The sequence below is a fragment of the Triturus cristatus genome, chromosome 4_2 (assembly GCF_964204655.1).
Source record: "Triturus cristatus chromosome 4_2, aTriCri1.1, whole genome shotgun sequence".
Lineage (NCBI taxonomy): Eukaryota > Metazoa > Chordata > Amphibia > Caudata > Salamandridae > Triturus > Triturus cristatus.
The window spans coordinates 449,273,961-449,418,139 of NC_140586.1; positions in this window are offsets into that span (position 1 = coordinate 449,273,961).

Here is a 144,179-nt window from a genome sequence, read left to right on the forward strand (position 1 = left end):
ACATCACTGCCCACCTGAAAAACCTGCACTGGCTCCCAGTCAAGAAGAGGATCACCTTCAAGCTCCTCACCCATACCCACAAAGCACTACACAACGCTGGACCAGCATACCTCAACAAGCGGCTCAGCTTCTACACCCCGAACCGCCTGCTTCGATCCGCCGACCTCGCTCTTGCCACCTTCCCACACATCCAGAGTTCCTCCACCGGCAGCAGATCCTTCTCCTTCCTCGCGGCCAAGACATGGAACACCCTCCCACACAGCTGCAACAGACCCAGGACCTGCTGACCTTCAGGAGACTTCTCAATACCTGGCTGTTCGAGCAGTAGCTGCACCACGTTCCCTGCTCAGCGCCTTGAGACCCTCACGGGTGATTAGTGCGCTCTACAAAGTAGTGATTGTTTGATTGATTGATTGATAAATGCATTGTGATGTAGTGTTCTTTGAACAGGTGTGTTGTGAGAGATTGGGGGCATTAGTTGAGCCATCCATGACAACAGATTCGATAAAGGCAGGAGACTCACGATTTAGTCTCCCGATTTTCTAAGCCAAAAGGGCTTTATTTTTGGTGTATCCCACCAAAAAGTGCCTTTACTTCAAGAGAAGTAATGGGTTAAACACATTTCCCGATTTGGTCTTTCAAAATCTACCATTTTCATGGTTCTAAAATATTGATATGATGTACCCACCTTAATTATGAGCGCAAGATGTGTCAAGGTGGACCCATAAAGTCACTAACTTAACCTGAGATCAATACCCTGCTAGCTATGGCAGAAAGCAGATGATCTTAACTTCGAGGCAATTTGCAAAGTATTTATGCAGTAGTCAAACAGTAATGAAATCAAATCACAATGCAAGAAAAATCAAAAATCAATTAAAAAAGATCGAGTAACTATCAATAATCAGTAAATATCAATAAGTAATTTGACAGAAAAATACCTAAATCCAATAAGTAGAACCAAAGTTATGAATTTTTACATTTTAAATATTGACATTGCACCAAAAAGCATAAAGCGGCAATTGAAACCAGATGATTGCGGTTTGCGTTTTCCACTTTTTGGTGCAATGTCAACATTTAAAATGTAACAATTCATAACTTTGGTACTACTTATTGAACCTCTGTGCAAGTTACAGTCGACTGAGGAGCGCGAGTTGGATCAAGAAATTAGGTTCTTTTACCTTTTACCTTCTGACTTTGAGCATGTTTACGAGTATGGATGTCTTGTACCCATAGTGAAGGTCCGATCTGTGCCACCTCATCGGCCCCACTGCAGGCGGTCCCCAGGATGGCGGTCGGACCGACGCAAGCCCAATGCAAGACCGCCGCCTCCACCAGGATCTTGGATCCCAATAGGTCTGTGGTACGGAAAGGGGTGGCCTGCAATGACGGCAATGCCAGTGCTGCAGTACAGATTACGACCTACTTTTCTGACAAGCTTTGTATTGCGGGGACCCTGCCATGAAAAGGTAGGTAGAAAGGCAGAGAAAGGGACCCCAAACATAGCCCCAGGATGTTTTAGCTCACAGGGGAGTGCATGGAGGCACATATTGTGCCCCCATCTGCTTGCATTGTCATGGGTGCACTGTGTGCCATGCACAACATGGTGCATGGTACACAATGCACAGACATGCAAGTGGTTCATTCACTGCAGTGGCAAATGCTACAGGCTCTCTATGAGCTGAAGCATGCCACCACCATGGCACCACCGGCACAGATCTGCCAGTTTGGTGGTGTTCTCATAATATGGCGGTCGGGATACCACCGACTTGGTGGCATACTCCTGAACACTGCATCGGGGGTCCAGAGGTTGGACTGCCAATGTCATAATCAGATCCCTAGTCTCTAAAATGGTGGTCAAATGTCCTCAGTGGAGCAAAGCAGCAAGCTGTTGCCCACGAGGGCTCCAGGTTGTTGGGCAGCCACTGCAGGAGGTCTCAATGAAGCAGCTGACTTTTAGCAGGGAAGCTCTGAAATTTGAATTTTGCACCCACAGAAGGACCCTCACTGGCCAGACCCTTTCACTCCTTCCCCTAGTAAATATTTCTACCTTCGGACTTTTATTGGGGGCTCAGATTTGTGAGATGGGGCAAGGCATCAGGCTGTAGCTGACAAGGGCTCCACGAGGTCAGATGTTTTCTCCAAAAGGCTCAATACCTTCTCCTTGAGGTCCCCCTGAATCAGATGTGCTGCTGCAGAGAAAAATGTAGTGAGACTTACCAGAGTCTTTGGCCAAGTGCCAATGCATCTTTGTTTGATCAGCCTAGCAGATTGATCCTAGACCACTGTTGGTTCTGAGAGCAAAAAGTTGACAAAACACTTTTAAGTCCCAGTGAAGAATTACCCTTTCAATCAATCAGTATTTGTGGAGCACTGCTTATCACCAGCATGGGTATACACATGCTGGGGTGGGGTGGGGCTGCTGCTGGTTGCTGTTAGTTGAACAGCCAGGTAATTAATCTGTGTCTGAACTCCTTCAGGGTTGGTGAGGTCAGGAGGTGGAGGGGGAGGCTGTTCCAGGTTTTTGCAGCTAGGTAGGAGAAAGAGTAGCTGTGGCTTCTGCTTTGGCAGAAGCCAAGGTGTGGGCGAGAGAGAGGGAGTGCAGGTGTCTGACAGGTGTGTGGAAGTTCAGTCTGTGGTTGCAGCCACATCACTCAACACCTCCGCAACCTCCACTTGCTTCCAGTTGACAGAAGAATGACCTTCAATCTCCTCAGCTATGGATACAAGGCCCTTCACAAAACCGGACCGGCATTCCTGAATCGACGCGTCACATTCCACATACCTAACATACCCTGCCGCTCCGCCCAGCTGTCCCTGGCTACCGTTCCATGGATCCGTAAGACCAGAAACTTCTCCTATCTCACATCCAATACATGGAACACCCTGCCCATCCATTATCTCTGACGCAATTCAGGAAAGACCTTAAAACTTGGCTATTCGTATGAACACAGCACTTAGTCTGATCCACTGCATCCCTCCCCCACAGTGCCTTGAGACCCTCACTGATGAGTAGCCATGCTTTACAGACCCTGATTGATTGATTAATTGATAGTTTAGGTAGGCTGGTCCTTGATTGTGCAAGCTTTGTAGGCATAGGTCAGCATTTTGAATTGACACCTTTTGTGTACGGGAGCCAGTGTTGTTGTTTGTTGTGAGTTATGTGGGCTTGCCTAGGTAGGTCGAGAATGAGCCTAGCTTCTGAGTTGTGGATATTTTGCAGTCTGTTTAGTGACTAGGTGGTGACTCCCAAGTCGAGAGAGTTGCCGTAGTTCAGGAGGCTAGTGATGAGGGCCTGAGTCAAGCTGCGTATGTTGCAGATGGGGATCCACTAGAAGATTTTCTGAAGCATGCAGAGCATGAGGAAACATGTTTAGGGGACTGTGTTGATTTGTTTTTTCATTGTGAGCCTGCTGTCAAGTATGATGCCGAGGTTCCCGGCATGGTCTGCAGGTGTGGGGGGTGGACCCGAGGTCTGCTGGCCACTACGTATTGTTCCAGGGGTTGGCGTTGTTCCCAAAAATGAGTTCCTCTGTTTTGTCAGTGTTGAGCTTGAGGCAGTCATTCTGCATCCAGATTGCGACACTGGTCATACATCTGTGGAAGTTATTTTTGGTGTTGGTGGGTTCAGTGGATAGGGAGAGCATGAGCTGATTGCTATCAGTGTATGAAATGGTGTTCATACCGTGGGGTCTGACTAGGGTGGCCAGAGGGGTCATGTACGCGTTGAACTTGGTGGAGTTCAGTGAGGATCGCTGAGGGATGATGCAGATGATGTTCTTCGGGCCTGAGGTGTAGGGTGGGAGTTCATCAGGTAATAAAAGATGCAATCCAGTTTAGTGCGTCCCCTTGTGTGTTCATCTGGTGAACTCTTTTTAAGAGTGTGTGGTTGGACACCATATCAAATGCTACAGAGAGGTTGAGGAGGATCAGGGCAGCAGTGTTTCTCTGGTCTAGGAGGGCTCTGATGTCATCGCTGCCTGCTATTAGGGCTTTCTCTGTGCTGTGGTGTGAGCAGACCCCTGATTGGGAGGGGGCTAGGAGGTTGTTGGTTTCCAGGTGGATAGTGAGTTGCCAATTGCTGTCTTTTTACAGGGCTTTAGCCAAGTAGGGCAGGAGTGAGGTGAGTCAGTAGTTTTTAAGTTCCTCTGAGTCTGCAGAGAGTTTTTTGATTATGGGTTTGATTTCCACGTGTTCCCATTCCATTGGGAATGATGCCACAGTGATGGAGGTGTTGAGGATTGAGTTGAGCTCTTTGCTGATGGTGTTGTTTCTCAGGTTGAGAATATGGTGGGGACAGGGGCCTCTGGGGGTTCCTCAGTGGATGGATCTCATGATGGTGGCGGTGGTCTGCATGGTGAGAGGGTCCCACACTGTGATCCTTGGTGTTGATGTGGAGTTGGTGAAGTCCAGTAGGTTGTGAGTGCTGGATATAGGTGGCTGACTGTCGAAGTGTTCATAGATGGATGAGATTTAGTTGAACAAGAAGTCTGCAAGAGTGTCGCAGAGCGAATGGGAGGGATTGATGGTGCTTTCAGACGCCTGAAGGTTGGAGGACTCTTGGATGATGCTGAAGAGTTCTTTGCTTTAGTTGGAACTGGCTCTTCGAGGCATGCTGTCAGGGAATCTTTTCTTGCTTTTTTAAGGTTTGTGTAGTACTGGTTAGTGTCGGTTTAAAGGTCACTCGGTCACTGGGGGATTTGTTGGTGCTCCAGATCCTTTCTAGATGTTTGCATGTGTTTTTGTGTACCGGGGTGAACCAGTTGGTGTGCCTGGTGGATCTCACTCATTTGGTCATTTTGAGGGGGAGGACCCTGTTGGCGCACTTGAAGATCCAGGTGTTGAAGATTTTATCAGCCACCTCGAGGGTGAGGGTGGTGTCTGGGGTGGAGGCGCTGAGGGTGTTGGTCCTGAGGGCCTCTGTTACCTTGGTCTAGCTCCTCTGTGAGGAGTAGGTATGGTTTGTGGGGAAGGGGTGGTTGGTTGTGATAGAGGAGTGGGCCATTGAGTGGTCCGACCACATTAGCTCGGACACGTGGCTGTATTTGATCATTTTGCTTTCTGTAAAGATGGGGTCTAGTGTGTGACCAGTGATGCACATGGGGTTGATGACTATTTGTGTGAGGTCTAGGTTGTTCATGCTCTCGATCAGGTTTGCTGTGTTAGTGCAATTGGGGTCCCAGATGTAGAAGTTGAGGTCCTCGAAGAAGATTAAGTTCTTGGGTTTATGACTGAGGGGGTGATGAAGCAAGCAAAATCAAGCTAGAGGAGGCAAAAGTGAGTTAGGGAAAGAACGAGCAGGGTCAGGAATCAAGTTAAAGGAGGCAAAAAAGTAAGTTGGAATGAGTTCAAGCGGGAAGCAAAAATAAGTTAAAGTCAATTTGAGGAAAGAACTAGCAGGGTGCCAGAATCAAGTTAAGGAGGAAAAAGTCAGCTGGGGAAAAATGATGAGGAGGCAAAATCAGATTAGAGGAGGCAATGGTCAGTTGGGGAAAAAATTAGCAAGAAACAAAAATCAAGTTAAAGAAGACAAAAGTCAAATGAGGAAAGAACAAGCAAGAGTTAATGAAGAAAATTCAGGTGACTTGTGGCATAGTGCAGCATTGAATGGACTCAATCAGCAATAGCAGGGGAAGCTGGCCCAGGGACCTGCTCAATGTGGTGGTGCCGTGGCCTGCATTAAGTAAGTTCATGGGAGGGGGCGGGATGCTGGGCAGGGTGATAGGGAGGCGGTACAAGTTGTTTGAGAAGAGTGAAGGAGGCAAAAGTTACATTTTGGGAAAAAGGGAGAAGAGTTAAGAAGAGGGCAAGAGTCAGGTTAAAAGGTGAAAAAGTTGAGTTAAATGGAGGGAAAATTGATTTAAGATGAGGAAAAATCGAGTTAAAATAGAGGAAAAAGTCAAGTTTGGAAACAAGCAGGGAGCAAGAATCAAGTTAAGGAGGCCAAAGACAGTTGGAGAAAAAATGAGCAGGGAGTAGGAATCAAGTTAAAGGAGACAAAAAGTAATTTGGGGAAAGATCGAGCAGGAAGCAAAAATAAGTTAAAGGAGGAGATAGTCAAGTTGGGGTAAAACGGGCAGGGAGCAAGAATCACGATAAAGAGGCAAAAGCGAGTTGGGGAAAGAATGAGCAGGAAGCAAAAATCAAGTTAAGGGGGAAAAAGTCAGTTGGGGAAGGAACGGGCAAGAGTTATTGAAGGAAAATTCAGGGGACTTGTAGTGTGGTGCAGCACCGAGCGGACTTGATCTGCAGCAATGGGGGGAGTTGACCCAGGGAAGGGACATCAACCATGGGTCTAGTACTTTACAGACAGCAGGGGGATAAGGCTGAGTCCAGTAGAGGACAACAGCAGGCTCCAGCGCAGGTCCAGTCAGAACTGGTTACCTGGAAATGCAAAAAAGGCCTCTTGAAGCTTTTGTGTCCCTGTATCCCAAACAGGATGTCAGCCTTATGACCCTTGTAGTCCACTTCTTTGTCCTGGGTACACGAGAGAGAGCAGATCAAATTTTCTTGGATCTTCTCTAGTTAAAGACAGAAGGTTCAGTCCTCTTCTGTTCTTCCATAGTTCCAGATGTCATCTGAGGAGAGTACTTTAGGTGCCACATTTGCACCCAGTGCCAACCTGCCCATGGGTCACTGAAAACCGATTCTGGGGGCAGCTACTTTCCCATTGGGCATGATACCAGACTGACTGGGGGACAAAAGAAAGGGGCAGGCCCAAGTGTTATCTACATCTGCTTGTGACAAGGTAGGCCTTTTCAAAGCTATGTCGGTCAGCCTGCCAAAAAAACAGCCTGCCAAAAAAGCAGAACACCTTCCTGCACCCAAGGGCTTTGTCTTAATTCCTGGAGCTATTCACACCTCATCTGATGGGAGCTATCAGGTGCCAGTTTATGGTTGTAAGCCACTGGAATGCCTTAGATGCCTTAGGCAGGTTAACAGGTACATTTAAAAAAAAATATTTTCTAAAAATGTTAAATTTCACTTTACCAATGAATTGGGTACGTAATAAATATATTAAAAATTACAAGAATGAACTCTGTAGCTGTGGAGATAGCAATACTAAATTTATATTGTACAGTAATGCTTTCCTACTGCACAATTAACAGTGCTACTGTGAAATAGCTTTTAGGTATTGTCACTATAAGGACATGTTTAACATTACACGTTTACATGTACTACTTCAAATAACATGAAACTGTCTGTCCGGCCCGTTCAACCTGCTTCACAGTGAATTATTAACATTTAAAAGGAGTATTTTAGGCCTGTTAAAAGGAGCTATTTTGGTTTCAGCTAAAACCTGCACCACTGTGCTACACATAGCAGGCCTGCAGTCATGTTTGTCCTCTTGCTGCAGTGGGTGGCACAATATGTGCTGCAGTACCCTGTTGACATTTAACTCACAGGACCTGGATACACTTTCAGCACCATATACTAGGACCTTATAGAAAAGTTAAATATGCCAATTAGAGGTACGCTAATTGCATCATGTTGAAAGGAAGGGGGAGCACAGACACATTACCACAGGTTAGCACGGGTAAAGTGCAGAGTTCTACAGCTGGCAAAATTGGTCAAGGCCAAAGTCTGGGTGAATAAGACATAGCGGATGGTCATTTCTAACATGTGTCTTCAAACCTTTCCCAAATTGGAGCAGCACTGTGGTGGTCCTGGTGGATATGGGAATGTTGTTCCAGATGCTGGTTTGATAGATCTCAAAGGTCTTTTGTTTTTTCTTTATGAAACTTGTTAGTCTGCTGTTTGATGGTGTCCTGGCAGCAGATGCGCTGACACCCACGAAAGAGGGGAACCTTTTCTGTGAGATAAGAGGGGTGCCACTTGTGATTGCTTTGTAAATGATGCAGCTGGTTTTGAAGATATAGAGGGCCAGCAAGGGGAACCAATGGAGGAGTTCTATCAGGATGGGAATGATGAGATTATAATTCTTCAGGCCCTGGATGGGACATGCTGTAGCATGAAGGATTCTCCTAAGGGGTGTAGTGCGGAGTCTGGGAGGCTGTGGAGCACGGTGCTACCATCATCTAGTACAATAGTTTGAATAGCAGTTTTGAAGTTGATTTCTGTGGGAAATTAATTCACCTTCTCTAGAAGAGAGAGCTGGTGCCAGGTCCTCTTTTCTTTTTTTAGCAATGTGTTCCTTGAGGGTGAGGTTGGTGTCCAGGGTGAATATAAGTGGCTTGGCATTCAGAGAAAGGTGGGGTTAAAAGCTGTCAAGATTCATGTCATTAAGAACACTTTGTATTGTTTCATGTTGTTTTGGGCAAATAACAATTATTCTATCTTGATTTGACTGAGTTGCATATACGAGCTGGACATCCTTGTCTAGATGATGTGCAGGCAATGGATGTCTGAAACAGTGAAGTCTTTCAAATAGAGCTGTGTATCATGGGCATAGTGGTGAATCTTGATGCTGTTATCTGTGAGCAGAATACCAAGTGGCTCCATGTAGAGGTTGAAGATGGCAGAAGAAAGTTTGGAACACTAGGAGACTCCGCAGGTGATAGGGATCTTTTGGTAACTCGAAGTACCCAGGTGAGCAAACTGATGTGTTGATTGGACAGGTAGGAGAACTACCATTAAAGGATATTGCCAGTGAATCCCACTCAAGCCTCAAGGGTGCAAATGAGAATGGGATGGTTATATGCCCAGAAGTTTCTTTCTCACAACATATATTAACTTTTTTGACTCTGCTGTCTCCCATGACTTTTTTGGCCTAATGTTTGCCTGGCACTAAGGCATGAGTCCAGTAATCGGATTCTGTTGCTTACTGATTAGGATAGAGGCTTTCTCACTGGCATAGAACTGGCCAAGATATGAACTTTTCATCATTGGAATTAGCCATTGTGAGAACTACCCCCCCTCCTCCATACACATTCCAAGTTGCAGGAAGCAGTAGTGAGTGGTGCAGGCCTTGAACTCTCCTGCAGTGGAATGCATTGAAGACTTGGATCAGGACACCAGGATTCAACTTTGATTGAATAAAGAGCAGACCACTGCCATGACCATGCTGTAACTCAGAGGTCGAGTATTACCCCATTTACCTGGAATCTTGACTTACAACTGGAGGCAGTGGGACTAAGCATCTGCACATGATTTATTATGTCTGTTGTCAGGTTGTGGATTTTTGTCAGGGCTGATTGAATTTCGTTTTGTGGTGCTGGTTTATAAATTGGGAATAGCAACAAAACTGAACTGATACTGATGATTATTTCATGAAGACATTCATGACAACGACTAAAGTCACTCTGTCATTGAAGGACTTTTTCGACACTCATCCACCGCAAAAGGAGAGTGCTGATGACCTGATGACTGGTCTGTCCAGACTTGAGACACCCTTAACTCCTTCTCAATGATTTTGCACAAAACGTTGAATAGCATAAAGAATAGCATCTCTGTACTGGATAGATTAGCCAATGTTGCAAGGAGAGTTGTGGAAAGTGAGGTCCAGTTCTTGGGAAAGCAGGCTATCAAATTGAAAGTCTGCATAATGTGCCAACAAGAGACAAAGGAGGAAGCATTTCATTTGTCTAACGGTGTGGTATTCTCCATTGCTTTACTGGAAAAACTACTAAAATGTGTTAAAACTGAAAAAAAGACGCAAACGTGGGACTTATTTTTTGACTGACTCTGTGGATTGTTACCAAATTATAGTACTGACTTAATAATCTTGACTACAATATTCCTGGTAATTGAGATTGATTGAAGTATGAGACACTGCCCAAACCAACTATGAATGTCACCAGGCTATCATGTTAAGGGAAAGAAAGGTCGACAACATTTCTGGTGACATTACAAGATGAGAAAAAACATGACATTGTGCAAACAAGAAAAGAGTGGTCATGTATATGGGCCAGCAGGCCATTGTTACAAGATATTAACTAAGTGAATATGGAGAAAAGGAGAGCACTCCAGAAACTGAGAAAAGATTCTGGGATATATTTTTGAGAGTTGTGCATCATGCTTGCACCACTCAACTTGGTCCATGCATGACGCAAACCTCTACAACAGATTTATGAATCCACACAGAGCGTGGCTTTGAGTGACTTCATAAATCTGGAGTAAGACAATGCAGAACAAATCACTGTGTTGGCTTCCTCTGCCCTGGGTAGGCATTCCATTTGTGTTGCAGATGGTTTTCTCAAGCAACTCCCATGAATTTTGATGCATTCCCAGATTTACAAAGACTTGTAAACCTAGGAATGTGCCAAACTCTTATGTATTTCTAGGGGAGGAGTAACAAGGAGAAATATCTTTATTTCTCCTTGTTTTGTCATCTTTCTGTGTGTGTTGCATTCAGCAGCACGCACAGATAGAGACAAAAGCTTTTCAGGATTGCTTTTGTGCAGGAAGGCATCCCTTCCTGCAAAAAAACAATCCTGCCTACAAAAAAAAACTTGCACAATGGTGCAAGGGTGCCTCAAATGTCGCTAGTCTGCCAAAACGGCACCAGCACAAGGGAAAAGGACAGGAATACACCATATTGGATAAATAAGATGCATTCCTGCCCTTTCCCTGTGATGTAGGGCAGCATAGTAAGGTGGTGTGCTGCACTGCCCGCCTCCACAATTTTCAAAAATATGCCCCTGGGTTTGTCACGATGCCTGTGTCAATGTATTGTACCTTGCCAGACTTAGAGTGGTCATGTGAGCTAATGTCTGACTGCTTATGCAAGTGTTTTCTGCCACTGCTTGATTGTAAAGTTGTCAAGGTAGTAGTCATCAAAAGGCGAAACCTGAGGAATCCATGATTGCAAATTGCCTCATGCTTTTTTGACCACATGGTCATCTTCTGGAAACTAATCAGGCAATATTTTCTGTCTGTTATTTTATTTCCTTGGCAGGCAGCTAGCCTGCGGTTCCAGATGACATTGCTATGTTTTTGGGGTATTGGGGATTATTTTGGGATTTCTACTATCAAAGTCCATGCCCTTCTCTCTCCTCTTAGGTGTTGCTATTCAATGGTGATATTGTTTGGATTGAATTATTGTTCTTCAATTATCCTTTAAATATAATTGCAATGTTGAACTGTCCAACAAATTACTTGAAGGTAATCTTTGCCCTATTTACATCATATGGTGCTTTGGAAACCAGTAAAATATGTGCAGATGTGTTGCATGAAGATTAGTGAAAGGTTTCTGATTTTGACATTTATGAAATTAGGATGTGATCTGGGTGTTTACTTAATTATGCCACAAACAAATATTTTTGTCCTTCTCTCTGGTATGACGGAAAATCTCTTAATTCACTATACAAGTTCAAATGTGTGAATTGTTATCACTACTTATGCTCACATATGGTCCATGTTACAGCACAATCATACCATTCCCATATGACAAAATATAGTTTTGCCTATTTTGGAAAGAAAACAGAGGAGCACATGACAGATCAAACAGATTGTTATTTCTTCAATTCAATGTGATGTCTCTATGATGAGAAAAAGGAATTCGATTTATGAACATATAGGCCCCGATTAAGTCTTTGACAGTGTTCCAGCAGGACCGCCCCTTCGCCACTCCCCCAAACCCACTTGAGAACTGCCCGCCGTTTAATTACTTTTTCTGTCATTGGCAGACAATTCTTTGGCATTGCTATGACACTGCCTTTTAAATAGCCACATCAATGGGAACGTCAAAGGAAGTTCCAAAATATCATGGACTGTGAAGTTCATACCGTACTGGAACTTGGGATGCATGCCCACAGGGGGATCATGTTGTGCCCCCTATGTACATCCAAATGGGGTGAGGCACAAGGGAGCAGTGTAGTTTTCACGGAGGAAAGACCTCCATGAAATCTGTGGCAGTGAGGAAGATTGTAATATGCTTGGCGGCACCGCAACGGTCCCACCAAGCATATTGATGCCTCTTGACTGCCGTTCCACTGCCAGGGTGCAGCAGTTCCCTGGTGGAGTTGGCGGTCCCAGGGCAGCACGACCACCAAATTCGTACCGACAGCGGCCGCTGCCAGACCATGAGTCTGCCGTTCCGAGGAATGCCAGACTTGCAATCAGGCCCATAGTGTCTGGAAGGTATAAAGAATATTTTATTCCTAGGGAGGTGAATCAAGATAGTTCATACAGTGCCCACCTGTGGATGGTAGGAAAGCAGAGTGAACAGTAGAATTACCATTCATGAGTAGGGGTGGGCAGAACTCATGGAGTTTCACTGCATGGAATTCTGTGAAGTTACAGAAAATCTCCATGAAATTCCACAGAATTCCGCCAACGGGGGGAAAAAATGCAGCTAGAGCTACAATTTAGCGCTGGTAGCATAAGCAGCACTGAAAATCTGCAGAAACGGTACCATGCATTGGGCAAGGGTGGACGGCAATTTGAGTTGATTTTGCTGCCGCTCGAGCAGAAAATCTACTTGAGCGGCAGAAGGTCTACTCGAACGGTGGCCAACTGACTGAGACTGATCCCAAACGCCAGTGTCCCTCCGCATTAGATAATCACGCTAGGGGACACCAAATCCCTCTCATCCTCGCCAACTGGCATATTCTGGAGCCTCGTATGAGAAACATTTTGTTTCTCCAGTGGGAGCCACGGCTCTGCATAAGTATATGAAGACGTGATGATTTCAAATGCTACTACTGAAACCGGTAAAAAGTAATATATTCATTCTACTGAAAAGTGAGTGTACCCTGTGGTACTATTCGGTGCTATCTGACTATGGAAACTTTCAGTGATTGTGTGTTACTGCATAGTCTATCCTTTGTGGTTTTAATCTTTTCCGAGAGCGTTTTGCACTGTAGAAATGAGGTGTATTTCCACAATTGTCGGTCCCAGCTTCTTAAGAATCAGATGGTAAAGGAGTGCACATTTAAAAATATAGATTTGAGATGGGCTATGCAACAACTTATAGGACGGCTTTTCAATATTGCGTACCATAGAATAGCCCGTGATGTAATATCACAATGCACATTGCTTCAGTAGCTTTGACAAACGTTTGATGGTTTTATCTAAAAAAAAATGTAGCGATTGTATTTAATGTTTCTTAAAATATGAATAGAAAATAAAAAAATAAAAATTCACAACTGTCAAAAGAAAAAAACACTACATATATTGATTTTAACGTGTTCTTTATTTGACAGTCCTTGAACTGTATGAGTTGACGTTTATGGCCCTTGTAAATAAAATAGGCCCGGGTCTCAAACAGGGGAAAGCTCCTTTTTATATGGCACACTGACATTACTGAGAACTACGTTCACTCTGTGATACCACGTGGGTAAAGGCAGTCAGTCTCTCATTGAAGTAAGAGGGAGATTATAAGTCAATTGCATAATCACAAACAATTTGCTAAACTCCAGCTTTCTATCAGATTTTCGTTCAATCCCAGAAAGGGCAGTTTGTTGTGAGCAGAAATTGCAATTACTTTCAATGGTCTGTTTTGTCTGAGGCATTCGACTGATGAGTTTCACTGTGGATTGAATTTACGTGTTTGCTATGTGGGTAAAAGGACTCTGAGACGTGCATTGTGGAAATATGGAAGAACATTCATCGTAAAAAAATATGTTTCATAAGGTTTATGTAACGTTATCAACCATTTTGAAACATAAATAAAATGCAAGAATTTTAATGTTCTGTCAGCAGTGGTAAAAGTCACAAAACAGTGCCCTAGTCTAAAAAAAGGGGAACATAGGGGCATATTATCAAGCCAGGCGATAAAATTATCGCCGCTTTAGCGGCAGAAAACTGCCGCTAAAGCGGCGATAATTGTATCGCCTGTCTTGATAATATGCCCCATAGTTGGTCGGAGTTTACCTTTAGTCACACTCTTTCATTCTGAGCATGAAACAGTCATAGCCACGCTTAAAGTGCCATGCAAAATATATGGGGGCAGATTTATGAGGGACTTGCGCCCCTTTTACGCCGCCGTTGCGTCACTTTTGTGACGCAGCGGCAGCGTAAACCCTGCACCATGTTGCGCCCCATTTACATAGTGACGCATCGATGGAGATGCGTCACGGTGTAAAGCCCTGCGCCACATGAAACCTGTGTCAGGTTTCATGTGGGCGTTTCACCGAGTCACTTTCCCAACGCTGATGCGTCAAAACCCTGCGCCTGCTTGAAGCAGGCGTAAGGCTTGACGCACCATGTTAGGGATAGGGTAGGTTGGAACAGTGCTGGAGTTGCGTCGCGCTTGCGACGCAACTTCAGCACTGCGCCAACCTTACTCCGGCAGATGCGTCACGTATCTGCTTGTACTTGCGTCACGATGCACCGCATTGTAAATGCGGCGCATCTGCGGTGGCGCAAGGGCCAACTTGCATGACGCATCTTCCCTGGCGCATCCATGCTGATTTGCAGGGATGCGCCAGGGAACATAAATCTGCCCCTTTGTACGGCAGCGGCTGAACTAATAGTTGCCCTTCTGCGACTTTATGTTCCAGGTCACAGTCTATTGTCAGGCTAGGTCCGATCGACATAAAATCACGAAGTTGTCTGGGGCAACGAATGTGACATCACGCGCCATTTGATTGCACCACATGGTTGGTCATGTCACTCTTTCAGCTTATCCACAGTCTCGTCGTATCTGCATCTGAAGATTAGGGGAAAGTACACATGGCATTTTTCTGTCACTATTTTCAAGACCACTAGACTAGGAGTAGCAAGGGTCAAGTGCATGCTTGACTTCACATCCAAATTACATACCTTACCTCCTTTGCTTGACTGTAGTATTCTTTCATTGTCTCTTTTGCTTTTGAATGATAAATGGAGTAGGAAAATTGATTTTTTGGATGCAGAATCTAGTCAGGAATTTTCTCATGTGGACAAAGTTGTTATTTTCTTGTGGTTTCCTTTTTTGTCAAGGATGAGAAATGTAATTCTCACTAATCCACCATGATTACAAGTCGGGAAACAGGAAATATCTACCGACCATTGCATCAAAGGGGAATCCATAAATACAGAGACGTCATAGACAGCATGTGGCTGCTCCCACGACAAATACTGGTGAAACACATCTGTAAATGTTTACAAGAGCAACAGATGTAAACTATACAAAATGCAAACCAACCAAATGTTCACGATGAAACAAATGAAAACAATCCTTTTAGAACTTTTGCAGAGCGCACATTTATATACTTTTCTTATGTTATGTGAATTTCTGACAATTGAAAACAGGTCCTCTGCTTATATTTACGTTTAGTAACAGGGCCTAGTAAATTATTTTAATACAATGTTACAAAAATAAGAAATTTGTTTTGGTAGACCAAAATGGCTGTGAAAACTTCTACATGTAGATTGCTGATACACTTCATTTGTTCCCTAGCCCAATGTACGAGTAATAAATGTTATTTTTTTCATATTTTAACAAGGAAACCCATCAGGCTCCTGTAGATACATTGAATCACACCCATTTATTCCATGTTCAGTTTTAATTATAAAGTACAGGTGGGAGCATCCATTCTTGAGATTCCAATTGGTCAGTTACACTAAGGGGCCAATTACGATGCAGCGCGTAAAGGCTCTGACATACGGTCGGAGCCTTTACAGCTGCATCGTAATAGGCCGTTCTGTTTTCTTTTTGACCATCTCATTACTATGGAGGTGATTGGAAAGGAAACCTGCTGGTCATTCTGAGAGGCTTCCGACGGACTCGGAGTGCCCATCCGCCAGTCGGAATGCGATCCGTAATCTCAAGGGCAACTCTTTCTGCCCTTGAGATTACGATGCCCGTTTTCCAACATGGTCTCCATGCCGATCTGTCTGACATGGAAACCATGTTGGAAAGGGTGTTAGCCTTTGGTGCATGGCCTCCAGTTGGAGGCCAAGGTGGCCCCGGTTTACGGTCGGAATGCATGCTCCCATAGTAAAATATAAGAATGCAACCAAATAGTGTTCGGTCGCATCCAAATGGGCCAGTCGAGACCTCCGACTGAGTGTCAGTTGGTTCCATGACCGATGCGGTGCAGGGCAGAAGTGATTCCACCCAACATCATAATGACCCCCCTAGTGTAAATTGGATCCAGATCCCAGCGTATGACCTCAGACGCATACAATCTTCACTGGCCTGCTCTGGAGGTGCTATTTGTGTATTTATTCCCTTTTCCATTCCTGGTAGGAAGGACCTAGAAAAAAAAGCAGAGAGAACAAAAATAAGTGGGAATTGGGCTTTCCTTTTTGTTTCTCTGTGGGCAACAGCCATTTTCCATCTTGTACTAAAGCCTTGTTAAATCATCTAATGGTAACCCTAATGATAAGTGCATGGACGGACGGACGGTGATTGCAGTCAGTTATCTGCACATGCTTTGAAGTGCCGATCATTACGGCAAGGACAATGCTTCTATAGCCTGATTATGAGTTCCAGAGAGGTATACATGGAATTTATCCCCCCCCACAAAGTCTGATACTCTCGGTACAGAACTTAATAGGAGCAATAAGTCCCACCTATCATGAGCTTTGATAGAGGTTGGAGTCTCACACTGGTCACCGGCCCATTCCAGTACTTCCCACTGTATCATAGTAATATTGTGAGTTTTGTCTTGAAAAATACATGGATTTTAGTGCTTGCCACACCAACATCTGCAAGTCTCTATCTGGCACATGCATCAAACATAAATATTCTCGGAAAAATTGCGAATCGCTAAAATAGACCATTAGCGACCGCAAAACAACACTTTCCAATGCAGGAACCAAAATATCTAAAATACACGCAAATCGCAAAAATAGCTCCTGAAAAATTAGCTAGAAGCAACATTGCGAATCCTTAACAGCGACACATACAACAGGAACCGCAAATAGCGATTAGCAAATAAAGAATCGCAATGCAATGCATGAAAAATCGCAATTAGCGAATACCATGAAAATCGCAATTTAGCAAGTGCAGAATAAGGGGAATCACAATCAGGTGGTAAAGTTAGAAAAATAATTTGCACAGGTGCCACTAATCAGAAACCCTTTAAAACTGACTAAGGAGACCCCTGAAGCCTTTCACAATGGCAGCCCTCTAAGTGATGGCTAGGAGGATGAGGATCCATGCAGCAGCCCAGCGCAATACAGGAGAGGATTTTCCGAGTGCACATAACTTTGCTGGGCCAAACACAGGATATAATCTACGATAAGTACACTCTGAACCGTGCAATGATCATGCCCCTAATTGCAGAATTGGAATCCCTATTGCAGTGCCAGACCCGTAGGACCCATGCCATCTCCGCACATGTACAGGTCCTATTTTGCCTGCACCTACTTGCGTCAGGCAGTTTCCAGGGGGTAGTAGCTGTAGCCAGCGGGGTATCACAAAGCTCACTCTCACGCTTCTTCAAAAGCTGCCTTGATGCCATGATGACAAGGATCCACACCAACATCACCTTTCCCACAACCCAACAGGAGTTGAATAAGACAAAACTTGACTTCTACCAGGTAGCACAATTCCCTCATGTGATCGGATGCATAGACTGTACGCATGTCCCTATCTGTCCCCCAGCAGCTAATGAATACATCTTCAGGAACAGGAAATCCTATCACTCAATTAATGTGCAGGTAGTGTGTAATGCAACGCATATCATAACGGACATCGTGGTCCAATTTCCAGGAAGCACCCATGACTCCTAAATATTTCGGCACAGTGGCATCCACAGGCGTCTGCTCAGGGGTGAATTTGGCGAAGGACATCTAGTTGGTACACACATAAACCTATTTGCTACATCAATCACACAAATGTTATTGCATAACTGTGCCTAACCCTTTGCTTTCCACCCTGTAGGTGACAGCGTATATGCCGTGTGGGACTACATCTTGACACCATACCTCAACCCAGCCACACCACATGAGCAGAGGTACAATGCTGCACACATCAGCACACAGAGTGCGATAGAACGCACCTTTGGAATACTGAAAAGTCGCTTTCGCATTCTTCACAAAACTGGTGGAGCATTGCAGTACAGCACAGAGACCTGCTGCAGGATCGTGGCTGAATGTGCCATGTTGCACAACATTGCCACCAGAAGACGCATACACATCGAGATGTCCGACAGTGAGTCTGATGGGGATGACCAACCACCTGCACAACACCGACAAGCGCATGTGGCGAACTCAGCAGAAGGGCAAAGGAGACGTGCACACATCACCCATCATTATTTCTGAGGTAGCTAATGATGAGCCATAACAACTAAATGGTGAACGCAAAATTATTTATTAACATAAGCCCATGTTTAGCCAAAAAGATGTAAGTGCAAAATATGACTGTGATTGCATTGAGGTATAAAGTCAAATGAACAGTTCCACACACTGGATAACAATCACTAGGTTGTAATTGACCATGGTTACACCACCATGGCCAAAAAAGGAGGACATGCCTGGCTAGCGCCTCCTGCCATGCACCCCCGGCCTCCTTTCACCTGCCTCTGCTACATCACCCTGATGTGTGACTGAAGATGTGGAGCTGCGCGAACTGCACCTCCTGGCAGTGGCCACTGGCACCGACAGGCGACTAAGGCTCAATGCCTCCGCACTCCCCTCCTCCCCGTCAAGTTGATGCCACCCACAGTCCTGGCCTGGATATGTTCCACAGCAATGGTCACTTGTCCTAGGGCCCTGGCAACATCCCCACAGAAATGTCCAAGATCTATTTGCATTGCCACAGAGTGCCGTGCCAGCAGCGTAGTGGTGTTGCAGAGCTTGTTGGTGGCCCTTGTATTGGCTGACATGCGAATCATGCTCTGGCGATGCCTTCTCTGCTTAGTGCTTTGTCCCGCAAGCAGCACCCAGGTGTGCCCCTGTAGGCTTGAGTTTGTCTGCCTATTACCCTCAGCAACCACTGTGGTCAGCTCACACACACTGTCATTGTGTTGATGTTCCTTGCAAGTTTTGATATCTGGAGATTAATTGAGCCCAGGTGTCTTCCCTTCAGGCGCAGCACGCGTAACATCTGGGACTCTACGCCTCCAAACACATTCTGAGCCTGCTCTTCATGTGCAGCAATACGGGCCCTTGACCTGCGCCGTCGTCCCAGTTGGACCTGTGCCTGTGGTGTAGGTGGTGTTGCAACACGAGGCTGGCTGGTCCCTGTAGTGGGTGCAGGAGACAGCTCGGATTCCATTGGCTGCAGTGAGGGAACATGTGCCCCGCGTTTTGGTGGTGGGGTGGTGTATATGCTGGGGCAACTGGAGTCTCAACATCGGTATCAGCAGGTGTCTCAGAGATGTGGAGGCAGTCACTATCTTCAGAGTCTGCCTCAGCTGCATCTGTGATGTGAAACAGTGCAATGTTAATTTTGGTTAATCCTACAATTGATTTACATTTGGCATACTTTGCTCACATTAAATCACTGACTGAAAACACTGACTGCCATGCAGTGTTGGTGTGTTTTGCTTGCCGCTGTTGCTTTGGAATGCCCACTTGGCTGACATGCCTACAACTCCCATGATGCATTGGGTGTATGCGGGAAAACGTGGACTGGAGTTTGATCTGTGAATTGTGATTTGCCTGGCTATTTGTGCACGATTATACATTACATAAAGGATTATGCTTGCATGCATCTTACCTTGTGGGGTACTTGCTGCACCGGATGTGTCCAGCTGTGTGACTCCAACAACTGCCTCAGGCTGGATTGTCACCTCAACAAGGTCCTCCAGAGCTGTGTTATTGGGCGCAGTTGATGGTCCCCACCTGTGGCACCTGCCTCCTTCAGCCTTTCGGCAATGCGTTCTTTGGCACGTATCCTCAGGTCGTACCACTTTTTTTTAAGTCATCGATTCTGCGGTGGGTGTCACCCACTGCATTCATCTTGGTCTTAATGCACAGCCATATCTTTCTTTTTTCTGCCTCTGGCACTTTCAGAGACATTTTTTCAAAGAGCTTGTCATGGCTCTTGCTGACCTCCTCAATGAGATATTCTAGTTCTCTCTCACTGAACTTCATCTTCCTCTTTCTGGGCATGGCACTCTCCCCTGATGCGGTTTTGTCCATCCTGTGTCACAGAAAGTTGCTGGATACAGACTTGGGTGTGTTTCAGCTCAGCTCCAGTATTCTGCCTCCTCCTCTGAACTCCTCTGGGTACTGAATGAAGCATGGACTGGATGACTTCCTGGTTGTTATGTCATCAGCCTGTTGCCAATGCAACACGCTTTTTGCAATTTTCGCTAATAGCGATTTCGCAAATAGCGATCTCGCTAAAAGTGATATCGCGATTTGGGATTTTCTGTTTTTGCGCCTCGCTTTTGTGTCCTCCCAAATCGTTTTAGCGATTATTTGCGAATCAGTATTATTTTGAAAATGGATTCATGCATTCCGGATAGCGAATTAAATGCTAATGGTGGGCTTGCTGCTCTGATTGCGCCACCCACCAAAGTAGCCTTTCAAACCTATCTGAGGCCTCTGCCATTGCAGGGCATGCGTGCGCAGTGTCACTGCTGCTGTGACGTGGCACCTAAAGTGTGTGCCATGTCCGTGACTCCCCTTGTACTACATGTCAGTCACCCCTAAGGAAGTCCCTTGCTAGCCCTATGGGCAGGGTGCATTGTAGGTAAAAGATGGGACATGTACCTTAAGTTTGTGACATGTCCTGGTAGTGGCAAACAGCCATTTTGGTTTCTCACTACTGTGGGGCTGCCCTCCCATAGGAATGCATTGGGGATTCCCTGATAAGTGTTTCAGTGGTAATTCCTGATATGAGAGGCGCAGCATGGTCAAGTTTGGTATGTTTGGAATAGTGCTAATAAATGCTACGCAATGGTGTGCGCAGATTTATTATAACTGTTTTGGAAATGCCACTTTTAGAAGTTGGCATATCTGTGTGCTATGTGTCTGCCTGCCTGATGTGAATTGCATGTCTGGCCTTTGAGTGACAGGGGCTGGTGAGGTGTGTGTGGCTCCAGGAGGGGCAGGGTGAGTCATCGCTAGGCTGAATGGGACATCTGCATTTGGACTAGTGGGAGGAGCAGTCCCCTGAAAAGGATTGTGCCTGCCCTGTATAATGCTGGCTCCGCCCCCTATGGTGTGTCTAATGATGAGCACCCACCTGACAAAGGGGAAGAGGATCCTTGTAAACAAAGTGCTCCAATTCCCCCCTGAACCAGTTTTTTCTGGTTCCCCAAGCCCTGTGCTGGCGCAGACAAAGGGGAAAGGTGATATAAATATAGGGGCTGTGACCCCATGAAGGGATTGCTGTTCCTGACTTGCTGGGGCTTGCTTCTGCTAGGGGCCATGAGGAACCGCCATGGGGGTTTGCATCCCTGCTGGAGGGCCCTGCGTGCTGGCCTCCCTGGGCCCAGCTATGCCCCTTGGACTCTTTCAGGACTTGAGTGCCTCGTGAGTGCTTTCTTTTCTCTCCTGGGAGAGAGGGGAGTACCTAGGCTGCACAGTGCTGTGCTGCACATCATGGAGAGGGAATCCCCGGTGTAGGGATTCCCCCGGAGTTGCTGCAATGAGCAGGAGCGCACCCCGCTTTTATGCCTACTTACTTAGCAGAAGCCTACCCCACGTTTATGCAGCGTTTTGCTTAAGAGGAGCTGGTGCCCACCTCGCATGGATGCCTTGCTGGTGGGAGCCCACCCAGCTCTCATGCCTTTTTAAAAGAGCGGGTGTCCATCCCGGGTTTATGCCAGAGAAGCGAGTGCCCACCCCGCGTTTCAGCGCTGCGTCCTGATCCGAAGTGACAGTGACCGGCTGGAGAGAAAGTCAGGCAACGTGATGCCTGACGTAGGGCGGGACATCGGCATCAGCGAGGGAAGCCCCGCGCCCACAGAAGAACCGGGAGAGCTTCGTCCCAGCACCAGAGAAGTCCCTGCAGCAGTGTGACGATTGCGGCGGGGGGGCCCGAGGCACATTGTCGGTGCCTGCCCCCGCCTGCATGGAAGGAGAGGAGAACTGCCCAGGAGGCAACCGGAGCAGGAGACAAGCGGAGTCCCCAGAGAGCCCGTTGAGTGTGGGCTGATCTCTTGCGGGAGGCTGCATTTGTTTCTCAAAGTCCCCGTGGGGCTTGGAGGCATTTCTTGGCGCCCTCAGTTTGGTAGTGCCAGTCAAGGCACAGTGCCTGAGCGGTACCAGAAAGGGAGCAGGCAGCTCTAACGATATGGGGCAAATCTTGTTTAAGGGGTCCCAGAGCTTGGCTCCAGAGGCGCTGCCAAGGCCATCTTTATTTTATTTACAGCTGCGCCGCAACAGCGCGGGCAGCTGCAACGTTTGACCGCACTTCTGGTTTTAAGAGTCCCAGAGTGGGGCTCAGGCCATTTTGCCACAGCTGCCCCACCAGACAGTGGGCAGCTGCAACGCTGGGGGCATGTTTTGCTTGAGAGATCCCCGGGGGGGCCGAAAAGGCACAGTGAGTGCCAGTGCCCCCAGTATCTTCACAGCTGTGCCACACAAGCACGGGCAGCTGCAACGTTGGCCACCTGTGTTGTAGAGAGTCCCAGTGGGGGTTCCAGAGGGCACAGAGAGTGCCAGTGCCTACAGCTTTCCGCACAGCTGCACCGCAATTAGCGGCAGCTGCCACATTTAGGCCAGCGCTTTACGCACTTTGGAGTTTGCTGCATTGGCATCCAAGCCCTGACATTCTGGACAAAGGGCGTTTAGGGCCTAGGTGAAAGGCCAGATGACCTGGGGTCATTGTGGGTGAGATTGGTAGAGCACCAGGCTCTACAAAGTTGCATAATGTATTTATGCTTGTGATTGTGATGCATAATATGATTTATATGACGTGATTTATGCACCCTGATCTATGCCTCTAATGATGTTTATGGTTATGAGGTTATTGCATACTTTGTATATGCTGGTAAAGCCTACGGCGTAATGTGTTTATGCTAATCAGGTTTGGGCCTAATGTGATTTATTGCCTAATATTATGTTATGATATTTCAGGATGGTGTGTAATGCTAATGTGATAGTGCTTAGGTCATTATGGTACCAGTAGTTACTGGTTGTGTTTTACATTTACTTACCTGTTCTGATGGTTCTGACCGTGGCCCGATTGGCCTGGTCCTGTATATAATCACCTGTGAATATTTCCAGTGCCAGTTGGCTCAGTGTATATTGCGTGAATATGTTTCCAATGTGTTTAGGACAATACAAAGGTTATTTTTGATATAACTTTGTGTGGAGTTTCTTTTGTACTGTGCCTAGTGTGCTGCTGCTGTGTGTGTGTTACGCAAACGCTTTACACATTGCCTCTGGGATAAGCCTGACTGCTCGTGCCAAGCTACCAAGGGGGTGAGCAGGGGATATCTTCAGCGTGTAACTCCCTTGCCCTGACTAGAGTGGTGGTTTCTGCCTGGCTTTGGCGTAAGCCTTAGCCAACCAGAAATCCCATTTCTAACACAAGCTGTATAAACATTTGAAAAGACAAAATGGAAAAGCGTTCATAGTTACAGAACCAAACTGGGAGAAAGTTGACGTGTAAAATGGTGAATTTACTAATCTATCTGGTAGTACATCTTGCGCACTTACTTAATTCAACGATCTTAGGTTTTCACCAGCTTAATGAATGTTTTTGTATGTAATATATAGCACTTTCTAAGACATTCAGCTATTTTTCAAAGAGTGGGAGGACGTGCCTTAAATGGCTAATTTGTGTATTTTGAAGGGCTTATTATAATACGGGGAGTTAAACCTTTATTAGGTCTGGCTTGTCAGTTTAAAGTGTCTGTTAGATGTCTAATGCATAATGGACATATTGTGGCCTTTATGGGGAACATGCATCAAGCCTTTTTCCGTTCGCAAACAGTCCGATTCTCAGAAACGGACCGTTTGCGAATAGAACAAGCATTTGCAATGCAAATAGGTCTCGCATTTGTGAGTTAGAGCTATTGACATTGTAAATGCCAATGTTTTTTACCTACACGTTTTATTTTTGGAGTGACTGTATGTAGTGTGCAAAATCCCTTGGAAAGGTCCTGCACTTCGTAATAAATATATTGAAAAAGACGCAAAGTGTGGATTGTGTCAACAATTGCTTGGCACGTACCTCGTGGGTGAAGTGTCACCACACATTGCACACCATCGTGCTTTACTGATGAGAAACTCATTAATAAAAGTAGTGCTTACAGACTAACCAATGCGATCGGGATCAGAGCATGTGAATCCGAATCTGGCTTCTCTTTCATTTTCTAGACTATTTGACTCACTCTCCTGCATCTTGGTTATCCCCTAAACTCTGGGAGGCAATTAAGTTTGCCAAGGGTGAAGGACTGGGTTTTTCTAAGACCCAGCGGTGCCAGGGAACAACACCTGAAACCTTCGCGGGTTACCTGTTCTGGCGTACCAAACACAGAGACACGGGACACTTCCAGCGACGTCAGAGATCAGCGTTTATTTACTGCAGGGATACAGAGGTCACAAGAAGTACACAGCGTGTAGGTTCTCGGAGACTGCTTCAATTTGCAAAAGTGGATCGCTCCTTTTATACACGTTTTTCCCATAGAACAGTATGGTGAACAAAGATTACAACCCGGTTCCCATAATAAACTTCAAAAGGGTCGCGTTCATGTTTCAGGAGGCCGGAACATAATTACAACAGTATTGCCAGTTCCCAACTGTAAAAACATATCTTCTCTGCAATAAAACACATTCCATCCTGATCATAAACACATTAGGAGAAGGGACAAGAACAGATGCTAAGAAAGGACAAGGATGCACAACAGATTAGAGAAGAGTGTTAGGAGTAATAAAGGGAACTTGATAACGGGATCAGAGACACCGTGTCTAATGTATGCATGGCTGAAACAATAGACCGGCACGGCAAGATGAGCCTTGAGAGGGGGGCCATCTGCCTTCGTCGTGTCGTTTCCCTCGTCATAAAAGTCATACTCCAAAGAACACGTGTCCCTCGTGTAAGCTTGGGAGTCCCAGGGTCACGAAGCGGACAAAGTCCGTTCGCTGGCTACTTGAGGGCAAGAAACAAAATGGATGCCGTATCTAAAATGGAACCCGAGGGGTCAGATGAACAAACCCAAAAATCAGACGAACCATACGTGGTTGCGTAGCGAAACTGCGTACACCCACTATACTCGTCAATTGCGGTTCGTAGATACCCAACTCACCCATATTCGTCACCACCCAAAAAGTGTAGTTCCGTCCCACACGGAACCTCAGACGCTCCTTTTGCCCTCATGTAGGCAAGCACTAGTCAAGATCGGAATCTATTTCAATATTCATCAGATCGTTCAGTTGCTGCTGGAACATTATTCTATTCATCAACGTCTCCTTGGTAACAGATGGTCGTCTTATACACGTTGTAGCGCATAGGCCACATAAGGCAGGACCACACTGTACACAAAGACAACACGTGAACAGAAACGTTACAACAACTCCTACGATCATCAGAATCTTCCAACCCCAAGTTGACATCAGGCCCCAAAACCATCCTAGTAGCGTCCAATTACCTTCGTCCACGTGTATGGACTCGGAGATCTTGTGCAACTTCGAGATGGCTTGGTTGACAGTTGGAGCATTGTCAGGAATAAAAATGCAACAACTCGAATGGATAACTTTACACACACGACCTCTATCTGCGAGAACAACATCTAGAACCATACGGTTCTGCAACGTCATGAGTCTATCCGCCTGAAGTTCAGCTGTGAGATTACCAAGGGCACTTGCAGTAATATTAGCAGTCGACTCTACTACACGTGTCAGCTGTCTTAGGTTTCTACTATTAACCATAGGTCCCCAAAACGGCAAGAAACCCTTAAAGAAGTCTCCTGCTTCTTGACCGGCAGTATCCTCTTTGCTAATAACGCCTCTCACAACTCTAGTCTTGTGATAATCTGAGGCAACTGTGAAAGTCGGTGGTAAAAGATTCGCAATATAACAGGTACCCGAAAAATCATGGGGTAACCATGTATATGCGCGTTCATAACATACAAAATAAGTGCCCTTAGCGGTCAGAAAAACAGGGGAGGAGAGCATCGGCAGAACATACGTGTCAGTGCAAGCACTGTTCCCAAGTTGTGCTCTCGGATTTCGACCCAAACCTTTCAAGCAGAAATTACCGAGGTGTGGTACAATCCATATTGGGGACGAGCTCTTAAGCTGTCTATCACCCACTGACGTACTATACTCAGCCTCGCTCAGATCCTTATAAGCCTGTACCTCTTCATTTGGGATAAGCGATGCATCAAAAACATCTCTATCTAAATCCGCTATCGCTATCACCAAAGGTTTGTGATACGGCCCAGGACCAAAATTGGCAGAACGTGGCTCTCGACTGGGGTAGGAATCTAGTGCACTACGGAACATAGTTTGGAATGCTCGAGCCGAACCCTGGGAACTGTAAGGAAGGACCAAATATGGAATACCCCTATCCATGGTATGTGGCATTAACCCACACACCCAACAATTGGTAGTATTCATCACCAACTGATGCTGATGTAGAAGTTGAACGAAGGAGTTATTCATAAATTCCGCCCGCCTAACCTGTTCATGTTGAGGCAGGGGATGAAAAGAATGTGGGGAAACAGTGGTGAGGGAGCTCAGTTTAGGAGAAAAGGTAGGTGAAACAGAGGGTAATAACAACTGTACTCCAAAATACACTCCACCCACCAATAACATAGATACGATCAGGAACAATAGGAACACCTGAAACAAAAAGCATTTTGTACATACAACTCTTCTTAATTCTGATCTCTGCGCCGACATCCTTTCTACTTCCAACAGCTTAGAGAATGCCATCCTCTACAAACCGTCCGTGACGTACTTGACGCACTTCGTTCTGAGTAGCGATTATCAATCCCCAGGGGTTCCCAGGAATCGACAAAAGTAACCGACCTAGCGTCAGAAACCTGCTAAACAGAAAGGAGTACCCGCACGGCCCTACGGTGACCCGGATGGAAAGGTTCCCTCGAAAAGTTCAGATTACAAATCTTCTAAGCCGTGCGAAAGCACATAAAAACTCAAAAAGAAAGGATATAATTGTCCATAATGTTCATAACATCAAAAGCAAATATACAACTAATTTTTATTAGTCCTTGAACGAAGAAAGTATCGACTTCTTCCAGGTCGAGTTTGCTCTACAAACAATTGTTCGGCTGGCGCTACAGTATTCGATGAAGTGGACAACGAGTCAGACCTTGGGCTTTCTGCTACCGATAACTCCACATGTGGGTTTGGCAGTGACAAATCATTCCCCACAGGTTGAGCGTCGCTAAACGGCACAAAGTGCAAAGGAGTCTCAGTTTCTGTTGTCGAAATCCCAGTCCTCACCCAACCATCCGTTGGTAAGGGAATCGGTACCCTTTTCGTATCGCTGGCGTGCACCCAATTCTTCCGGCCCTCCAGTCGAACCGCAGTCCTCGTCGTCAATAAGACTTGAAAGGGGCCTACAAATCTTGGCTCCAAGTTGCGCTTCCGACCAAAATTTCGGGTAACAACCCAGTCTCCTGGCCGGAGCTGGTGTCCAGGGCCCTCTGTCTGCGCCGGTAGAGCTTCAAAGACCTGTTGATGGATTAACCGTAGTTTAGTGGTCAAATCATGCAGGTAATCAATTAACATTGGGTACTCAAGACGATTAAAAGCCCTTGGTCTCGGGACCCCCCAAATATTCGCAGGGCGGCCGAACACAATCTCATATGGGCTAAGCCCTACTCGAGAGTGTACGGTCGCTCTGGTCGATAGGAGAGCCAGAGGCAAGGCATCAGGCCATGATAGACCAGTCGTAGCCTGGATCTTGGCGAGTTTTAGTTTTAGGGTACCATTGTACCCTTCAACCAAACCCGCTGCCTGTGGATGATTAGCGCTATGGAATTTTTGGCGAATTCCAAGACCCTTGCACACACTCCGCATTACACTTCCCACAAACTCACTTCCATTATCCGACCATACAATCCGTGGCATTCCGTACCGAGGAAAGTATTCCTTCAGCAGGATTTTTGCTGTGGACAGGGCAGTGTTATCCTTAAGAGGATAGGCCTCAATCCATCTGGAGAACTCACAAACCACAACCAAAACATACTTTAGGTTATTGCATCTCTCCATATGGATAAAGTCCAGCTGGATAACCTCAAAGGGACAAACAGGAGGAGCAAAATGACCAGGTGGAGTGGGAGTGCCCTTGCCGGGATTGTGCATCAAACACACCATACAGTTCTTAACCACTCTCTCGGCACACTTAGCAATACCCTTATTTCTCCATACAGGTGACAAAAACCTACATATTCCTTTCGCACTAATATGTGCCAACCCATGAGCCATCGTCACAACAGCTAATACGTACGCATCTGGTAACATCCACCTCTGACATTCCGTCAGGTCAACCCAACATCCATGCATGTCCAACTTTCCCGTACTTTCTTTCCACTTGGTCTTTTCGGCTTTAGTAGCTTCGTTCTGAATTGCTTTCACACTCTCAATAGTATTTTCACACATACCAGTCTCCATCGGCCACCTCACTGAACTCGTGACATACATTCGGGTCGCAAGATCCTTAGCCGTTTCCTTAGCAATCTCATCCGCAAACGCATTACCACGACCAACATCATCCGTCACTTTCCGATGTGCACTACATTTAACAATCGCCACTTGTTTAGGCAGTGTAAGTGCATCCAAAAGGTCATTCACAAGCTGCCCATGCTGAATCTTCGTACCATGCGATGTCATAAATCCTCTTTCTCTCCACAATCTTCCAAAGTTATGCGCAACACCGAAGGCATACTGACTGTCGGTAAACACATTCACTCGCTTTCCTTTAGACAAGACACAAGCTCTTGTCAATGCAATCAACTCTGCAGCTTGCGCTGAATTCTGATTCAATCTCGCAGTTTCCACAACCGTGCTCAACGTCACTACAGCATACGCAGTCGTCACATCACCATTCGGCAATTTAAAGCACGACCCATCCACATACAAGGTACCATCGGGATCTGTCAAGGGAGTGTTTTTTAGGTCCACACGACCTTTTGTTTCTTCCTCAGTTCGTAAATAACAATCATGTGGTGGCACATCATCGGATTCCATATTAATCGGCAACAATGTCGCCGGATTTAGTACATTACAACGTTTGATCTGTATATGACTTGCCAAAAGGGTCAGCTCGTACCCAGACAACCTTGCACTCGTCAGATGTTGAGTCTTTGTCCGATTCAAAAGAGTATCAACTGCATGCGGAACCATCACCATGAGCATATTATCCATAACAAGACCTGCGGACTGCCGAATAGACGCCGCTGCTGCCGCTGTCGCCCTCAAGCAACTTGGCAACGCTCTCGCTACCGGGTCTAAGGTCGAGGAAAAATATGCACACGGGCGCTGCTTGCCACCAAATTGTTGCGTTAAAACACTCAACTCACAACCTTCCCTCTCGTGAACGTATAATGTGAATGGCTTGCTGTAATCAGGAGTACCTAACACAGGAGCCGAACACAGTGCGTCACGTAGTTCAGAAAAACTTTTCTGACATTCCTCCGTCCATGGCAAAGGAGTCGAAACGTCCTTGCACGTGAGAGCTATCAATGGCTTCGCTAACAGTGAAAAATTCGGAATCCACTGTCTGCAGTATGACGTGATACCTAAAAAGGCACGCACATCTCTCTGGGTCGTCGGCACAGTCATTCGAGCAATTGCTGCAATTCTTTCAGGGGTCAACCTTCTTCCCGCCTTTGACAATAAGTGACCTAAGTAGGTAACTTCTTGACAACAATATTGTAACTTAGAAGGTGACACTTTGTGGTGTAAGTCACAGAGATGCTGCAATAGTGACACAGTAGCAGTCCGGCAAACGTGTTCAGTATCTGCAGCTACCAACAGATCGTCAACGTACTGAATCAAAGCCGCACCAGTTGGCAGCACAAATGCATCTAGTTGACTTTTAAGAGCTTGGCTGTAGATCGATGGGCTCTCACAGTAGCCTTGAGGTGCGCGTTTGAACCGGAAACTGCGACCTCCTAACGAAAATCCGAACAAATCACGACTTTCCTCAGCAATCGGAATGCTAAAGAACGCATTCTTCAGATCGATTACCGAGAACCACGATGCAGAGGCTGGAATCAAAGTCAATAAAGCTGTAATGTCTGGAACCACAGGAAACTGCGGGACAACAATTTTATTTACTTCCCGTAAGTCAATAACTAGATGGTACACGGGAGGCTTGGATGGATCAGTTCGTTTCAAAATAGGCAACACGGGACTATTACACACGTTACCTCGTGTCTCCTCGATAACATCTTTACCGATCAGATCATAGATGATCGCTAATAGTGCCCGTTCACCATCAAGGGAAATACGATACTGTGGTATGCGTGGTAAGCGCGCATCAGCTTTCAATTGAACAACATAAGGTGGGATGCTCAGTAGGCCCACATCATTGGGACCTGTTGCCCACAAAGAAACCGGAAGAGAACTCAATTCCGGCGGGAGCTTATCGATTGACAGGTACATAGGGGAGATCACATTCTCACCCAATGTAAGCTCCACACCCGTAGGAGAGCAGTACAAAGTCGCATGTAACCTCTTCAACAAATCCAAGCCCAAAAGATTCTCACCACAACCAGTAGTCAAAATCAAAGGAGCTTCTAACTCATAAGACCCAATCGTAAGGGGCAAGGGGCTAGAGACTGGATTGCTAACGGGGGCGCCAGAGAATCCAACGGAAACATTCGTTAAGCCAGACAAAGGCGCGCCAGGGAGTTTCGAATGCATAATGGGACTTTTTGCTGCACCAGTGTCCAACAGAAAAGGCTCAACGACGCCCAATGTGGCTACTGCAACATAAGGCCCTCTCTGATCAACCGGAACTGATACTTCTCCCTTCCTTTGTCTATGGCTGTCCTAGTAGATACCATCCGTACCAACATCATGCTCAACGTAATGGTCATCCACATGATACTGTGCAGATCTACCAGACGATTGTTCACGTCGATCGAAACAATTCTGCGAGTCTGAGGAAGTGGCAAAACGCTCGGCCTGATTCTGAGTAACTCCACGACCTCTACCACGTGAAACTTGTTGAGGACCACCACGACCTCCTCGAGCTGACACACCATTATTCCTATCACGGAGAACCGGACAATTAAACTTCAAATGGCCCTCCCCTCGACAGTACGCACATTGATTATATCCCAACACAAAACGAGGTGCGGGAGAGTCATTCCGTGTCTGCGATCTAGAGAACTGTGATTGCGATCTATTTGGCTGTTGCGAATCATTGAAATTTGAGCGCGGAGGATACGCTTGCTGCAATAGGACCTTAGTTTTAAGATCCTTTGTTTTCTTATCTGCACGTTCACTTTCCTCCTTTTCCCTATTTTCGTAATATTGGGCCGTAGCCAAGATTTGAGCAGTGGTAGAAACAGCCCATGAACTCTCAGAATTTTTCAACTTATTACTAAGTTCGGGCAACAAGTTCGATACAAACTTATCAACGAACAACCGCTGACCACCTTCTGAACCCATGTCCTGGCCACTATGATCGACAAATGCTTCCTCAAATCTCGTAAAGAAGTCGGATACGCTTTCATCCCTCTTTTGCTTGCACGCGGACAACTTGTCCCAATTGACGCGCATCGCCGGCATAAGCGTTTTCATGAGGGTAATTATCCTCTGGGGCAATTCCACAATAAGCTGCTCAGGCTTAGCCCCACCAACTTGCTGAGCGTCTGCCGCTGTAAGGGCAGCCCAATCACCGCCCAACTCGGCCGCGTGATTCTCGTGACGAATTTTCGCCCAAATCGGCTGAGGCACTACATTGCCAAACAACATGTCAATATCAGCAAGGTTCATAACAGTAGCATCCACCAATTGGGACAACTCCTTATAATAACCCGCTGGATTTTTACGGGGATCAGGCAAAGTTTGCTTCACCTGTAAGACTTCCGATCGTTTCCAAGGGAGGTGTATCCACACTCTCTGAAAACGGCCTGGGACAGCAGGGTTAGCATTAGGATCACCTGGCATCCATACTGGGGGAACTTCCCGCATCGGATATTGACCAGGTTGTGCCATCCACGCTGCAGTCTCTTCCTTAAACAATGCTCGAGGTTGCACTGTACATCGAAATGATAACAGACGTTCTAGAGCTTCTCGAACCTTGTCACCCACGATCACACCAGTTGTGAACCGATGCTGGAGATCAGAAACCTCTGACGGTACATTATCTACCACATCGTAATCCCACTCCTCCTTCAACGATTTACACAATTCCTCGAACACGAATCGTTGAGTGGGCGCATTAAACTGAGAAAATGTGTCAAACACTACACGCGAAGAGTATTTAACGGGATTACGTATCCATTTACGTGCCATTTTTACCAGCGATTCACGTTCCCTATCATCAGGAAGCTGACTACGCCGCTGAGCGGCATCAGAAAGAGTTGAGCCGAGTATTGGCCCAAAAAGCGGAGAATAAAGAGTAGCAACAGCAGTCAGGAGACGACTACGAACAGAAGGAGAAGAGGAAGAAGATGCAGGCGCAGCAACAGTAGGGGTAGAGGCAATAGAAGTTGACGCGGCACCAGGAGTAGTAGGAACGACAGACTGAGGAGGGACTTGAAAAGGTGCAGTAGGAAGAGAAGCCGGTAAAAGAGGAGGGACGATTTGTGGCACAAGGGGTTGCGGGAGAGCGGGAGGAACAGCGGGCTGACCAGCGGCCGCCAAAACAGCAGGTGGAGGAAGAGGTAGAATCACCGGACCCAGAGTATCGGGAGCATAGGGAGGTGGTGATTTCAACAGATAAGACAATAGCGAATCCTCTACCGCTTCTTCACCTGACTTATCGTCATTAGACGGTAGCACCGGATAACATTTATCCACCGCCATATGATGAAGTCGAGCCCTAACTTCCTGCTCTTTCTCATTTTTGTCTCGCTGATACTGTTCAGCATCTTGCATCACCGCAATAACACCGTCTCTTTTATTTTTCTTACTCTGTTTGATTTCTTTCTGCTTGGCCTCTTTCCGCCACAACCGGAAGGAATCAAACATGGCCGGCCTAGCCTTCTTTCTAAACAGTTTAGCTTCCAAATTATCTAAAACGGCAGTTTCGAAACTACCATGAGATGGCCAACTAAGAACCCCATCATTTTTAGTGTAGCGGACCCAATATTCATTATACACGATAGGACCCACGCCATGGCGACTATAGAGCTCGTAAATTGGAGTTCCAACCGGAGGTATCGGACATGAATCCTCCAGCCGGGAATCCATTCTGCAACATTTGAGAAACCCGAACAAAGTACTACGGCTAGGCATCGCGCACACTAACCGAGTTTACAAACTTCAAGGGCTATCGAATTTATGATATCCTCGCAAAAAGTTCGCGAGACCCTCGGTTTTTGGCAATTGCAATCGTCAAATAAAACCCAACAACTAAGAACCACTAATGCTATGGTACCATGCAAACAACAAAGGAACACTGGGAGTGACCCACAAATACTTAACTGAAAGAACAATGGCGTCACCAGGAAGGCCCGTCTATCGTCTCGCCGTACAAAGGACTACGCCAGGCGCCAAAACAGGTCGACAGTCAGGGCATCAGTCCGTCGCAGCCGTCAGGAGGCGGGGATCTTCGCGGGAAAAGACGTCGGGCCACTTATTTCGACAACTGGATCGATGAAGCGGGGTGCACCTTCCCTCGGAGATTTCACACGAAGTTCCTCACGATCGTCGGGCTTTGGACCGGTACCGCTGATGTCGCCCCACGTTGGGCGCCAACTGAAGGACTGGGTTTTTCTAAGACCCAGCGGTGCCAGGGAACAACACCTGAAACCTTCGCGGGTTACCTGTTCTGGCGTACCAAACACAGAGACACGGGACACTTCCAGCGACGTCAGAGATCAGCGTTTATTTACTGCAGGGATACAGAGGTCACAAGAAGTACACAGCGTGTAGGTTCTCGGAGACTGCTTCAATTTGCAAAAGTGGATCGCTCCTTTTATACACGTTTTTCCCATAGAACAGTATGGTGAACAAAGATTACAACCCGGTTCCCATAATAAACTTCAAAAGGGTCGCGTTCATGTTTCAGGAGGCCGGAACATAATTACAACAGTATTGCCAGTTCCCAACTGTAAAAACATATCTTCTCTGCAATAAAACACATTCCATCCTGATCGTAAACACATTAGGAGAAGGGACAAGAACAGATGCAAAGAAAGGACAAGGATGCACAACAGATTAGAGAAGAGTGTTAGGAGTAATAAAGGGAACTTGATAACGGGATCAGAGACACCGTGTCTAATGTATGCATGGCTGAAACAATAGACCGGCACGGCAAGATGAGCCTTGAGAGGGGGGCCATCTGCCTTCGTCGTGTCGTTTCCCTCGTCATAAAAGTCATACTCCAAAGAACACGTGTCCCTCGTGTAAGCTTGGGAGTCCCAGGGTCACGAAGCGGACAAAGTCCGTTCGCTGGCTACTTGAGGGCAAGAAACAAAATGGCTGCCGTATCTAAAATGGAACCCGAGGGGTCAGATGAACAAACCCAAAAATCAGACGAACCATACGTGGTTGCGTAGCGAAACTGCGTACACCCACTATACTCGTCATTTGCGGTTCGTAGATACCCAACTCACCCATATTCGTCACCACCCAAAAAGTGTCGTTCCGTCCCACACGGAACCTCAAGGGGGCGGGGGGCAGGGGGGCTTCGGGGGTACATGAAAATGTATTCCTTGCCTAGTTTTCAAAGGTTGCCCGGTGCTATTAGTTAAAAGTGTGCAGATTTCATTAAGATATTAAGAGTAGTTTACTCGCATCTATGAGAAAATTGACATTAACTAAACAAAATGCCAGAATGTGTGTCAGTTTTCACAGTGGTTTAGACAGTACTGGTTGCTTAGTTTCATTGCATTAATTTTTGTATTTACTCTTTTACACAGCATCCAATGTAGCTTACCTAACCCCAAAGCCCCGAGTTGTTAAATGACCCATAGAAGGGAGTGTTTTACAGTTGAGCAAATGTGTCCAAATGTAATTTTGGTAGTGCCATGGAATGATGAGCCAATGAGGTACTCGATGAGCAAAACGTACGGTATTGTGGCTGTTGTTTGTTTGTACACAACCACCTCTCTATATGTGTTTATTAACACAGAGCTTCATCTACCAGACAGTGCTCACAGAGGGGCGACTAAAGCACAGAACAAAATGCATTCATTTATCCAGAGTGTGAAGGCACCTGGAAGGCTTAGGTGCCCGCCGGGAGAGGCTGGGGATCCCAGCGCTTCTACAGACTCTGCTGTGCTCCTCTGCACCAGCCGGGCACAGCTCACAATCTGCCGCTTCTGCTAAGAATAGGTGAGGGGGATGAGGTTGGGGCATGGAGGAGTTGCCGGCAGATTTCCAGGTTATTGAAAGTGATGATTCTGACATGAGGCAATGGAGACTGACTTTGTCTGTTTGTCTGCACCATTCTATTTGTCTACCACTGTCATGTATCCCTTCATCTCTCTTTGTTAGCGGTGTGCAAGCTAATATATTAATTAACTGGTAGAGCCAGCCGGAGACGAGCCAAGCGTATACGAGCCAGTGGGCGAGCCGTGAAAATGATCGACATGTTAATCATACAGTATGTCTCTTCAGAATTCAAAAAAGTGCATTTCCTTAGCGCGTCACCTCAGTACACAAGATTATAGCACTGAATTGAGAGGAAGTTATTAAAAGTGCTTGTTTTAAGCATGAGTTAAACACTGCTGCTCCTCCCGCCCGACAACAATGCCATTTGTGAACTAAGAGGCGTCAGTTGCCATGCATACTCTGAATGTTGCCTAGAGTCTTATTATAGTTAGTGTAAAATTAAAATCTAGTTCATTAAACACGAGAAGTTTTTGTACAGCACACATCTTGAACTCGCATATTTTTCAGTGGCAATAATAAAGATGAAAACATGAATGGGAGTGGGGGGGCAGGGTAGGGTGAGAAGTCACAGACTGAGGGAGGGGGTGGTGGGGCGGGGAGACATGGAAGAAAATAGTGTTTGGAGTAAAGAGGCCAATAGCCATGGAAGGATACAAATGATGAATGAGGAGGGACTAACAACCCTCAAACCAATCGTAAGGCATCATATAAGACAAAAGCCAATGTGCAGAGAGTGGGAGGAGCTTCGACGAAGCTTCCACACTACAGTATATACTGCATGTCTCTCAAAGCGATGTCAGTGCATTCGCGCTGCAACGCTAGGCGAGACCTAAAAAGGCCTTTTCCAATACATGTAGGTTTTGTCATTCACAATTTAGGTAATCGCACATTTTTGCGATTACCTACATTGCGAATGCATTTAGGGAATCACAATTTGCGATTCACTAATGCCGATGCATGTGGCGATTCCTAACTGCAAACCGTGCATTTAGGAAACGCTAATTACCATCAACTTCAAGTTGATGGTGATATGTGCATGCTTTGAAAAATGCCCCAAAATGCATTTTTCAAAGTGCCATGTAGTGCACTTAATTTTTTTTGTGGTGTGCTTCAGGGGGGCCTCAGGCCCCCGGGCACCCTTGGATTTGCATTCGCTATTTGCGATTACCAATTTTGTATTTGCAATAAGCGAATGCAATGCCATTCATTCCTATGGTCCTGTAGGCCCATAGGGATGAATGGAGCAACATTAGCTAATAGTGATCGTCAATTTCCAAATCGCTATTAGCTACTGTTAAGGGATCGCAAATTCTTGGGCGATTCCTACAAGCATAGGCATTTGCGGTTACCAAATAGCGATTCCTTAATAATCACTATTTGGTAATCGCAAATTGTAACTTTGATGCACGTGCCCCCTTGTCATTTGCCTAGAACCATTAGTGTCTGCATAGGCGCCATTCAGTCATTGCTTTGAGCCAGGGCTAATCACATCCTTGATCAGCTCAGAAGGATATGTCTGTCTCACCATTCATGTTAGTGGACTTTGGTTGTATTATTCTCTCTCCAAATGCACGCTTCCATTGCAATGCATAAGATAAATGTTTATCAGGATCAGCAGCATTTAGCCAAGACTATGGTCCTGCTAACCAGTTGGATAGAATCGGATAAAGGTAAATTTGAATGGAAATGTACTGTTACTATTTGGTAAATGCCTCCAGTACTGACCAATTGTTACTCACAACATGGAACCAATTTGTCTGGTTGTAAAACCACACTTATTTCCCAAGTCTGTGGGTTTAATACATATATTTATAACAAGATTTGAGCAGGTGGTGAATGCATGTAGGGGACCCTGGATAAGGTGTGACATGGAAGGGCATGGCAGAGAGGAGGAGGGCAGAAGAAGGTAATTTTTTTTCTTTTAGGGGGAGCATTGCCCCCCTGTCAGACCAACACCGAGGCAGCGCAGACAAAGACAGCGACCCTCCAAAAATGCACCAACCTCACAGACCCAACTCCATAGAATGTCATTGCCCACTACTTGCTCAAAGGGACAACCCTCCTTCGCATCCTGACCACCATTGCCCACAGGCTGACGGTACCAACACAGCAAACAACCAACATCCCACCCAGACAAAGCTGCTGGCCGTGCTGCACGTGCTGGCCTCTGGTACCCTCCAACCAACATCCGCCTGAGACGGAGGAGTCACACAGCCAGGCCAATCCAAGTTCCCCACAACGGATATGGATTACACCATCAGCTTGGTACCCCACTATCTATACTTCCCACACACTGCGCAGGAACAGCCGGAGACAAAGCAAGGCGTGTACGCCACAGCTGGCTTCCCACACGTGTCAGGGGGCAATAGAATGCACATATATCCTACTAGTGGCCCATAGGAACAGTGCACACAATAAGCGCAACAGAAAGCGCATGTATCCCACCAATGTGTAGGCAATAGTGAACCACCCGGGTTCCTCCGCCTACGCTGCCACCAACCACCCAGGCAGTGTGCATGATTCCCAACAGTCCATCAACAACCTGCGCCACCAGGATGGCACCCACGAAAATGCACTGCTTGTTGGTCAATACCAAATGCACACACCACACATCTCAACTCCACAATCATGCAACACACAATACAGGAAATGCACACGTCAGAAGCTTGCATACAACATGCACACCCACCAGACACGACAGCACAGCCCACTGTGGGAACCTGCACCAGCCATGTACATTAGCCATCAACGGCATGGCACCTCGGCCACAGAACAGCAGAATGTCAGAAGAGGTGGGGACCAGGTATGTGCGAGGGAGGCAAGTGACCCATAAATGAGACTGTACACAATGACAAGTGTGGCGTGGATGTGCTGGCCAGACTACAATATGCAGACCACACACATATCCATGCCGACACACCGCTGGTGTCTGGAGTGTAGTGTACGCAACCATGTCACCCCAGCCAGTGGGGAAGATCGCGGAATTGTAGCTTGTTACGTCCCCCCATAAGAGTGAGCAGAGTGGGCTGGCCCGGCGTATGCCAGGCCAGCGTAGGGGTGTGAATAAAAGGCAGGTGAGTCTGGGCGTAGTTCTCTTCTGGAATGCCCAACGTCTCTGCCAGGGCGGCACCTCTCACCCCACCACGAGTCCGACACCGTGAATGGTGTTGCCAGCGATCCTGTTCACCTGCTGCAGCCCTAGATGCTGGTCCCCGAAACAGTCCTGCCCGTCCCTGCGCACACAGGCCTCAATGCCCACCTGCCGACACCGGCGTGTGTCGAAGAGGGCCCACCACGTGCCGGTACAATCTCCAAGCCCGAGGCCTGCAACCTTGGCAGCCTCCTCAGACCATCACGGCCTCTGCAACACAGGCCCACAGTACTCCTTTCATGTTGATGTACTCCACTGGCATGCATAGTGGACAAGTAGGTCACACATTTGGAACTTAGTCTTGATTACACCATGGCAGAGCACATTAAATATGGCTGAGTGTATGTCACTATACATCCTTCAATGTGGTGCCACCAGGTCTTAGTAGTACATCAAAACCGCAAGATTATGTGGGCCCACGTGGACTACTGCTCTCGGCCTACACTGGGCTCGAGTAGGTCACAGAATTGGACCTGGACATTGATTATTCAAAAGCTGAGTACATATCATTGCATGCAAGGAGAGGCGTAAGAGGATGACACGTTGCATTAGGGAGGAAAAATGGATCATCGTTACAGACGAGATCGAACACTACCGACAACTGCCCTGGTGTCACTAACTCTGTGCATCGCGAGCCTGCGACATGTGGCTGTGGCCCACTGCTGACCGCTGGGCTAAGTGAAAACATTTTCGGACTATGCAATTTATTATCTTGGGTTCTGAGGTATTGGAGTGAGTTTGAGCTATTGCATATTTCCAAGTGCGATGATGGCTATCCCCTTCAGAGATTCTCTCCACTGTTTACAGTTGTGGACCCTGGAGATGACTGTGTATGCGCTATGAAAATACTGCATTCCACACAAAAAAGCAAAATATGGTAGATACATGCCCTTAGCCATTCTTGCAGTGGGGCAAGGTTGCTTGCTGTGTAGTGGTTTGTGGATGTGTGTCAAATAGGGCCCCTAGGCCACTATATTGCACAAACTGCATGCAAGACACTATAGCAAGCCTGATTGATGTGCTTTGCTGTGTGAAAGGCACAGTGCAGAATACCATGTAATACATAATATAATTGCATTACTTGGTCAGTGCTGGGGCAGTAATTGATAGCTGGAGGGAATGCAGCCATTCTAGTGACATTGTGCAATGGTCTCAGCAGTGGTGTTGAGATGCCAATGTCACATCAGTGTATGCACAAACCAGAAAAGCAATATATCATGTCAAAAGGGGCTCTTAACTGCAATCACTCTTCCATGCAGTGCAGGCCTGGAAGTTGCCTATCTGTTGCGTTGTGTGTCATTACACAAATAGCCCCCCTTGTGCATACAGAGGTTCGATTGTCACCAAATCATCTGTATATACATATATCATGGAGCATTATTGACATATGTCTATCTCTTTCCAAAGGGATAAACAACACCTCTTGTAGAGCATGTCCTTGATGACCAACCTATTGGTTTGTTGCTGTTTGCTGCCGCGGGGGTGGACTAAAAGCTCCAGCCCCCCAAGCGGCTCTCACGCTGTCAACAATGTTACCGCTGTGCCAGGAGGTGTATAAAAGCCACTCAGGGCTCTCGCAGCCCGGAAGCCCGTATGTTGCCGTTTGCGGCCGCAGGGCCAGACTCAAAGGCCCAGCCTGCCAAGCAGCTCTCACGCCGCCAACGACATTACTGCTGCGCCAGGAGGTGCAAAAAATCCACCCAGGGCTCCTGCAGCACGGAAGCCCATTTGTTGCTGTTTGTTGCTGCGGGGGCCGGACTTAAAGCCCCAGCCTGCCAAGTGGCTCTCATGTCACCAACTGCATTACCGCTGCACCAGAAGGAGCATACAATCCACCCAGGTATCCTGCAGTGCCGGATGCGCGCAGGCGAAGCCCAGGCCAAGGGCAGGCCCTTCTGCGCCCATCAGTGGGCGACTGTGGCTAGGCTGGGCTTACCCTCTTGGTTCCATGCTAGTGGGACGGCATCGGACGGCAGCTGGCAGCAACGGCTGGAGCAGCTTCGCATTGTTTAATATCGGCAATCAGCTAGGAGGGCAGGGAAGTGCCTTGTGGCTGACTGCTGACTGCAGGATATTGATTGCAAATCCAGCTTGTTTGAGTACTTTTTCCATCCCTCTGGATTGTCGTAATCATTTTGCCCCGTGTCGGGGAGGTGGGTTCAAAAGTCAAGAGCACCATGGGAAAGAGGAAAGGCACACCCACCTGCTCTCCACAGGATCCAAATAGGGGAACCATTGACTCATTTTTGGTAAAAGCGGTGGGGGCAATTACTAAAGAAATAGACAAGGCAGAGAGGCGCCTGTCTCTGGAAAAGGGAGGGGTGGTATCATTGCTCCGGGGGGGGTAGTTCTCGGGCTGGGCGGTTGAAAAGTCCTTAGAGGGAGCCCTGGGAAAAGGTCAGGAAGAGGAGGATCCAGTGGTTCCTAGCCCTGACGCTAGCCTAATTAACACTGCTGCTAGTTAGAACACACAGAATAGGGCTATCATGACCCCTACCCGTGGTGTGGATCTTAGTGCCCCCCCGCTCCTGAGAAACAACGGAAAGTAGCTAAGAAAATAATTCCAGTAAAGAAAGGGGAAGGTACTGCAGGCTTGGACATTAAGGAAGCCAAGGTCTTTGAAGAATTATGGGGACCCTTGAAACAAAAAATTGTGGAAACAGTGACTGTTCTATTGAATACCTTTTGTAATGAAATCGCTAAAGTTTTGCATGACACTAGAATCATAAGGATGCTCAACCAGTAACGCTTCGAGACTGGTTGACCTGCACATTAATTGAGGGACAGCATATGGAACATATTCAGGAAGGGCGGGATTTGAGTGTCCTCCTAAACACCTAGGGTCTAACTCATACGTTGGACCTGATCGCTACCCACCCTGATGCAGCTGTGCCCCTGACCTACAAAGGCAGAAGCTACTCCTCATTTATTGATTTCATATTTGCATCTCTTATACTGAGGAGGTTTATATCTTTTTTAAATATTAACCATAGTATATTTAGTGGCCATAATCCTGTGACCATGTCACTTGCTGCCCCTTTGAATCAGCCCGTACCCCATAGGATAAATGGTGGAACGATCTCTGCTACTGAGCCAAGGTAGGCGGTTACGTTGGTACAAGTCGATAGTGTTACTTTTAATAATTCACTTTTTAATATAGGCAAACAGGAAATCTTAAATTGCTTAGTCCCACAAGTGCAGGGGGAAGAAATAGTTCAGGCATTTATTGCTATTACAAATTTAATGGACAGTTTATTAACACTGTTGGCAAGCTCCCCTAGCATGGATGTCCTAAGATGGTTTGACGGGCAGTGCCCTCTGGCCCTTAGAGATCTTAAGATGCCCTTAAACAGACACCGAGAGACAGGGGTTGGGTGGCGGCCTGCCATAAAATATATAAGCAAGCTGTCAAGGGGCGGAAGCGACAACTGCAAAAGAAAGTATGGGAGGACCTAACAGAGGCATCTGAACTAAAGGGCTCTACCCTTTTCTGGAGGGTCATTAACAACCCATGTTTTAAAGATTTGAACAAACCAGGGACATAACATTTTATCAGAGCAATGGCAGGCTAACTTTGAGGGAGTGTATAGTCATTCCCACAGAGAGGAGCAAATACATGAACTAAACCCTGATCAGAGTTCTGATCCCATTACCTTTACCTTGGGTAAGGTGAGATTAGGAATTGAGGAACTTTCGTGGAATAAGGCGCCAGGACCTTGTGGGATCCCACCACACCTTTTCCAATGCAACAAAGAGATATGGGCCCCTCTCCTAGTGAGGGTTTTAAATGCGGCAGTAGCACCAGCAATGCCAGAATCATGGTCTACTGCCACCATTGTACCAATTTTTAAGAAGGGAGATAGGGACAGCCCACAGTGTTATCGCCCCAAATCCTTTATTGATGTGACATTGAAGATTCTGGGTCGGTGCTATTGAATAGGTTATGTGAATGGGCAGAGGCCAACCATATAATATCATATGTACAATATGGGTTCCGAGCCGGTAAATCCACTACAGATAAATGCCTCAACCTTTACCTTATAATAGCAAAATACACAATTGCTAAATAGGGGGTGTTGTATCTAGCTTTTATGGACCTCACTGCGGCCTTTCATCGAGGGAACCACTGTAAACTCTGGAAACTCCTTGGAGAGCTCAGGGTGGATCCGGCAATAACTAATATCCTAATTAAGCCTGGGCAAAGCACTACGCTACGCTCGCGTAGTTTGCGAAGTTCGCGCTACTTCGCACTACGCGAACTGCACGTAGCACAGTGCGAACACGCGTAGCGTAGTGTTGCGTAGTGCTGCGGTCATTTTTTGCTTGCTCGCGGTCCTCAACGTCAAGTTGGCGATCGCGAGCAAGCAAAATGACATCCCGGCGAGACTTTTTCCTTGTTCGCAATCAGCAACTTCAAGTTGGCGATCGCGAGCATGGAAAATAAACCTCCCGGCGAGATTCCGAACGCGAGGAGGTCAGGTTTCTCATTGCGAGTGGTCGCGTATGCTAGCGTCCGCTCGCGATGAGAAACTACCAGTTCGCGTTGAGAAAGCTGAAGCTCGAGTAAAAATCTACTCGAGCAGCAGAAAACTACAGCTCGCACTGTGCAAGATGCCATTTTCAATGATTGCACAGTGCCGGTTGCTTGTCCGCACTGTGCAATCATTGAAACTGACATTTGACACAGTGCGAACAAGGTACTACGCAGTTCGCGAAGTGCTACGCGTAGCTCGCGTAGTGCGAACTTCACTTTGCGTAGCTTCGCGAAGTGCTACTTCGCGAACTACGCCCAGGCCTAATCCTAATGGCCCTACATATTAATACTACCGCAGTAGTTAGATACACAAAGGAGGTGAAAACCACGGATGAATTTAACTGCTCTAGTGGTGTCAGACATGGTTGTATATTAGCCCCATTTTTGTTTACATTATACATTAATGGTCTCGACTCTTCCCTGACGGCCTTACAGGCTGACACCTTGAGAATAGCGTTACAACAAACAAATGATGGACGGAATGCTGACAATGCAGACATTCTCCCCCAGTCAAGAGATCTGGGTTAAATCCATCGTTCTTTTGCCCACTACGCCACCCCAGTTCAGACATGGCCATATGCAAATCAGTCTTGACCCTGTGCCTCATGGGAACAGTCCAGCCCGAACTGCCAAGCCATGTCTTCCCTGGACCGGAATCAAGCATCCTAGGACCGGTTTCTGGCTATCAGCCGTCATCAGCCAGGATAGCTTGACTCCAGTGGCGTAGTGAGCACGGGTCCCACGTCTGGGAATACCCATCCCACTTAGGGCGAAAAGCGTTACAACAAACAAATGATGGACGGAATGCTGACAATGCAGACATTCTCCCCCAGTCAAGAGATCTGGGTTAAATCCATCGTTCTTTTGCCCACTACGCCACCCCAGTTCAGACATGGCCATATGCAAATCAGTCTTGACCCTGTGCCTCATGGGAACAGTCCAGCCCGAACTGCCAAGCCATGTCTTCCCTGGACCGGAATCAAGCATCCTAGGACCGGTTTCTGGCTATCAGCCGTCATCAGCCAGGATAGCTTGACTCCAGTGGCGTAGTGAGCACGGGTCCCACGTCTGGGAATACCCATCCCACTTAGGGCGAAAAGCGTTACAACAAACAAATGATGGACGGAATGCTGACAATGCAGACATTCTCCCCCAGTCAAGAGATCTGGGTTAAATCCATCGTTCTTTTGCCCACTACGCCACCCCAGTTCAGACATGGCCATATGCAAATCAGTCTTGACCCTGTGCCTCATGGGAACAGTCCAGCCCGAACTGCCAAGCCATGTCTTCCCTGGACCGGAATCAAGCATCCTAGGACCGGTTTCTGGCTATCAGCCGTCATCAGCCAGGATAGCTTGACTCCAGTGGCGTAGTGAGCACGGGTCCCACGTCTGGGAATACCCATCCCACTTAGGGCGAAAAGCGTTACAACAAACAAATGATGGACGGAATGCTGACAATGCAGACATTCTCCCCCAGTCAAGAGATCTGGGTTAAATCCATCGTTCTTTTGCCCACTACGCCACCCCAGTTCAGACATGGCCATATGCAAATCAGTCTTGACCCTGTGCCTCATGGGAACAGTCCAGCCCGAACTGCCAAGCTATGTCTTCCCTGGACCGGAATCAAGCATCCTAGGACCGGTTTCTGGCTATCAGCCGTCATCAGCCAGGATGCTTGATTCCGGTCCAGGGAAGACATGGCTTGGCAGTTCGGGCTGGACTGTTCCCATGAGGCACAGGGTCAAGACTGATTTGCATATGGCCATGTCTAAACTGGGGTGGTGTAGTGGGCAAAAGAACGATGGATTTAACCCAGATCTCTTGACTGGGGGAGAATGTATGCATTGTCAGCATTCCGTCCATCATTTGTTTGTTGTAACGCTTTTTGCCCTAAGTGGGATGGGTATTCCCAGACGTGGGACCCGTGCTCACTACGCCACTGGAGTCAAGCTATCCTGGCTGATGACGGCTGATAGCCAGAAACCGGTCCTAGGATGCTTGATTCCGGTCCAGGGAAGACATGGCTTGGCAGTTCGGGCTGGACTGTTCCCATGAGGCACAGGGTCAAGACTGATTTGCATATGGCCATGTCTAAACTGGGGTGGTGTAGTGGGCAAAAGAACGATGGATTTAACCCAGATCTCTTGACTGGGGGAGAATGTATGCATTGTCAGCATTCCGTCCATCATTTGTTTGTTGTAACGCTTTTCGCCCTAAGTGGGATGGGTATTCCCAGATGTGGGACCCGTGCTCACTACGCCACTGGAGTCAAGCTATCCTGGCTGATGATGGCTGATAGCCAGAAACCGGTCCTAGGATGCTTGATTCCGGTCCAGGGAAGACATGGCTTGGCAGTTCGGGCTGGACTGTTCCCATGAGGCACAGGGTCAAGACTGATTTGCATATGGCCATGTCTAAACTGGGGTGGTGTAGTGGGCAAAAGAACGATGGATTTAACCCAGATCTCTTGACTGGGGGAGAATGTATGCATTGTCAGCATTCCGTCCATCATTTGTTTGTTGTAACGCTTTTCGCCCTAAGTGGGATGGGTATTCCCAGACGTGGGACCCGTGCTCACTACGCCACTGGAGTCAAGCTATCCTGGCTGATGACGGCTGATAGCCAGAAACCGGTCCTAGGATGCTTGATTCCGGTCCAGGGAAGACATGGCTTGGCAGTTCGGGCTGGACTGTTCCCATGAGGCACAGGGTCAAGACTGATTTGCATATGGCCATGTCTAAACTGGGGTGGTGTAGTGGGCAAAAGAACGATGGATTTAACCCAGATCTCTTGACTGGGGGAGAATGTATGCATTGTCAGCATTCCGTCCATCATTTGTTTGTTGTAACGCTTTTCGCCCTAAGTGGGATGGGTATTCCCAGACGTGGGACCCGTGCTCACTACGCCACTGGAGTCAAGCTATCCTGGCTGATGACGGCTGATAGCCAGAAACCGGTCCTAGGATGCTTGATTCCGGTCCAGGGAAGACATGGCTTGGCAGTTCGGGCTGGACTGTTCCCATGAGGCACAGGGTCAAGACTGATTTGCATATGGCCATGTCTAAACTGGGGTGGTGTAGTGGGCAAAAGAACGATGGATTTAACCCAGATCTCTTGACTGGGGGAGAATGTATGCATTGTCAGCATTCCGTCCATCATTTGTTTGTTGTAACGCTTTTCGCCCTAAGTGGGATGGGTATTCCCAGACGTGGGACCCGTGCTCACTACGCCACTGGAGTCAAGCTATCCTGGCTGATGACGGCTGATAGCCAGAAACCGGTCCTAGGATGCTTGATTCCGGTCCAGGGAAGACATGGCTTGGCAGTTCGGGCTGGACTGTTCCCATGAGGCACAGGGTCAAGACTGATTTGCATATGGCCATGTCTAAACTGGGGTGGTGTAGTGGGCAAAAGAACGATGGATTTAACCCAGATCTCTTGACTGGGGGAGAATGTATGCATTGTCAGCATTCCGTCCATCATTTGTTTGTTGTAACGCTTTTCGCCCTAAGTGGGATGGGTATTCCCAGACGTGGGACCCGTGCTCACTACGCCACTGGAGTCAAGCTATCCTGGCTGATGACGGCTGATAGCCAGAAACTGGTCCTAGGATGCTTGATTCCGGTCCAGGGAAGACATGGCTTGGCAGTTCGGGCTGGACTGTTCCCATGAGGCACAGGGTCAAGACTGATTTGCATATGGCCATGTCTAAACTGGGGTGGTGTAGTGGGCAAAAGAACGATGGATTTAACCCAGATCTCTTGACTGGGGGAGAATGTATGCATTGTCAGCATTCCTTCCATCATTTGTTTGTTGTAACGCTTTTCGCCCTAAGTGGGATGGGTATTCCCAGACGTGGGACCCGTGCTCACTACACCACTGGAGTCAAGCTATCCTGGCTGATGACGGCTGATAGCCAGAAACCGGTCCTAGGATGCTTGATTCCGGTCCAGGGAAGACATGGCTTGGCAGTTCGGGCTGGACTGTTCCCATGAGGCACAGGGTCAAGACTGATTTGCATATGGCCATGTCTAAACTGGGGTGGTGTAGTGGGCAAAAGAACGATGGATTTAACCCAGATCTCTTGACTGGGGGAGAATGTATGCATTGTCAGCATTCCGTCCATCATTTGTTTGTTGTAACGCTTTTCGCCCTAAGTGGGATGGGTATTCCCAGACGTGGGGCCCGTGCTCACTACGCCACTGGAGTCAAGCTATCCTGGCTGATGACGGCTGATAGCCAGAAACCGGTCCTAGGATGCTTGATTCCGGTCCAGGGAAGACATGGCTTGGCAGTTCGGGCTGGACTGTTCCCATGAGGCACAGGGTCAAGACTGATTTGCATATGGCCATGTCTAAACTGGGGTGGTGTAGTGGGCAAAAGAACGATGGATTTAACCCAGATCTCTTGACTGGGGGAGAATGTATGCATTGTCAGCATTCCGTCCATCATTTGTTTGTTGTAACGCTTTTTGCCCTAAGTGGGATGGGTATTCCCAGACGTGGGACCCGTGCTCACTACGCCACTGGAGTCAAGCTATCCTGGCTGATGACGGCTGATAGCCAGAAACCGGTCCTAGGATGCTTGATTCCGGTCCAGGGAAGACATGGCTTGGCAGTTCGGGCTGGACTGTTCCCATGAGGCACAGGGTCAAGACTGATTTGCATATGGCCATGTCTAAACTGGGGTGGTGTAGTGGGCAAAAGAACGATGGATTTAACCCAGATCTCTTGACTGGGGGAGAATGTATGCATTGTCAGCATTCCGTCCATCATTTGTTTGTTGTAACGCTTTTCGCCCTAAGTGGGATGGGTATTCCCAGACGTGGGACCCGTGCTCACTACGCCACTGGAGTCAAGCTATCCTGGCTGATGACGGCTGATAGCCAGAAACCGGTCCTAGGATGCTTGATTCCGGTCCAGGGAAGACATGGCTTGGCAGTTCGGGCTGGACTGTTCCCATGAGGCACAGGGTCAAGACTGATTTGCATATGGCCATGTCTAAACTGGGGTGGTGTAGTGGGCAAAAGAACGATGGATTTAACCCAGATCTCTTGATTGGGGGAGAATGTATGCATTGTCAGCATTCCGTCCATCATTTGTTTGTTGTAACGCTTTTCGCCCTAAGTGGGATGGGTATTCCCAGACGTGGGACCCGTGCTCACTACGCCACTGGAGTCAAGCTATCCTGGCTGATGACGGCTGATAGCCAGAAACCGGTCCTAGGATGCTTGATTCCGGTCCAGGGAAGACATGGCTTGGCAGTTCGGGCTGGACTGTTCCCATGAGGCACAGGGTCAAGACTGATTTGCATATGGCCATGTCTAAACTGGGGTGGTGTAGTGGGCAAAAGAACGATGGATTTAACCCAGATCTCTTGACTGGGGGAGAATGTATGCATTGTCAGCATTCCGTCCATCATTTGTTTGTTGTAACGCTTTTCGCCCTAAGTGGGATGGGTATTCCCAGACGTGGGACCCGTGCTCACTACGCCACTGGAGTCAAGCTATCCTGGCTGATGACGGCTGATAGCCAGAAACCGGTCCTAGGATGCTTGATTCCGGTCCAGGGAAGACATGGCTTGGCAGTTCGGGCTGGACTGTTCCCATGAGGCACAGGGTCAAGACTGATTTGCATATGGCCATGTCTAAACTGGGGTGGTGTAGTGGGCAAAAGAACGATGGATTTAACCCAGATCTCTTGACTGGGGGAGAATGTATGCATTGTCAGCATTCCGTCCATCATTTGTTTGTTGTAACGCTTTTCGCCCTAAGTGGGATGGGTATTCCCAGACGTGGGACCCGTGCTCACTACGCCACTGGAGTCAAGCTATCCTGGCTGATGACGGCTGATAGCCAGAAACCGGTCCTAGGATGCTTGATTCCGGTCCAGGGAAGACATGGCTTGGCAGTTCGGGCTGGACTGTTCCCATGAGGCACATGGTCAAGACTGATTTGCATATGGCCATGTCTAAACTGGGGTGGTGTAGTGGGCAAAAGAACGATGGATTTAACCCAGATCTCTTGACTGGGGGAGAATGTATGCATTGTCAGCATTCCGTCCATCATTTGTTTGTTGTAACACTTTTCGCCCTAAGTGGGATGGGTATTCCCAGACGTGGGACCCGTGCTCACTACGCCACTGGAGTCAAGCTATCCTGGCTGATGACGGCTGATAGCCAGAAACCGGTCCTAGGATGCTTGATTCCGGTCCAGGGAAGACATGGCTTGGCAGTTCGGGCTGGACTGTTCCCATGAGGCACAGGGTCAAGACTGATTTGCATATGGCCATGTCTAAACTGGGGTGGTGTAGTGGGCAAAAGAACGATGGATTTAACCCAGATCTCTTGACTGGGGGAGAATGTATGCATGGTCAGCATTCCGTCCATCATTTGTTTGTTGTAACGCTTTTCGCCCTAAGTGGGATGGGTATTCCCAGACGTGGGACCCGTGCTCACTACGCCACTGGAGTCAAGCTATCCTGGCTGATGACGGCTGATAGCCAGAAACCGGTCCTAGGATGCTTGATTCCGGTCCAGGGAAGACATGGCTTGGCAGTTCGGGCTGGACTGTTCCCATGAGGCACAGGGTCAAGACTGATTTGCATATGGCCATGTCTAAACTGGGGTGGTGTAGTGGGCAAAAGAACAATGGATTTAACCCAGATCTCTTGACTGGGGGAGAATGTATGCATTGTCAGCATTCCGTCCATCATTTGTTTGTTGTAACGCTTTTCGCCCTAAGTGGGATGGGTATTCCCAGACGTGGGACCCGTGCTCACTACGCCACTGGAGTCAAGCTATCCTGGCTGATGACGGCTGATAGCCAGAAACCGGTCCTAGGATGCTTGATTCCGGTCCAGGGAAGACATGGCTTGGCAGTTCGGGCTGGACTGTTCCCATGAGGCACAGGGTCAAGACTGATTTGCATATGGCCATGTCTAAACTGGGGTGGTGTAGTGGGCAAAAGAACGATGGATTTAACCCAGATCTCTTGACTGGGGGAGAATGTATGCATTGTCAGCATTCCGTCCATCATTTGTTTGTTGTAACGCTTTTCGCCCTAAGTGGGATGGGTATTCCCAGATGTGGGACCCGTGCTCACTACGCCACTGGAGTCAAGCTATCCTGGCTGATGATGGCTGATAGCCAGAAACCGGTCCTAGGATGCTTGATTCCGGTCCAGGGAAGACATGGCTTGGCAGTTCGGGCTGGACTGTTCCCATGAGGCACAGGGTCAAGACTGATTTGCATATGGCCATGTCTAAACTGGGGTGGTGTAGTGGGCAAAAGAACGATGGATTTAACCCAGATCTCTTGACTGGGGGAGAATGTATGCATTGTCAGCATTCCGTCCATCATTTGTTTGTTGTAACGCTTTTCGCCCTAAGTGGGATGGGTATTCCCAGACGTGGGACCCGTGCTCACTACGCCACTGGAGTCAAGCTATCCTGGCTGATGACGGCTGATAGCCAGAAACCGGTCCTAGGATGCTTGATTCCGGTCCAGGGAAGACATGGCTTGGCAGTTCGGGCTGGACTGTTCCCATGAGGCACAGGGTCAAGACTGATTTGCATATGGCCATGTCTAAACTGGGGTGGTGTAGTGGGCAAAAGAACGATGGATTTAACCCAGATCTCTTGACTGGGGGAGAATGTATGCATTGTCAGCATTCCGTCCATCATTTGTTTGTTGTAACGCTTTTCGCCCTAAGTGGGATGGGTATTCCCAGACGTGGGACCCGTGCTCACTACGCCACTGGAGTCAAGCTATCCTGGCTGATGACGGCTGATAGCCAGAAACCGGTCCTAGGATGCTTGATTCCGGTCCAGGGAAGACATGGCTTGGCAGTTCGGGCTGGACTGTTCCCATGAGGCACAGGGTCAAGACTGATTTGCATATGGCCATGTCTAAACTGGGGTGGTGTAGTGGGCAAAAGAACGATGGATTTAACCCAGATCTCTTGACTGGGGGAGAATGTATGCATTGTCAGCATTCCGTCCATCATTTGTTTGTTGTAACGCTTTTCGCCCTAAGTGGGATGGGTATTCCCAGACGTGGGACCCGTGCTCACTACGCCACTGGAGTCAAGCTATCCTGGCTGATGACGGCTGATAGCCAGAAACCGGTCCTAGGATGCTTGATTCCGGTCCAGGGAAGACATGGCTTGGCAGTTCGGGCTGGACTGTTCCCATGAGGCACAGGGTCAAGACTGATTTGCATATGGCCATGTCTAAACTGGGGTGGTGTAGTGGGCAAAAGAACGATGGATTTAACCCAGATCTCTTGACTGGGGGAGAATGTATGCATTGTCAGCATTCCGTCCATCATTTGTTTGTTGTAACGCTTTTCGCCCTAAGTGGGATGGGTATTCCCAGACGTGGGACCCGTGCTCACTACGCCACTGGAGTCAAGCTATCCTGGCTGATGACGGCTGATAGCCAGAAACCGGTCCTAGGATGCTTGATTCCGGTCCAGGGAAGACATGGCTTGGCAGTTCGGGCTGGACTGTTCCCATGAGGCACAGGGTCAAGACTGATTTGCATATGGCCATGTCTAAACTGGGGTGGTGTAGTGGGCAAAAGAACGATGGATTTAACCCAGATCTCTTGACTGGGGGAGAATGTATGCATTGTCAGCATTCCTTCCATCATTTGTTTGTTGTAACGCTTTTCGCCCTAAGTGGGATGGGTATTCCCAGACGTGCGACCCGTGCTCACTACACCACTGGAGTCAAGCTATCCTGGCTGATGACGGCTGATAGCCAGAAACCGGTCCTAGGATGCTTGATTCCGGTCCAGGGAAGACATGGCTTGGCAGTTCGGGCTGGACTGTTCCCATGAGGCACAGGGTCAAGACTGATTTGCATATGGCCATGTCTAAACTGGGGTGGTGTAGTGGGCAAAAGAACGATGGATTTAACCCAGATCTCTTGACTGGGGGAGAATGTATGCATTGTCAGCATTCCGTCCATCATTTGTTTGTTGTAACGCTTTTCGCCCTAAGTGGGATGGGTATTCCCAGACGTGGGGCCCGTGCTCACTACGCCACTGGAGTCAAGCTATCCTGGCTGATGACGGCTGATAGCCAGAAACCGGTCCTAGGATGCTTGATTCCGGTCCAGGGAAGACATGGCTTGGCAGTTCGGGCTGGACTGTTCCCATGAGGCACAGGGTCAAGACTGATTTGCATATGGCCATGTCTAAACTGGGGTGGTGTAGTGGGCAAAAGAACGATGGATTTAACCCAGATCTCTTGACTGGGGGAGAATGTATGCATTGTCAGCATTCCGTCCATCATTTGTTTGTTGTAACGCTTTTTGCCCTAAGTGGGATGGGTATTCCCAGACGTGGGACCCGTGCTCACTACGCCACTGGAGTCAAGCTATCCTGGCTGATGACGGCTGATAGCCAGAAACCGGTCCTAGGATGCTTGATTCCGGTCCAGGGAAGACATGGCTTGGCAGTTCGGGCTGGACTGTTCCCATGAGGCACAGGGTCAAGACTGATTTGCATATGGCCATGTCTAAACTGGGGTGGTGTAGTGGGCAAAAGAACGATGGATTTAACCCAGATCTCTTGACTGGGGGAGAATGTATGCATTGTCAGCATTCCGTCCATCATTTGTTTGTTGTAACGCTTTTCGCCCTAAGTGGGATGGGTATTCCCAGACGTGGGACCCGTGCTCACTACGCCACTGGAGTCAAGCTATCCTGGCTGATGACGGCTGATAGCCAGAAACCGGTCCTAGGATGCTTGATTCCGGTCCAGGGAAGACATGGCTTGGCAGTTCGGGCTGGACTGTTCCCATGAGGCACAGGGTCAAGACTGATTTGCATATGGCCATGTCTAAACTGGGGTGGTGTAGTGGGCAAAAGAACGATGGATTTAACCCAGATCTCTTGATTGGGGGAGAATGTATGCATTGTCAGCATTCCGTCCATCATTTGTTTGTTGTAACGCTTTTCGCCCTAAGTGGGATGGGTATTCCCAGACGTGGGACCCGTGCTCACTACGCCACTGGAGTCAAGCTATCCTGGCTGATGACGGCTGATAGCCAGAAACCGGTCCTAGGATGCTTGATTCCGGTCCAGGGAAGACATGGCTTGGCAGTTCGGGCTGGACTGTTCCCATGAGGCACAGGGTCAAGACTGATTTGCATATGGCCATGTCTAAACTGGGGTGGTGTAGTGGGCAAAAGAACGATGGATTTAACCCAGATCTCTTGACTGGGGGAGAATGTATGCATTGTCAGCATTCCGTCCATCATTTGTTTGTTGTAACGCTTTTCGCCCTAAGTGGGATGGGTATTCCCAGACGTGGGACCCGTGCTCACTACGCCACTGGAGTCAAGCTATCCTGGCTGATGACGGCTGATAGCCAGAAACCGGTCCTAGGATGCTTGATTCCGGTCCAGGGAAGACATGGCTTGGCAGTTCGGGCTGGACTGTTCCCATGAGGCACAGGGTCAAGACTGATTTGCATATGGCCATGTCTAAACTGGGGTGGTGTAGTGGGCAAAAGAACGATGGATTTAACCCAGATCTCTTGACTGGGGGAGAATGTATGCATTGTCAGCATTCCGTCCATCATTTGTTTGTTGTAACGCTTTTCGCCCTAAGTGGGATGGGTATTCCCAGACGTGGGACCCGTGCTCACTACGCCACTGGAGTCAAGCTATCCTGGCTGATGACGGCTGATAGCCAGAAACCGGTCCTAGGATGCTTGATTCCGGTCCAGGGAAGACATGGCTTGGCAGTTCGGGCTGGACTGTTCCCATGAGGCACAGGGTCAAGACTGATTTGCATATGGCCATGTCTAAACTGGGGTGGTGTAGTGGGCAAAAGAACGATGGATTTAACCCAGATCTCTTGACTGGGGGAGAATGTATGCATTGTCAGCATTCCGTCCATCATTTGTTTGTTGTAACGCTTTTCGCCCTAAGTGGGATGGGTATTCCCAGACGTGGGGCCCGTGCTCACTACGCCACTGGAGTCAAGCTATCCTGGCTGATGACGGCTGATAGCCAGAAACCGGTCCTAGGATGCTTGATTCCGGTCCAGGGAAGACATGGCTTGGCAGTTCGGGCTGGACTGTTCCCATGAGGCACAGGGTCAAGACTGATTTGCATATGGCCATGTCTAAACTGGGGTGGTGTAGTGGGCAAAAGAACGATGGATTTAACCCAGATCTCTTGACTGGGGGAGAATGTATGCATTGTCAGCATTCCGTCCATCATTTGTTTGTTGTAACGCTTTTCGCCCTAAGTGGGATGGGTATTCCCAGACGTGGGACCCGTGCTCACTACGCCACTGGAGTCAAGCTATCCTGGCTGATGACGGCTGATAGCCAGAAACCGGTCCTAGGATGCTTGATTCCGGTCCAGGGAAGACATGGCTTGGCAGTTCGGGCTGGACTGTTCCCATGAGGCACAGGGTCAAGACTGATTTGCATATGGCCATGTCTAAACTGGGGTGGTGTAGTGGGCAAAAGAACGATGGATTTAACCCAGATCTCTTGACTGGGGGAGAATGTATGCATTGTCAGCATTCCTTCCATCATTTGTTTGTTGTAACGCTTTTCGCCCTAAGTGGGATGGGTATTCCCAGACGTGCGACCCGTGCTCACTACACCACTGGAGTCAAGCTATCCTGGCTGATGACGGCTGATAGCCAGAAACCGGTCCTAGGATGCTTGATTCCGGTCCAGGGAAGACATGGCTTGGCAGTTCGGGCTGGACTGTTCCCATGAGGCACAGGGTCAAGACTGATTTGCATATGGCCATGTCTAAACTGGGGTGGTGTAGTGGGCAAAAGAACGATGGATTTAACCCAGATCTCTTGACTGGGGGAGAATGTATGCATTGTCAGCATTCCGTCCATCATTTGTTTGTTGTAACGCTTTTCGCCCTAAGTGGGATGGGTATTCCCAGACGTGGGGCCCGTGCTCACTACGCCACTGGAGTCAAGCTATCCTGGCTGATGACGGCTGATAGCCAGAAACCGGTCCTAGGATGCTTGATTCCGGTCCAGGGAAGACATGGCTTGGCAGTTCGGGCTGGACTGTTCCCATGAGGCACAGGGTCAAGACTGATTTGCATATGGCCATGTCTAAACTGGGGTGGTGTAGTGGGCAAAAGAACGATGGATTTAACCCAGATCTCTTGACTGGGGGAGAATGTATGCATTGTCAGCATTCCGTCCATCATTTGTTTGTTGTAACGCTTTTTGCCCTAAGTGGGATGGGTATTCCCAGACGTGGGACCCGTGCTCACTACGCCACTGGAGTCAAGCTATCCTGGCTGATGACGGCTGATAGCCAGAAACCGGTCCTAGGATGCTTGATTCCGGTCCAGGGAAGACATGGCTTGGCAGTTCGGGCTGGACTGTTCCCATGAGGCACAGGGTCAAGACTGATTTGCATATGGCCATGTCTAAACTGGGGTGGTGTAGTGGGCAAAAGAACGATGGATTTAACCCAGATCTCTTGACTGGGGGAGAATGTATGCATTGTCAGCATTCCGTCCATCATTTGTTTGTTGTAACGCTTTTCGCCCTAAGTGGGATGGGTATTCCCAGACGTGGGACCCGTGCTCACTACGCCACTGGAGTCAAGCTATCCTGGCTGATGACGGCTGATAGCCAGAAACCGGTCCTAGGATGCTTGATTCCGGTCCAGGGAAGACATGGCTTGGCAGTTCGGGCTGGACTGTTCCCATGAGGCACAGGGTCAAGACTGATTTGCATATGGCCATGTCTAAACTGGGGTGGTGTAGTGGGCAAAAGAACGATGGATTTAACCCAGATCTCTTGATTGGGGGAGAATGTATGCATTGTCAGCATTCCGTCCATCATTTGTTTGTTGTAACGCTTTTCGCCCTAAGTGGGATGGGTATTCCCAGACGTGGGACCCGTGCTCACTACGCCACTGGAGTCAAGCTATCCTGGCTGATGACGGCTGATAGCCAGAAACCGGTCCTAGGATGCTTGATTCCGGTCCAGGGAAGACATGGCTTGGCAGTTCGGGCTGGACTGTTCCCATGAGGCACAGGGTCAAGACTGATTTGCATATGGCCATGTCTAAACTGGGGTGGTGTAGTGGGCAAAAGAACGATGGATTTAACCCAGATCTCTTGACTGGGGGAGAATGTATGCATTGTCAGCATTCCGTCCATCATTTGTTTGTTGTAACGCTTTTCGCCCTAAGTGGGATGGGTATTCCCAGACGTGGGACCCGTGCTCACTACGCCACTGGAGTCAAGCTATCCTGGCTGATGACGGCTGATAGCCAGAAACCGGTCCTAGGATGCTTGATTCCGGTCCAGGGAAGACATGGCTTGGCAGTTCGGGCTGGACTGTTCCCATGAGGCACAGGGTCAAGACTGATTTGCATATGGCCATGTCTAAACTGGGGTGGTGTAGTGGGCAAAAGAACGATGGATTTAACCCAGATCTCTTGACTGGGGGAGAATGTATGCATTGTCAGCATTCCGTCCATCATTTGTTTGTTGTAACGCTTTTCGCCCTAAGTGGGATGGGTATTCCCAGACGTGGGACCCGTGCTCACTACGCCACTGGAGTCAAGCTATCCTGGCTGATGACGGCTGATAGCCAGAAACCGGTCCTAGGATGCTTGATTCCGGTCCAGGGAAGACATGGCTTGGCAGTTCGGGCTGGACTGTTCCCATGAGGCACATGGTCAAGACTGATTTGCATATGGCCATGTCTAAACTGGGGTGGTGTAGTGGGCAAAAGAATGATGGATTTAACCCAGATCTCTTGACTGGGGGAGAATGTATGCATTGTCAGCATTCCGTCCATCATTTGTTTGTTGTAACACTTTTCGCCCTAAGTGGGATGGGTATTCCCAGACGTGGGACCCGTGCTCACTACGCCACTGGAGTCAAGCTATCCTGGCTGATGACGGCTGATAGCCAGAAACCGGTCCTAGGATGCTTGATTCCGGTCCAGGGAAGACATGGCTTGGCAGTTCGGGCTGGACTGTTCCCATGAGGCACAGGGTCAAGACTGATTTGCATATGGCCATGTCTAAACTGGGGTGGTGTAGTGGGCAAAAGAACGATGGATTTAACCCAGATCTCTTGACTGGGGGAGAATGTATGCATGGTCAGCATTCCGTCCATCATTTGTTTGTTGTAACGCTTTTCGCCCTAAGTGGGATGGGTATTCCCAGACGTGGGACCCGTGCTCACTACGCCACTGGAGTCAAGCTATCCTGGCTGATGACGGCTGATAGCCAGAAACCGGTCCTAGGATGCTTGATTCCGGTCCAGGGAAGACATGGCTTGGCAGTTCGGGCTGGACTGTTCCCATGAGGCACAGGGTCAAGACTGATTTGCATATAACCATGTCTAAACTGGGGTGGTGTAGTGGGCAAAAGAACAATGGATTTAACCCAGATCTCTTGACTGGGGGAGAATGTATGCATTGTCAGCATTCCGTCCATCATTTGTTTGTTGTAACGCTTTTCGCCCTAAGTGGGATGGGTATTCCCAGACGTGGGACCCGTGCTCACTACGCCACTGGAGTCAAGCTATCCTGGCTGATGACGGCTGATAGCCAGAAACCGGTCCTAGGATGCTTGATTCCGGTCCAGGGAAGACATGGCTTGGCAGTTCGGGCTGGACTGTTCCCATGAGGCACAGGGTCAAGACTGATTTGCATATGGCCATGTCTAAACTGGGGTGGTGTAGTGGGCAAAAGAACGATGGATTTAACCCAGATCTCTTGACTGGGGGAGAATGTATGCATTGTCAGCATTCCGTCCATCATTTGTTTGTTGTGACACCTTGAGAATAGGCACAAGTCCGGTCTCCATATTGTTATATGCAGATGACAGAGTATTCCTGAAGGGCTTGCAGCTTTTATTAGATGGGTTTGTGACTTTTAGGGAGACAATGGATCTGTTACCCAATCTAACTAAATCCTATATAATGGAAATTAGAAAACAGAGCAGGAAGCCCAATACATACATAGTAGGCATGCATAGTCTAGGCAAAGTACCGGCCTTCCCATATCAGGGTATTTTATTTGATGAGAAATTGAGTTTTAAACACTTACTAGAGGAGAAGTGTCTTGGAATAACAAGGTCTACAGGAGCAATTGCAAACTATGCTCATAGATTAGGCAACTGGTCACTTGGGACAATTTTAATGTTATACAACTCCTTCTGTATGTGTAAAGTTTCATATGGTAGTGAGGTATGGGGATATAAGGTGGTTATCAAATTACAAACTGAAGAAAATAAATATTTTTGGAGGATCCTGAAAGTCCCTCATAGCACCCCTGCGCACATTGTACATGAGGAATTGGGGTCTAAGTATGTCTCTGATATGGTGGCTGTTAAACCCCTCCTGTGTTGTGTGAAGATCTGATCCAATGAGGAGGCAGGCTTTAACAGGCTGGTAATCCAGGACTGCCTCTCTCTGGATTATGCATCAAACATCCTGTGGTTAGAATATGTAAAGGACACCTTCACCGCACTAGGACCTGAAGATGATCATGGCAAGGTGGGTTCTCCGGACAAAGCGATTACCAAAGATTTCTTTTTTAAACATGTCACTGCACACCATGAGGATAGGGAGCTCAGGAAACCCACAGTCAGAGATTTTTTTTTTAGTAAAGTCAGTGCAGGGCATGGAACCCTATTTATCCCTTATAAGAAGTGCACATGATAGATTTTTAATTACACATTTTAGATTGGATTTATTTAATCACTTACTGGCTTTACCCCCCAGCTTCACGGTACACGCAGAACATAGAGGACCCTGTGGCTGAGATAATACGTCTCCACAGGACACATTTTGTCCTCCTTTGTCCATATTACTTACATCCTAGACCAGTGTTCCTAAAGGGGCTTTTTATAAAGCTTAGATTTAGACAGGCATGTGTTACCTTACTGTTTTTATAACTATCATCCAATGTCTTTACACTTTTTGGTGTTTCTAACCTTTTAAGATCTGCTCTAAAGATAATAACCGCTTGAGGTGACTGATGGTCACAAGAGTATTTGATAATTTTATAAAAGTTTTGAAATGCGGGTTAGATTTAGGGTCAGGTGTAGTTTTCACATGTTAAATTAATGTTAAATCAGGAATTTATTGATCGTACTAGTAAGTGAAGAACGGGCTGTTGGAAGTACTATGAATTTAAGAGACCAATAGGGACAACAATATATCATGGATTTCTTGCAGTCTCACCTGGTACACTTTGTTGATTACGGAAAATATTTACATTTGAGGTATTTGTATTTTAAATTGTCTCTTTTATGGTTGTAGTTATATGCTGAATAAAAAATATTATTATTATTATTATTGCTGATGCCATCCTGCCCCCCATGGATAATGACACTTTCCAATAACTCCTGGACTCTTTTTAATCTTCTCCTCTAGTCGTGGCAAGAGTAGACGATGTTGCAGGGTCTCCAGAGGAACTATCACCCACAGGACATGTCTCTTCCAGCTGTACAATCCCATCTGAGGGCTCCGAGGACCTCCAAGTTGAATTTCAACAGTGAGTGGTAGGAGTCCAGCAGTAAATTGTTGATGAGGTGCGGGCGGGGATTGAGACCATAGGGGCACACCAGAAGGAGTCTGTAGGTGCTGGAGCCCTATGAAAGGTATAACAAAGGCTATTGCAGACACCTACTCCTGGATCCATGGGATTGATGAGTCCCTAGTTAACATCACTGGTGTCATGATGCAGGGGGACCAACACAAGCCCTCTACATCAGATACCAATGACGTTGCCAGGCAGCTATGGGCCGTCAGTAACATCATGGAATCCCTGAAGCACAAGTTGGACTTTGACATTACAACATTGGGTGTCCTCAATAGAAGTGTTGTTGCTTTGAGGCAAGCCACCAGACCCTTGGCAGGGATTTCCAGACTGCCTTACTAGCACAGACAATTACTGGTGGGGACAGGGAAGCCACACCTTCTGCCCCTGATATGTCTGTGCCTCAGATGCTACCCATACAAACAACACCAACTGCAGGGGAGTCACAAAACTCATCGGAGGATGAAGATATGGAGTTCCCCAGATGCGGTTGGGGATCTGGCCTCCAGGCCAATTTACTAGCTGTCCTGGGTTTGGCATCATGCCTCCTCCTTTGTCACCCAGTTCTGCACTGTTTGCTTGTATACCTGTTGATCATTCATCTTGTGGACTTTGAAACAACCCTATCTTCCCTAATGACAATTTGTTCTTTCTCACTGAAGTACTCATCACCTCCACAAAATTGCATTACGTGTCTTCTAAGTGGACTCTGCCTGGTCATCTAACTGTTGGAATCTTCCAAAATTCTACAATTGGACTCCCCAAACAAATTGTGAGGGACCTACAATCTTGAATGAAAATAAATCTGATACACCAATTTTTACTAAACCACAAAGTGTATTGTATATTTTTTTTATGAAAGGACTACATATCATGGTGGAAGTGTAAAATCATAATCTCCTTGTGTGCTGTCATTGGATATGCACCTACATCAAGTACAGTGACTGCAATGTTACAATGTGCAATGTGCTCTCTCCCAATGGAATTTCAGTGTATATCAACAAGCTGCAGTTGGTTGACTGACACACAGTGAGAATCTAATTATAATCACACAAATACTTACCACCAATAAATGGGATGTGTGAGACATGTGAGGCCATAACACTGTTCCACTCATCCACATAAATGTCGCTCAGTGAACATGATAATGTTATCATCCAAATATTAGTAACTCACTGCTCACACTGAAGAGATTCTACAGTACATACATTTGCATGCCTCTATTAATAATAGCCAGATACTCATGCCCATACTACTCAATAATTAACATCACACCTGTACCACACAAGGAAGAACAAGGCCAATCCAATACCTTGAATGTCAGTAAGCAAGAAATGCAAGAGCTCCTTGTCATGGCCCTGTGTTAAGTGATATATGGTGAATAATTCTACACTGTGATAACTAGGAAAGAGTATCCCTCTTCCCCTGAGAGGCTCCATATGTGTTGAGTGTGAATGCAGCCACACATTAAATCTATTGTACATTGTACATGCATGTTTTTGCATGAGAGCCAGACAACGGAACCAGAAACAATGCAACACCCCCAGGGAAAGAGGACATGTAAGATTTATTGGCATGAAACCTTGAACGTGTTGAACTAAAGTGAGCTGCCTGAAGTTCAACACTTTGAAGGAAGTCAATGCCAATGATGATGGAAGTTGTCCAGGCAAGTGTGAATACATACACAATTTTTAACCAGTCATCAACAATGACCCACTTGCACCATGGGGCAAGTGTGTGTGTTGTAGTGCCAGGCATTAGTGTGTGTACCAGCACAGCCAAGGAACTGCAAACTGTAGTGAAAAAAAGAGAGTGCGACAGTAGGAGACTAACTGTGTTTTATTGTTCTGTGTATAAAATAACCAAATGTTGCCCATTTATAGTGTCTAAAGTATGGAAAGGGGTCCATATTTGACTCAAATGTAAGGTAGACTAACAGTTAGCCTTAGACCTCTGATAAAGCAACATATGCCTTCAGAGACTGCAGGTCAATTGCTATATCTTGTACTTAACTTAACTTACTCAATGGGGCCAACTCCTAAATATTAAAAGATGACAAATTAGTGAAAGTAGAAAAAATGTAATTGTATCCAAACTATCTAAACTACCTACACCTATCTAGTTTGAACTAACTAATCTTAACATTAGCCTAAACTATCATAGATTATCTTAAACTATCTCAACTATTTTACAAACATGACAAGTTAACCTCTTCAGTGCCCCGCCCTTTCCACGCCCTGTGCCGGGCGTTTCATTAGCGGGCGGGGTTCATGACGAGATAGTCTCGTCATGGGCACAGCGCAACCGCGCTCCATGACGAGACTATCTCATCATGGGCACTGAAGGGGTTAAGCATCAACTCCCACCGCCTTAATACACCTGCCTACATACAATGCAACATCCTATACATTTACTATCCACACATTTAATCCTAAACATATCTATATTCACAGAAAAAACCATAGGTTTCAGGCACGTTATAGTTAGGAATTAGCATTTAAAAAACCTCAGAAATTCACTGAAAAAACCATAGGTTTCAGGGGTGTTATAGTTAGCTGGACTTTTCACTTGTACAAAACCATTGAAATTCCCCCGTTATAGTTAGTTCAGCTAACTATAACTCGCGCGCCCGCAATGCACTGCTGATGACGTCACATATTACATCACTCATGACATGGTCAGTGACATCACTCATGACATCACTGATGACATCTCAAATGACATCACTGATGACATCACTGATGACATCATCCAGTGAATGTGTGTTTTTCTGAAAATTAAATATGTTTTATATATGTATATCTCAAGGTCGATGGAAGAATAAATGGGTATATAAGTGTCTAAATGGATGATTTGTTTTTGAAAAATTGATTGTGTAACTGACTGATTAAGTGTATCATAGTGAATACATGGCTTAGTGAGTAATGTTTAAATATGTAAATATCTGTATCAGTCTCTCACTTTGTGTATAAGTGGCTGCATGGGTTGGTGAGTAGCTACATGGGTGTCTATATAGGTTATTAGTTGGTTTTTTGAGTATCAGTCTGAGTGTCTGCATGGTTCGGTGGGGGGTATTACGTAGTGCATAGGTGCATGAATGAGTGACTCACTGTTTGTATGTGTTGAACACAGCATGTGTGCAGGACTGTATGGGTGGATGAGTGTGTGTATGGGTGTGTTAGTGAGTGAATGACTGTCTCAATAGTGTCTTTATGAGTAACTACATATGTTTTAAACTAGTATATGTGACTATTGGTTATATATGTGAGTATATGTGAGAGTGAGAGATTGAAAGAGTTCCTGTATGAATAAGTATGTGTTTCTATAAGTGATTGTTTAAAAGACTAAGTATGTGTAAGTTTCCGTAGAAGTAAGTGTGGTGGTGTGTGTATAACTGTATATGCAAGTAAATGTATGTTTGATTCTTTATTAGCATGAGTGACTATGTGTGTGAGTAACTCTATGGATGAGTGGCATTGTGTAACAGGATGTATAGGTGCATGAGTACATATGATGAGTGAGTACATGTATGAGTGACTGTATAGGACTGTTGGTGAATGAGTGGATGTGTATGTGGATCTTAGAATTACTGAAGAGGTTGTTGTAACTGGTATTGGTATGTCCATTGTTTTGAAAATTTTAGTCTCTATTTTTGAATGTGTGTATCAAAGGTTATATTAGGGTGAGAGGAGGTCTGCCACTCTATCACAAGGATGATGTCATCAGTGATGTCATCAGTGATGTCATTTGAGATGTCATCAGTGATGTCATGAGTGATGTCACTGACCATGTCATGAGTGATGTAATATGTGACGTCATCAGCAGTGCATTGCGGGCGCGCGAGTTATAGTTAGCTGAACTAACTATAACGGGGGAATTTCAATGGTTCAGTGAAAAGTCCAGCTAACTATAACACCCCTGAAACCTATGGTTTTTTCAGTGAATTTCTGAGGTTTTTTAAATGCTAATTCCTAACTATAACGTGCCTGAAACCTATGGTTTTTTCTGTGAATTTCAAAGGTTTTTTAAATGCTAATTTCTAACTATGCCTACAGAGATAGGACATGTGAAGAAAGAAGAAAAAATGCACAGAAAGAAACAAAAGAAGTGCAGAAAGGACCAACAGAAGTCCTCAAATACGAAGATAAGTGCAGGAAGAAGGATAACGTGCAGAAAGAACAAAAAGAAGAGCAGAAAGAAGCCTTGTTGCAAAATCATCCTGTACCCTCAACTTTTTCAGACGGATACTGGTGGTAACTGAGTCTGACTAGCCAGTCCTAGAGCCAGTGCTATGTTAAAAGACACTTAGAATACAGTGAAAACACCTACATACACTAGGGAACATTATGCGTTGGGGTCCCCCTGTGATTAGCATGACCTCCTCTGTAAGCCCCTAGTACATAATAGGGCATGGGGATTAAAACTACCTCTTAAAACAGGCCACAGGGCGTTTTTGCACACGTTAACTCAGGCCCCGTCCCCTCCCTTCACCACTGTGTAAACACGCCCTGTGTCCATTTTTAGTTGGGAGATTAGGTTCATTTGAATCCTGAGGGTCCCTAGGGTCCAACTAGCCCACTAGGTACCTCCAGTAAATGCCACAGAGCTGTGTTGCAGAGAGGTGTAAAAAGTGGCACGGCCTGGACCACCTCCTTGCAATGCAGCTCAGTGGCGCTTACTGGAAGCACTTGGTGGGCTAGTTAGCCCCCAGGGGCCCTCAGTATTGAAGGGAAATTATATCCCCAATTTAAAACGTGCCATAGTGCGTGTTTGCACAAGTCACCTCAGGCCCCGTCCCCTCCCTTCACCACTGTGTAAACGCGCCCTGTGGCTGTTCTAAGTTGAGAGATTAAGTCCCCTTGAATCCTAAGGGTCCCTAGGGTCAAACTAGACCACTAGGTACCTCCAGTAAGCGCCACAGAGCTGCGTTGCAGAGAGGTGTAAAAAGGGGCTTGGCCTCAGAACACCTGTCTGCAGCGCAGCTCCCTGGCGCATACTGGAGATGCCTGTTGGGGGCGCGTTTGCAGAGTGCTGCACGGAGGGGGCATGGCCTCCGGCACGATGCCAGTCTTTTATTTATTTTAATTTTTTAAGAAGGGGGGCTGTGTGGTTCCCCTTCTTATTCTAATTTATTGGCCCTGATGACCCCATCCCCCAGGGCCTGTCTCCTAATTATATTTTTTTGACCCCAATCCCTAGGGCCGGCCACTGTTTTTTATTATTTTAAAAAAATATTTATTTATAGACACACCTAGGACATGCTGGACAAACCGTACGTACCTATCACCATGACGATTTGCGGGATATTCATTAAAAGGCGACTATGCATGCAATGAATCCACGTGGAATGTATTTACACTACTAGTGAAGCTCTGACATGTCTGATGCCCTACCGTGCCTAATCCCGGTAGACACCCTTGTCGTTTATTTATACAAACATGGGTAGCTATTGACGGGCACATTTAATACACATGCACACCAAGCCATTCAAAGGGGATTCGACAAAAATTCGACCAAAACTATGCAAGAAACCCCCCTCACGGTTAATAAAACACACATCCACTGCCGGATGTGTAATACTTTTTATTTTACTCTCTGGAAAGGGGACGAACATCACTTGAGAGTCACAGCGCGCTCCTGACAGAGCCCAATGCTGTGTTACACCCACCATTGCCTGCCGAGTGCCACACACCTCTGTGTTGTATTCCACTAGCCAGTGCATATGCTATGACACTCTCTAGCCCATGTGCACTGAAACACCACCCCGTGAATATGTCATGCCACACTTGTCTTCGCACGGGTTATATTGCCCCATCTAACGTGCCTTCCTCGATGCCTATGTTATAACGCACAGTGCTATGCCATACATATTACAATCTGCGATCCATATCTGTGTCACAGTGCATATGCAACGTTACACTCCCCAGCACATATTTTATATTACAACTTTAGAGACTAGTTAGGTTACACAACACTGCCCTGTGCATATTACACTCCAAGGCGCATATCGCATAGCACGCGCTAGTGCCTGTGCTATCTCGCGCTCTCCAATGAATCTGTCATTGCGCACAATGCATTGCATATTATATTTCACGCCCGGTTCATCTTTTATCACACTTTTTGGTGCATAGTTTATACCATACACTATATCTAGTTTTCATTTTCAATCGTGCTCTCAGGACTATGTTCTATATAACACTGTGTTCACCTACCCTTTTCACGGGCATTACATTTTGCGATAGGGGGTGGAGGGTCAGGGGGTGTTTCTGCCAAGTGAGCCCGGAGTCACAGTCACAAACGTCCTCTTCTTCCTGAATAAAAGTGAGATTATGCTGCATACTTGTTCATATTTTAAGTAGTTCGCACAGACTCAATGTTTTAAAAACAATAAAGTTCCTAATACCCGCCTTCTCTGAACAGTTAGCTTGCTGCCCCATCCCCCTCCTCCCTATCCTCTGTTGTGTGAATCCATGGAATAGCCTCCTCCCTCCTGCCATGCATGGTCTGATGTGCTGCCACTGCCCTCAATTTAGTATGATGTACCAGTCCACTCCTCCTGCCCTCCATTGCCCAATTCTATGCCCCATCATTGACCTCCTGCTTAAACTCTGTGCTTAGCTTGCTGCCCCTATTCTCCATCCCCCTGCCCTCCGATGTCTTTGTGCATGCCCCTGCTCCATCCTTTTTGCCCACCATGTCCCATGGACCTGCCACTCCTATCTACTCTGAGTGTTCTGTTGAGCTGCCACTCCCCTCCCACCTGCCTAGCATTGTCAGATGACTGTAACCTGTCCCTGCCACCTCCACCCTGCCTGTCCACATGCCATGCCCCTATCCTCTTCCTCCTGTCCTACATGGTCCATTGTACTGCCACACCCTTCTGCCCTCCCTGGTCTGTTGTGCTGCAACTGCTCCTCCTGCCTGCCCCGTGTGGTCTGTTGTGAGGTCCCTTCCCCTGAACTTTCTTGTCTGTGCACAGGTCCTGACCCTCCCTTCTATCCTCCATCGTCCTTTGTGCATGCCCCTGCACCCTCCTTCTTGCCCATCATAGCCATTGGTCTTCTGTGCTGCCATGGCCCCTCCCACCTTCCCTGTGTGGTCAGTTAGCTGCCCCTGACCCCCTCCCACCTTCCCTCCATGGTCTGTGTGTATGCCATCACAGTCTCACTGTTGCTCTTCATGGTGTGTCTTGCTTCTAGTGCCCATCCTGCCTGACCTCCATGGCTATCTTGCTGCTCCTGCCCTGCCCCCTTGCCCCCAGCCCTCTGTTTACATGTGAAGACCCCTACTCCCTCCCTCCTGGCTTGTCTGTTCCATTGTAATGCCCCTGATCCGTCCCTACTGCCCTTTATGGTCTGTAATGCTGCAGCTTTCTCTCCTGTCTGTCCATTATGGTCAGCTAGCTACCATTGCCTCTTGCCCCTCTGTTCTCTGTTGTCCATGTGCATGGTCCTGTCCCCTCCCTCTTGCTTTCTATGGATTGTTGTGCTGCACTCCCGTCCTGCATGCCCTGTGTGGTGTATTGTGCTGCTGCAAACCCTGATGCCTGCCCTGCAGGGTCAGTTTGGTGCACCTCTCCATGTCCCTCTTGTCCTCTGTTATCCAAGTCCATGTCCCTATCCCATTTCCTTCCATGATCCAATGTACCATACTTGCGAACATTTTGAACTTGGTAAGAGGGAGATTTTGAAAAAAAACTGGGGTATTGATTTTCCCCTTTGAGTTACATTGAAAAAGAGGATATTGTAGACAGGAGACAGATCAAATAAAGCCCATTTGAGCTTAAAAACATTGGACGTTTTTTGGCTGAATCGGGTCTGTTGGCATGTATGGTTGTACTACCATTGCCTCTTCCTTCTGCCCACAATGGTCTATTACATTGCCACAGCCTTGAAGGAGGGTAGATTTTGTATCACAGGGGGCCCCTGGCCCGTTCTGTCCACACCTGAAGTATGAGACCCTTGTCCTTGCCCTGCCAGCCGCATTTGTAGGCCGTATTAAATTGACCAGCGGGTCCTGTGTTGCTATATAATTATCCTGAGACATCCTTACCACTCAGCCAGCATAAAACCCCTGTGTAGGCCCTTCTGTTCAATATGTAGGCCTCTTTGTTAAATTGACCATAGCTCTGCAATTTTAGTGTATAGCAGTCTGAAGGCAGGTCTGCGAGGCCTTCTGCTCCAAACTAGTAGCCCCCACCCTACCCGAGTGCTCCGTGCTCGGTATCAAAGTTCAACATCCCACTGAAGCTGTCGACATACAGTAGGCTGCATCCTGGACTGGTACTTGCTTCCTGGGCAGGTTTCCCGCTTTTAAGGAAGTGGCAACCGCAGAGCGTCAAGTTAGGAGAACTGAGGAGATTTTGTACATGAATATATTGAATTCCCGTACAATACCCATTATTTTCTGCTTGCTCTATGGAACTTACGATAAGCGATTGGCCTGAGAGACTGACCTTTTCACCCAGTCCATTGTCAGCATTAAGTGGGTAAATGACGAAATGTCTGATAAAAACTGCAGACGAAGCTTTTGGGTAGCATACGTAGGTAGATGTAGCGTGCAAAGGAGCCCACAAAATGATATAAAAAGGGAGCACCCACAGATATCGACGGACTACCTCGCCGTCTGTATGTAGGTTAACAGGCTGTGCAGGTTTTCCCCAAGAGCTGGGAGCTCTTGTCTTCCTTTGCTTAAAATGTCTTGCTCTGCTTTGCTTGAAGTATCTTATTCTATTTTACCTATATGAAATGTCATGTTATGTTTAACCATTGTTCTCTTTACTTTTGCATTTAAAAGATTTTGTATTGTAATTGCAGGAATGCTTGCTCTAAGAGTAAACGTGAGTGTTCCTAGGTAACATTTTCCTTGGTGTAACTTGTTTCTCATGATGCATTTATAGATGTGTTTTCTCTCTCTTTCTGTCAGTACATTAATTGAGATACAGAGAATATCATGACAGCTGTATGATTATCTGGATTCTGTATTTTGTACTTTATGTCTCTATTCTGCGGTTTCTTTGAAGTTGTATCTTCTCATTAAACTGCCATTGTATTCTGCCACCAATTCCATGTCTCATATGTCTGTTTTCTTCATTTTTGGAGCAAGCGTTCCTAGGCACCCCGGCTCAAATTAAGGTGCCCCTTTTGTCCCTGACTCACTCTCCTGCTCAGTTCTGTGGTGGCTCCCGGGGCTCTGGGGAACGCCTCTAGCTTCCTTGACCCGTAATAGATCTTCCCTCCAACAGCCTCTCTTGCAAGTCCTGTATTGTTGGTTTGTTGCCCCTGCCCCCCTTTCCACTGCCCTCCATAGTCTGTTGTGCTTCCACGGCCCTTCCTGCCTGCTCAGTGTGGTTAAATTGTTGCCTTTGCACTCTCCTACCTGCCTTCAATTTTCAGAGTCCGTGCCCCTGGCCTTTGCCTCTCAACAGTATCCCAATGAACAACTAGATTGCTAACATTCTATATTTATTACAAAAGTGTGGAACGCCTGACATCATCTTGATGTAATCAAAACTGTAATACCTAGAGCTTTCCTTTAGAAATTACATATATGAGAGGGTCTTATTGGCATCAAAATTATGGTTAGTGCTCTAAAAGACTAAAATAAGGACATTTTGTCTGAGTTTTCAAATAGCGACAAAGCACTTTTAAATTATTTGTTATCTTTATGTTTTTTTATCCAGTTGACCACTTGATTAAATGTTGCACTTAGGGGAGAGGATGTGGTGTTACTTCCAGAACTGCAGACTTTGCAACTGGGGAACCAGGTTGAAGTTTCTGCTTCAGCTCGACATTCTGTGATTCTGGTCAAATCACTTAGTCTCCCCATGTCTACAACCAAAATGAATATGTGCTTGTGTGATGTAACCAATGCTCATGTAAAGCACTCCAATACCTGACAAGTCTGCACTATATAACACTGCAAAAACACTAAATAATAAGTGTTTTGCACACTTCTGTCATTGGGCTATATTTGGGCTACATCTGGGTGATTTTGGGCTACATTTGGGCTCTTTTAGCTCCGGTGGCCATCTTGGGAGATTTATTTGTTATGAAGTTTCCTAATTTCCTCATGTACTGCAGTCTCCTCAGTAGGAAATGCTTTCAGTTTTTTACGTTGATTCCATCATGAAGGTATTCAGATATGTCACACATTTGCCATAAATTCTGAATGTTAGCACTCTAGTTGCTCATTAGATCACTGTAGTAAAACTACTGTTCACCATGGAAGTCTGCTCCTGGTATTAAAAGTGCATGTTTCAGTCTGCATGTCAGAATTTTTTAATGAAATAGAAGAGGATTTGAGAAGTCACTCAAAATGTGCCCTCATTTTCTTTCTTCAGCATTAATGATAATTTCTATGGCAAAATGAACCCCCTCATTGTGTTCCTTTTTAAATTAAATGTTTTAAGTGTTACCAGTTTATTCCAATCAAGATGGCTTCAGGTGTGCCATACTTTTGTCATAATGAAGACAGTAAGCGCTCTAGTTGTTTTTAAGAACATTCTGGGACATTCTGTCATTGGGCTATACTTGGGCTACATCTGGGTGATATTTGGGCTACATTTGGGCTCTTTTGTCTCTGGTGGCCATCTTGGGAGACTTATTTGTTATGAAGTTTCCTAATTTCCTCATTTACTGCAGTCTCCTCAGTAGGAAATACTTTCAGTTTTTTACTTTGATTCCATCAAGAAGGCATTCAGATGTGTCACACATTTGCCATAAATTCAGAATGTTAGCACTCTTTTTGCTCATTAGATCACTGTAGTAAAGCTACTGCTCACCAGGGAAAACTGCTGCTGGTATTGAAAGTTCATGTTTCAGTCTGCATGTCAGAATTTTTTAATGAAATAGAAGAGGATTTGAGAAGTCACTCAAAATGTGCCCTAATTTTTCTTTCTGCAGCACTAATCATACTTTTTATGGAAAAATGAACCCCCTCATTTTGTTCCTTTTGAAATTAAATGTTTTAAGAGTTACCACTTTATTCCAAGCAAGATGGCTTCAGGTGTGCCATACGTTTATCATAGGTAGGACTGTTAGCGCTCTAGTAGTTCTTTGGAACACTCTGGGAAGCTGCAGTAGAACACAAAGGAATCAACTGACAGTCTCTGCCCTTGTTGGATGTACATGTTTTACTGAGAATGTCAGACTTCATTCTCACATGACTGAGAAAGATAATGTGAATTTACAGAAAAGAAGCTCTCAGTTTAGCTTATAGATCACCTTCCAAACCTCTGTGGTAAAAGCATGAGAAAATATTTTTCTCTCAATCATGATATCCCAGCAGAAGGCTTTTTCACATGGTGAAATCACCTTAGAACATACCACAATTCCTAAAATGAGTATGGTACCATCAACAAATGATTTATAATGTAACTAAAGTCTTAAAACCTTCTATTAACTGCAATGCTTTTTAATGAGGTGCTATCATGTATATTGGTCCCAAGATGGCTGCCAACACTTCTTGGATGAAGTGCTGACAGCCAATCAGATCTCAGGATGAGATGTGTGGTTAGGCTCCGCCCACATATATATATGCTTTTAAATGCTATTTTCTCAGGAAATACTGAACAGATTTACACCAAACCTACAAAAGGCACTTCCTTGACCTGAGGACTACCTCTCTGCCAAATTTCAAGTAAATCTGTTCAGCCGTTCGGGCTGTAGCCCTGTCTAAAGGTCCTATGGAAAAATGCATGGGAAAAACGCATTTTGGGACCCCCCTTTTATCTCAGCTCCCGCTTGACGAATCACCCCGAGACTTTCAGGGTAGGAGCGGAGCGTAGCGCCCCACCTATTTTGAAAAATTCGCGAGGATTCGTCGACCGGCGCCAAAGTTATTCAAAATAGAATGTTGCGGATTTCCTATGGAAAAGGGGTCCTAACTATAACTACCTACTGGCGACCGCCAGTAGGTAATATACATATATATATATATATACATACATATATATATTCACTGAAAAAAACATAGGTTTCAGGGGCGTTATAGTTAGGAATTGGCATTTAAAAAACCTTAGAAATTCCCTGAAAAAAACAAAGGTTTCAGGGGCGTTATAGTTAGCTGGATATTTCCCTCGTACAAAACCCTAGAAATTCCTTTGTTATAGTTAGTTCAGCTAACTATAACTCGCGCCCCCGCAATGCACTGCTGATGACGTCACATATTACATCACTCATGACATGGTCAGTGACATCACTGATGACATCACTGATGACATCTCAAGTCAATAGTGCATACTACTTTGAAGCAGTTCATGCCCTAAAGCCTACCTCACTAAAACACTACATGCTAACTGACTAAATGATTACAGTAGTATGAGGAGACACGCTTGGTGACTCACAGGGTGTTTGCTAGAAGAGTATGAATACTAACTAGGGAGAAGGTGTGAAACACAACTGTGTAGGTGATTAGAGGACTGCATCCATACTGCATAGGCATTTAAAGCAGTCCATGTGCTAAGGCCTGGCTCACTGCATGACTACTTGGGTACTGACTGAATGATTATCGTACAGCAGGGAGAGTGCCTAGGTGAATTTATAAGTGCTAGGCTTTTCGCACAGAGAATAGATTAGTACTTGGTACTGAATGGGTCACTAGAGGAGTGCAAAGGCAGTGACAAGTGCTGGACTGTATGGATACTGACTAGGAAATTGAAAGTGTGAAAGACAAGTGTCTAGGTGGTTAGAAGACTGCATGCATAGTGCATATGGGTTTGAAGCAGTCCATGTGCTAAGGCCTGGCTCAGTGTATGAATACTTAGGCACTGACTGAATGATTAGAGTACTGCAAAGATAGTATCTTGGTGAATTTATAAGTGTTTGGGTTTTAGCACAGTGAATGGATTAGTACATGGTGCTGAATGGGTCACTAGAGGACTGCAAAGAGAGTCACAGGGTATTTCCTGGAAGTGTATGGATACTGACTAGGAAATTGAAGGTGTGAAAGACAATTGTGTAGGTGGTTAGAGGACTGCATACATAGAGGATAAGGGTTTGAAGCAGTCCATATACTAAGGCCTGGGTCACTGGATGAGTACTTGGGTACTGACTGAATGATTAGAGTACTGCAAGGAGAGTGCCTGGGTGAATTTATTAGGATTTGGCGCTGTGAATGGATTAGTACAGGATGCTAAATTGGTCACTAGAGGACTGCAACGGCAGTGACAGGGTGTTTGCTGCAAGTGAACGGACACTGACTGGGGAACTGAAGGTGTGAAAGACAAGTGTGTAGGTGGTTAGAGGACTGCATGCATAGTGGATATGGGTTTGACGTAGTCCATGTGCTAAGAACTGGCTCAGTGCATGATTACTTAGGCAGTGACTGAATCATTAGAGTACTGGAAAGAGAGTGTCTAGGTGAATTTATAAGTGTTTGAGTTTTGGCACAGTCAATGGATTAGTACATGCTGTTGAATGGGTTTCTAGAGGACTGCAAAGGAAGTGACAGGATGTTTCCTGGAAGTGTATGGATACTGACTAGGGAATTGAAGGTGTAAAAGACAAGTGTATAGTATGTCAGAACACTTTTATTTGAAGCAATCTATTTGGTACTTAGAAACTGACTAAATAATCAGACTACTTCTAGGACAGTGCTTAGGTAAAACTTTTAAATTTTCAGTTCTGCCACAGTGAACAGAATAGTACATGGTACTGCACCTTAGTGTCAAATCCTGACTAATTTTATCAATGCATAAGCAAAGACTAGCTTCTAATGCTACTAAAACTTGACAACATGAGAGGTTTTAAATTAGTTATCTGTCAGCAAATACACAATGTTACCAAATGCTTCTCTCACAGTGGCTCTCAAATGCACACAGACTCACAGTGTAATTCTAGACAACAACCACTATACCTAGGAGTTTAACAAAAATCATTCACTACTGTGGAAATGGTAAGCGAACTGCACACAATCTTCACATTTCATGACTGCACTTTTGTGTCAAAGCCTGACTCATTTAATCAACACATAAGCAAAGACTGGCTTCTAATGCTACTAAAACTTGACAACCTGACTAGTTTTAAAACACTTATCTGTCAGCAAATACACGATATTACCAAATGCTTCTCTTACAATCCTTACCCAAATGCACACAGACTCACAGTGTGATTTTAGACAAGCAACACTATCCTAGGAGTTTACCAAAACTCATTCACTAGTCTGGAAGAGTTAATGGTACTGCACACAATCTACATATTTAAGTACAGCACATCATTGTCAAAGCAAGACTCATTTAATCAACATATAAGCAAAGACTGGATTCTAATGCTACTAAAACTTCTAAACAGTTATCTGTCAGCAAATACATGATGTTACCAAATGATTCTCTCACAGTGATCCCAAATACACACTAACTCACAGTATGATTCTAGACAAGCACCACTATCCTTATGAGCTTACCAAAACGCATTCACTACAGTGCAAGTGGTAAGGGAACTGCACACAATCTACATATTTCACAACTGCAATTTACTGTCAATGCATGAAAGCATAAGCCATAACTGTCTTCTAAAGCTACTAAAACTTGACAACATGACATGTTTTACAACACTTATCTGTCAGCAAATACACGATGTTACCAAACACTTCTCTCACAGTGGTTCCCAAATACACACAGACTCACAGTGTGATTCTAGACAAAAAACACTATCCCTAGCAGCTAAACCAAAACTCATTCACTACAGTGGAAGTGGTAAGGGAACTGCCCACAATCTACATATTTCACGACTGCACTTTAGTGTCAATGCCTGACTCATTTAATCAACGCATAAGCAATGACTGGCTTCTAATGCTACCAAAACTTGACAACATGACAAGTTTTAAAACAGTTTTCTGTCACCAAATACACAATGTTACCAAACGCTTCTTTCACAGTGGTTCCCAAATGCACAAAGACTCACAGTGTGATTCTAGACAAGCACCAATATCCCTAGGAGTTTACCAAAACTCATTCACAACACTGGAAGTGATAAGGGAACTGCACACAATCTACATATTTCACGACTGCTCTTTAGTGTCAATGCCTGACTCATTTAATCAACACATAAGCAAAGACTGTCTTCTAATGCTACTAAAACTTGACAACATGACAGGTTTTAAAACAGTTTTCTCTCAGCAAATACACGATGTTACCAAACGCTTCTCTCACAGTGGTTCCCAAATGCACAAAGACTCACAGTGTGATTCTAGACAAGCACCAGTATTCCTAGGAGTTTACCAAAACTCATTCACTACACTGGAAGTGATAAGAGAACTGCACACAATCTACATATTTCACGACTGCACTTTAGTGTCAATGCCTGACTCATTCAATCAACACATAATCAACGCATAAGCAATGACTGGAGTCTAATGCTACTAAAACTTGACAACATGACAGGTTTTAAAACAGTTTTCTCTCAGCAAATACACGATGTTACCAAACGCTTCTCTCACAGTGGTTCCCAACTGCACAAAGACTCACAGTGTGATTCTAGACAAGCACCAGTATCCCTAGGAATTTACCAAAACTCATTCACAATACTGGAAGTGATAAGGGAACTGCACACAATCTACATATTTCACGACTGCTTTTTAGTGTCAATGCCTGACTCATTTAATCAACACATAAGCATAGACTGGCTTCTAATGCTACTAAAACTTGACAACATGACAGGTTTTAAAACATTTTTCTCTCAGCAAATACACAATGTTACCAAACGCTTCTCTCACAGTGGTTCCCAAATGCACAAAGACTCACAGTGTGATTCTAGCCAAGCACCAGTATTCCTAGGAGTTTACCAAAACTCATTCACTACACTGGCAGTGATAAGGGAACTGCACACAATCTACATATTTCACGACTGCACTTTAGTGTCAATGCCTGACTCATTTAATCAACACATAATCAACGCATAAGCAATGACTGGCTTCTAATGCTACTAAAACTTGACAACATGACAGGTTTTAAAAAACTTATCTGTCAGCAAATACACGATGTTACCAAACACTTCTCTCACAGTGGTTCCCAAATACACACAGACTCACAGTGTGATTCTAGACAAGCACCAGTATTCCTAGGAATTTACCAAAACTCGTTCACTACACTGGAAGTGATAAGGGAACTGCACACAATCTACATATTTCACGACTGCTCTTTAGTGTCAATGCCTGACTCATTTAATCAACACATAAGCATAGACTGGCTTCTAATGCTACTAAAACTTGACAACATGACAGGTTTTAAAACATTTTTCTCTCAGCAAATACACAATGTTACCAAACGCTTCTCTCACAGTGGTTCCCAAATGCCCAAAGACTCACAGTGTGATTCTAGACATGCACCAGTATTCCTAGGAGTTTACCAAAACTCATTCACTACACTGGAAGTGATAAGGGAACTGCACACAATCTACATATTTCACGACTGCACTTTAGTGTCAATGCCTGACTCATTTAATCAACACATAATCAACGCATAAGCAATAACTGGTTTCTAATGCTACTAAAACTTGACAACATGATAGGTTTTAAAACAGTTTTCTCTCAGCAAATACACGACGTTACCAAACGCTTCTCTCACAGTGGTTCCCAAATGCACAAAGACGCACAGTGTGATTCTAGACAAGCACCAGTATCCCTAGGAGTTTACCAAAACTCATTCACAACACTGGAAGTGATAAGGGAACTGCACACAATCTACATATTTCACGACTCCTCTTTAGTGTCAATGCCTGACTCATTTAATCAACACATAATCAACGCATAAGCAATGACTGGTTTCTAATGCTACTAAAACTTGACAACATGACAGGTTTTAAAACAGTTTTCTCTCAGCAAATACACAATGTTACCAAACGCTTCTCTCACAGTGGTTCCCAAATGCACAAAGACGCACAGTGTGATTCTAGACAAGCACCAGTATCCCTAGGAGTTTACCAAAACTCATTCACAACACTGGAAGTGATAAGGGAACTGCACACAATCTACATATTTCACGACTCCTCTTTAGTGTCAATGCCTGACTCATTTAATCAACACATAATCAACGCATAAGCAATGACTGGTTTCTAATGCTACTAAAACTTGACAACATGACAGGTTTTAAAACAGTTTTCTCTCAGCAAGTACACAATGTTACCAAACGCTTCTCTCACAGTGGTTCCCAAATGCACAAACACTCACAGTGTGATTCTAGACAAGCACCAGTATTCCTAGGAGTTTACCAAAACTCATTCACTACACTGGAAGTGATAAGGGAACTGCACACAATCTACATATTTCACGACTGCACTATAGTGTCAATGCCTGACTCATTTAATCAACACATAATCAACGCATAAGCAATGACTGGCTTCTAATGCTACTAAAACTTGACAACATGACAAGTTTTAAAATAATTTTCTGTCAGCAAATACACAATGTTACCAAACGCTTCTTTCACAGTGGTTCCCAAATGCACAAAGACTCACAGTGTGATTCTAGACAAGCACCAGTATCCGTAGGAGTTTACCAAAACTCATTCACAACACTGGAAGTGATAAGGGAACTGCACACAATCTACATATTTCACGACTGCTCTACAGTGTCAATGCCTGACTCATTTAATCAACACATAAGCAAAGACTGGCTTCTAATGCTACTAAAACTTGACAACATGACAGGTTTTAAAACAGTTTTCGCTCAGCAAATACACGATGTTACCAAATGCTTCTCTCACAGTGGTTCCCAAATGCACAAAGACTCACAGTGTGATTCTAGACAAGCACCAGTATTCCTAGGAGTTTACCAAAACTCATTCACTACACTGGAAGTGATAAGGAAACTGCACACAATCTACATATTTCACGACTGCACTTTAGTGTCAATGCCTGACTCATTTAATCAACACATAATCAACGCATAAGCAATAACTGGTTTCTAATGCTACTAAAACTTGACAACATGATAGGTTTTAAAACAGTTTTCTCTCAGCAAATACACAACGTTACCAAACGCTTCTCTCACAGTGGTTCCCAAATGCACAAAGACTCACAGTGTGATTGTAGACAAGCACCAATATCCCTAGGAGTTTACCAAAACTCATTCACAACACTGGAAGTGATAAGGGAACTGCACACAATCTACATGTTTCACGACTGCTCTTTAGTGTCAATGCCTGACTCATTTAATCAACACATAAGCAAAGACTGGCTTCTAATGCTACTAAAACTTGACAACATGACAGGTTTTAAAACAGTTTTCTCTCAGCAAATACACGATGTTACCAAACGCTTCTCTCACAGTGGTTTCCAAATGCACAAAGACTCACAGTGTGATTCTAGACAAGCACCAGTATTCCTAGGAGTTTACCAAAACTCATTCACTACACTGGAAGTGATAAGAGAACTGCACACAATCTACATATTTCACGACTGCACTTTAGTGTCAATGCCTGACTCATTCAATCAACACATAATCAACGCATAAGCAATGACTGGCGTCTAATGCTACTAAAACTTGACAACATGACAGGTTTTAAAACAGTTTTCTCTCAGCAAATACATGATGTTACCAAACGCTTCTCTCACAGTGGTTTCCAACTGCACAAAGACTCACAGTGTGATTCTAGACAAGCACCAGTATCCCTAGGAATTTACCAAAACTCATTCACAATACTGGAAGTGATAAGGGAACTGCACACAATCTACATATTTCACGACTGCTTTTTAGTGTCAATGCCTGACTCATTTAATCAACACATAAGCATAGACTGGCTTCTAATGCTACTAAAACTTGACAACATGACAGGTTTTAAAACATTTTTCTCTCAGCAAATACACAATGTTACCAAACGCTTCTCTCACAGTGGTTCCCAAATGCACAAAGACTCACAGTGTGATTCTAGACAAGCACCAGTATTCCTAGGAGTTTACCAAAACTCATTCACTACACTGGAAGTGATAAGGGAACTGCACACAATCTACATATTTCACGACTGCACTTTAGTGTCAATGCCTGACTCATTTAATCAACACATAATCAACGCATAAGCAATGACTGGCTTCTAATGCTACTAAAACTTGACAACATGACAGGTTTTAAAACACTTATCTGTCAGCAAATACACGATGTTACCAAACACTTCTCTCACAGTGGTTCCCAAATACACACAGACTCACAGTGTGATTCTAGACAAGCACCAGTATTCCTAGGAATTTACCAAAACTCGTTCACTACACTGGAAGTGATAAGGGAACTGCACACAATCTACATATTTCACGACTGCTCTTTAGTGTCAATGCCTGACTCATTTAATCAACACATAAGCATAGACTGGCTTCTAATGCTACTAAAACTTGACAACATGACAGGTTTTAAAACATTTTTCTCTCAGCAAATACACAATGTTACCAAACGCTTCTCTCACAGTGGTTCCCAAATGCACAAAGACTCACAGTGTGATTCTAGACATGCACCAGTATTCCTAGGAGTTTACCAAAACTCATTCACTACACTGGAAGTGATAAGGGAACTGCACACAATCTACATATTTCACGACTGCACTTTAGTGTCAATGCCTGACTCATTTAATCAACACATAATCAACGCATAAGCAATAACTGGTTTCTAATGCTACTAAAACTTGACAACATGATAGGTTTTAAAACAGTTTTCTCTCAGCAAATACACGACGTTACCAAACGCTTCTCTCACAGTGGTTCCCAAATGCACAAAGACTCACAGTGTGATTCTAGACAAGTGTGGTAAATAATTTTCCTTTACCGGGACTGAATTTGATACAGAAACATAATTAAATAGCTCAGTAAAATGAGAGGCAGAATCCGTGGTATTAGAGGTTCGGAACGGGCTTTATTCCAGAGAACGATTATAATCGGTTGCTCCAAGTTCCATCACCACGGAGGTTCAGGAAGTGAAGTACCTACATTATTGACATGAAATGACTTTTATAGATCATACATTACAATGAGGCGAATACAGTAGGCGTAACAATTGATAAGGAAAATGACGAATATCATGCGTAACCGAAAATGGGTGTAATAAGGAGTAAAAAGGAACGTAATTGGTTATGATGTCATATATAGGTGGATCTATAAGATAATACTTGGCATAGATGCGCGCGCAGCAGTATGACGTGTGATTGACGTGTAACTAGGGGGTGAAGGGGACTTGACATTTAGCTCCATATGTGGAGACGAAAAGTCTGGAGGGTCAAGTCAACCTAATCCCAAATCATATCTAACATCCTATGTTTAAAGAACTATGTTATCCATAAAGAAGGACTCTCGAACAGAATCTATTCTATACTGACTGTGCGTGCGTGTACAAGCGTCTAAGTGTCTACACTAAATGCGAGGGCAGGAATCTTCCATAGTAACAGGACTATGAATTACTTGCATAAGGGCAGAGAAGCCGGGCTTTTTGCTCGGTGGCCGGGAGAATGTTTATTTAAACTACTAGGCAGGAATGCATCGGCTGAGGGGGAAGCAGATAACTCGAAGGTGAAATACAGTTCTTGGCAGAGAATAGGCTGATGTCAGGCTTCGTGAGCCGCGCAGAGAATGAGACAAAGTTCATGGTCACAGATGCAGGCTCAGACTGGAGCTTTCAGAGGCAGAAGGCAAAAAGAGTTTGACGACAGAATCAGGGCCTACTTGCCTGGACTGTAAAATGGCATAAGTGAACCATATAAAGGCGGTGGCCTTTCGTACTTAGGAATGGAATATCCGGCCTATTCATGGCGGATCTGACAGAGGACATGTTGACGGTGGACGCACATGTATTTGCGTCTTCATAACTGGAACTGGAGGGAACATACATGTACTTGTAACATGCACATAGAACCGTTGGGGTCCAAGATAGGGGACATAACTGACCAGAAAAATCCATATTTCCACATTCCCTCCTTGTCCCCTACTTGCCCGTCAAGAGATATCAATCTTCATTAATCCATTGATCTGTTCATATAGCATCATTTGTTCTTCTTTCTTCTTCCGTGACGAATGAAATCTTGGTGGTGGAATGCACGAGGTGGTACACAGACCACAGATCGCTGGTCCACATTGTAGACATAGACAGCAGCTGAATAGTATGAGAAGGCCAATCCCTAGGAAAGATAGAACTCTCCATCCCCAGGCTGATATCATACTCCAAAACCAACTGGACCAAGTCCAAGTGCCTGGGTTCTGGTGTATCTGATTTACAATCTCATGAAGGCGAGTTATGGCTTTATATACTGATGGCGAATTTTCTGGTATGAATACGCAGCAGCTTGATCCGATGACCCTACAAGCTCCGCCCCTATCAGCCAGGATGACGTCAAGGACAAGACGATTTTGAAGCACAACAATCCGCATAGCAGACTGCTCTTCCGTTAAATTGCCTAAGGCGGAAATAGTCTCATTCACTACTGCTTCAAGGGTTCTAGTTAATCTACGTATCAGTTTACTATTAGTAACAGTACCTATATAAGGAAAGATGCCTTTATTGAAATCTGTGTATTTTTCCCATGCTGTTTCAGTGTAATCGACAATAGGGAGATCTCTCCGCTCTCTGTTGTGTACTAAATGAATATTTCTGTAATAATCAGGAGGAGCAAGGAAAACAGGTGGCAAAAGGAATGCAATGTAGCAGGTACCATCCCAATCTGGAGGTAGACGCATATATGCAGTCTGACCACATATAAAGTAGGAGTGGCGATAAGCTCTGAACGAGGATTTGCCTTGATCACTGAATTCTACTGTAGTAGTGCATTTACTATGGCCCATATGTATGGAACCAACCTTTCTTACACACAATTCACCCTTCGCTGGGAATACTGACATGGTGGGTAAGACTAGTTCAACTTCGGATACGACATTTAGAATCATGAGATTAGGTGTAAAATTACCTAATCCATATACTTCATTTTCTAGATCAGTTCCTGTTCGTTTGGGGCGACCCTCCTTGTCAGGGTAGCAGACCTTGAGTAAAACTAGGTTCAGGTTTCCCCATACCCACTGATCTTGGTAAACTGCTGTGTCTGAGTCTATGGAATTGATTAAACTAAACCATGCTCCACAGGAGCCATTATGTGTAAATGGGTGCGGAAAGAATGGCAAGACTCCTTCATAATTCTGATAGGGAGGGAGCCGGCCACACACCCAACAATTAGTGGCATTACTAGTCTGATGGGAATGATGTAACATACTAATGAAAGTGTTATTGCGCAGCGCAAGTCTATAAGACAATTCATGCGGGGGTAAGTCACTAAAAGAATGTTCTGCTGTAACATTGTAAACGTTTCTGGCAATAGGGTAATATATGTGCAACAATATACTTGCAGTAATTATTAAAAGACTCAAGAAAAACAAGATTATTAATGTCACAATGCAATGGCTACGCAGTGATTTACAATACGCCTGTCGTTTCATCATTTTTCGCGACTGTCCATGATTCAGGTCTAGAGGATACATGTCAGAGACAGATTCAACCGCTTCACCTAGGAGAGGACTTAAACAATCGAATCGTCTGACGTTCTAGGCCTCAATTTAACTTTGTAGAGTTCGGTTTCAGTCTTTTCAACCAAAGGAAGTTTTGAATCAGTCTGTGAGGGAGTGCAGGGCACAATGTCTATATCCGAGGATTGTCCATGAAATTTCTTGATATGACTTGAATGAATCCAGCCCTTGCGGCCCTCGATCTTCACGGCTGTTCTTGTGGTCAGCAGAACCAACTTGGGTGTCTTCCACCTGGGCTCCAGCTGAGTCTTTCGGTCGAAATTTTTCACAAACACGAAATCCCCCGGGACTATGTCATGGGGTTTCACCTCAGTGTTGTCGGGAAATGCTGCAGCAACCTGTGAACGACAAGATTGTAGTGCAGACATCAAGGATGCCAAGTAATCTGTCAGCATATTACAGTCAATATCAGTTATGTTGCGTGGTATAGGCGTCCCCCACATATTTGGTGGTCTGCCGAAGATCACCTCATACGGGGATAGCCCTGTTCGAGAGTGTGCTACCATTCTCATGTAAAAGAGTGCAACTGGTAATGCTACTATCCAGTCGACACCTTTCTCTCTGCATATTTTGGACAGTCTGATTTTCAGTATCTGATTATGTCTTTCTACGAGACCTGCTGCCTCGGGGTGTCGAACACAGTGGAATTTCCACTGATATCCTAGCAGAAGTGAAACATGTTTCATTAATTCGGATGAGAACGGCTGGCCGTTATCTGAGTAGACAACACGTGGTAAACCGTATCGTGGGAAGAATTCTCGAACCAACTGTTTGGCAGTAGTCGGGGCAGTGTAATCTGAAACCGGGTATGCCTCCGTCCAACGGGACAGAGCGCAGACAACTACGAGAACATATTTGAATCCTCGACATCGTTCCATCTGGATATAATCCATCTGGAGGACTTCAAAAGGGTGATCAGGAGGATGAAATCCACCCTGTTCTACGGGAACACTTTTTCCTGGGTTGAACTGGCAACAGATCATACAGGTACGGACTTTTTGTTTGGCTGCTGCTCGTAAATGTTTATTGAACCAAATGTGTTGAATGCTGTCTAGCATAGCTTTTTCTCCTAGATGTGCTGGACTATGTATAGTGTTAACTATAACTTGGACCATTGAATCAGGAAGGAACCATACAGACCTTTCCTTCATCATCCATCCTTGGTCCGTTTGGATCCCTCCTAATTCAATCCATTTCTTTATTTCGTCTGGTGTAGCATGTGTCTGTATGTCAATTACGTCAAGAGTAGGATCTTTAACTGTCATACAATGTGTCGGCATCGGGACTATTGTCTTTGTCATGTCGGGGGTTTGAGTTTGAGCAGTCTGTTTAGCTGTTCTGTCGGCTAAATCATTGCCTTGGGAAATGATATCAGTAACCTTCGTATGAGCCTTACATTTCATAATTGATATTGCAGTAGGTAGATGTATTGCATCTAATAAGGCATGAATGAGGGGTCCGTGCTGAATGTGGGCACCGTGGGAAGTTAAATAACCTCTCTCTCGCCACAGCACGCCGAAGTCATGTACAACTCCGAATGCATAACGTGAATCAGTGTATATGTTGACTTTTTTACTTGTGGCTTGAATACAGGCTTGTGTCAGAGCGATGAGCTCTGCGGCTTGAGCTGACAAAGTATTAATACGATTTGTTTCAATGACTTCTGTATCTGTTGTGACTGCGTAAGCAGCCACTAACTCTCCTGTACTTGTTCTCATACATGAACCATCTACATACAACGTCAGGTCTGGATCTGACAATGGGACATCTGTCAAGTCTTGTCTGGGTTTTGTCGTTATAGTAATAACTTCAATACAGTCATGAGCTAGTGGGTCTGTTCCGGTTACTGGCAAAAGTGTGGCAGGATTCAATGTGTTACAGCGTCTGATTTCTATATGTGGCTGAAACAATGTAAGTTCATACCCTGTAAGCCGCGCTATAGTCAAGTGTTGTGTTTGCGTTCTATTTACAAGGACTTCTACTGTGTGTGGTACTTGAACTGTCAATGGATGTCCTAACACTATGGCATCGCTTTGTCTGATTGCTAAAGCTGTCGCTGCTACTGATTTCAGGCACGCAGGCAAAGCCTGAGCTACGGGATCCAATGTACTAGAAAAATAAGCACATGGTTTGTGTGCTCCTGCTTGTTCCTGTGTGAGTACTGACAAAGCAGTACCTTCGCGTTCTGTAACAAAGAGTGTAAACTGTTTTCTGTAACATGGCGTTGCTAAAACAGGTGCTTGACATAAAGCTTTCTTTAGGCTTTCAAAAGCTTGTGTATGTTCCTGAGTCCAAGGGAGAACAGTCGATGTGGCTGCCTCCTGGGTTGTCAACTGAATGAGTGGTTTTGCTAGAAATGCATATTGCGGGATCCACTGTCTACAATATGAAGTGAGGCCTATGAAAGCCCGCACCTCCTTTTGTGTCTTGGGTATTGGCATGTTAGCTATTAACTGAATGCGGTCTGGTGTAAGCTGCCTTCCCTCCTTGGACAGCGAGTGTCCAAGATAAATAACTCGCTGGACACAGAATTGCAGCTTAGAAGGGGACACCTTGTGCCCCTTTTCGGCTAGAAATTGTAAAACTGTCAGTGATGCTTTTTCACATTCGGGTTCGCTTCGGGCGGTGATCAGCAGATCATCGACGTATTGAAGCAGAGCAGTGTTAACTGGCATGTGGATACTGTCAAGTTCTCGTTTCAGTGCTTGGCTATAGATGCTGGGGCTTTCTGTAAATCCTTGAGGTGCGCGTGAGAATTTAAAGCTACGTCCATTTAAACTAAATCCGAATAAATATTGGCTTTCCGGATCTATTGGGACGCTGAAAAAGGCATTCATGAGATCGATTACAGTAAAGAATGTCGCTTCGGAATCAATAGCTGTCAGTAATGACGAGATATCTGGGACCACAGGGAATTGTGGCACAATGCATTTGTTTAACTCGCGCAGATCAATAACCAATCGATAGACTGGCGGTGCCTTCGGATCTGTTCGTTTGAGAATCGGAATTATTGGTGAATTACATACATTGGAGTCTGTTTCTACAACTACTCCCTGGGTAATGAGCTCGTCAATGATTTGTAGTAAAGCCACTACAGCATCTGGTGGTAACTTGTATTGTCGCATTCGTGGTAGCACCACTCCTGCCTTTAATGTAACTCGATATGGTGTAATATTCATGCAACCAACATCAGTAGGGCCTTGTGCCCATAGACGTGTAGGTAAAGTCTGCAGTCGGGGATCCATGTCTCTAGATACATAGTGACCTTTAAAATCACGTAAAAACAATCTTACTCCTTCCGGAGAACAACATATTATAGCTCCTAGAGCTTTTAATGTTTTTATTCCTAACAGGTTTTCTGGACATGATTTAGTAAGCAATAAATCTGTAGTTCGGGTCAGAGGTCCTATCGTAAGTGGCAGAGGTTGTGACACTTCATTAACAATAGGTTTTCCTGAAAAACCAAGGGAAATATTTTGTGAGCCTGAGAGGGGTGCCCCTGGAACTTCACTACGTTTTATAGTTGTTCGACTTGCCCCTGTATCGAGTAAAAATTTTCTATCTTGACCTAATAATTCACTGTGTACATAAGGTCCTTCTTGATCTACAGGTATCTCGATAAGGGGTAAGTCAACTTCCCTCTCTAGGCTAGTTCATGCGTAACGCTGATACTCAGGATATTCATACTGTGCGGTCTGATACATTTGTCGTGTTGTTGTCTGTGAAGCAGCAACAGGCAACGGTGGTGCAGCTGGCACAAACTGTATTGGCTGTTGTGCGGCTGGCATGGCCTGGGCATGCTGCAGAGCTCCTTGTTCATTCTGATCTTGTCTAAGTGGCCGTGATCTTTCTTGTGTTTTACCTATGGCGATATTATGTTTTAAAACTGGACAATCGTGTACGTAATGACCTGGCTTTTTACAATAATTGCATGTCCCTTTTACAGGTCCTGCTGAATCGGAATGTGTCATACCCTTTTTATGTCCTTCAGCTGGAACTGTCTGGGAAACTAACATTTTCATTTTCGTGTCTTTCATGCGTCTGTGTTCATGTTCTTGTTCCTCTCTAATTCTATTGTGATGGTACTGTAACATTTGTAACATTTGTGATGGAGTGTTACCTTGCCAGGTACTCTCGAATTTTAATACTCTATTCTTTACTGGTGGCAGGGCATTTTCTACTAATTTTGTTACAAACAGATGTGGGTATGATTCGCTACTTGCTTTTATGCCACTATTTATACCAAAACATTTTTCAAATCGGGCATAGTAATCACTAGTGTCTTCATCTTGCTTCTGTTTACAGGCTGAAATTGTACCCCAATCTTCCTTTTTCGTAGTTAATAAACGTGGCAGTACCTGTACTAATAAACCTGGTAATGCCTTAGTTTTATCCCCAAGTCCTGCTCCTGCAGTTCGGGCCTTTTCTTCCGCTTCTAACACTGACCATTCTATCTTTTGGTCTCCTACCTCCCACTCTTTTTCCTTGAGTTTCTCATAAATGCCAGCAGGCATCAATACCTTTAATATTGTCATAATGTCGGGATAGGTATACTCTCCCATGAGTAACATGTCTTTAATTTCTCGGTGAAAACCCGCTGGGTCTTTGTCATGACTGGGTACCACTTTCTTCATTTGTAACAATTCTATTTTCGATATGGGCGTATATACAAATACGCGTTTAAACTCATTGTCCTCGCCCTTTATTGGGTGCACTTCTCGTAAGGGATTCTGTCTATCCATGTGATACGTGGTTCTTTCCTTGACGGGCAATGAAACATGTTCTGAACATACAAAAAGAATATACTGTTTTCTTTATTCTAGAATTTCTTTAATTAATTTAGTACCTGCACCTCTCCATTTATTCATAAGCAATTCAGTCAATATGTCAGGTAAGGGACCAGGGTCCGAACGCTGACTCCGATATAGTATAATGAGTTGTTGAATCATATAAGTCCCAGCTAACCTCTGTTCATCTGGGGTAAGATTCAAGAATGTGCGTACTACTGTATCATCACTATATTTTCCGGGACTGTCCACCCAATGGACAGCTGCCCTGGCTAAATCTTGTTCATCCATAGAATCGAGGAAATGATAACCCCTTCGTTCTCGGAGTAATTTGTCAGCTGTTTGGAACGAATGCTCGTTAGACCTTATATGGACTATGGATGTTGGGAAACCCCTGTTATTGTCTGGACATATCGGGCGTATCGGGTCAATAAGACATCTATTACTATTACAAGATCTTCTTTTACCTACATAGGCTATAGTTTCTGACTGTCCTGTGGGCGGTCCTGACCCTTCTTCCTCGTTTTGTTCGAACTCGTCTATCTCTAATCTCTCTTCGTGTAGGCGTTCTATTTCTTTACGGATCTTTCGGCACATGGCTATTATACAATTTTGTTTCTCATGCCTCCCTTCTGATATATTCTGGCTCCATCTTGTAAGAATTTGCATTGCTTCCGGGTCTACCCCCGGTCGGTCTTGATATCTGATCACACAGTTTATGAGGAAACGTAACAGTTCCCCCTGTATCTCTACTTTCTGGTATTCCATAGCTCTGTTAACACATTCTGGATCTCGCCCTGTTTGGACAAAATGGTATATATTATCTAGATGCGCAGTCATTCCTGGTAACTTCCCTAAATACACTGCGGCTCGTCTGATACGCAATGACGCCAGGGTCATTTCGTCCTCTTTACCGGGCACAGGGTCATATCTGCAATCTATAAGAAGTTCCTTCAACGTACGGGCACTTATGAGTTTGGGTGTACGTGAATGTGCTGACTCTTGAAAAGTAAGTTTATTTATTCTGGGTGGCGTAGAAAAGATATTGGTAGCACCTCCCGTGGCCCCATCTGGGGTGTCGGGTGTGAAAGGATTCATCGGACGTGACACAGCAACTACAGGTGTGGACACAGCTATAGAAGTAGCTGTAGGAGCGGATGCAGAAACAGATGTGCTTGCCAGAACTTGTGACTCGATTTGTTGCTGTAGGGATACGGGTGCCGGATCTTGGCGTTGGACCTCCCTGGTATGCGGTCTATGCGGGGCGGAATTAGCATATTCGGGAGCTGCGTCATCTAAATATGAGGAAAGAAAAACGTCTTCTGCGGTTCTAGGATGCCCCTTAGGATGTACCTTTATTGGGAACAATGGGGGTGGCAAGTTTTTTGGTATTTCCGGGGTAGCCTTAGGTAATCCTTCGGCCAGAAGGGGATACATACCATTCATAAGGGCATTTCTTTGTCTGTCTACTTGTTCTGTTTTCACTCGGATACCTTCCTCAATTAATAGATTTTCTCGAACTTTATTGGAATTCTCTTTACTCTTCTCTTCCTGTCTACGTGCTTTTTCTGTTCGTCTATGTGATTCTTTACGCCATAATTCAATGGCATCTTTCTGTGACTGTCTGACTTTCCTTTTCCATAACTCTTCTTCTACTTTCATGATGCACTCTGCATCCCAGGTTCCCGCTGTGGGCCACCTCTGACTTTCTGGTAATTCCTTGGTGTAGTCTACCCATAAATCAAGAAATAATATGGCGTCTAGGCCGTGTTTATGATACATGAAGTACCCTGGAGTGTCCCTAGGAGGAATGGGAACGGCTTCTTCGAGTACCCCTTTTCTTGTAGTGATCTGTCTTAGTTTCGAAAAGAACGGCATATTGAGAACTGATCTTATACTTGATTTTGACCAACTGACCTGATACTTGATTTTTGAACAGACTTAATACAATAAACACAATAATGAACAGTCATTCATACCACAATATACAGAACGTTCTTAAACACATTTAACATTAAACATTAAACCTTTAACTGAAACAACAATGATGATCGTCTGCATAACTAATCACCAAGCTTAATTCTTTGAAAATAACTAGATACTTCGGAATACTTGATATACTGCTAAACAGTACAGATACACTGCTGAAACAGTGCAGACCGGATTTGTGTACCCAAACCCGTCTTGACCGGCACAACCTATGTGCACGTCAGAAATGCCTCCCCAGCAATGGTACTCACCGGGTAGCTTCGGAAACGGAAGGCCTCGGTAACTTGAACTTGAACTGGACTGGACTCGACTCGACTCGTCGGACACTGGGCTTGACTTCGGACTGGTGGGTCTCTGTATACCTCGGATCTTGCTCTCTCAGCTAGGCTCTGGTCGGGATACTTCGCACTTCTCACCGCCTCGTCTGGGTGTTGATCGCAGTCTCAGTCGCCCCCGCTTGACCGGAGGGAGATACAGGAAATCCTGCTGGTACGCGTTATTGTCCGTCCAGCTGTGGCAGGAGACCGGGCCTGCAATGCACCGCCGGCGCGTGAGATGAGAAAGTGTCCCTGTTCGGGCGCCATTCATGTGGTAAATAATTTTCCTTTACCGGGACTGAATTTGATACAGAAACATAATTAAATAGCTCAGTAAAATGAGAGGCAGAATCCGTGGTATTAGAGGTTCGGAACGGGCTTTATTCCAGAGAACGATTATAATCGGTTGCTCCAAGTTCCATCACCACGGAGGTTCAGGAAGTGAAGTACCTACATTATTGACATGAAATGACTTTTATAGATCATACATTACAATGAGGCGAATACAGTAGGCGTAACAATTGATAAGGAAAATGACGAATATCATGCGTAACCGAAAATGGGTGTAATAAGGAGTAAAAAGGAACGTAATTGGTTATGATGTCATATATAGGTGGATCTATAAGATAATACTTGGCATAGATGCGCGCGCAGCAGTATGACGTGTGATTGACGTGTAACTAGGGGGTGAAGGGGACTTGACATTTAGCTCCATATGTGGAGACGAAAAGTCTGGAGGGTCAAGTCAACCTAATCCCAAATCATATCTAACATCCTATGTTTAAAGAACTATGTTATCCATAAAGAAGGACTCTCGAACAGAATCTATTCTATACTGACTGTGCGTGCGTGTACAAGCGTCTAAGTGTCTACACTAAATGCGAGGGCAGGAATCTTCCATAGTAACAGGACTATGAATTACTTGCATAAGGGCAGAGAAGCCGGGCTTTTTGCTCGGTGGCCGGGAGAATGTTTATTTAAACTACTAGGCAGGAATGCATCGGCTGAGGGGGAAGCAGATAACTCGAAGGTGAAATACAGTTCTTGGCAGAGAATAGGCTGATGTCAGGCTTCGTGAGCCGCGCAGAGAATGAGACAAAGTTCATGGTCACAGATGCAGGCTCAGACTGGAGCTTTCAGAGGCAGAAGGCAAAAAGAGTTTGACGACAGAATCAGGGCCTACTTGCCTGGACTGTAAAATGGCATAAGTGAACCATATAAAGGCGGTGGCCTTTCGTACTTAGGAATGGAATATCCGGCCTATTCATGGCGGATCTGACAGAGGACATGTTGACGGTGGACGCACATGTATTTGCGTCTTCATAACTGGAACTGGAGGGAACATACATGTACTTGTAACATGCACATAGAACCGTTGGGGTCCAAGATAGGGGACATAACTGACCAGAAAAATCCATATTTCCACATAAGCACCAGTATTCCTAGGAGTTTACCAAAACTCATTCACTACACTGAAAGTGATAAGGGAACTGCACACAATCTACATATTTCACGACTGCACTTTAGTGTCAATGCCCGACTCATTTAATCAACACATAATCAATGCATAAGCAATGACTGGCTTCTAATGCTACTAAAACTTGACAACATGACAGGTTTTAAAACAGTTTTCTCTCAGCAAATACACGATGTTACCAAACGCTTCTCTCACAGTGGTTCCCAAATGCACAAAGACGCACAGTGTGATTCTAGACAAGCACCAGTATCCCTAGGAGTTTACCAAAACTCATTCACAACACTGGAAGTGATAAGGGAACTGCACACAATCTACATATTTCACGACTCCTCTTTAGTGTCAATGCCTGACTCATTTAATCAACACATAATCAACGCATAAGCAATGACTGGTTTCTAATGCTACTAAAACTTGACAACATGACAGGTTTTAAAACAGTTTTCTCTCAGCAAATACACAATGTTACCAAACGCTTCTCTCACAGTGGTTCCCAAATGCACAAAGACGCACAGTGTGATTCTAGACAAGCACCAGTATCCCTAGGAGTTTACCAAAACTCATTCACAACACTGGAAGTGATAAGGGAACTGCACACAATCTACATATTTCACGACTCCTCTTTAGTGTCAATGCCTGACTCATTTAATCAACACATAATCAACGCATAAGCAATGACTGGTTTCTAATGCTACTAAAACTTGACAACATGACAGGTTTTAAAACAGTTTTCTCTCAGCAAGTTCACAATGTTACCAAACGCTTCTCTCACAGTGGTTCCCAAATGCACAAACACTCACAGTGTGATTCTAGACAAGCACCAGTATTCCTAGGAGTTTACCAAAACTCATTCACTACACTGGAAGTGATAAGGGAACTGCACACAATCCACATATTTCACGACTGCACTTTAGTGTCAATGCCTGACTCATTTAATCAACACATAATCAACGCATAAGCAATGACTGGCTTCTAATGCTACTAAAACTTGACAACATGACAAGTTTTAAAACAATTTTCTGTCAGCAAATACACAATGTTACCAAACGCTTCTTTCACAGTGGTTCCCAAATGCACAAAGACTCACAGTGTGATTCTAGACAAGCACCAGTATCCGTAGGAGTTTACCAAAACTCATTCACAACACTGGAAGTGATAAGGGAACTGCACACAATCTACATATTTCACGACTGCTCTACAGTGTCAATGCCTGACTCATTTAATCAACACATAAGCAAAGACTGGCTTCTAATGCTACTAAAACTTGACAACATGACAGGTTTTAAAACAGTTTTCTCTCAGCAAATACACGATGTTACCAAACGCTTCTCTCACAGTGGTTCCCAAATGCACAAAGACTCACAGTGTGATTCTAGACAAGCACCAGTATTCCTAGGAGTTTACCAAAACTCATTCACTACACTGGAAGTGATAAGAGAACTGCACACAATCTACATATTTCACGACTGCACTTTAGTGTCAATGCCTCACTCATTCAATCAACACATAATCAACGCATAAGCAATGACTGGCGTCTAATGCTACTAAAACTTGACAACATGACAGGTTTTAAAACAGTTTTCTCTCAGCAAATACATGATGTTACCAAACGCTTCTCTCACAGTGGTTCCCAACTGCACAAAGACTCACAGTGTGATTCTAGACAAGCACCAGTATCCCTAGGAATTTACCAAAACTCATTCACAATACTGGAAGTGATAAGGGAACTGCACACAATCTACATATTTCACGACTGCTTTTTAGTGTCAATGCCTGACTCATTTAATCAACACATAAGCATAGACTGGCTTCTAATGCTACTAAAACTTGACAACATGACAGGTTTTAAAACATTTTTCTCTCAGCAAATACACAATGTTACCAAACGCTTCTCTCACAGTGGTTCCCAAATGCACAAAGACTCACAGTGTGATTCTAGACAAGCACCAGTATTCCTAGGAGTTTACCAAAACTCATTCACTACACTGGAAGTGATAAGGGAACTGCACACAATCTACATATTTCACGACTGCACTTTAGTGTCAATGCCTGACTCATTTAATCAACACATAATCAACGAATAAGCAATGACTGGCTTCTAATGCTACTAAAACTTGACAACATGACAGGTTTTAAAACACTTATCTGTCAGCAAATACACGATGTTACCAAACACTTCTCTCACAGTGGTTCCCAAATACACACAGACTCACAGTGTGATTCTAGACAAGCACCAGTATTCCTAGGAATTTACCAAAACTCGTTCACTACACTGGAAGTGATAAGGGAACTGCACACAATCTACATATTTCACGACTGCTCTTTAGTGTCAATGCCTGACTCATTTAATCAACACATAAGCATAGACTGGCTTCTAATGCTACTAAAACTTGACAACATGACAGGTTTTAAAACATTTTTCTCTCAGCAAATACACAATGTTACCAAACGCTTCTCTCACAGTGGTTCCCAAATGCACAAAGACTCACAGTGTGATTCTAGACATGCACCAGTATTCCTAGGAGTTTACCAAAACTCATTCACTACACTGGAAGTGATAAGGGAACTGCACACAATCTACATATTTCACGACTGCACTTTAGTGTCAATGCCTGACTCATTTAATCAACACATAATCAACGCATAAGCAATAACTGGTTTCTAATGCTACTAAAACTTGACAACATGATAGGTTTTAAAACAGTTTTCTCTCAGGAAATACACGACGTTACCAAACGCTTCTCTCACAGTGGTTCCCAAATGCACAAAGACTCACAGTGTGATTCTAGACAAGCACCAGTATTCCTAGGAGTTTACCAAAACTCATTCACTACACTGAAATTGATAAGGGAACTGCACACAATCTACATATTTCACGACTGCACTTTAGTGTCAATGCCCGACTCATTTAATCAACACATAATCAATGCATAAGCAATGACTGGCTTCTAATGCTACTAAAACTTGACAACATGACAGGTTTTAAAACAGTTTTCTCTCAGCAAATACACGATGTTACCAAACGCTTCTCTCACAGTGGTTCCCAAATGCACAAAGACGCACAGTGTGATTCTAGACAAGCACCAGTATCCCTAGGAGTTTACCAAAACTCATTCACAACCCTGGAAGTGATAAGGGAACTGCACACAATCTACATATTTCACGACTCCTCTTTAGTGTCAATGCCTGACTCATTTAATCAACACATAATCAACGCATAAGCAATGACTGGTTTCTAATGCTACTAAAACTTGACAACATGACAGGTTTTAAAACAGTTTTCTCTCAGCAAATACACAATGTTACCAAACGCTTCTCTCACAGTGGTTCCCAAATGCACAAAGACGCACAGTGTGATTCTAGACAAGCACCAGTATCCCTAGGAATTTACCAAAACTCATTCACAACACTGGAAGTGATAAGGGAACTGCACACAATCTACATATTTCACGACTCCTCTTTAGTGTCAATGCCTGACTCATTTAATCAACACATAATCAACGCATAAGCAATGACTGGTTTCTAATGCTACTAAAACTTGACAACATGACAGGTTTTAAAACAGTTTTCTCTCAGCAAGTACACAATGTTACCAAACGCTTCTCTCACAGTGGTTCCCAAATGCACAAACACTCACAGTGTGATTCTAGACAAGCACCAGTATTCCTAGGAGTTTACCAAAACTCATTCACTACACTGGAAGTGATAAGGGAACTGCACACAATCTACATATTTCACGACTGCACTTTAGTGTCAATGCCTGACTCATTTAATCAACACATAATCAACGCATAAGCAATGACTGGCTTCTAATGCTACTAAAACTTGACAACATGACAAGTTTTAAAACAATTTTCTGTCAGCAAATACACAATGTTACCAAACGCTTCTTTCACAGTGGTTCCCAAATGCACAAAGACTCACAGTGTGATTCTAGACAAGCACCAGTATCCGTAGGAGTTTACCAAAACTCATTCACAACACTGGAAGTGATAAGGGAACTGCACACAATCTACATATTTCACGACTGCTCTACAGTGTCAATGCCTGACTCATTTAATCAACACATAAGCAAAGACTGGCTTCTAATGCTACTAAAACTTGACAACATGACAGGTTTTAAAACAGTTTTCGCTCAGCAAATACACAATGTTACCAAATGCTTCTCTCACAGTGGTTCCCAAATGCACAAAGACTCACAGTGTGATTCTAGACAAGCACCAGTATTCCTAGGAGTTTACCAAAACTCATTCACTACACTGGAAGTGATAAGGGAACTGCACACAATCTACATATTTCACGACTGCACTTTAGTGTCAATGCCTGACTCATTTAATCAACACATAAGCAAAGACTGGCTTCTAATGCTACTAAAACTTGACAACCTGACTGGTTTTAAAACACTTATCTGTCAGCAAATACACGATATTACCAAATGCTTCTCTCACAGTGGTTCCCAAATGCACACAGACTCACTGTGTGATTCTAGACAAACAACACTATCCCTTGCACGATATGAAAACACATTTCTTCATCAAGAAGTAGTACTACATTTTAGTATAGAAACATAACACAACTCATTTCACAAATTCATAAACAATGACTGGTTTCTAATTCTACCAAAATATAAAAACTGCACAGTTATCTCTCTACAAACACATGAAAAACACAAATGCCAATCACAGAATGGTTTCTAAATGCACACACATTGTAGAGAAAAAAAGTACTCCCTAAACTTTAGCAGGAAAAATACATTAGTCTGATTAAAATCAAAATAGTCCACATACATCCCCTCACAATTAAATAACTCATCTTTCAAGTTCTTTTGTAGATTAAGGAGTATATCAATCACTCACCATATTCTATTTTACATAATCTCTGCACTGTGCACCTCTCAGCAAAAGCAAAGAATGGAAAAGTTTCCCTTTAATTTTCCACACATATACATGTAAACATCAAATCACAATCCTTCGCACATAAACTCAAAAGCAAACACACATTTCTATTGGTTAAACATTTCAACCCTTTCCAACTGAAATACATTTCAACCCTTCCCCCAATCTGCCTTCTGCCTGTTACCATAGAAACAGGTCATGGAACACTGCACTGAGCTCACAGGTCACAGGTCACAAGTTCAGCACACAATGTTCCTACACAAGACAGGAAGTGTGCTTGACTTTTCAAGATATCAGCTTATCATATATAATGTTCCTTAGAAACTGTTTTTGTTAACCAATAACAATCATACCTTTACAAAACAAAAATATACATCCTACCTTTCAGTGTAGAAAGTTGTTATACAACCAATGATTTCTTGTCGTTTTTCAAAAAATGTTGCCGTGGATCCGCGCACCCACCGTTAGAGAATCCGTGCATTCAACGCGATAGGATGCGCGCACCGTGCGCGCATTTCGCCGCTTTTTAAAAAAAAAAAAGGGGGGCCCCAGGGTGTCCTTCTGGGACCCCCTAAGCACCTCTAGAGGGTCAGAGTATTCCCACTCTGCCCCCGTTTTATGTTTTACGCACTTATTCCCCTTGCTTCTGCAGCTTCGCTTCTACCGAGGCAGAAAATGGCCGCCAACAGTTCCTGGTTACGAATGTAGAGAGATGCTCGACATCCAATTAGCATTCAGCGTGCGATCCGGAGGGTGCACGCTCAGTTCGGGGAGGGTTCGCTTACGGTGCGGGTATAGATATCACTATCTTTTTTACCCTAATTTTCTCAGGAACTACTGAACAGATTCACACCAAATATGCAAAAGGCACGAGTCCAAACTGAGGACTACCTCTTTGCCAAATTTGGTGTAATTCCGTTCAGCGGTTCGGGCTGTAGCTGCAACAACAGATCCTATGGGTAATTGCATGGGGAAAACGCGTTTTGGGACCCCCCTTTTTTCTCGGCCTCCGCTTGACGAATCACTACGAAACTTTTTAAGGGTAGGAGCGGAGCGGAGCTGGCCAAAAGTTTGGAGAATTTCGCGAAGATTCGTCAATCGGTGCCAAAGAAATTCCCAATAGAATGTTGCGGATTTCCTACGGAAAATAGGTCCTAACTATAACTATCTACTGGCGACCGCCAGTAGATAATATTTATTTATAAATATATATATATATATATATATTATTAATTTTTTCACTGAAAAAACCATAAGTTTCAGTGATGTTATAGTTAAAAATTAGCATTTAAAAAACCTTAGAAATTCACTGTAAAACCATAGGTTTCATTGACGTTATAATTAGTTGGACATTTCACTCGTACAAAACCAGAGAAATTCGGCCGTTATAGTTAGTAGAGCTAACGATAACTCGCGCCCCCGCAATGCACTGCTGATGACGTCACATATTACATCACTCATGCCATGTCCATTATAGTAAGGCGGGATTTGCAATGAGGGTGAGCACTACTAAAGCAATGTTAGGTTTAGAGTGTGTCATGTGATCAAGATCGTAAGGTCGAAACGCGTCATGCTGAGTGCTTGCTCATGAACATTTTTTGCTGAATTTGGATTTGCACTGCTGAAAGAATAAAAGATACCTGCTGGAATACGTTGTGGTCCGCACCTGTTGTTTCGCCGTCAAGTGGTGGAGCAGGATTGGGTTGTTTCACATATATATTATCTACTGGCGGTCGCCAGTAGATAGTTATAGTTAGGACCGTGTTTCCATAGGAAATCTGAAAATTCTATTTTGAATAACTTTGGCGCCGGTTGATCAATCCTCGCGAATTTTTCAAAATAGGTGGGGCGCTCCGCTCCACCCCTACCCTGAAAGTCTCGGGGTGATTAGTCAAGCAGGGGCCGAGAAAAAAGGGGGGTCCCAAAACGCGTTTTCCCCATGCATTTTTCCATAGGGACATTTAGTCCGAGGTACAGCCCGAACGGCTGAACAGAATTATTTGAAATTTGGCAAAGAGAAAGTCCTTAGGTCAGGGATGTGCCTTTTGAATATCTAGAGTCAATCTGTTCAGTAGTTCCTGAGAAAATTTCAGTTAAAAGTACATATATATCTAGAGGCGCGCACCGTGCGCGTACGGTAAGTATACCGTACGCGCATGTTGCCGTGCGCGAGCGTAATTCTGATTGGTGGTTACATGACAGTAAACATTCCAGTCGGTCGAAATCAGGAAGTGTCGGCTGCCATTTTGTCTCTCGCAATCTGAGGCAGTGAAAAACAAAGGTGGAGAATGTGAAAAGGGGGCAGGGTGGACAGTTCCTGATCCCCTAGCCTTTGACAGGGGGTCACTGAAGGACCCCCAAGGATGAAAAAAACATTTTTTTTTTCGAAAAAGCGCGGGGTGCGCGCACTGTATGCGCACGGCACGCACAACGCATAGTGGGCGCTCGGTGCGCGAAGTGCAACGTGCGCCCACCGCGCCTGCACGGTGCTCGAACCTCACCGTGCACGCACAGTGCGCGCACGGTGCGCGCACGGTGAAGAACCTGAAAAAAAAATATTAATAAATACATAACTTAGCATTTAAAAAAACGTACAAATTCACTTAAAAAAACATAGGTTTCACACACGTTATAGTTAGGAATTAGCATTTAAAAAACCTTGCAAATTCACTTAAAAAACCATAGGTTTCACACATGTTATAGTTAGCTGGACATTTCCCTCGTAAAAAACCAATGAAATTCCCCCGTTGTAGTTAGTGCAGGCAACTATAACTCACGCGACCGCAATCCTCTGCTGATGACGTCAGATATTACATCACTGTATTTAGACACCTATTTACCCATGTCTTATTCCATTAATCTTTCGCTATACATATATTCCAAATATTTATTTTTCAGAAAGACACATATGTAATCAGTGATGTAATATCTGACGTCATCAGCAGAGGATTGCGGTCGCGTGAGTTATAGTTGCCTTACACTCACCCCACACGCATCCAGCACAGGTGACACTGGACATGTTACCCTGGTAATAAAAAGGGGCGATCGTGCCCGTACCCAGTTCCACTTACTATCTAACTGTGTCTGTGTGTTCATTATGTATGCATGATGCCCCTGGACCATACCACATTACAGTGTGCTGTGGACAGCGCACGCCACCATGTTACCTCTGGCATTGGGAAAAACTGTGGTTATGTAACTTTGTCACGGTTATTATATAAGCACATTTGTATAGACTGGATCATTAGAGTACTGCAAGGAGAGCATATAGTGAATTTATAAGTGCTTGGGGATTTGCAGAATTATTGGATAAGTACATATGTTGGCACAGCCTAACCCCCGAGTACGAGCTTGGCTCTAATTGGCTGCCCTCCATGTGCCAAAACTGAAATTTGAATTTTGCATGGCCCTGTATTGCTACAGCTGCAACACTCCATTGAATATGCAATAAACATTTATATCCACACAGATGTGTCATGTCCATGTTTTTTCATGTGTGGAAGTATGGATGAATGTAGGGTCAGTGATTACCTCTACCTTCCATGTTGGCCATGTTGTGGGATTTGGGTTGCAAGGTGACACATTGGCGCTTGTGGCCCGGGTGGCTGCAGCACTACAACAGAGAAACCCGCATCAGTTGATCCCTCATACAGCCCAGGACGGAACCATGACCATAGCTCCGGAGTCATTCTTCACAGCCTCACGCAGGACTGGCATACACCAGGCCATCCCACTCCCCTTACGCTTACTGGGAGGTACGACAACACTAGAAGGCCCAGGTTTTCATTGCAGTGATCTGCTGGTCACAGGTCTAGTTGTCAGTACACCACAGCCACGCCCTCATGGCTGGTTTACACCCACACCACACCCATCAAGCACAGGCCTTCCAGGACACATAACCCTGCCAATAAAAAAGACCAGGCGCACATGCTCCACGCCATTTCCATTTCAGACTTGCTGGCACCGGATGCACTGCGGCCGGTACAGGCACCCTGCCATGGGACGGTGACTTTCGGTGCACTGAGGTAGGGGCACCGTAAGTGCTGAGCGGTTGTGCAGCCTGCGATGATGCCCTGTCCCGGTGGTCTGTACAGGTCAGGTTTTGTGTGCCCTGCTGGACTGCAGTGTAGGCCTGAGCCATCGAACAGCGGGGGCCTACCGCCAAGTGGCGTGGCCTCGCTGGTCACAGAGTTAGTGGTACCTTAAGAGCTGAGTGGGTGTGCAACCTGCGATGATGACTGGTGCACTGGTATGTCCTTTGACATGGTAATATCAAGACGCAGCACCAAATGTGAGACCTGGTGGCCTGCAGAGTGGGGCTGCATGATGTGGAGGGTGGCCTGTCTGTGGATCCCGGGCTTGGGGCTTGCAGCGGCATGAGGTGGGCCCTCTTTTCTACATGCAGGTGGCGAAAGGTGAGCAGTGAGGCCTAGGTGCACAGGGATGGGCAGACACCTCTGGGTGGTGTGCAGCAGCCACGGTGCGCAAGGGCAGGACAGCGATAAAGGTGTGTGCAGTTGTATGTAATCTGCCATTACTGATTCTATACTATGTTTCAGATGAGTGAGCTTAAGGGCTGCAGTATGTCCCGGCACATGGTTGGAGACACACCAGTGGCGGAAAGTTGTGTAGTGAGGCCTGGGTGCGCAGGGGCAGACAGACACCTCTCGGCAGCGGGAATGGATAGTGTGCAGCAGCCTGGGTGTGCAGGGGTGGAACCGTGGAACACCGATGAAGGCATGTGCAGTCGTATGTACTATGCCATTACTGATTCTATACTATGTTTCAGATGAGTGAGCTTGAGGGCTGCAGTATGTCCCAGCACGTGGTTGGAGACACAGCAGTGGCAAAAGGTGAGCTGTGAGGGTTTTGTCTGGAGTGTTGGCACTCACTCTCTCTCTCCATCTTTTCCTTTCTCTCTCTCACACTCTTTCTCTCTTTCTCTCTCTCACACTCTTTCTCTCTTTTTCTCTCTCTCTCTTCCTCTCTCTCACTCTTTCTCTCTTTTGGTCTCTCTTCCTCTCTCTCACTCTTTCTTTCTCGCTCTCTTCCTCTCTCTCTCACTCTTTCTCTCTGTCACTCTCTCTTTTGATGGGCGCATAACACACAATCATTTCTTACTTTTGTCTTGCCGGCTGTGATTTACAGATTGTCAAGGGATAACACGCCATGACTGTACCTACTTTTATTTTGTTGTTTTGTATAAATAAAATGTTTTATATGTGAATCCATAGATTACTATTATTCTCATTTGTTCAACCTCACATGCATCTTGATTTTTATAACTGTGCGACATCTGCTGATTTGTTACGTTCCAGATTTCGTAAGGTTGCTATCATATTTGTTTGTGGGGGTGGAAGGGGGGGGTTGCAACTCCAAACTTTTTTTTTTTAAACGTTCATTTTCATTAATTTTCATTATTGTTTTTAAGTGGAAGAAGGCTGCGTGGCCCCCTAGCAGGACACTTCTGGCCCCAGGGACCCCATCCCCCTGGGCCTGGCCTCTCTGTTGGGGACCGTGGGGGGAGCCCCAATGTCCCCACGGTCCCACCGGCTCCCCGACTCCTGCGGAAGCCAGCATTGCTTTTGGGCAACGGGAGCGGCTAACATGTAGCTTCCGTTGCCCAAAAGCAATTCTCCTTCCTTTATTTAAGCGAGACGAGGTTTCCCTCCTCTCGCTTCAACAAAGTAAACCATGCTCTGCTATCACAGGGTGGAAGCCATGCTCCCACCCTGTCATGGCAAACAGAAATGTCCCTGGGTTCTACACCCCAGGACATTGCAGGAGCCAGCCCTGGAGGGTGGCAGTCCCCAGGGCCATTAACTGCTCCAGGAGGGGGGCCGCACGACCCCCTCTCTCTATTTTCAGAGCCCTGGGGAAGAGGTGGTCCCTGGGGCTTTGGGGGGCTTTGGGGGGCCCGCCAGGCCCACCCTGCTTATTTAATTAAAGCCCCTGATGGTAGTGATCCCTGGGACTTGGGGTGGCCTTGGAGGCCCCCCGAACAATTACAAAACAAGCCCCTGGGAGGTGGTGATCCCCGGGGTCGCGGGAGGGCCGTGTGCCCTCCCGCACCTAATTAACATGGGAGGTAGGGGTCCCTGGGCTGCGCAGGCCCCACAGACTCCGCAATATAATTATAGGATTGCCCCGGAACGTGGCTCACCCGGTGGCTCATTTAAATGAAGAGGGGATGCCCCCGCTTCAATTTGTTTTTTCGTCCGGATCCACGCACCCAGCTTGCGGGACCCCCCGTGAGCAGGACTAGGGGGTCAGGGTGTTTCTACCCTGCCCCCTTTTCTTCTCTTTTAATCTTTTTTCAACTGTTTTCTTGTAACCCGGTTCTACTGAGTCACAAGATGGCTGCCAACACTTCCTGGTTTGCAGTATTGGCACCCAATCACAGTGAAGCGCACAGTCGGGAGGGTGTGCGAACCCACCCCTGCCCCAGATATCAAAACTTTTATTTTTTTAATTTCTCAGCAACTAATGAACAGATTTACACCATTTTAAAAAAAGATGCTTTCTGAATCAAGCACTACCTTTTTGCCAAATTTGGTGTAATTCCGTTCAGCAGTTCGGGCAATAGCCTGTAATAAAATTTCCTATGGAAATTAACATGGAGAAAACACTTTTTGGGACCTCCTTTTTTCTCAGCCCCCGCTTGGCGAATCACCCCCAAACTTTCAGGATAGGAGCTGACCTGGATAGACCTTTTTTTTGAAAACATTTCGCGACCATTCGTCAAACGACTCCAAAGTTATTAGTAAATCAAAAAATGCTTTTCCTCTGGAAACTAGGTTCTAACTGTAACTACCTACTGGTAAATATATATATATTATCTACTGGCAGTCGCCAGTAGATAGTTATAGTTAGGACCGAGTTCCCATAGGAAATCTGAAAATTCTATTTTGAATAACTTTGGCGCCGGTTGACTTATCTTCGTGAAATTTTCAAAACTAATGGGGCGCTCAGCTCCTACCCTGAAAGTCTCAGGGGAATTCGTCAAGTGGGGGCTGAGAAAAAAGGGGGGTCCCAAAACGCATTTTCCCCATGCATTGTCCCATAGGATATTTAGTCGAAGGTACAGCCCGAACGGCTGAACAGAATTACATGAAATTTGGCAAAGAGGTAGTCCTCAGGTCTGGCATGTGCCTTTTGCATATATGGTGTCAATCTGTTCAGTAGTTCCTGAGAAAATCAAAATCAAAATCACATATCTATCTGGGCGGAGCCTAACCTCACATCTCATCGTGAGATCTGATTGGCTGTCAGCACTTCATCCAAGAAGTGTTGGCAGCCATCTTGGGACCAATATACATGATAGCACCTCATTAAAAAGCATTGCAGTTAATAGAAGGTTTTAAGACTTTAGTTACATTATAAATCATTTGTTGATGGTCCCATACTCATTTTAGGAATTGTGGTGTGTTCTAAGGTGATTTTACCATGTGAAAAAAGCCTTTTTCTGTGATATCATGAATCATGTTTGAGAGAAAACTATTTTCTCATGCTTTTTCCACAGAGGTTTGGAAAGTGATCTATAAGCTAAACTGAGCATATTTTCTGTAAATTCACATTATCTTTCTCAGTCATGTGAGAATAAAGTCTCAGTAAAACATGTACATCCAACAAGGGCAGAGACTCTCAGTTGATTCCTTTGAGTTCTACTGCAGCTTCCCAGAGTGTTCTAAAGAACAACTAGAGCGCTAACAGTCCTACTTATGACAAACGTATTGCACACCTGAAGCCATCTTGAATGGAATAAAGTGGTAACTCTTAAAATATTTAATTTAAAAAGGAACACAATGAGGGGGGTTAATTTTGCCATAGAAAGTATGATTAGTGCTGCAGAAAGAAAAATTAGGGCACATTTTGAGTGACTTCTCAAATCCTCTTCTATTTCATAAAAAAATTCTGACATGCAGACTGAAACATGCACTTTCAATACCAGCAGCAGACTTCCCTGGTGAGCAGTAGCTTTACTATAGTGATCTAATAAGCAACTAGAGTGCTAACATTCTGAATTTATGGCAAATGTGTGACACATCTGAATGCCTTCTTGATGGAATCAAAGTAAAAAACTGAAAGTATTTCCTACTGAGGAGACTGTAGTAAATGAGGAAATTATGAAACTTCATAAGAAATAAGTCTCCCAAAATAGCCACCAGAGACAAAAGAGCCCAAATGTAGCCCAAATATCACCCAGATGTAGCCCAAGTATAGCCCAATGACAGAATGTTCCAGAGTGCTCTAACGAACAACTAGAGTGCTAACAGTCTTACTTATGATAAAAGTATGGCACATCTGAAGCCATCTTGATTGGAATAAAGTAGTAACACTTAAACCATTTAATTTACAAAGGAACAAAATTAGGGGGTTCATTTGGCCATAGAAATTATGATTAGTGATGCAGAAAGAAAAATTAGGGCACATTTTGACTTTTCAAATCCTCTTCCATTTCATAAAAAGATTCTGACATGCAGACTGAAACATGCACTTTGAGTACCAGCAGCAGACTTCCCTGGTGAGCCGTAGCTTTACTACAGTGATCTAATGAGCAACTAGAGTGCTAACATTCTGAATTTATGGCAAATGTGTGATACATCTGAATGCCTTCTTGATGGAACCAAAATAAAAAACTGAAAGTATTTCCTACTGAGGAGACTGCAGTAAATGAGGAAATTAGGAAACTTCATAACAAATAAATCTCCCAAGATGGCCACCAGAGACAAAAGAGCCCAAATGTAGCCCAAATATCACCCAGATGTAGCCCAAGTATAGCCCAATGACAGAATGTCCCAGAGTTTTCTTAAGAACAACTAGAGTGCTTACTGTCTTGCTTATGACAAAAGTATGGCACACCTGAAGCCATCTTAATTGGAATAAACTGGTAACACTTAAAACATTTAATTTAAAAAGGAACACAATGAGGGGGTTCATTCTGCCATAGAAATTATGATTAGTGCTATACAAAGAAAAATTAGGCCACATTTTGAGTGACTTCTCAAATCCTCTTCTATTTCATTAAAAAATTCTGATATGCAGACTGAAACATGCACTTTTAATACCAGCAGCAGACTTCCGTGGTGAGCAGTAGCTTTACTACAGTGATCTAATGAGCAACTACTAGAGTGCTCACATTTAGAATTTATGGCAAATGTGTGACATATCTGAATACCTTCTTGATGTAATCAAAGTAAAAAACCTGAAAGCAATTCCTACTGAGGAGACTGCAGCAAATGAGGAAATTAGGAAACTTCATAACAGATAAATCTCCCAAGATGGCCACCAGAGACAAAAGAGCCCAAATGCAGCACAAATATCACCCAGATGTAGCCCACATGTAGCCCAATGACAGAAGTGTGCAAAACACATTTTTGGTGTATTTGCAGTTTTATATAGTGCAGACTTGTCAGGTAATGGAGTGCTTTACATGAGCATTGGTTACATCACACAAGATCAAATTCATTTTGGTTGTAGACATGGGGAGATTAAGTGTTTTGACCAGAATCACAGAATGTTGAGCTGAAGCAGAAACTCCAACCTGGTTCCCCAGTTGCAAAGTCTGCAACTCTGGAAGTAACACCACATCCTCTCCCCTAGGTGCAACATTTAAACAAGTGGTCAACTGGATAAAAAAAATAAAGATTACAAATAATTTAAAAGTTCTTTGTCGCTATTTGAAAACTCAGAAAATATGTCCTCATTTAATTTTTTAGAGAACTAACCATAATTTTGATGCAAATAAGACCCTCTCATATATGTAATTTCTAAAGGAAATGCTCTAGGTATTACAGTTTTGATTACATCAAGATGACGTCAGGCGTTCCACACTTTGTAATAAATATAGAATATTAGCAATCTAGTTGTTCATTGGGATACTGTTGAGAGGCTGAGGGCAAGGGCACGGACTCTGAAAATTGAAGGCAGGTAGGAGAGTGCAGAGGCAACAATTTGACCACACTGGGCAGGCAGGAAGGGCAGTGGCAGCACAACAGACTATGGAGGGCAGTGGAAAGGGGGGCAGGGACAACAAACCAACAATACAGGACTGGCAAGAGAGGCTGTGGCAATATAATAGACCATTGTGGGCAGAAGGAAGAGGCAGTATTAGTACAACCATACATGCCAACAGACCCGTTTCAGCCAGGAAACGTCCAATGTTTTTAAGCTCAAATGGGCTTTATTTGATCTGTCTCCTGTCTACAATCTCCTCTTTTTCAATGTAACTCAAAGGGGAAAATCAATACCCCAGTTTTTTTTCAAAATCTCCCTCTTACCAAGTTCAAAATGTTCGCAGGTATGGTGCATTGGATCATAGTAGGCAGGAGGAATTGGGGTAGGGACATGGACTCAGATAACAGAGGGCAGGAGGGACATGGAGAGGTGCACCAAGCTGACCCTACAGGGCAGGCATCAGGGTTTGCAGCAGCACAATACACCACACAGGGCATGCGGGACGGGAGTGCAGCACAACAATCCATAGAAAGCAATAGGGAGGGGACAGGACCATGCACATGGACAACAGAGAACAGAGGGGAAAGAGGCAATGGTAGCTAGCTGACCACAATGGAAAGGCAGGAGAGAAAGCTGCAGCATAACAGACCATAAAAGGCAGGAGGGACAGAGATCAGGGGCATTACAATGGAACAGACAAGCCAGGAGGGAGGGAATAGGGGTCTGCACATGGAGACAGAGGGCTGGGGGCAAGGGGGCAGGGCAGGAGCAGCAAGATGACCATGGAGGTCAGGCAGGATGGGCACTAGAAACAAGACACACCATGGAGAGCAACAATGAGACTATGATGGCATACACACAGACCGTGGAGGGGAGGTGGGAGGGGGTCAGGGGCAGCTAGCTGACAACACAGGGAAGGTGGTAGGGGCCATGGCAGCACAGAAGGCCATGCATGGCAAGCGGGAGGGTTAGTGGCAGCACAATGGCTATGATGAGCAAGAAGGAGGGTGCAGGGGCATGCACAGAGGACCATGGAGGATAGAAGGGAGGGTCAGGACCTGGGCACAGACAAGTGAGTTCAGGGGAAGGGTCCTCACAACAGACAGCGTGGGGCAGGCAGGAGGAGCAGTTGCAGCACAACAGACCAGGGAGGGCAGAAGGGTGTGGCAGTAAAATGGACCATGGAGGACAGGAGGAAGGGGAGAGGGGCATGGCATGTGGACAGGCAGGGTGGAGGTGGCAGGGACAGGTTGCAGTCATCTGACAATGCTAGGCAGGTGGGAGGGGAGTGGCAGCTCAACATAACACTCAGAGTAGATAGGAGTGGCAGGTCCATGGAACATGGTGGGCAAAAAGGATGGAGCAGGGGCATGCACAAAGACATCGGAGGGCAGGGGGATGGAGAATAGGGGAAGCAAGCTAAGCACAGAGGCTAAGCAGGAGGTCAATGATGGGCCATATAATTGAGCAATGGAGGGCAGGAGGAGTGGACTGGTACATCATGCTAAATGGAGGGCAGTGGCAGCACATCAGACCATGCATGGCAGGAGGGAGGAGGCTAGTCCATGGATTCAGACAACAGAGGATAGGGAGGAGGTGGATGGGGCAGCAAGCTAACTGTTCAGAGAAGGTGGGTATTAGGAACTTTATTGTTTTTAAAATGTGTGTCTGTGCGAACTACTTAAAATATGAACAAGTATGCAGCATAATCTCACTTTTATTCAGGAAGAAGAGGACGTTTGTGACTGTGACTCTGGGCTCCCTTGGGAGAAACACCCTCTGACCCTCCACCCCCCATCGCATAATGTAATGCCCATGAAAAGTGTAGGTGGACGCAGTGTTATATAGAACATACCCTGAGAGCACGATTGAAAATGAAAACAAGATATAGCATATGGTATAAACTATGCACCAAAAAGTGTGATATAAGATGAACCGGGGCGTGAAATATGCAATACATTGTGCACAATGACAGATTAATTGGAGAGCGCAAGATAGCACAGGCACTAGCACGTGCTATGCGTTATGCGCCTTGGAGTGTAATATGCACAGGGCAGTGTTGTGTAACCTAACTAGTCTCTAAAGTAGAGACATAAAATATGTGCTGGGGAGTGTAACATTGCATATGCACAGTGACAAAGATATGCATCCCAGATTGTAATATGTATGGCATAGCGCTGTCCGTTATAACATAGGCATCGAGGAAGGCATGTTAAATGGGTCAATATAACCCGTGCGAAGGCAAGTGTGGCATGACATATTCACGGGGTGGTGTTACAGTGCACATGGGCTAGAGAGTGTCATAGCATACGCACTAGCTGGTGGAATACAACACAGAGGTGTGTGGCACTCGGTGGGCACTGGTGGGTGTAACACAGCATTGGGCTCAGCCAGGAGCACGCTGTGACTCTCAAGTGAGGTTCGTCTCCTTTCCAGAGAGTAAAATAAAAAGTATTGACATCCGGCGGTGGATGTGTGTTTTATTAACCGTGAGGGGGGTTTCTTGCATAGTTTGGTCTAATTTTTGTTGAATCCCCTTTGAATGGCTTGCTGCGCGTGTGTATTAAATGTGCCCGTCAATAGCTACCCATCTTTGAATAAATAAACGACAAGGGTGTCTACTTGGAGAGTACCCACCGGGGGGGGCGCCGGGATTAGGCAGGGTAGGGCGTCAGACACGTCAGAGCTTCACTAGCGGTGTAAATACATTCCACGTGGATTCATTGTATGCATAGTTGCCTTTTAATGAATATCACGCAAATCGTCATGGTGATAGGTACATACGGTTTGTCCAGCATGTCCTAGGTGTTTCTATAAATATATATATTTTTAAAATAATAAAAAACAAAGGCCGGCTCCGGGGGATGGGGTCCCCGGGGCCATAAGTGGCCTGAGGAGGGGGGCAACGCAGCCCCCCTACTAAAGAATTAAAAAACAAAAAAGGCCATGACCCGGTGGTTGGGGTCCCCGGGGCCGATTAAGGCCTTGGGAGGGCCAAATTTATTTTTTTCAACAAAAACAATTAGGGTGCAGGCCCTGGGGGATGGGGTCCCCAGGGCCAATAAATTAGAAAACGAATGGGGGCCACACAGCCCTCCTTCTTAAAAGAATAATATAAATAAAAGACCGGCATTGCGCCGGAGGCCACGCCCCCTCCTTGCAGCACTCTGCAAACGCGCATCCTGCCCAGTTGTAAGTTGGGGAATTAATTCCCCTTCAATACTGAGGGTCCCTGAGGGCCAACTAGCCCAACAGGTATCTCCAGTATGCGCCAGGGAGCTGCGTTGCAGACAGGTGTTCTGAGGCCATGCCCCTTTTTACACCTCTATGCAACGCAGCTCTGTGGCGCTTACTGGAGGTACCTAGTGGACTAGTTTGACCCTAGGGACCCTTAGGATTCAAGGGGACTTAATCTCTCAACTTAGAACGGCCACAGGGCACAATTACACAGTGGTGAAGGGAGGGGACGGGGCCTGAGGTGACATGTGCAAATACGCCCTGTGGCGCGTTTTAAGTTGGGGAAATAATTCCCTTTCAATCCTGAGGGACCCTTGGGGACAACTAGCCCACCAGGTGCTTCCAGTGAGCACCACTGCTCTGCGTTGCAGAGATGTGGTGCAGGCCGTGCCCCTTTTTACACCTCTCTGCAATGGCGCTTACTGGACGTACCTAGTGGGCGATTTTGCCCCTAGGGACCATCAGTATTCAAGGGGACTTAATCTCCCAACTTAAAAAATGGCCACAGGGCGTATTTACACAGTGGAGAAGGGAGGAGACGGGGCCTGAGGTGACGTGTGCAAACACGCCCTACGGCACGTTTTAAGTTGGGGAAATAATTCCCCTTCAATCCTCAGTTCCCCTGGGGGCTAACTAGTCCACCAGGTGCTTCCAGTAAGCGCCACTAAGCTGCGTTGCAGAGAGGTGGTCCAGGCCGTGCCACTTTTTACACCTCTCTGCAACGCAGCACTGTGGCGCTTTCTGGAGGTACCTAGTGGGCTAGTTGGACCCTAGGGACCCTCAGGATTCAAATGAACCTAATCTCCCAACTAAAAACGGCCACATGGCGTGTTTACACAGTGGTGAAGGGAGCGGACGGGGCCTGAGTTAACGTGTGGTGTGTTTTAAGTTGGGGAAATAATTCCCCTTCAATCCTGAGGGACCCTGGGGGCCAACCAGCCCACCAGGTGCTTCCAGTAAGCGCCACTGCGCTGCGTTGCAGAGAGGCGGTCTAGGCCATGCCCCTTTTTACATCTCTCTGCAACGCAGCTCTGTGGCGCTAACTGGAGGTACCTAGTGGTCTAGTTGGACCCTAGGGACCCTCAGGATTCAAGGGGACTTAATCTCCCAACTTCAAACGGCCACAGGGCATGTTTACACCGTGGGGAAGGGAGGGGATGGGGCCTGAGGTGACATGTGCAAAAACGCCCTGTGGTGCGTTTTAAGAGGTAGTTTTAATCCCCTGCCCTATTATATACTAGGGGCTTACAGAGGAGGTCATGCTAATCACAGGGGGACCCCAACGCATAGTGTTCCCTAGTGTATGTAGATGTTTTCACTGTATTCTGAGTGTCTTTTAACATAGCACTGGATCTAGGACTGGTTAGTCAGACTCAGTTACCACCAGTATCTGTCTGAAAAAGTTGAGGGTACAGGATGACTTTGCAACAAGGCTTCTTCCTGCTCTTCTGTTTGTTCTTTCAGCACGTTATCCTTCTTCCTGCACTTTTCTTCGTCTTTGAGGTCTTCTGTTGCTTTTTTCTGCATTTCTTTTTTTTCTTTCTGTGCGTTTTTTCTTCTTTCTTCACATGTCCTATCTCTGTAGGCATAGTTAGAAATTAGCATTTAAAAAATCTTTGAAATTCACTGAAAAAAACATAGGTTTCAGGTACGTTATAGTTAGGAATTAGCACTTAAAAAACCTTAGAAATTCACTGAAAAAACCATAGGTTTCAGGGGCGTTATAGTTAGCTGGAGTTTTCATTCGTACAAAACCATTGAAATTCCCCCGTTATAGTTAGTTCAGCTAACTATAACTCGCGCGCCCGCAATGCACTGCTGATGACGTCACATATTACATCACTCATGACATGGTCAGTGACATCACTCATGACATCACTGATGACATCTCAAATGACATCACTGATGACATCATCCAGTGAATGTGTGTTTTTCTGAAAATTACATATGTTTTATATATGTATATCTCAAGGTCGATGGAAGAATAAATGGGTATATAAGTGTCTAAATGGATGATTTGTTTTTGAAAAATTGATTGTATAACTGACTGATTAAGTGTATCTTAGTGAATACATGGCTTAGTGAGTAATGTTTAAATGTGCAAATATCTGTATCAGTCTCTCACTTTGTGTATAAGTGGCTGCATGGGTTGGTGAGTAGCTACATGAGTGTCTATATAGGTTATTAGTTGGTTTTTTGAGTATCAGTATGAGTGTCTGAGTGTCTGTATGGTTCGGTGGGGGGTATTACGTAGTGCATAGGTGCATGAATGAGTGACTCACTGTTTGTATGTGTTGAAGACAGCATGTGTGCAGGACTGTATGGGTGGATGAGTGTGTGCATGGGTGTGTTAGTGAGTGATAGACTGTCTCAATAGTGTCTTTATGAGTAACTACATATGTTTTAAACTAGTATATGTGACTATTGGTTTATATAAGTGAGTATATGTGAGAGTGAGAGATTGAAAGAGTTCCTGTATGAATAAGTATGTGTTTCTATAAGTGATTGTTTAAAAGACTAAGGGCCCGATTCACAGAACTAACTTAAGACAAAATCCTAAACTTACTACTTTTGGTATTCACAGAAGTTAGGATTTTGTCTTAAGTTTGACTTAAGACAAACTTAAGACAGACTTAAGACAGACTTAAGACAGACTTAAGACAAACTTAAGACAGACTTAAGACAGACTTAAGACAAACTTAAGACAGACTTAAGACAGACTTAGGACAGACTTAAGTTAGGATTTTGTCTTAAGTTTGTCTTAAGTCTCTCTTAAGTCTGTCTTAAGTCTGTCTTAAGTTTGTCTTGTTTGTCTTAAGTTGTAGGCGGAGCTTACGGACCGGAGGTGGGGCTTTGGGGCTGGAGGCGGAGCTTCCGGCCCGGAGGTGGGGATTCCGGCCAGTGGCGGAGATTTAGCCATGGCCAAAATCTCCACCTCTGGGCCGGAAGCTCCGCCTCCGGGCCGGAATCTCCGGCCCGAGTGCGGATGTAAAGTTAGTAGTCGTAAATCCATTCTGTGAATACCAAAAGTAGTAAGTGGATTCTGTGAATACCAAAAGCAGTAAGTGCATTCTGTGAATACCAAAAGCAGTAAGTGCATTCTGTGAATTCCAAAATGGCAGTAAGTTTAGGATTTTGTCTTAAGTTAGTTCTGTGAATCGGGCCCTTGGTCTGTTGGCCAACAGGTGGAGTCTCAAGATGAAGTGCTTTTCTCGAAGATCATGTGTTGGTGTTCAGCTTTGGACAGGTGATCTTCATCCAGTTGGCGATTTCAGTTGTTCAGGCATTGAACTTGATCCGGGTACTGAGCTTCTTTCCCTTCAGGGAAAGAATGAGTTATGTGTCATCAGCATAGGAAAGGGTGTTAAAGTCATGATAGCTGATGATGCTGGCTAAAGAGATCATGTATGCATGGAAGATGAAAGGCTAGCGAGGATCCCTAAGGAACTCCATAGATGAGGTTGCGGGCTTTAGTGGTTTATGGTTTCAGTTTGTCAGGAATGCACAGATCTATCGGACTGCAAGTCCTTGGATTCCAATGGTATGCAAGCATTGGATAAGGGTGGAGTTGGAGATTTTGTCAAATGCTACAGAGGGGTTCAGGAGGAAGAGGAACGCCATGTCTCCGCTGCCCAGAGTCATATGGATGCCATCTGTGGCACCAATTAGGTCAGTTCCTGTGCTGTGGTAGGGTCAGGAAACAGACTGAGTGATATGGAGGAGTTTGTGATCGTTGAGGTATTCGGTGATGTGTCTGATGATAATTTTCTTCCAGACCTTGGACAGTATTTGTAGCAGGAGATTTGTCTGTAGTTGTTGAGGGTTTCTTTAGCAATGACAGAACAGTTGTGTGTTTCCAAGTATCTGGAAAGGTTGAAGAAGAGGTGGAGGCATTCAGAATGGGTGTGAGCATGGCGTTGATGCATTGTCATCCTCTAGTGTAGGTCTGCGGGTGGCAGGGGTCCTATGGGGCCCTTGAGTGAATGGGCTCCATGATGGCACTGGTTTCTTCTGGGACGGTGATGAGCCATTTGGTTAACATTGGTTCGCTGGATAAAGTCAGGAGGAAATTAACGAGGTCTGTTGGATTTTGTTGCCAGTAGAAGTTGCTGTAAATAGCGATGATTTTGTTGCAGAAGAACTGAGAGAGAGGGTGCCAAGGATTTTAGGAGGCTGAAGCCTGTGGAGAAGGATAGCTGGTGAACCACCACTCATGGCATGGCTATTTAGTACTTCTTGTGATATATCTCAACCCCATGGCACCATGTCTCCGCTTCCGCAAAATTATGTGATATATCTCAGCCTATAGCACTATCATTATTTCAGCCCCCAGCACTTGGTACAATGAGTATATCAGCCCCCTCGAACTATGTCTCACCTCATGCAGTTTCATATGTGTAATAATTTCAATTGTGGCTTACATGTGGTGCTTTTAACTCTTTGTGGGAGGTACCACGAGATCTGATGAAGTTCCTGTAAGATTTTGGCAAATCTCAGTGGCCATCTTGGACGCAGCCTTTTTTAAACCATGGCTGAGCAGCAGCAGCACGTGATTTGCCAAGAGGAACCAGCAATAAAGAACATTACCTTTGGCTCCTGATCTTGCCCTTGCTTAAATCTGGCTTCTGTTTTGGGAAGGGCCTGAAAAAGAAAAGAATAACACAAGTAAGCGCTTACCAAATCTTAAGTCAAGCATATGCACGATAACTTTAAAATCTTTAACCAAAAACCAGGCATAGAATTTTTAAACAGAAAAGCACAAAGTCCACTCTCTTTTTTAGAAGCATTGTACAAGTAACTGCAAGAAAATGAATTGTCTTTGACAAGGTTTATACGAGCAACACAATTTCACAATAACCTATATGTGGAGTGATACCACACAACACTAAAAACAAAAGAAATAATAGTGCAAGAATTCTTGCTTGTAAGTGGTACTCAGCCAAGGAAGGCAGATACAATTGGGATATTGTAATGAATGAAAAGCATGTCTGAAAGAAAGATAATAATTGTCACATGTTCCGTTTTAGACAATCATGCATGTAAATCCTCAATCAAGAAGGACTCAGAGAAGTCCATATGACCCTTTTTAATGTTGAGGATCCTTCCAGTTGATTGCAGGTATGCATCACTGTGAGAAGAGCAGGTCACTGGTGGGTGGTGTACTGACTAACATGGCACCATGACATCAGAGTAACCAGATCCTTTATGCTAAAGGTTGACAGTGAGAAAAACAAAGAACAGGGGAAGATTATCACAAGACACTCCTCTCCAAAATATATACATTATTTCCAGGGTGTATCCTTTGACTCCTAGAAGTACAGGTAGGGCAATGCAGAGGTGATGCTGCAGGACAAATTCTCAAGGTAGGAATTGCATTGCCAAGTCTGTCAGATTGTTTCAAAGATCCTGTGGGGAAGATCAAATTGGAGGCTGCCACTGGTGAGGTGAAATCTTTCACAATGGCAAAAATGTCTTTGTTTGATACTGGAATCAAAGCAGTTCTCCAGAGTGGCATGTTTGATGGTCTGGTTCATATGGTGGTAGAGTCCCAGGGTGGATTTCAATGTGCTCCTGTCAATATTGTCCTAGTTCATTCTTCATTTGTGCTCCACTTGTTTGTAGTGGCGTTTCATCAGTCTGAGTTTGTCCACGTACCAACTGGCTTGGGGTCTAGATCTTGTTGTATTGCTGCATTTGAGGTGAGATTTAGAGTCAGCACAGGAGGTCATCCAATTATTAAAATTTTTGATAGCTTTACGGAGTCTTTTGCTGTGTTCAGATCGGTGGGTGTTAAAGGCAGCATTCCACTCCTTGTCGGTGATGTTGGTCTATTTCGGTGGGCCTTTCTGGCAGTTGTGCATTGGACCAGAATAGGGCTGCTGAACTTGACCAGGTTGTGGTCTGTCCAGAAGAATGGTGTGGGCTTTTCAACTCTGATTTTGTCGAAGGTGATGCAAATCGGGTCCAGGAGGTGTCTGCAGTGGCGGTCCATGTAGGCAAGCGTCGTGGGGCAGGGATTGGGGGTGAAAGTGACAAATGGCAAGAGGAATGTAAAATAAATAAATGAATAAAGACACTTTTTTTGCGCTCGCCACATCGCTGAGCGCAAGGTAAGTGGTTGTATTTATTTATTTATTTATTTATTTTACATTCCCTATCCTGTCATTTGCCACTTTCAACCCCACCCCTGCCCCGCCCCACTGTGCTTACCTGCACACACCGCCACCGGGTGTCCGATCACCCTTTACTCATTGGGTGAGGTCCAGGCTTCCAAAGTCTTCACTAAGTGCTTTTGAGTTGGGGTTGGCATGGTCTTCCATATGGGAGATTTCGAGAAGGATGTCATTGCTTTCCTCAAGGACTAGTGGTGCGAGGAGGCCATGATGGTGTCGGTAAAGTTGGTGTGCAGTCCCAGTGGTCTGTAGAAGAGAGTGCCACTTGCTGTGAGGTTGGTTGTGACATGGAGGTTGAACAACAGGTGTTCCATGTTGCAGCTGATTGTGGTCTTGTTGATGATGCCATTCTACCTCTGGGCTTGTGAAGTAAATGTAAATGTAAATGGAAGTCTGCCTTGCTTGGTGATCTTGTGGCTGGGAGGGGATGACTGTGGCAATGTCACGTTGCCAGGCTTCTGTGTGAAAAAGTAGATCTGGGTGGTTGTCATGCAGCAGGTACCAGATCTCTGTGGTGTGTTTGGAGAGTGAGCATGTGTCAAGGAGCATGCATGTAAGTGCAGAGTGTTGTGTGGGTGTCTGAGTGTGATAGATCAGGGTGTTGGGTGTTGTGGGTGTGGTGAGTGTTCAGTGATAATGCAAACTTGCAGGAAGCACAGGAAGACACTCTCTCAGTGTATTAAGGTGTAGTGAGGCAGCGGCATGTGGGGCAGCAGCTAGGTTTGAGGGCACGGAGGGTTGCAGCAGAGAAGAGCTGGTTGGAGGAAGGACAAGGGATCCTGGTGCTCTGCGGTGTACATGGTCACTTTGCGATTTCACTGTGCGTATGCGCTACAGCCACCATTAAGTATGTCCTAAGAGGAGGAGGAATGATGTCACCTGCTGTCCAGGTGCATGAGGGACATCCAATTATGTCACTTTCTTTTCTGAAGGATGATGTAAAGGAGTCCTCTTGTTTGACATTTTCTTTTAAAGACAGTTTTGGCAGGGAACCTAGTCACTCAATAGAACCCACAATGCCTAAAACATTTTTAGCAGTTCTTTCAAAACCACTCCAAATCATGTGTTCCCCAACAGTTAAAAACATAACATATAATCATTTTTCAATGAAACAAAATTAATATAAACATTTGCTCCGCTTTCAAAAATTAATATAAATATCACTAAAATAACAGTACTCAGCCTGAAGCCCTAAATCATCCAGAACCCAGAAAAACCATTATTACCAAATAGAAAATTAACTTACAAACTACAAAATAAATGCAAACTATATTAAATACCACAATATTTTAGCATACTGTATTTATAATATCAATATTAGTGATGAGCAGAAACAACTGATACACTTACCTTTGATATGTGTCCCATGATATTGTTGCAGTCAAGATATCATGGTCCAACAATATTTCCAAGTCGATGTTCTAGTTTTGTACCTTATATTAGTTTAATAACTTTGATACAGTAAACTCACATGATTGTACAAACAAATTAATGTATTACAGATTTACATTTTTATACATTCTAAAATTCCAAACCCAAACACATATAGAGCAGCCTGGTAGGTGCAAGCAACTCTACATAGTGATTCACTTTGCCTGAAGAAATACTAAAATTTGAAATGAAAAACATAACATTTGTATGCTTTTGTTTTTTTATCTTATATATGAATTGCTCATGTGTCCTGGCTTTACAGGACAGCCCCTTTTCATAATTTGAAAGATTGGTTATAGTCTTCTGTAAGTGGAAATGGAGTTGGAGCCAACTTGCTGTGTTTATTGTGAGAGAAGGATTCCACAGATATTGTAAAAGAAAGATCTGTGAGAAATGCATTATCCTCTTGATGCTACTGTTGGCTCACAGGGTTACGGTTACAGCTAGAAGGTGAAAGAAGAGCAACCCTGTGTTACAAGTGGAATGGTTGATTCTGTTTTTGATTTTTGACTCTCCCATCAAAATAACTAATGATACCATGTTTGATTTATATGATGCAACACAAAATAGTAAACTAGAGACCTGACTAAGAGTTTGCTGGACTGGATACTCTGTCACAAAAGTGATGACTATTCCATCTGCCCTACTACAAGAGGTCACAAGAGATAATATGTTCTTGTAATAAGGTGGATGGGATATCTGTCACGTATACTACAGAGCAGTGGTGGCTGGTGAATTTGGAAAATGGTGAGGCCTAAGCACAAACTCTGTTCAACTAAGTAAATAGGAAAATGAGCCCCACTTCATCCAGAAGAATTTGGGGGGATTCTTTCCCAGAATATTATTTAGCAAAATGAGGACAAATAGTAACTTTTACAGCATACATAGTTACAAATATAGAGAGATTCTGAAATTGAAATGATAAGCTATTAGCAAACTGTTAATAGCCAACTGCAGGCACAGTTCAAAATTGTGGCCATTGTGTGCACTGATGCACAAAGCGTCAGTGGCGTGGCATTCTCTAGTTGATAGCTGTGATGCCTAGAACAGTCTCATGATGTAGACAGATTAAAGAGGACTGGAGCATAGGTGGAATGCCCTTCACTATGGAAAAAGAACATATGGATCTGACACATGTTAGAAATGGGGGCTCTAATTGGTAGAGGTATGCACCTTTGTCCACGTAGGGACCCTACCTTCTTGTCAGGGTAAGGGAGTTACATGCTTTAGATAACTCCTGCTCACCTCCTTGGTAGCTTGACAGGAGCAGACAGGCTTATCCCAAAGGTAATGTGTAAAGTATTTGTACTCGAAAACACACAGTAGAACAGTGAAATCACTACAAATGGACACCACACCAGTTTAGAAAAATAAAGTATCTTTAAGTAAACCAAACAATAACAAAACAACACAAATCCAACATACATGTATCAAGATATCACTTTTAGAACAGTTATTTCAAAAATAGCACTTGTAGAAACAAAATGTTCCACCTGAGGCTATGACGACATTGTGACAGACATAAATCCAAAATACATCGCTGACCAAAAGGTGTGCGGAGTGGGGCCGGAGTCACACGGACCCCCCAAACGACAGTACCTTGGAAACTAAGTCATTAGATGATGCACAGCGTTGCGGGGGTGAGGCGAAGCTGGTTCTCTTCTGCCACTGGGGAGGCGAGACGTCCGGTGTGTGAGGAGGCAGGGCATCGAGTCCAGGACAGGGAAGTTAGGCAGCATCGGCAGTGAGGCAATGCAACATTGAAGAGTTCATGCACTTCACGAGCGGTGCCCCCCGGCCTCGGAGTAGGTCACGGCATCACTTGCGGCATAGGTGACGGTGTCGGAGTTGTTTTTCTTGCTTTACAGCGCCAGCCACACAATTCTCAGGTCCCAGGAACTGGAATTTGTGCCCATTTAATTACAGGAATTCACAGAGAATTCCAGGTGCTGGTCAGAGGGTTGTAGGTGAATTGATTTTTTGTGTCCCTGAGACTTCAGAACAGGAGGCCAGCAAACACAAGCCAGTGGAGATTCTTCTTTAAGCAGGTTCACAGCAAAATTCCAGTCTTTGGCCTCTCCTGGGCAGAAGCAGCAACTGCAGGCCAACCCAACAAAGCACATACAACAAAGGGGGAATACTCCTCCTTACAGTTTTCCATCTCTTCTCTTTGGAAGAGGTTCGTCTTGAGTCCAGAACTGATCTAATTCTCTGGGGTTTAAGGCCCAATACTTATACCCCATTTCCTCTTTGTTCTCTTCGTGGCATGGGATTCTGAGCCTAGTCCAAACCAGTTCTGCCCTCTCTGGTGCAGCATGACCACAGGAGGTGGAGACAGCATTGTGTAAGGGAGACAAAGCCTATTCAGGTGCAAGTGAAACTCCTCCCACCACTCTAAATGCAGCCAAGGTCTATTCAGCACAGCTATGAATCACCCAGGAAAGGCACGATACACCTCAACCCCCCTTGTGGCGGCTGTCTACAGTGAATGCATATCCCCTGCCCCTGTCACTCCAAAACCAGACAGTCAATATACAAAACAGAAGAGGCACACAGAGTGTTTAAACAAGAAAATGCCTACTTTCTAAAAATGGCATTCTCAAACACACAATTTTGAAACCATCTCCCTAAAAAGATGTGTTATAAAATTCTGTGTTCACAGAGCCTAAACCTGAACCCTCTAACTTGTCCCAATGGAAGGTTATACTTGTAAGATGTTACAAAGCAACTGCCATCTTAGCCTAAGGGACAGATAACCTTTCAGTAGTGAAAAACTAAATACACAGTATTTCACCATCAGGACAAGTCACACACATCAATATATCATACCTTTCACATACACTGCAATCTGCCCATGGGGGTACCGTGGGTCTACCCGAGGGGCACCTTACATGTAAAAAAAGGGAAGGTTAGGGCCTGGCAAGTGGGTGCTCTTGCCAGGTCAACATGGCAATTAGAACTGTGCAGGCAGACAATACAGTGGTAGGTCTGAGGCAGTTTATCAAGGCTACTCATGGGAGGGCTCAATCAGTGCTGCAAGCTTACTAGTAGCATTTGATTTACAGGCCCTGGCACAGTCTGTGCACTTCACTAGGGTCTTACCAGTAAATCAAATATGCCAATCGCGGATAACCAATCATAATAGCAATTTACACAGGGAACATTTGCACTTTGACACTGATTAGCAGTGGCAAAGTGCCCATGGGATCTAAGCCAGCAAAAACGAAATCCATCACACATTCAAAAATGCAGGAGGTACAGGCAAAAAGCTTGGGGAAGCCGCGCCAAGGATTCCACATCTAACAACACATTTTCTATTTTAACAAAGATTAAACTTAAAGAAACAAAACGTTTCTCCAATTCATTAAAATGTGTCTTCAAAATGAAATGTTGGTATAGAGGGAATTAGTGAAATTCCTGTTGGATCAACGTACAGGCCAGCACTGTAAACCTAATCTAGCAATTATGGCCGAACAGTCTGCAAACTCAAAATGGTGCCAGGCCTAAATACGACTAGTGCTGTATTACAAACTTTGCATTCGCAGGAAGCGTTTGTATTTTTGTTTATGGGGGTAGTTACACTAAATATAGGGATAAACACAGAACACTTAAGCAGGGAACAGCGTAGAAAAAGATAGTGAAGTCAACAAATGTAAGAAGAGCCTTGTATTTATTTTAGGCCAGTCAGGAAAAAAAACTTGAATTACCATCACATGTGTCTCTATTGAACTAACTAGCATGTAAACTCAAAAATAAACAGTGATGTTTTATGGACCTTTTAGTGAGTCTGTGCTGCTTTGCACCATATTTGCTCTGACTTGTCTCTCTGGATTGCATGCCATATGCATTGTTATCCTCTCTCGGTCGTGAAGCACTGTCATACTTTCCTATTATCCAGAGAGAGGCTTGCTTTTTTGCTATTCAAAATGTCACAGCTGATGGTGAGCTGGTGATTCCTCTCTGGGCTGTAGCAATAAACGGCCATTGATATTTTTAAATGGTGAACATTTCCCGTCTCATTAAGACTTTACTAGGGCTTGTTTGTTTATTCCCAACCAACGCAGACAGACGCTGGTTGCTGACTGCTGAACACTTATAGCAACTAGCGTAACATTACAGAATTTACGTAACGTTCCACTCTTTGCTTAAGCAGCCAAGCTCATTTTCTCTTGTTTTTGGAGGCTGTTTCAGCCTGTTGAAAAATTGCAGGGGCCTTTAAGGCCAGCCACTACTGTTAAAGAGTAACTCGACAGCCAAACTCCAAGGGGTCTATTACGACTTTTTCGCCAAAGGTTGCACTGCCTGCTTGCCTGACAAATTACGACTTTTCAGTAGTCTGGGAGGCGGCCGGTGTGGTAGTCCCATGGCGATGCCTCCTTTAAAGGCTGCGGTGCCGTTAAAAAGGCACTGCAATGGTACACAATACAAGGTTCCTACAAAGCATGGACTCAAAAGTCCATGCCATGCACGAACCTATGTGCATGCACACAAGGGGGGCTTAGGTTATGCTCCCTTGTGTGCATGCACATGGGGTTGAGGCACAGGGAGGGCCCTGTAGGACCCCCATTGTTTCCTCTCTGCCAGGGTTTTCATGGCGGTGGAACCACCAGAAAGCCCTGGCAGAGAGGGAACTGGTAATATGCTTGTCCCTCCAAACATAGAGTGGCTTCTGACCACCGCTCCTACGCCAGGGAATAGCTGTTCCCTTTCAAAGCAGGCAGTCCCAGTGAGGTCCAACTACCCGAGTCATAAAGGGGCGGTTGAACCGGTCCGGCAGTGGCTGGATCCCCACCTGAACCGGTCCGGCAGTGGCTGGATCCCCACCGCCGCTCTACCACAAGTCCTCGGACTGCCAGACTCGTAATAGGGCCCTAAAATGGGCCCTAAGTTTCCTTTGACAAGGTCTTCACATTTTGTGGGACTTCATTTCAGGCAGTACTGAGTGGAAAATTCCTCCTTGTGCAGGAGGAAAAATATTAACTTCCAAGGGATGTTGACAACTATGCATGGAAAAAACGAGGGAGCGCTCACTCATTGGTTAGATGGTTAGCTATTCCATCAACACTATCAATATTGAGTGTGCACCCTCAAGGTGATCAGTTCATACCTAAACAGATTCTTGCACATATCCCAAAGATCACGCATGTTGCACTATGAGGGAAGATCTAGCACTTAAGTGCTCTTGAAAATACCGGGTACATGTTAAACTTTGCCGTACTGGTAGCAAGGCCATGCTTTTGAGGCTATGTATGACAGACGCCTATAGGGCTCTCCTGTGGAAAAATCTGTGAGTGCAATTTGACACAGGGAGAGGTTGTGGTGCTTTGCTGCTCTAACATATTGTGCTAATATTTCCGATCATGTTGGTGGTCAGTTTGTTGTAGGGATAATCATACTGCCGTCTATAGGTGTCTTTCGATAAGCTTCAGAAAACGTTATATTCTGAAGATAAAATTGAAAAGCAAATAAACAATGAAAACAGATCATTCCGGTGGGGCACAGTCCAAGTTTTATCACAGAATTTTCAAATTTTGTCCAGAAAAATCACCAGGGTCATGCAAACGCAGATGAAGGCACAAACCCAAGAGAAACGTCTATGTTCAAATTGCAGACTCCAAGTGAAAACCTCCTTCAGAATGTATTCTTTAATATGTTGCGCTCAGAAAAACCGTCAAGCAGAGCGGTACAGAGCAGTTGCAAATTGATAGGTTTGTCTTACTTACTAAGCCTTTGTAATAAGTAGGAAATGTAGTCATAACATTGTTCAAATTGTATGACAGATGATTGATGGCTTGTAGCCTAAACAAAATTGGTTGTTTTCATTCTTAAGACACAATATTCATTTCCCAATAGCGTGAATTTTCATCAGTGGCGAATATCTAATTACTCAGCTCTGTAGTGAAAGCTGTATGCAGAGAGGGCACAGCGAACCGCGATTGGTATGACAGCTTTGCATGTAGTGAGGGTGAATGGGGCGTAGGTGACTGGTGCACGCCGTGTATTACATTACTGCGGATGTCAAAGTAACTTATGAGAGAAAGACTATTTGAAGTAAATATAGCACTTTATCCTGTCCACTGTGTCTAATAACTGAACCTGTGGCACCCATTGTGCATTGCTGCTAATTAGCATGCCCCATCAGAGAAAGGGAACTCGAAGTGGCAGCAGTCAGGGCAGGACTGTGCACCCATCGCAGCGCTGGAAATTGTTTTAATATCAGAATTAGTTTGCATCGAGCCCTAGGACTGTGGAGGGTTTGGGAGGAGATCAAAACGAGGCCAAAATATTGATTATATAGCACAGTTTTCCATGTGCAATAGCTAAAAGGTCTTCAGTGGTGCCTGGCATATATGGGGAGGGGGTCGGGGCGCATGCTGAAATAAAATTAAGAAATAAACACTTACCGGACAGGTCCTCCACTCTGGACCTCTTCTTTCGTCGACTGCAAGCACCAGCAAACTCCCTTGATCAATCCTGGCGCTGCTCACATGCTGTTAAACAGCATGAGAGCAGCACCCTGAATGGAGGGAGCGGTCTCTCTCTGTGCTCCCAGTGCACTGGAGGCCTGCACTAGCTCTCAATTCAGCTGTCAAACACAGCTGGATTGAGAGATTTCAAGTGCGCATGTTTGGCTGGCCGTTACAAGACGGTCGGCCAAAGAGATGTGTGCTCTTTAAACAGTGCACAGGCAGCCCTGTGCCCACCACTCCTCCATGCTGCCACTCAGCAGGTCCTGCCCCTTCCTGACATTCAGTTACAGACGGATAAATGGTAAAATGGACAAATAAAATGGTAATAATTAACAATTCTATTTTCCATCTCTGGGGCTTTGGGGGGCATTTAAGTAAGGGGGACAATTCTCCGCTCGAATGGAGGAGCCTCCCCAGAAAGAATTTGGTTTCTCAATTGGTTGTTAACATTAACTCCATAACTAGAAGAGTACTCCACTGTCACAGGAAAAGGAACAATAGTTTTCCGAAGCAGTAGATTTTGTATTTGAGAAAGGAAGTCAATTTGTGCTTATTGTCTCATCCAAAAATCTCATACAATAATCATAACACTCTGACAATGATTAGTTTACAAACAAATGAACTGCAGTTAAAAGCATTAATACCTAAAAATCCTAAGAATAAGTCTTTTTTAAATTTGGCTCTTTGGTGCCGATTCCGATCCTGTAAAACCCGGGTACGAATGGTCGGACGGAGCGTTTTTGCCGTCCGAATGGTACCCGGGAAAAACACCTTACAAACTCACAAGTACGATTTGCTCAGAAAAAACACCGACCGGCAAAATTTGTACATACGATTCACTGTCGGGACGGCGCACATGCGACGTCCGGACGGAGTCAGGCAGCGTTTCACGGACCAGCAAGTATGATTCGTGCCGACGTCACTCCGCACGCTGCAGTTTTTACGGGAGCCAAAAACTGCCGGGAAAGTGAGGACGCCGCGAACAAGGAGCCCCGGCACGCCAGGGACAGCGATGGACCCCAACCTACGCATCGTCCCGGCCCTCATAGCCTACCACCTCGTATACAGAAACCGACGCAGATGCCGCAGAAGGTCAGAACAACCCCCAGGGGCAAAGGGGGGGGGGTGTGTGCAAGGGCCAGGAATCATAACCCACACCCCACAAATAACTACAACAGCATGCACAGCAATTGCCACCATGGACTGGTCACTTCGGGGGGCGTGTCCACCAATCCCACGACCCGCCACAACGGAAGTGGACGTGGCCGCGTACCCGTCACCACCACAATGGTGGCACGGCACATACCACGCCCACCCCTACGTCACACGAACTATGCCGGTACGGCAGCACCCACGTCCCAAAGGCATGTGAACGGGCTGCACCCCCAAAGTTGGGGCGCCCTAGGGGCACGGGCCCCACCCAGGCCATTAGCGCGTGGTTACGGCACATACCACGCCCACCCCTACGTCACACGAACTACGCCGGTACGGCCGCACCCACGTCCCAAAGGCATGTGTATGGGCCGCACCCCCAAAGTTAGGGCGCCCTAGGGGCACGGGCCCCACCCAGGCCATCAGCGCGTGGTTATGGCACATACCACGCCCACCCCTACGTCACACGAACTACGCCGGTACGGCCGCACCCACATCCCAAAGGCATGTGTATGGGCCGCACCCCCAAAGTTGGGGCGCCCTAGGGGCACGGGCCCCACCCAGGCCATCAGCGCGTGGTTACGGCACATACCACGCCCACCCCTACGTCACACGAACCACGCCGGTACGGCCGCACCCACGTCCCAAAGGCATGTGTACGGGCCGCACCCCCAAAGTTGGGGCGCCCTAGGGGCACGGGCCCCACCCAGGCCATCAGCGCGTGGTTACGGCACATACCACGCCCACCCCTACGTCACACGAACCACGCCGGTACGGCCGCACCCACGTCCCAAAGGCATGTGTACGGGCCGCACCCCCAAAGTTGGGGCGCCCTAGGGGCACGGGCCCCACCCAGGCCATCAGCGCGTGGTTACGGCACATACCACAACAGTGGACAGATACATAGGGGTGTGTGCCTATCACTCCCAGCAGTGCCCAGACATATGAGGGGTGGGTGCCGAGGACCCCTAGCAGTGGACAGAGACATGGGGGGGCCAACATCATTATCAGATGACCACAGCTCCATGGGTGAATGTACGTATCCCTAACTCAGGACAATGACGATAGTGCCATAACAACACATCACTGACAGCAGTGTCCCACTCCCAGGAGGATGGTCGGCCTACCCCCACTGCATGACACACCACATGTGGGTGTGAGGACAAATTACACATGCATACCCACCCCTGGCGGAGGCAGCACAATACACACACTGAGATTTTGCCACAAGACTGCACCCTCATGTCAAACACCACTAAACAATGCGAGCCAAAGGGAACACACACTGTCATGCACAGTCCACGAATGAGAGGAATGCACAGGTGCCGGGGCAGCCAACAAGCAGTTGGCCCCCATGGAAGTGAAAGGGTGGAGTACACACAGATACAATGCCCACAATTGTCAGGCAGGTGCCCAAATACTCTGCAGAACACGCAACACATGTGTGTGAGGCAGGGAGTACACACATACAAAGTGCGGAAAACTGAAAATGTCCACATGAAGTCATGTCAACATACGCCATACACAAGTACAGTGACCAGCAAGGATGCCACAAACGATGCAGGTGGAGACATTGCAGAGCATGCATGGCCAAAGTCGAAGGGATGTGTCACACACCGAGGCAATGTTGACACAGCTCAGCACAACAATTGGGAAACACCATGCAGGGAAGATGACAGGTGCCACAGAGGAAGGAACACACCTTGGGACAATGTCACCATGCAGTAAGAGCCAACATGACCCACGAATATATGCAGACACCATGTGACAGCATGCAGATACCAGGGTCCACCCCATGAGCAGGACACAACAACATTTACCAGACACCCAACACATCATCACCGCCCCAACGCAGGGAGCAGCAGCACCAGCAGCAACAGCAGAATAGAAATAGTGTGCAAACGAGAAAATAACAACCACATATAGCATCTCGAAGGAAAGTAGCCACAGTACACCATTCCACAAGCCCATAGGCCACACCAGATGCGAAGCACCGGGGGGGGACACGTAGGGACGCGTCTCCCCTGGCTCGCCTGCACAGTACACTGTACCATAATATCCACAGAAGTGGGGGCACCATGTGGGGGGAAGAACCAGACACCGCAGGGACAGGAGGGGCACGGGTAGGTGTCGTAGCTGCAGGGACGGACGACCCCACCACAGGGGGTGCGGTGCCTGGCACGAAGGAGACATGTTTGGCGTACCACAAACTCCCCTCAGAACCCAGAACCCCACATCCGACTAGCTAAGTGTCCCATTCGATATCCGAGGTTGGGCCCGGCAGTCCCAATGTATAGACAAGCCAGAACAAGCGACTTACAACATCCCCATGAATGGTGTGAATCAGACATAGCTGTGCATCATGCTTCACAGATCAGTCCACAACAGAATAGACACAGACAAGGTAAAGTTTAATGAGTACACTCAATGAACCTCGTGTCCTAAGATGCAGGACTGTGGCCAACATAAGCAGACAAATGGTCAAGGCCACAAACATCAGCATTGTTGCAATATCATAGATATTGAAAGGAGCAATCTTAAGAAACTGACAGTGGAAACAGCAATCTTCCTGTCGGCAGTAAACTAATAGTAGTATCATTCGACTAATAGCAGGTCCCTAAGCTAGAAGGGGGGACCCCCCACCGCACAGATCAGCTCAGTGGTATCACATCACAGGATCATCTAGTCCCATCTCCTGCAAGAGTCCTCCATCCATTAGGGGCGCTAATTCGAGAACGCAGAGTTCAAGTTTGATAGAACGGAACCAAGGCAATGAACTGGAAGTCCATAGAAGGGAAGCGAAAAAGTCAGAAAAGAAATGTCAAATCTGAACGATGTTGCAGGGAAATCAACCATGTAAAAGGGGAGGAAAATATCACATCGACGGATTCACCATGAAATGAGCAGGGCTAAAGTTCATCCATCAAGGCATAGGCACTATAAATGTAAATGTAAATTGATACTTGTATAGCGCACTACTCACCCACAAGGGTCTCAAGGCGCTTGTACGAATACCGCTGTGGAACCCATCCTGGCTTTCCCTGTGAGGCATCCACTCCTGGGCACCCCCAAGGTGGAGGCCAGGCATCCTTAGCGTTGTGGGGGCCGTTGTGGAGATTAAGCAAGCTATTGCCCAGAGTTGCAGAGTGGGACTCCATGATAGGAATGGCACCGAGGCAAGAATTATCAGGTCCGTGGAATTTTTGAGCCCAAGACCCGCCGAGGCGGGGAATTGAACCCTGGTCCCGGGCTAGACCTCTGCATCAGGGTCTGCCGCTCTAATCATTGAGCCACACTTCTCCACTATAAGTTGCAACAGCTTCCAAGAGGAAATCATCTGCACGTTCTGAAAAATTGTCTGCCATCCAGTTAAGCAGGGGGAAAGAACACACGTGTTCCTCAACAATCGGGCCATCCAGCACAACTTGTGGACAACAGGTGGGGACATCAAGATAACTCCTGGTTAAGAACTCATTTGCTGCTGTTCGGATGTCCCAATTCCCCAGGACTCCATGTGCAGCAGCACAGGCCATGACACTGACGCCAGAACAGTCCAACTCATGAGCCACTAAGGGGCACATCAGTCCATCCAAATCCGGGTCAGGAGGCACGAGTTACACAGGCACACATCCAGAGCCCATTCGAATGGACAGTCTAGGCAATGAAAGACAGGTTGCACGCAGGGAAAGAAGGGAAAAAGGAAGGACAATCCATAGGCACTGCTTAAGGTCGCCAGCGGCAGAGTGCCGTATAATTCAAGCATCATGTTCCGAAGATGGAGCAGCCGGTGCATGCTGTCTTGTAACGCAAGAGGTGAAGCCACAGCGTAGTACGCTGATCTATTATGGCACCCCAGCTACGAGGGCGAGAAGCAAAGGGACACCTCCGAAGACGGTAGACAAAAGCGAATGATAAAATGCGGGGAGCACACCAAACAGAGTTTGAAAGGAGGTCACGAGGCCAGAGACCACAATGTAAAAAAAAACCAGCCAGGCCACCTGTTGACGAGGCATGAAAGTTAGTCTGAATCCAAGTTCCAAATATGTAGTGGGAGATCAGTGTTAAAAAGCCTCTTGCACCTCTGTGGGCATGTGATCTTCGTGAAGGCCAAATGTTTCTCGGGAAGAAGTCAACACGACTTGTGTTTGAGACAATGGAGCCCTTATACTGCTCATCTTGTTGAACTCCGCTTTCAAGGTTGCAATGGGAGGCCCGATGGATACATCCAGCCGGACATGCGGGGGTGGGAAAAGACGAAATGACAGAAAACAGGAATTGCCAGAAGCATCCCACAGCAAGCTTCTGCATTGAATAGCACATAATTGCCGTTAGCAAGCAGCGCACAAGATGGGGTCATGACTGGCACACGAATCCACTTCAGTATACAAGCCACGTCATGAGCGTGCATGTAACAAGCACCATGCACTTGAATGTGCCTACACACCACAGAATGATCCGGAGTGGAAGTGCACCCTTCACCCCTTGAATACACCTCCTTGCCGTCTCTCACGCACCTGTTGTCACCTAGCACGGACACAAGGGACCCGAGCAACTGGGGGGGCGGTGATGAGAATGGAGGGTGCACCGAGGGATGGAGTGCTGCCTTCAGCACTGGGGGCAGCCTTCGCCCCCTCTGGGGGCTCAGCCCCGGACCGGTTAGCGTCATAGTCGGTGTTGGGACTGGACGGGTCTTCCGCCTGACTCCCCTCGGCCTCCGTGCCACATGCTGCGCCAGACTCCCCAGCTCTGGTGGCCCCGGTGCTGGCTACCTCCCCCACGTCCGTGCCAGTGTCTCCCTCTGTTTCCCCCGACGATGCTGTGGCCAAGGTGAAGAGACAGGAAATGACCAGACACCTGTATACACATGACACATGAGTCCAATCTACATAGGACACAGCGCATAGCATTAACGCCAACATGGGTGACATCTACAAAACTACAAACATAAGTAGGCCCTGCACCACACAGTTGGTTTACCCACCATGCCACTGGGAAACAATGGGGAGCATGACACAACAGATATGTACTTGTCCTAAATCGATACAGAGGAGCTACTCACTGGGTACAGTCGAGCACTGCATCACTGGCATGCCACGGTCACCTACACCCGCAACTGTCCACCGATGCCAGGGACACGGTTAATGACACCTCAAATGTTACTACCGGCGTTGCACGTTGTGACTATGTCATGTGAGTGTCATGTGATCCCATGAGCTAGCTGTATGAGTTCCGTGACATGCATCTGCATTTGCTGCATCCAACATGTGTGTGCGTGTCGATGGGCATGGCACACTATTACGCACACCAGGCCACATGTGGAATCAGACGTAACGGGTGTATGTGTGCATCGCACATGCACTTGCGAGACAAGGACTATTCTGCGTAGTCTCAATGTATGTGTCATCATACCTGACATGTCCCCCTTCCTGCCAAGGTGTGTGAACTGTCCTGTTTCAAGGACATGCGACCTGTGCCTCTAGTGTCCTGCAACTGGTCTGTGTGATAATACATCCTTCTAATGCACATATGTGGATGTCTGTCACTCCTGTTATGCGTCAGCCTCTTCACTTACACTGGCCCACAGCTAGTTCCATGTCATGTCATGTTGACCTTGCGCACCCACGTGTGTAGCTGACTGTTGTTAGGGGTGTTACCTGGCTGGCATACGTGTCCTGGATGCATTGCACAGTACAGACTCTGTATGTAGCATATGTGTATTAGCTGTTGAACATGTGCTCAGTTCATTGACAGTGGTGTATTGCTGTACTCAATCTTCGTTATTCCTTCCAAATTTCTGCAGGGCACCGCCTCTCCCCCGACCAATGCCAGACTTGGCTGCCATGAGGGAACGTGACTGTATACGCCGCTACCGCTTCACCCAACCGTTGATTGACGACTTGACCACAAGGCTCGAGCCACACCTCCAACCGCTACACAGGTATTCTACTGCACTGACACCCAAGATGAAGGTGATGGCAGCCCTACATTTCTTTGCCACCGGTACGTTTCAATTGACTATAGCTGATGTAGGTGGCATGTCCCAGACCATGTTCAGCCGTGTCCTGCATGATATGTTAGAGGCCATGTTGGTACACCTTGATGAATTCATTGCCTTTCCAACTCGTGAGCAGTTGACAGGTGTCAAGGGTGAGTTCTATGCCCTGGGAGGGATGCCCCATGTCTTTGGGGCCATTGATGGGACACATGTGGCTTTGGTGCCACCTCACGCACAGGAGGTAGCCTTCCGTAACCGCAAGCATTACCACTTCATCAATGCCCTTGTGGTATGTCTTGCCAACATGATGATATCCCATGTCTGTTCACGTTTTCCAGGATCAGCACACGATTCCTACATCATGTGGCATAGCAGGGTGCCCGAAATGATGCTGCAGCTGCGCAACGAACGTGCATGTCTTGTTGGTGGGTATGATCTGTTAGTCCTGTATTTAGCCGTTTCTTGATGTCTTACTGCTTCTCCTGACCCACTTCTGTCCATGATGTTTCCATGTAGGGGACGCTGGCTATCCCAACATGCCATGGCTGATGACGCTTCTCCGCCACCCCAGAACAGCCGCAGAACACCAGTACAACGACACCCATGGGCAGACGAGGCGCGTGATTGAGAGGACGTTTGGACTCCTGAAGAGCAGATTCAGGTTGCCTCCACAAGACCGACAGCGCCCTCCCATATGCCCCGGTGAAGGTCTGCAAAATCTTCCTTGTGTGCTGCATGCTGCACAACATGGCAGTGGAGAAGGCCGTACCACTCATCCTGGATCCTGATGAGCAAGATCATCCACCCGTGGAGGATGAAGGGTTTGGGCACGGGGCAAGTGAGGATGAGGATGAGGACATCCGGAGTCAGCTGATCCGCAACTTCTTCTCATAATGGTGAGTTCCGGTGTCTGAGTGTGCACGCCTAGTGCCTTGTGTGGCATGTGTTGCAATGTGTGTGTCGAGCTGACTGTGTGCCAAGTTACTTGGAGGTGTGTTCTGATGTGTCATACAAGTGCAAATGTCATTCCCCATATTTGTGCAGGTGCACAAAAATCATTATTCCCATGGTGACAACATCAATCCTGTAGGGTGCATGTACATGTGTGCGGATTACTAGCTCCTCGCTGACTTGTTGTGTGTCTGTCCTCCCCAGGTTCCTGCGGCAGTCGTCTGCTCAGGTCATCATTGCACTCCTGCTATTCCTCATGATTTTTCCAACGTGTGCTGGATCAGAGTTACATGCACAGAGATGGTGAGAAGTCTTTTTTGGTAAGGAGTGCAGCAAGGCCTTTTGTGGGTGGTACGAGTTTGTGATATGTGGGTACTGCTCCTGTGCATGTTGTGTTACCATGCATACATGTCGACTCACCATGGGCCACGTGACGTGTTGCATGGCCCCCATTAATTGATAGTCAACCTTCCTGACAGTCATCTGTCATGCATTGTGGATTCTGATGAAGGCATCAATGTGTGTCTAATGTCCCTCAGGAACATACGGGATGGTCATGCTGGACATGGTGTGGGACATCCCCATATGAGGCTCAATGTGGAATTGTAGACTCGCCGTGTGCAGCAAGGGGTGTGAGATCAACCCCTTCACTTGTGTGCCAGCTCAGTAGGATTTACCACATCTGTGTGTTGCAGGGGGTGTCCAGTGTGGGTCACACATGTTCAGCCGAATGACCTGTGATTCTGTTCCAATGGATGCAACTCCATTAGTGTGAGGCTGAGTAATAAAGGTGTTCGTCATACTCCAAGGTGCCTCGTCTCTGTCAATGCTGGTCTCTTGACACTTGGCATGCGGCATCTCTGGCATACTTGCTGGAGATAATGCATAGGAGTCCTTGTGTAGTTTAGCGACATGCATGCAGTTGCTCATGGATTTGGCTCCCTATTGGGCATGTAGTACATGGTCGTTTTGTTTGGGTTTTTTTAGCGAGGTCAACCACACAATGGGCCATCACCAGTTGCTGAGGGTGTGTCTCCAGTGTGCAGGTCGACCTTCAGTTTCCTGATCCTGTGTAATGGTTCTTTGGGGATTGGGCATGCATTGTCTCTGGGTGTGCCCTGTGACACTGGACACTCCTCACTTTACACACGCGCCTGTTGCAGTTGCCCTTCTGACATCCTAGTGTTTGTGTGCAAGATGGGCCATTTGGCAGGGGGATGGCGCCTGCTGCTGCAGGCCCTGCACAGGCACACAGTGGCCACACTCACAAGATGTTGTGCATCATGTTTTGCTCGCTCACATTTGCCATGCTAGTCCGCAGCATCTGTACCCCATGCTGCAACGCACTCTGCATCATGCACATGATCCACAGATAGATCCACTCCAAGTTACGACAGGCCATCCCCCAGGTCCATGACGACATCCATCTCATATACTGCCCTGCCCTCTACGGAGCAAGTACATCCACACTCCAAGGACACTGGTCCACTTCCAGGGGGCATCTGCACACCTCAGCTTCTACGCCCTGCGCCCCAGCCACCTCACCGTCCACCATAGCTGGCTGCAATGGATCACTGTCTGCTGCAGGATGTCCTCCGCACACCCAACCCACACTCAGGAGGAAGTCCACAAACCCGACCCCACACCAACCTTGTACGTCTGTCATCCTAGATCCCGTTGGTCCATCTCCGTGCATCCAACCTTTCCCTGGCCCCCGTTCTTCTCATCCACCGTACTCCAGCATACAGGACATAGTTCTCCCACCTGGCCACAAATCCCTGGGACTTCCTCCCCGGGTACCTCCACATGGGCCATGACCTCTACGCCTTGATGATGATCTCCCAAATAGGTCTGTCCGCACAGTTTAGCAAGCCCCCCCTCAGCAACCAGAGGCCATCACAGGTGAGTGTTGTGCTCCATGCCTACATTGACTGATACTTGTGACCCATGTGTGTCCTGTACCAGACTCTGTTCCCAGGGGATGGATGGCTGGAGTTGGTTCAACACTCATGCATAGTTAGACATTTCCACACACATATGTCGTAGAATAATGCAAAATGACAGCAACATCTCATGTGCAGAACAATGTGACTTTATTTTTAGTGGGGTGCGTCTTTTGGTAGATGTGCTAAGGCTCACTACCGGGGGAATAGAATCCAAAGTTCACTGGGGGAGATGGCATCCTTGGCATTGGAAGTCATCAGAGTCCAGACCACAGTGTTGGTCATCATTGGTCAGACTGGGACCAGCACGTCCATGTACCAGAGAATGTCATTGGGTGAGTTGCTGCTGTTGCGCCTGAGGGCCAGGTGACAGGCCAGGTGACCTGGGAGATGGGGATGGTCCGCTGACTCTCACGATCTCTTACGTGGACGACCCACTTTCCTCCGGGGACCCTCAGATGCAGGCCTTGACGATGCTAGGGACACTCCGTCAGATGAATCCTCCTCCTCCTCCCTCCCTGTGTGTGGTGCTGGTCTACGCCTGGTGGCACAGGGAGGGTTTGCCAGACTTTGGGCGATCTGACGGAGTGATTGGCTCACGTCCCTGTGCACTGCCAGGAGCTCAGCCTGTCTTGCCTCCATCCGTCCTTGTTGTTGTTGGTGACTGGCATGATGCTCGACCTGCAGGTTCTTGATCTCATCGAGGGTCCCCTGCATCCCGGAAAGTATGACCACGACCTGGTCGATGCCTCTGGTGTCACACCGGTATGAGTCCAGGATGTTGCGTAGGTGGGCCATACCAGGCTCCTGAGCTGGCTGGTCAGGTTCGTGCCTCCGCCTGCCTCCACTCCCACCACCCCTGCCCACACGTGCCTGGCCTGCCGTTGTGGGCACATCGGGTCTACGGGACTCCTGAGGGATGGCATCGGCAGGGTTGTCTGCCTCCTCCTGGGTGCCCGCAGAACGTTGTCCCTCCCGGTCAGACTGGCTGTGTTGTTCAGTGCGAGCAGGGATCCAGGGTGTGTCCTGGGATGTGGCGGGAATGGGGGTGGTGGTTGGCACAGATGTACCTGACGCAGGTGCTGCAGGAGCTTGTACACCAGAGGGGCCAGGTTGGTCGGGGTCATCCATGGAGTGGTGAGAGTCGTCGCTGCCGGTGGGATCGTCGTCACGCGGTGCCTGGGACTGTGAATCTTCCCCCCCAGTGTTGGGGGGAGATCGTCGACGTCGCCCTGTGTGTGAGAGAGGGACAATGTTAATGTTGTTTCATGCCACATCCATGTTTCATACATATTCAAGTTGACACAGTTCCCCCAGGTATTTGGATGTCCCTGGCATTCCTCTCAGTGTCCACTTGGGGATGGGTATGTTGAGGGGGACAGATTGGGATGTTCTCCTTAGTGTGTGGCCTGTAGATAGTTGACTCTGATCAGGCGCGCAACACCCATTGGGCTAACCGGGCTTGTGCCCCCCCCGTCATGTGTGTCAGCCAGGCTGAGACAGCCTCGAGGGCTGGCGTCTGTCTAATTGCATCCGGACCCGAGAACTTCACAGGTGTATGGCAGACCATTTACTCGAACATTCTGCTTTTGTTGTGTTTTCACCCATTCTTACAGCCACTCTGCCGAGGGCTGTTTGATTTGCCCCCCCCCAATCTTTTACTGCCCCCCCGGAAGTTGGCTGTAGTTGCCCGCCTGGCTCTGATGCTTACTTGGCTCCGGATTGGTCTTGTTGTGTCACATGTCCATTGTGGGAGTGGGTGTATCCGTTGCCTGCCCCGGGGGTGTGTGCTTGTGGGGGGGGGGGGTTACCTGGCGTGCTGTGGTGTGTTGTGTGAGTCGTCATTGGGTCTCCCAGGTGTTGTGTGTGTCCCCTCATGGTGTGTGCTGGCATGACAGTGTGTGTGGGTTCCTGTGCTGGATGCCTGTGCTTGTGGATTTGGTGTTTGAGTGTACAGTGGTCCCAGGAGGGCCTTGTGCTGCATACAGCAGGGCCCAGTGTCAGCGACCTTGTTGGTAGTTTGCCAGTCCCTGTGCATTGTGCATGGGTTTGTCCCCATGCCATATGGGCTGGGACATTGGTGTCTGCGTCTCATTTTCACGATGTGTTGTGTGGGGCCCACCCTCCCAGCCTCCCGGACATCCTGTTTTGTGTTTGTGGTTGTTGTGGCCTTGGACATGGCCTTGCCTTGATTTGTGAAGGGTGAATGGTGACGTTCATGGCATGGCCATGGTTATTGAGTGTGGTTGTGTGCGGTGAGTGCTTGGGGGTGGGTGCGTGCATTTGTTGTGGTTGGCAGGCGCGCAACACCCATTGGACTCACAGGGCTTCAGCCCCACCCCCGTCGTGTGTGGCAGCTCGGGATGAGACAGCTTCCCGGTGCACTCACAGCCGCACCCGTACACTTCACAGGTCTTTCAGAGGCCATTTGCGTGTTACTGAGGCCTCGCAGTTGTTTCACCCCTTTGACAGCCCCTGCAGCTCCACTCTGCCTATGGCTTACAAGATTCATCCCCCCATGGCAATTTTTCTTAGCCTCCCCCGAAATTTAGCTATAGTTGCACCTCTGGTGGTTGGGGTGTGGATGCCATTCCCCCAAGTTACATGAGTTGTTTGTGTACTCACCAGGCTCTGCGACTCCGTCCACTCAGTGTACTCCCACCGGTGGTAGCATGGCCATCACCTTCTCCTCCCAGGGATGGTACTGTACGCGTCTGCGGGGCGGCCCACCTCCAGTGATGTTGGCCTGGGCATGTTCTTCATTCATCTTCCTCTTGACCGCCCTGCGCAGATCGTACCACCTGGCTTGGCATTCATGCCTGGTCCTTCGAACGGGCGCAATAGCATTCACCTTGTCGACGATCCTCTGCCACATGGCAGATTTTTCAGATATGCTGGTCTGTCTGACCATTGTTCCAAACAGCTGTGGCTCAACTCTGATGACTTCGTCGACGAGGAGCTCCAGCTCCACCGTAGTGAACTTTGGATTCTTGTATGTGGGCATGATGTGGGGTATGGGCGGTTGTGGGTGTGTGGGTGTGAATGTGTGTGTGTGTGACTGTGAAGAGGGGGATGTTTGTGGGGTAGGTTGTGTGAAGGTGTGTGAGTGGCGGGGTAGCAGAGGTATGAGTTCTGTGGAGTGGTTTGTGTGTGAGCTCTATCCGCAGTAGGTCTGTTGCAAGGGCTCATGGTTTGTGTGTGTGGGCCCTTTTTATTAGTCCATTGTTGGGTGTGGCTGTGTTTGAATTTTGGTGGGTGTGTTATAAGAGGTGGTTGTGTTTGGGGCCTCTGTTGGGCAGTTTGGATGTGGCAGGTCAGTCATTGAGTTGTGTTTTTTAGTGTGAACGTGTTTTGTGTGTTTGTGCGAGTCGCTTTGGACCTCCTTGTGCTGTTTTCCACTGTCCTGGTTCTGTATGTGTGATTTTCGCGTTGGTAGGTGCCGTACATTCGCGATGGTGTGTGAGGGTGCTGGGTTCGGGGTTGGTGTACGGCAAGTTAATGCGGTGGGGAGGGCTGGGGGTACAGTGCGGACAGGGTGGTGTACGGTGCAGACGTATTGGGGGGGCTGTGCGGCTCGTACACGGGCATGAATTTACCCGTGTACTTGTGTGCTTCAGCGTTGGCTCCGTACGGGCCTTTTTCCGTGCGATTGTGTTTTCGGACGGGTGGTCGGGATCGTACTTGCGCGCTCGGACTTGTGTTTTACGATTTGTAAGTGGAACTGTCAGGATCACTTTCGTACACTTTTCCAGGCGATATTCGGACGTGGTCACTTTCCGACGCACGCTCGTAGACTTTTCCCAACACTATTCGTAGTTATTTTTTACGTCCCATTCGTACTTGCCAGTTTGTACGGTACTTGTGCGACTCGTACGTAAAAAAATACGGATGCGAGTCGTACGGTATTTTTTTTTACCGGATCGGAATCGACACCTTAGTATTGATGCCGGTGTTTGTCGGTGTTTGAGGATCAGCATTATTTTTTTTTTAATCAAACATTAACTGAGTGCAAGAGAGGGAAAAACAAACAAAGCGGAAAAGCGGAGGAAGAGAAAGACAGGAAAACAATCACAAAAGGGGAGAGCAGAATCCTGCAAGAGTGAGATAAAGGGACAGGGAGTGTCTGATAGGGGATTAAAGGGGCTTGACATGCATTTAAGACTATGGGGTATATTCTCAAGGAGCTATTGGCGAATTAACGGCACTTTAGCGCAATCAAAGTCGCGATAAATCCATTGCCCCATTCACAAGCCAGTGCAAACTGCCGATACCACCAGTTTTCCTGTGATCGCATCCTAAAAAAACATCGCCACAGATGACCCCAGCAACTATCGCTAATGAGATGCAGAGTAGGCATTACCTAGCAAAAAGCCGTAACAATACCAATCCACAACATTCTCAACGACCTGCCTGATCTGCGATAAGAATACAAAACAGGCGATAAGGCACGTTAGCAGCAGGAAATTAACACCTGCTCTGACCTGGTGTAAAGTCAGACGAAAACCGGCTGCAGCCAAGGGAGCACAGCCCATAGCCAAGCATGCAGAACAGCAGATGCCCCCGAGCAATTGAACATGCAGCCCGGAGCACCAAGAGGGCAAAAACACATACGCCCACCCCCACCCCGGACCCCACCCTCCCTCCCTCCTGACAAGGAGAATGCAATCAACCCCACAAAACCATGACCCAAACAAATCGCCTGAAGTCGCACAACCACAACACCTAACAGACAGGTGTGGCCACAAAAATTGAAACACACATCCACATCATATAACCAAAACAAAACCTTTATTACAGGTGAAACAAATAAAAACAATCATGAAGAGTCACTGCGTGTCTTCTCCGGGCATTCCGTAAGTCACAGCCTGCAAGACAGAAAGACAGATAAGAAGGTGTGTTATGCGCCCAACAAAGGACAGAGAGGGAGAGCGACAGAGAGAGGGAGCGAGAAAGAGAGAGGGAGAGAGGGAGAGTGAAAGAGAGAGGGAGAGAGAGAGAAAAGAGAAGGAGAGAGAAAGAGCGAGAGACAGAGGGAGAAGGAAAGAGAGAGGGAGAGAGAAAGAGATAATAAGAGAGGGAGAGAGGGAGAGAGAAAGAAAGACAGAGAGAGAAAAGAGAGGAAGAGAGGGGAGATAGAAAGAGAGAGGCAGAGAGAAAAGAGAGGGAGAGAGGGAGATAGAAAGAGAGAGTGCCGACACTGCGGACCCAGGCCTCACTGTTCACCTGCAGCCACCGGTGTGTCTCCAACCATGTGCCGGCAAACACTGCAGTCACCCTGGTCACTCATTTGAAACATTTGCCAGGGACATGAATGGCAGAGTCCATTCAGTAGCACACGCCATCACCACTTGCCTGCCCCTGCACACACAGGCTGCTGCACCCCAACCCCTCCTGCCGCCCAGAGGAGACTGACCATCCCTCCGCGATCAGGCCTCACTGCTCACCTTCTGCCACCGGCGTGTCTCCAAGAGGACTCACCACATGCCGGTTGGATCTCCAAGCCCATGGCCCGCGACCATAGCACCCTCCACATCATGCAGCCACGCACCACGGGCCACCAGGTCACACACATGATTCTGGGTCTTGATTTCGCAATGGCAGAGAATACATCAGTGCACAGGGCATCATCGAAGGCTGCACACCCGCTCAGCACTGAAGGTGCCCCAATCTCAGTGCACCGAAAGACACCGTCTTGTGGTGGTGTGCCTGCCGCAGTGCATCCTGTGCCACCAAGTCTGTGCACCGTTAGCCATGGACCCTTTATGATTTAACCTGTGGTACAGACGCTATCATGTCACCACCGGCACTTGGCAATGTGGCATGGCAGGGCCCTAGGCCCTCATGCTTAAAGGATAACCACACCTAGACACCCATTTGGAGAGTGGAAATGGAGTCCTGCACATGCGCCAGGCCCTTTTTATTGGCACGGTCACATGTCCTGTGACGCCGGTGCCGAATAGGTGTGGTGTGGGTGTGAACCAGCCATGAGGGAGTGGCCGTGGCATGCGTACAACTAGACCTGTGAGCAGCAGATCCTGTAGTGGAGACGGGGTTATATCTGCACACATTGCTATGTTAGCATAAGCGCTTTAGATGTAAAAAGCCATCTTGCCACTTTGCTGCTTTTGCACACAACACTACAGGTAGCTGTTATTACAAGTAAAACTGCTTGCTTGCTTTTTCTTCACATGAGAACAGTCTGTTGTTCACATCCCTAGACGTGCACCACAACCTTAATCTGAACACTGTGTGCAGAAGCCGCCAAGGTCAAATAACAATGTATGCTGTTGAATTCAGTTTGATCAGCCCACGCTCTAGACACAACACGCACACAGCTGCCAATATCTGAAACTCGGGTGCCTTTAATATTTCATTTGCATGCATGATTCAGACACTTGGAGAAAACCTTTCCAGACACAGTGAGCAGTGCTTATCCTGTGATGTGATTCACCTAAGCTGATCTTTGAGGTATGGGGTTACCCATTCAAACCCTAGAGACCTTCTATTAGTTTATAAATCTAGTTTACTTGTGAAGGGAGGGTGGTTCACAACGTATTATAGGACTTGTTTTCCACTATCATTTGTAGTATGATTTCTCCCTTCATTTTCTATGGTATTGTAACAATGCTGATGGTTTTATTTTTAATCATGTGCCTGCTTATATTAGCCAAAGTACTGCATCTTAGAGCACGTAGTTAAATATGCATCTTAGAGCACGTAGTTAAAAATACAATTTTTTTACTTTTCTGTGTTTCTGATTACTCTTGTTGTGGACTGATATGAGAATAATAACGAAAAGGTGTTTCTGATTTCCACCGTTCCTGAGAGTACTCTAATTCGCTTGTTATTGGTTGTCTAATCATTGGTAGCTTTGGGATGATACGGAGAACAAATGAGACACTGATGCTAGTCAGATAGGGGTTCTGGGTACTGAGGTGAGTTTTTTGGTACACCACAATTCACTGAGGTCCTGGTTTCCTGTGCATACTTCTGTGCATGAGCAGAATCCCTGCAACTATCTCTACAGGGAAGACCTGGGACATGTAGCGTTGTCGTCCCTCCTGTGAGCAGAGTGGACTGGCCTGGCGTATGCCACTCCAGTGTAGGTGTGTGAACAATGACCCCGGGGCTGTGTGTGTGCTTCCGTTCTGTCCTGGACAAGGAAGTAACGAGTGTGTGTTTCCCCGTTCTAGTGTCGGCGCCACCCGGCATGCAATCGGCAATGTGTCACCCTGTGACCCAAGTCCCACAACATAAGCAACATGGCCGTAAGGTGCAATCAATAACACTACATGCATTCATGCCTCCACACTTGCAAGATCATAGACATGACACATCATTGTGAAAATGAATGTTTAATGCACATTCAATGGAGTGTTGTATGCGGAGCAGTACAGGGCCATGTAAAGCCCACCTTGCAGCATCGGCCCACGGTGAGCCATCCTGAGCCCTTCTGTGAATGACATGTTCCTCAATAGTGGATGAGTTCAGACCGCAGTCTGATATCTGTGTCATGGGTGACCAGACAGAATATGGCAGTCCATGTTGAGGTCCAAGGTGAGTGTCGCAGAATGCATCGGAGGACATTGGAAGGGGATGATGCTGAGGGCAGAACCAAGAATTAACAGGCCATATGCTACTGCTTCCTTATGACCACGATGCCAGATTCATCCGCATCTTCATCCTCTGCTGTTTCAGGTGCCTCACATGTGGGTGGTGGTGTTTTGTCTCCAGCACTGTGTGGCGCTGACACAGCAGTGGCCAGAGATGTGGATGGAGTGGTAACAGCAGCATGCATCGGCGCCAGGCCTTGTGGCAGCAATGTCATGAGGATGGTCTTTATGGCATTGAGGGACCCAGCCAACTCTCGCTGGTGTGCAGCCGTGTCAGCCACTGTTTCCGCACGCTTACGCTCCCTGTCCTCCATGAGCCTCCGCATGAGTCCCAACTCCCGGGCGAGCTCGCTGGAGCCACTATGACTGGACAGTCGTTCTTGCCTCTGAGTTAGAACCCTGGCGGTGTCAGACATGGTTCTTTGGAGAGCATGGAGCGGACTGTCGGTGTCCGTTAATGACTGTGAGTGGTCCCTAATGGGACTTAGACACCCACGTATGCCGTCTAGTTTGGCTGCCATGCGGTCAAACTCCACCCGCAACCTGTTCGGCCAGCTTCTCCTGGCACCCCAACACACGGAGTTGGAAGGCCATGTGTTGGTCGTGGGGTCCTGGGAGTCAGCCGCGGTGGTGGGTGCTGCCTGCTGTGTGTACTGTGCAGGGGGTGGGTTCTCCTCGTAGCAGCTGGACTGACCTGCTCCTGGAAGTGGGCTCCGGAGGCTCTCCACAAGCTGTTGGAGGGCGTCGGAGTCGAAGGTCTGGTTGTCCTCTTCAGCATCAGAGAAGAGAGGTTGGGACTGCTCTGCAGGAGGTGTTGTATTTCTCTCTGCGATGTGAAGGGGATATGCAGTATAACATTGTGTTCACATGTATGTTGACGCATTGAACATGTTTACATGCAGACTGAATGACAGCATACCTTGTGACTTTTTTGTGGAGCTGCTTATATGATGTGGGACAGTGGACATTTCGACAACATATGGGATGTGTGTTTGTACTTGTACATTGTCAGCTCACATTTCCCTGTGATGCATATGTGATTGGCCAGTTACTGCACACAAGCAGGACCTGTTGTGTCCCCTGTTCTGTTGTGGACGTGTTGCAGATTGTGCCACATCGTTGTCACTGTTGTTGTGCTCTGCATGTGATGTGTGTGCTGCATTTTGAGGAATCACCCCTGCAGCTCTGAGTTGGCTGCCCCTGATCCCTTACATGCGGTGTGCCTCTGCCTTCTGTGCTTATACAGTGCTGGTATGTGGCATTCGTGGGTGCATTGGTAACTTGGTGGGAGATGGGGGTCTGGGGCATGGTTTGTCTGATGATGTGCTGTGCTTACTTGTGCATGTGTGCCATTGTGCCCATCTCCCCCGTCCCTTCAGTCCCTGGTCATTAATCACCCTGTTGCTGTTGTGTTCGGTCCTGTTGAGCAGTGTCCGGGCCCCCAACTCCTGCCACCGTCTCCCCACTGATGACTGTGGACACCATATCCTCCATCTCGTCCAGCTCCTCCTGTGGCACATTGCTGCCTTCTGGTTGTTTGCGAGGTTCTGCTTGGTTTTGTGCTTGACATCCTTCCAGCGCCTCTTGACCTTGCCCATTGTCCTCTTCAGCACTCCGACTGCATTCACCTTGTCCACGATGGTCTGCCATATTTTATTTTTAGTTGCCAGTGACACAGTGGAGGTGGCGAACAGTAGTTGATTGTGTACTATCACCTCTGTTATCAGGATCCTGTTTTCTTGCGGACTGAACCTTTTCTTCCTTCTCTTCTTCTCCTTGCCCTTCCCTGACCCCGAAGTCCCAGGCTTGTCCTCCGGGGGGCTTGTGGGGTTCTGGTTGTCCTCTACACTTGCTCCGGCTGACTCTATTGTGCTTCTCTGTTGTTTGGCTTTTGTATGTGGTTTTTTTCACCTTTTGTAGTGCATTTTCCCGCTTCTCGATTGGGGATTGCAGGCCTGTGGCTGGTTTTCGCAGATTTTTGTATTGTGATTGGCCTCATCACCGCTTTTTTGCAATTGGGGTTTCGCATTTTTGCGGCGTCTCATTGGTTTGATGTGTTGTCATAGGACCACGTTGACACAGAGTTATTTTCCCGCGATGGACTGCGGTGTAGTGAGTTGCGATAAGCTACTCTTGCGGTAGTTATCACATGTTTTTGAGAATATGCCCCTATGTAGCCTTGGTATTTGGTGCATCAACATTTAATTGCACCAGCTGCTTCTGAGCAGAGCCTTTGGCACGGGCACTCTTTTTTAAAAAATATGCACTAGTTGAATGGATATATGCTGTAATGCAAAGATAAATATGGGGCATGCCATTCCATAAACAGAGAGCAGTTGGCTAAGTGGCAGTTTTTACTTCATAATGTTTACCTAGCAGAATTCTACTCGCCTTCGTAGAGAATGAAGTGGGGGATTGACTCTATCAATCCCATTTCACATGTAGGTAGCCATGATGTTGCTTCTATAGTTAACAAACTGACACGAAAGCTTCCAATAGGTTGTATTCCAAGCAGGGCGGTTCGATCGGTGCCACCACACCAGGTGCTCACTTGGGGTGGGGGGGGCGTAATTCTTACAAGTATATTGTCATCTAAAAAGCATCTGCTGCCACATTCCTGGCCTCCAGCAATTATCAGGCATCAATTAAAATGTCAAAATAACTCAGGTGGAAAGAGACTAGTGGAAGTTTGACTCATCCCAAGGTAGCACAGAGGGTTAAAATGCCTGCTGCAAAGAACGTTTAACATGCAGATCACAAAGTACATCCTATGCAAATAGGTCAGTGGGTTACTGCGTCTGTAACAGAGCTCCTTTTGTTACCTGTCGTTTGCATAACTCAAAATCCTAATATAGAACATTGAGCTATTAACTGTCATCAAACAGCTGCGTGTAAACTGCAAGAGCTATATGTTTTTTTGCCTAGTCTTTCATTATCCTAATCCTGCCAAAAGGGTTCATTTGGGTAGAAAACAATTCTTGTTATTAAAGAGAACCCGTAACAATGGTGTTACATTTTAAATTCAGAATTTTTGCTTTCCCATAATAACGACTTTTAAACTATATTGCCTACCAGTATAGATCACATGTTACTCCTACACTACACCTTGTAGTCCTGCCTGATGTACCATTTCCTATACACTGATTTACACCCCTATGATTGTCTCTGTGCAATGTGTGAGTGATGTAAAGTGCTCTGACACCTTACAATGGTATGAGTGGTGCTAAAAAACTAAATGAATCTGAGAGAAAGCGGTTCTGGAGGCTTGAGGGGCACTGGTGACGGAATCTGTGGCAGAGGTGGTTCTTTGGGGGGGGCGCAAACAAACGTTGCTGCACAGGGTGCCACCGGTATTACAGCCAGCCCTCATTCCAAGCCAGAGTTTGAAGGAAACAGTCGTTCTTCAGACGTAGTCACATCAAGATAGATTTCTATGCCGAGCTGTGAATTTACTCTTAGGCAGCCCTGTAATAATGTTCCTCTTCAATCATTTCTGCACAGGTACTCAATTTTTTCTCACAGTACTTACTCTTATCTGTCAATGCACTTGTGCAATCAGGGGCATATTTACAAGCCCCTATCACCACTACAACGTCACTGTCCACAACGTTGAGGTGGGGATAGGGGCTTCACCTTATTCACTTGGCAGTATTAAGCCACTGAACATGGCTTGAGGCTGCCTTGTAAATAAGGTGTCCCTTCCTCCACATAAAAAATCATTTAAAAAAATTATGTTTTGTAACTTCTATGTGTGTTGCATTAAGACATGGGACTCTGTCAAGCAGGACAGTGGTTGAAAGATCTGCTTTCACCTTGTGGCACACAGATTT